Source organism: Equus caballus, chromosome 16 (genome assembly GCF_041296265.1).
Source record: "Equus caballus isolate H_3958 breed thoroughbred chromosome 16, TB-T2T, whole genome shotgun sequence".
Classification (NCBI taxonomy): domain Eukaryota; kingdom Metazoa; phylum Chordata; class Mammalia; order Perissodactyla; family Equidae; genus Equus; species Equus caballus.
In genome coordinates this window covers 14,368,049-14,479,286 of record NC_091699.1, presented here as the reverse complement: position 1 = coordinate 14,479,286, position 111,238 = coordinate 14,368,049, and the positions used below count along the sequence as shown (strand labels likewise).

Below are 111,238 nucleotides of genomic sequence, written 5' to 3'. Positions count from 1 at the left end.
GGTGCTGAGTTCCAGCTGGCCCCAGGCCCCACCTCTCCTTACTGTCCTCTCAGTCCAGTTGCTGTTACTTCAGTGGCCCCAAGGCATCTGAGTTTGTAATTCCCATCTTTGCCTTCCAACATTTAAAAGTCTGATGATTCCAAGCTCCAGCGAGGCCGTGCAGCAACTGGGGTTTTCACTGTCTGCTGCGGTCGTGTAAGTCGTGAAGAGCCACCCAGGGCCACTTTGGAAACTATCCAGTAATTTTTAGTAAAGGTGAGGCTGTTTGGTAAATTGAAGACACGCATTGACCATGACCCAGCAACTCCTGTCCTGAGTTTATGCGCTGGAGGAACTTGTGCCCCTGGACATGTGACAGAGGACACGCATAAGCGCTGCTGGCCCCAGCATAGGAGCAAACCAGTGTCCATCAACTGGAGGATGGTGCACAGATTGCACTACAGCTCCACACCGGACACGACACAGCGATGGCAACCACCAAGCGACAGCTGCACACAGCTCCACACCTGAACAGTATGCAGCGATGACAACAACCAAGCAACAGCTGCGTACAACATGAATGAATGTCAGAGACACCACGTGAGTAAAAAAAGCAAGCCTCAGGGCTGGCCCGGTGGTGCAGTGGCTAAGTTCGCACGTTCTGCTTCGGCGGCCCGGGGTTCACCAGTTCGGATCCCGGGTGTGGACATGGCACCGCTTGACACGCCATGCTGTGGTAGGCGTCCCATATATAAAGTAGAGGAAGATGGGCAAGCATGCTAGCTCAGGGCTAATCTTCCTCAAAAAAAAGAAAAAAAAAGCAAGTCTCAGAAGGATACAGACAGAATGATTCCGTTTACGCAGTGTGCCCACACAGACACACTCAACAGTAAACGACGTAAGGAAGGGGAAGAGGTGGTACAGGTGTGAGGAAAACCAAAGGGATAATGGACACAAAATTCCGCTGGGCCTTCGCCCTGAGGGAGGGACGGAAGAGCGAAGGATCTACGACGGCGGTAAAGCTCTATTTCATACAGTGAGTGGCGGAAAGGCATGGTTTGCTATATTATTATTTTAAATTATTATTAACGATATGAATTATTTTAGAATTTTTTATTTTTTAGGATATATTTTGCTGAAGGCAAATACAACTAGGATGGAATAACTTGCTCACATCTCAGTGTTCACGTCAGTGTATTTCCACATTTGTGTTCACCCTGTGATCATCACTTGAGCGAGACACGGAACATGTCCAGCACGCTAGAAGCCTCTCTGGTCCCCTCTGCTGTCCCTCATTGTCCCCCCCGAGATGGCCGTGGCTCCCTCCGGTTTCCTTCACCTTAGGCTAGCTTTGCTGTCCAGGGTTTCACAAAAATGCGTGTGGGCTGAACGGCCTCTCTGGGGTCTGGCTTCTCCCCCTTAGCCTGCTATTTGGGAGGTCGGCCCACGCTGTTATCAGTAGTTTATGCCCTTTTACTGCTGAGTCGTATTCCATCGTGTGGCCATCCCACAGTTCATGTGCTCACTTCCCTGCTGACGGACACCCAGCCGGGTTCCAGTTTGGACTAACGTGGGGAATGCCACTGTGAACATTTTCGCACAATCTCTGCATGGACACGTTTTTGTTTCTCTTGGGTCCACAGCTGGGAGCGGAACGCTTGAGTCATTCCGTAGACGCGCGCTGGACTGAGGGTGACCACGTGCCTCCTTAGCCGCCTGACCTTACAGGAAACTTCCTGACTATTTTCCAGAGTATCTGCGCGTTTTTTATCTGATCCCGCGGAGGAGGGGCGTTCCAGTGGCTCTGCATCCTTGCAGCACTTGGCGCTGCAAGTTTTAAAAAATTTTAGCTGTTCTGGCAGGTGTGATATGGTCTCTGGTTATCATTTTAATTCTAATACTTTGTATATCCTTGGTGCTGAGCACTGGCTCATGTGCTCACTGCCCGTTAGCCTGTCTTCCCCGGGCGACATCCATCGCAGCAGCTGCCATCCCTTCCAGCTGGGCGCTCGCCCCGCTGCTGTTGCCCTGCCGTTGTTTGTATGTTCTGGGAATGGGCCCTTTGTGAGACACGCACGTGCACGCACACACACGCACTCACACACACGCACACAGTAACTATTTCTCCCAGTCTTTGTCTTGCCTGTTAGTTTGGTTAATGGTGTCTTTTAATGAGTGAGAAACTGGATAAAGTCCAATTTTTCCATTTTTTCCTTTCAGGGTAGTGCTTTTTGTGTCCTGACCAAGAAACCTTTGTCTCCCTAATGTCGCAAAGATATTCATTTCTGTGTCCTCCGGAATGTTGGTTCTGCTTTTTACATTTAGGTCTATGATCTATTTCAAATTGATCTTTGTGACATGTAAAAAGCTATACGTAGTTAATGCACGTAACCCAATGAGTCTGGGGATAAGCACACACATGTGAAGAGTCACTGCCATCGAGGCTGTAGACATTTCCCTCACCTCCCAGTTTCCTCCCGTCTCCTATTATCATTATTATTATTATTTTCAAATTGACTTTCGTGAACAGAGTGAGGTAGCCGCTGAGATTCCTTTTTTTCCTGATGTTCCATTTTTCCGTTTGTTAAAAATGCTTTTCTTTCCCCACCGATTTAATGCCTTGCTTTATTAATTTAAAACTACTATTCTTTAAACTGTTATCATCCTCTTTTGTATGTATAAATTTCACATTCAAGGGGCCTCCATTTTTCTGCAGTGTCTGCGCTCCCACGTGCTCCGTGCTGAGGAGACTGCAGTGATCCGACAGCGCCGGCCCATCTCCGCAGAGTGGACAGGGCAGCAATGAGACCGAGCTTTCTGACTTGCGACGGTGGGATGTGGTGGCTCCTGTTTGGAAGGACCCAAGTGGCGGAGGAATTGATTAAAACCAATTGCCCAAATGCAGGCTGAGGGAGGTCTTCCTGGGGAGCATGGAAACAAGATCTGAAGGTCTTAATGGGCCACAAGCTCACCCCAAGCCAACAATTTAAAGTAACTGAAGAGCCCTTCACTGCCTGCATGGTGTGTGCACGGTTTATACTGTGTTCAGAAGAGAGGAAGGGGTCCTTTCCCCATGCATCTCACACCCTCTCCTGTTCAGTCTTGTTTGGGGGTCTTTGGCTCATCTCTGGGACAGGGACAGAGCAGACAGGGAGAATCTGGAGGGGGCTCCAGAGCAGGAAGAGGGCTGGGGCTCCTGTCCTGTGAAGGGCAGGAGAGAGGAGGGTCTGAGGCCCAAAGGGTAGACCAGGACAGTTGCCTCTCCTAGGTAGGCACTGGGAGGCAGACCCCACCCTGAGCAGAAACATTTATCCTAGGCACGGATTGTCCAGCATGTCGATAGGATTCCCAGGGAGAGGGGCTTGCCCTGAGCCTCAAGGCCGTCTACTGTGGTGTATCATTCAAAGGCTCCCTCGGGCTCCCATCCCTCAACACCCAGCGCCTCTGACGGTAAAGCACACCTTTGTCCTTGAGTGGTGTGGCTGCTGGCCCAGGCCCAGAGGTGAGGACCCAGCCGTTCCAGGCTGTTTACTGGAAGGACGCTTGGTTCCCCTTCAGGACCTGCGAGGAACAGGAGGCCCAAGGAAGCACTGTGGAAGGTGCCGCCAGCCCCCTGGCTCCGCCTGGAATTTCACGGGGTCATCCTGCAGTCACTAAACTTAGCACCGGGGCCTGTGGCCGCTGGGTAAGCCCAGGCATGCCAGGCTGAGGATGAATCACCCCGTGAGTCGGCAGGAAAAAATTCAACGGGCTGAACTCTGGGGACACTTCTCACCCTGAGTTGAAGACAGGGTCCTGAGACCTGGGACGCCTGGAGTCTGTCCTGCCCTGGTCTCCTTGGTGCAGAAAAGCAGTCCCTAGCCCCCAGAAAAGGGTCTGTGCTCGTTGGGGAGAGGGTCTGGTCATTTATTCCACACGTCCCACCTGTGGTTACTGAGGGCCTACTATGTGCCAAGCACCTGCTACACGCTGCAGATGCCGTGGAGGCCTTGGCAGAAACAGTCCTGTCCTCTGGAAGGGGTCAGATGGGTGCAGACCAAGGGCTGTGGGAGCTGAGAGGAGGAGCCCCAAACCGGGGAGTCAGGGGGCCTCCTGGAGGAGGCCGCATCTCAAAGGAGACCCAGGGTGAGGCAGAGCTTGGCTGGGGAGACGGAAGAAGGCTGGTCCCAGTAGACAGACCGGCCGGGGGGGAGGACCTTGGGGACCGAGGGGCAATTCTCTGATGCCCAGCCCAGCTGCCTCCCCTGACACCGTGACGCCACTTCAACTTTTCACCTGCTTCCTGGAGGCAGTCACGCAGGAGAGAGTCCACTCTTTGGGGTTGGACAGACTTGGTCCGGAATCCCGGCTCCCAATTCCTGACTGTGTGACCCTGGGCAAGCCAGCTCATCTCTCTGAGCCTCAGATTCCTTTTCTGTAAAATGGGGGTAGTAATAGGTGATCTTTCCTGGGGTTGTGGTGAGCAACAATGACGTGTACATGACCGTGTGTGTCGCAGTGCCTGAGGTGGAGCAGATCCGTAACACAGGGAGCGATTCCGGTTCAGCCCGCAGTTTCCAGCCCCCAGCAGCCAGTGAGTGTCCTGAGGGCAGAGCGAGCCCTCCTCCAAGCCCAGGCTAGGGCCTGGCCCAGGAGGGTGGTGGTGCTCGCTTGCCTAGGGTGGGAAGCTCTGATTTCCGCACAGCACGCAGCCTGCAGCTGAGGAGGCACGCAGGGCGTGAGTAAGGTGGCCTAGACGCCTGCACGGGCCACTGCCCACCCCCCAGCCTCGCCCAGCTCCCCCGAGACAAAGAGAAGGTCAGCCTCTCGTCTGCGGCCAGCGGGTGTCATCAGCAGGGCCCCACCGCTGCCCTTGGTGTCCCTTCCTGACGTGGACATGGCCCTGGTGACTGCCAGCCCTCAGATGGACAGGGACAGCTTCTGCTGCCTCACTCTGGGGCTGGCATGCACCACTGACCCACATCTGCCGGCTGGTCCCACGAGCTCATGGAGGCCTAAGGCGGGGGTCCGGGACACCCTTGGCCTGTCCTGTCTGCCTGCCCCAGAAGGACCTCCGGGCTGGGGCAGGGCTGGACCCCATCCAGTGCCCAACCTCCTCCTGGGCGGCTGGCCTCAGGGAACTCTGCCAATGACTTGCATTAGTTCCCTCAGGGCCGTTAGATTTTTATTTTTAGGATTTATTGAGCACCTCCTGTGTGACCCAGAGTTATCTCAGGAGTCTTCTCACCCCTGGGAGGTCAGGATTCTCCCCTCAGTTTACAGACAGGAATCAAGCTCAGAGAAGTGAGGTGGCTACCCTGAGGTCACACACCCAGGAAGGGACCGGAGGGGAGCACAATGCAGTCCACTGACTTGAAGCTCATTGAGGTCAGGGGAGGACTCGGACCTGCAGGGCTTCCTGACCAACCGTAGATGCGGAAATGGAGGTGCGGTGGGAAACCATCGGTCCCCAGCCAGCGAGGGGCAGAGCCCAGGTTTGAACCCAAGCTTGTAAACTGAGTCCAAGGGCCCCATGGAGCCAGGCTGCCCTCGGGGTCTAGCGGTGGAAATGGGCGAGATCGTGGGTCTTGTTCGGACTGGCCCCACCCCCACACTGTGCAGCGCACACAGAAAAAGCCCAGGAATCATGGAATGAATGAAAGCTGGAAGGGGTGAGGGGAGGTGACCAGATCAGTGTCCTTGGCTGGGTGACCGGAACAGACAGACAGGCCAGGCTGCCCAGAGGCCTTCTTACTCGCCTGTTCTAACGGTGCCCCTCCCACTCCACTGCTGGCCTGGCCGATTGGTCTAGGGTTGGCAGCAAGTGGACCAGTCAGTCTGCCTTCTCCGGCCACCGTGATTGGCCCAGGCATAAGCAATCTAAACTGGGCCAATGAGTCCCCAGCCAGGAATGTTTTTTTGAACTTAGGACTGAGAAGGTTGTGTAGACACTGTAAAATGGGACACGCAGGGGCCTGGGGCAATTAAGTTTCCACAATTGTCTCTATTAGGATAGCTTTCACTTGCAAGTTAAAAGAAATCTGGCTATCAATGGCTTAATAAAGTTCTATTTTTCTCATATGATAAGAAATAAGATGAAGGTGACCACAGACATTGATTCATTCACTTGATAAAGTCGGAGCCGGAATTTTGTGATTTTCTTGCCTTTCCCTCATGGTCATAAGATGGCTGCCCCTGCTCCAGCCATCATATTTGCATTCAAGGACGGATGAAGGAGAGAAGGGCTAGGCTAGTTGTGCTTGACACCTTTTTATCAAAACACAAAAATCTTTCCAGAACCCACAGCAGACGTCTGCTTACATCTCATTGACCAAAACTATGCCTCATGGCGACAACAAAGGAACCTGGGAAAGAGTATTTAGCTGAGCACACTGCTGAACAAAATCAGGGCTCTTTTAAATGAGAAGGCATGCAGGGTGGGCAACCCCCCACCTCTGCCCCGTGACAGCCCTCAAGAGGCAGAGATGAGAGGTGCAGAGAGGGCTGTAGTGGCATCTGGGTGCCTGATTCTAGGTTTGGGTTCAACGCCCCCTAGGATTCTGTGAGGCCTTAAGCCCTACTTTGGGGCTAAGCAGGTTCAAACAGGTTTCCAAGGTCGCCCAGAAGCTGCTCTGGAGGCCGGGCCATGGCCCCTTCCGAGGACGGCGGCTTCCTGGGAGTCTGCACCCATCAGGGGCCATGGCTGGTTGTGTGGTCTCGTTACCACGCTAACAGCAGGCAGACCAGTACCTAGGCCCCAGGCCTGGCACAGTGACAGTCCCCTCTGGGGCAGGGAAATGAAACGTGGTGTCCTGGCCTGGGCTTCTTGAAGACAAAGGAAGAGCGCTCCAGGAAGTGCCATGTGCTGGGTGGCAGAAAGCAGCCACGACCCCACTGAGAGGAGCAAGGACTGGGAGGGCCTGAAGGGGCCGTCCCTGGGAGAGCCAGGCGACGGTCAGGCTCGGCTCTGGGAGGCTGCATCAACCTCAGTGCCCGCGGCAGGGCTGGCCGCACTCCTGGGATGACGGACGCTGGAATTCGACGACGTGGGTTCAAGGCCTGGCTTGTGTGACTTCTCTGAGCCTCAGTTTCCCCACCTGTCAAACGGGGCCACTAATACTTCTCATCTCTGTGGACTGAAGATTACGTGAAGTCATGGGTCAAGCGCCTGGCAGAGGGTCTGGAGCACGGGAAGTGCTCAGTAGGGCAGTTTTAGCATTACTGTTACAGCAGGCGCTCAGGGAATACTTGTCGGAAGGGAAAAAAAAGAATAAATGACGTCCCGACATGGGCCTGGTTTCAGCTTGGGGTCCACCGCCTGGACGAGGCGGGGTGCGCGCTGGACCGGAAGGAAGCGGACCTCGCGGGTGGGCTCGGCCCAGCGCGGCGGGACGGCTCCGCGGGCGGCCCCGCACTCTCTCTCCGACGGTCGACGGGCGGCCTCCCGCCGCGGGCGCCGCGAGCGCGGCCGAGCTGCACCGGCCGGGAGAGGACCCCCGGACCGCGCACTGCGGTGTCGCGACGGCGGCGGGCTGGGGACCAGGCCCCGACGGGCTCCCCTGCCGTTCCCTCCTCTGCTCCGTGGCGCCGCCTCGTCCCTCACTCCACGGCCCCCGAGCCCGTGACTTCACCCCGCAGCTCTGGGCCGCGGCCCGTCCCCGCTCCCGTCACCCGACACCCGCCAGGCGGCTGCCGTCACACACAGCCCGGGCCTCGTGGCTCAGCACAACGAAGCGGAGTCCGACGCGGGGACACGGCGCGGCTCCGCTCCATGCGGCCATTCGGCATCCCAGGCTCCTTCCAGCTTGTGGCTCTGCCGTTCCCTCGCACTCAGAGTCCTCCACTGGAGCCTCGGGATAGGGCGCAGGGGAAACAGAAACACCCCGGAGGATTGGACGGGAGGTTTCCCCAGCCAGCCGGAAAGTGGCTTACATCACTTCCTCCCACAGTCTATTGGCTAGAACTAAATCACATGGCCCCACCCAACTGCAGAGGAGGCTGGGAAATGTAGTCCAGCTGAGTGCCAGGAGGAAAAAGGGTAAGGTGAGGAAGTGCTCCTGTCTCTCCAGAAACGTGCGTCTGCACACCCCATCACCTCTTGCCTGGTGTCTTTGCACCCGGGTTGGCCCCTGCAGGCTCTTCACAGAGCAGTGGGAAGGTTCTGTTCTGAGGCCACAGTCTGCTTCTGTCATTTGTTTACTTCAAACCCTCCCATGAGTTCCCATTGCTCTCAGGATAAAGGCCAGCATCCTTTCCCACAAAATCATGCATGGACTGGCTACTGCCACTCTGTCACACTGGGCTCCCCACACCCCATTTCTCCCGATTAAAAATCTGCTGATTTTTCAGCTTGGGAAATTAAGTGATTTTCTAATTCAAGCTTTGCTAATTTGATAGAAATGATCTTTTTTTTTTTTTTTTTAATTAAGCTGAGGAGCTTTTTTAGAGTTATGTGAATAAAATATGGTGATATGTTTGGGATTTTTTAGGAGCTCGAGTTCTGGGCCTCTTTAGATCTAGGAAACACATCTCTCTCAGGTCAGGCAGGGCCGAACTGTCTCTGAAGTCCTACAGCAAACGGTGAACAGAACGTCAGCAGGCCCTGCTGCTCAAGCTCCTTTGAAATCTAACCCTCACCCGGCTTCTCAGCTGCAGGGCTGGTGTGCTGTAAAGTGGCTCACCGGAGGGGAAGAAAAGCTCTGACCCGTAGGGCTTGCCAATTTCTGTGGTGCAAAGACTTCCACAGTGGTGGGTTCCAAGCTACCAGGGTGACATCTCTGAATGCAGACGCGGAAAGGGATGTTCACGATCAGCTCTCCTGAGCCATGAGGTCAGGCTCTGCCACAGATTCTGGCATGGAGACAACTCCCCAAATATGCTGTGTGGACTCATCTCCAGACCTCTCTTTCTGCCATCCGCTCTGCCTGGAATATCTATTCTTTCATTCAGCAAACATCTATTGAGTGCCTTCTGTAAATCAGGCACCAGAAATTTTCTCCTTGAAGCCTGAGCTCAGCCCTTTAGTGGGTGCTAGAGGAATTCCCATTGTGCTGATGAGGTAACTGAAGCTTGACCATGTGTTGTAATTCGCCCCGGGTCATAGAGCTGGAGAGCGAAGAAGCCAGGATTCAAACTCGCCTGTGTGAATCCAGCCCTCGTACCTAAGCACGTTGGTCTCCTGGTCCTTCCTCAATTTGTTACCAGACCAAAGTAGACCCACTTGGTGAGTTGAAATCAGAGCCTTCACCAGAAGGAGTTGTCACACAAAGGAAAATTTATTTGCCACAGATAAGGAGACCATGTGGGATTCTTTCCAAAGCCGTGGTTCCCTGAACAAGGGGAAGCAGGTGTCCTTCATTGCAGGGGGGAGTGAACATTTAAAAGGGAAGTTTGTCAGCACACATCGAGGGAGGTATTAGCTTGTGCAGGCGCAGTCTGAAGACACATTCTCACGTACATCACGTTATGCTAATAGGTTTAAGCAGCTCCGGGGGTGGAGATTTTAGTATTAAAATGAGGCAGAGGGTGACTTTGGGTCATCTCTGGGCTGTCTATGCAGGGGCTGCCCTTGCAGTGGGGCTAGGTCTGGTTCAGGCCGGTTGACAGTGGTCTCTCTTCCCAACACAGCTCTGAAAAACAACCTCAAGGAAGTCTTAAGTATGTTAAAACTTCCTTCAAGCTGCTTAGGGCATACACTGGTGACACCTTCTCTATCTGATGAACTCCTGTACACCCCTCAAAGCCCTGTTCAAGTGTTACCACCTCTCTGAAGCCCTCCCTGACCCCTGATAGACTTCTTATGTCAAAGTACCTTTAGACAGGATGAGATAGAGAAATAAGTGGGGTGGGAGGGAGATTTGCTGGGGACTGAGGAGAGAGAGGGTAGAGGAAAAGAACAGGAGATGATGGAGCGAGAAAGCGAGGAAGAAGAAAGCAAGGAAAGTGAAAAGTTGCAAGTGAGTTGCCAGAGATGTGTGACGAAGAATAGAAATTGAATAATGGGTCCTCGCCAGCCTCCGGAGAATTGCTCCCCTGTGGTTGACGCTCAAATTGCTACAAAGGCCTTGCAGAGGATGAAATGAGCAAGACTGAGCAGGTGGGCAAGTCAGTGCGGGGCAGTGACGATGGTGCCCTGTCTCGAGGGGACAGCCCTTGCTCAGGCCCCGCTGACTGTGGCCGGAAGAGCCTCTTCCAGGCCCCTCACCTCAGCTCAGCAATCCCAGCGCGTCTGTTTATTTATTTCCACCAGGATGCAGGGTGATTGCAGCCAGCAGCCTGAGGGGCCAAGGGTGAGACAAAGCGGGTACCGAGGGCACAACGTTTAGAGAGACACTCGTACTCACTCTCTGATTCTGGGGAAACTTCAGAGAAATTCAGGGTGTTTTAGGGTGCAGATAGAATCTGAGAACAGGAAGGCAACACCTTCCAACTACACACGTGCACACACACGCGCACACACGAACACATATTTGACAGATGAGGAAACTGAGGCCCAGAAAGAGAAAGGCCTTTGTCCTTGCTGTTCCCTCTGTCTGGAATGTCCCTCCGCACTTGTCGCCTAGCTTGCTCCCTCTCATCACTCAGCGTCACACCTCAGGAGCCCTTCGCTACTGCCCGGCCCACCCTGGTGCTCAGCCCCGACCTCGGGGAGAGGCAGAGCTCAGGACTGGGGGCTGCACGGGCTCCTTGCTTCCCGGCTGGGCTGTGCGTCACCAGACAGGCCGCAGTGACTGCTCTGGGCCTCAGTTTTCTCCTCCGCACCGCGGGGTAAGAACGTTTGAACAAATGCTCATCAAGATAAAACAAGATGGTGCTCGCCAACACAGAGCCCAGTGCCTGCCTGGACGCTGGACACACACTAGTTCAGAGAAAATGCTGAGGAGCAGCAGGAACTAGGGTCGGCCAGGTGCTTAGGCCAGACTGCAGTCAGCTTGGAGCACTCAGCAGGGAGTGGGTGGGAGATGGGAGCCACTGAGGGATCTTGAAGGGGGCAGTGACTGGCTGGCAGGGGTGTCTCATGAAACTGATTCTGGCACCAGCTGTGTTGTTTATCGGTGTCTGGGTGAAGACTTTGGCTCCAACTGAGACATGAGAGAGCTGCCAACGAGAGGGCCTGGCCGTTAAGCCCCGGAATAATGGCTTTTCAGCAGCCTTTGTGGACCGGATTCCTGCTGCCCAAACCACCCAGCTTCCTGCTCCCAACCTGCTGGGAGCTGCGGGAGGCGCCTTTATCCAGCCGGTAATGAGCCAGGGAAAGAAGTGCTAATTCATCTGTAGTCCCTGGGCCACTCCCAAGCCCCATGGCCACTGGCAAACTTCTGCCAAAGGTACCTGCACAGGCTAAGAAGATTGGCTCCGAGCTTATCAAGGCAAACAAAGCCCCTGAAAGGCCCATTTGGATGGCTGGCTATGACATTAACCCTTTGCACTTCAAGTTCGAACAAGGTGCAGACCGTAAATTTGACATTAACCCCTCATCTGCGGTTAAGGTTTCACATCAAAAGAGAGGACACCTTGTCAACTACTGAGCACGTGGGAGCTATTAAAGTACAGAGATTAGCTTGATCTAGAAGCTTAAGATCCAAAGTCTCAGTCTTATCTACCCCCTCCCTTTGTTGTTGAGCAAACTGCCACCTAGTGAAGATAAGGAACATTCTCAAGGTCACCTGGCCAATTTAGTGTCAGGGTTGGGATGGAGTTGACCTCAGCTAATTCTCAATTTTTGATGCATGCCATACAATAAAATCGATTTGTCAAAGAGCCTTTGTCAGCTGGAAAAAACCGAGGCAAAGTCAATGAGGCTTGTTTCAAAGCCTGTCTTTGAGTCACCAAGATGAAAACAAAAGACTTTCTATACCAGGATACTGAGTTGATAATTCAGAGAGATTATTTTTGTTAATCTGGCTGGTTTTAAAGTTGCAGACGTCCAACGTTTTGAAAGTTACTACTTTCTAAGAGAATAATTGAGCGTGTTTCTTATCATTTATGGAAACGGGTTGACAGAAGATCTAGTTTCTATCCACGGGCATAACGTCTACACAGGGTCACCACCGGCCGGTGAATTGGCTGTTACAGTCCAACACATATCCTCCCAGGCCCTGCGAGGCTCGAAACGCCCAGGTTCAAGGTGGGAACGGGCTAGGTCCCATCTGTCCACCGGGCACATGTCCATGCTGCGTGTGGTCTTCATGGGGCACAAGAGTGACTCGGACTCAGCCCCAAGATCAAGAAACTCAGGGCAATCTCCTTGTTCAAACCTGAAAGTCTCATAGTTCTGTGTCTCAGCTGATCCCACTCTGGGCCTTCTGGTCTACCCCCCAGAAAGCTTTGCCCGGGTGCACAAGCACATTTGGGCTGGCATATCTGCAGTGACAAAACATTAGGAGAGGGCTAAATGTCCTTTAGATGATTCAGTAAATAAGGGCATGTTCTAACAATTCAGCAAAGCCCTCCCTGAAAGAATGAAATGCAGCCCTACACATGGATGCAGAAGGATCCAGAGGCATCGATATGTGAGAAGAACGGGGGACAATAGTCCCACGCTGGGACTCTTGCTGGAGAAAAGCAACTGACTGCCTGAGTGTGCATGTGAAGAAAACATTTCCGGAAGGACAAGAATGAAAGAAACGGGTGAACTGCCCCGGGAGGAGGAGCCTGGCTTTTAGTTGTCTACTCTTCTTTACCACTGGCAGTTTTGTTTACCACGTACAGGTGTTGACGCCAATAATCCATAACCAACCTATAAATCAGAATCGAGTGAGTTTATCATGGGCCAGAGTGAAGCTTATCACCGGGGAGGGCCCAGGAGGTGTTCCGGAGAAGCACGGGGTTTCAGTACAGTCTTGTATCTTTTTAGAACAAAGAACATGCATTAAACACACCCAGGGTACATTTCCATCAAAATTTCAAAGAGGTATTCAGTTGCAAATTAGCAGGTCACCGTGACCATGATGCCAGGAAAGGGAGTAATCCAGGCTTACCAACAGGGCGGAGGAGGGGAGCCTGCACTCTTGTCTCGAGAGAGCGCAGTCGTTGATGGTCCCGCAGAGGTACATGAGTGTTTGACAGGCCTTAAGTCAGGCTTTTTAGTTCTATCTGAATCAGTTTTGAACGCAAATAGTTACCCCATGTACCTCAATATATGAAAATCTCTTGTCACAGGCATTATCTTTCCATTAAAAACAGTTACTTTATCCAGAAGAATTGAAAATATATGTCCACCTACATGGATGTTCACAGCAGCACCATTCACAGGAGCCAAAAAGTGGAAACAGCTCAAATGTCCATGCCCTGAAGAGTGGACACACAGAATTTGGGGGTCCACAGAGGACCGCTATCCCGCCACACAGAGGAGGGGAGGGCCTGGACGAGCTCCACATGGTGCCCTTGACGACATCATGCTCAGCGAGAGACGCCAGACACGAAATGCCATAGTTTGTACGAGATGTCCAGAATGGGCAAATCCATAGAGACAGAAGGCACAGCAGTGGTCGCCGGGGTCGAGGGGACATGGGCAGTGACTACTAATGGATAAGGGTTTCTTCTTGGGGCGACAAGATGTTTGAAAATTAGACAGTGGTGATGGTTGCATGACTCTGAATGTACTGAAAACCATCCAGTTGTACACTTTAGACGGGTGGATTTTATAATAAATGAGCTGTATCTCAATAAAGCAGTTATTTAAAAGAGCAGTTACTATCCTTAGTAGTGTCGTAGGGCCGCTGTAACACAGTACCACCAACTGGGGGCTTCAACAACAGGAATGACTGTCTCGCAGTTCGGAGGCCAGCAGCTCGGCCTCAGCGTGCCGGCAGGCCAGGCTCAGGGTGTCGGCAGCCTGGCCTCAGGGTCCAGCAGGCCGGCTCTCCCCCGGCTCTGGGGAGAATCCTTCCTCGCCTCCTCCCAGCATCTGGGTTTGCTGCAGGCCTTGGGTGCCTTGTCCTGTAGATGCACACTCCCGTCACACGGCTGCCTTCTCCCCGCCTGTCTTCACATCATCTTCCCTCTGTGTGGGTCTGTGTCTGTGTCTAAATTTCCCCTTTTCATAAGGACACAGTCATGTTGGATTAGGGCCCACCTGGGTGACCTCACTAACCTGGTTAAACCTGCAAAGGCTCTATTTCCATTAAGGTCGCATTCCCAAGTCCCGGGGACTGTGACTTCAATGTGTTTTTTGGAGGGACACAGTCTAACCTGTAGCACTGTGTGTGTAAATGCTTTTAGTAACGAGACTGCACCCGCCTCGCAGAGGACAGAGGCGATATGCAGAAGGGGCGACTGCGAGAGTGTGGCACATTCAGGAGAGGCCTCAGGGCTGGGCGAGCAGGACAAAGGAGACCGCTGCTCTGGGAATCAGGGGTGCCTTCCTGGAGGAAGCGCTGGAGCGGAGCCTCTTGTCGCGTGACTGTAGAATCTGCTGTCTGAACCAGGATATTTTTGAGTGTAAGGCGACACTATTAATGGTCACATCAGCACCATAGATGTAAAACAGGACTGTAGCAGGTCAATCAGATTCTGTGGTCATCTTGGTCTTAAGAGATGGTGAGACTCTGACTGAGTGAGCCAGGGAGGAGAGGCGGCAAGGGCGCGCCGGTGGAGGAGGAGCAGCCGCTGCAGAGGCTCGCGGTGGGTGGGAGGCCCCGAGCTGCGTCCGGCGCAGGCTGAGGCTGGAAGAGAGTATAGCAGGAGGCTGGGAAGAGCCTCGAACGCCAGCCCAAGAAGTCAAGAGTCCTCAGCCAAACTCTACGGAGACTGGCCCCTTGTGGTCAAACCAGGGGTCTCCTGGAGGAGGGGGCTGCCCATTGCGGGGGAAGCACAGACACTCCAAACCCAAACCAGGAAACCAACGAGCAGGGAGTCCTTCGCCCGTCAGCCCAGAGCCTGAAGCCAGCTCGGGAGGCCTGGACAGGACCAGACATCCCACTGACAAGTGTGCTGACAGGGGCCAGTACCCCTGGGAAAACAGGCCTTTCTTCAGGCTGTTGCCCAGCTCTGATTAGAGTCTAGAAGCCAAGGAGGGTGTTGGCTTGCTTGTTAAAAGCTTTGACAAATATTTTTTTATTTTTCTAGAAACCTTCCTACCTTGGTGCCTAGGAGACCCTGTTTGTGTTTTGGGTGTTTTTGGTTAGTGTTGTTATTTTTGGAAAGGGATGTGTTGAAGATATCAACTTCTGAATCAAGTAAAAGCTGGTTTCTAGTTACTTAATCCCTTGGAAAGATATCAATCATCATTTGCGTTTCTTGTAAAAAAAAAAGTAAAGGAAAGTTTACATTTGCGGGGCAGGGGGTGGGAGAAGCATCTTCTGGCGAAATGCCGACGTCTGTGTACCAAAAGGAGGGCTCTGCTGCTGAAGCCCCTGCAATCCCCGGGGGCTGCCTGGTCTTGAGAGAGGGGACCCACCTCCTCGGCAGGCCCGTCTCCTCGGCGCCCTGTGCCTCCTGCCTCCTGGAGCAGCTCAGCCCTGCCCTGCTTTGTCACCTAGCTCTGAGGACACTCCTCAGCATCTTCTCTGGTTTCTTCTCTTCTCCCCAACTTTCTGGGGAGTCCCGGGGCCCAGTCCTTGGCCTTTTTCTCTGTTTCCATGCACTCCTTGGTAGCCTCCTCAGTAAGCATCCTGGTCACCCCAAGTGTGCACCCCTCTCCAGATCCTCCCCCACCCCAGGCCCCAGACGTGTGTCCAGCTGCCTCCCGGACGTCCCCCTCCCTTGTCTAATGGGCGTCTCAAACCTTACTCGTCTCCAACCACCCTCATGGTCCCCCCCCAGGCCTGCTTTTCTTTCAGTAGCTCAGGTGAAAATTCTGGAGTCACCCTTGACCCCTCTATTTCCCGCCCGTATCACAGCCAAATCACATCCAAAATCTGACCACGTCTCACCACTTCCATGGTGACCACTGTGTCTGAGCCACCACCCTCTCTTGCCTGGATCGTTCCAACAGTCTCTTGACTGGGATTGAGATCCAGAAGATTTCAGATCAAGTTCTGCCCCTGAGTGTGCGTGGAGCCACGTCAATCTCACTACGCCTCTACTTCCTTATCAATAAGATGCGAAAGACACAACTTCCACCAAAGAAATGGTAGACCATGGAACAATGTATTCAGATAAGAGAGAGAGAGGAAGGGAGAGACAGCGAGGGGAAGGAATAAAGGAGGGAAGGAAGGAGGGAGGGCAGGCTGTGAAGGGTCCAAAGTCACTTGTTGGGACACCCGGCTCCCCAGTCCACTGCATCTCCATCAGCATCCCCGCTGTTCATGCGCAGCCCAGAGACCCTTCCATGAGCATGCCCAGGGGCGTGAGAGACAGTGGTCCTCCTCTATGAGCTGTCTGAAGAACCCCCACCTCCTGGCCTCAGCTCTGCTGTCCCGCCCTAGATGATTTTCCAGGTTAGAGAGTGCCTCGTTCCCTGTGGCCACAGACCACGTTTACCAGGAAGGTGAGGGATCAAATTCAGCTATGCCGACTGCAGGGAGGACTGTCCAGGCCCCCCACGTGAAACGGTGCTCTCTGGACACTGTCAGGCCAAAACCTGAACCATTCTGGACCACATCACGCCCCTACTGGCAACTCTCCCATGGCTCCCTGGCGCCCCCGTGAGAAAGCCCACACCCTGGCCGTGCTCAGCCCGCCTCCCCAGAACCCCCTGGCCCTGGCTCTGGCTCACCCCTGCAGCCTCACCCGGCCAAACTCAGGGCTCTCCAGGGCTTGAGCGACTAACATGATGCTGATCACACAGCGACACTCCGTCGCACAGCCTGACCCCTTCCGTCCGCCAGACTGCGGCCAGCGAGTCTCCATCTGGCCCTGGCCTGTCTGAGGCCTCTCGGGTGACGCGGAGCTGTTTTAACGGAAGAGCGGGCAGGACTCCCACGCAGAGCCCAGGCAGGCGGCGGCTTTCAGCCACAGCTTAGTAGCATCTCTACTCCCAGTCACTCCTTTTATTCTAGCAAAGTGTCATTCACTTTCTAGTTGAGGTAATAAGATGAAGTCTCCTTTAGAAATATAGTCGTTTAAGTTAAAAAAATGAGTGAGTATTTTAGAGGAAACTATTAGGTCAAAAACAGTCCAGATGGCTTGGGGATAAATTCCGGGTGGAATGCCTTGTGTGTGGTTTCCTGTGTAGACCAGGCTGCGCCCCACCCCCCTGCTGCCGCTCCTGTTGTGCCTCCCGCCTGAGTCCCCTTCCACCTCCTCCTTTGTCAGGGCCTCCTCCCTCTGGGAAGCCTTCCTTGACTCCATCTTTCTGCCCCAATCCATTTTTTTCCTTTTCTCCCCAAAGCCCCCTGGTACATAGTTGTATATTCCAGTTGTGAGTGCCCCTGGTTGTGCTATGTGGGACGACGCCTCAGCGTGGCCCAATGATCGGTGCTGGGTCCACGTCCATGATCCAAATCGGTGAAACCCTGGGCCGCCGAAGTGGAGCATGAGAACTTAACCACTGACCATGCGCCGGCCCCTCCCGCCCCAATTCTAAGCTGGCAGTCCTTGCTCGTGTACCCCCTCAGGACTCTTCCACCTTAAGGAGCCGCTGGGAGGGGTGGTGGCGCCCCTCTCCCTCTGTCATTCATTGGTCTCAGGGCCTCCCAGTGGTCTCTTCAGACGTGTGCCTTTGTTGCTGTGCCAGGACCTCCTTGGGTCAAGGCCCACTTGGCTTCTCTGTGCCCGTCCCACCCCCAGCTTTCCCGTGGCCAGCGCAGCGCATGGAGGGGGAGCTGGCTCAGATGCTTGGACTTAACGGAACTGGGCTGGAGGGGCTCCCCACTCTCAGTCCTGGGTCCGGAGCCGCTGCTGGCTGGGGTGGTGAATCCCAGAGGGGGAGCAGCCTGGGCCGACAGTGGGCGTGGTCTTGGATGTCCTCTGCTCTGGCCCCTTTGTCCTTCCTACCTCCTGGTTAAATGGGATTTGTGTCCTGTGCTGGCCCCATGCCTGCGTCTCCTCCTAGACAGGCTGCCTTCTGGATGCTGCTGTGCCCAGAAATGGACATGCCCGGGGGCAGCCCCAAGCCCGGCTGTGGGTGCAGGAATATGCAAGCCCAGAGACCTTGCCCCAGTCAGGGCATTCCCGCAGGCTGACTTACCCTCCAGAGTTCCCAGGAGGTCAGCCTGAGCCACCCTCTGTGGGGCCTTGCTCGGCTCCCTCCCCTTCCAGATCTTGCTTCCCCTACACCCTAACTAGTTTCCCCCCGGGAGCCCTTCCCATCACATCTTGCTTGCACATGAATCTTTGACCCCGGGAACCCAGCCTGAGATGGGTGTTTAGAATTCTGGGGGTCCAAGCGGAAGTGTCTGGCAGATGGTAGGATCCGGGGGTCTGGAGATTGGGAGAGACATCTGGGGGCAGGCGAGGTCACAGAAGCCAGCAGAGGAGGTCAAATCACCGAAGGAGAACGTGGGGCTGAGCGCAGAGCCCTGAGCGCCGGCACTGGGTACTCGAGGCGCACCGGCCCGGGCAGGAGGCGGCAGCTGAGCAGACAGCCAGGCGGGTGCGGCCAGATGCCAAGGGAGGAATGGCTCCAGGGCTCAGGGGTCTGACGGTACACAAAGCAGGCCCTGGGGTGACCGAGGGGACCAGGCCTTTCACAGGAGGGTCCTGAGGAGGCGTGAGGATGAGGCCAGCATGAGGAAGAGTGGGGAGCGAAGTGGAGGCAGAGGTTGGAGGGGCCTGGGGTCCAGGACGCTTTTGTTGTTAGTATTAAGTATTAAGTTAAGACAAAGAACATTTCCACACCCCAGGAGACTCCCTCAGTCCCCCTTCCAGGCACTGTGCCACCCCGAGGTGTCCGTGACTGCCCTCGGTCACTGCAGAGGCCTCTCTGGATGTCGCGTGAATGGCATGATGCAGCCCATGTTCCTTCGCCCACTAGTGTCACCATGAACTGAGTCCTGACCAGAATCCAGCATGGCCGACAGGCAGCTCAGGGCTGAGCAAGGGGCACTTTTCAATGCTTGTGAGAAGCCGGTGTGTGGGAAAGGAGAGCAGGGCAGAGACCACGGAACCCCGGGGGGCTTACGTGGCAGCCTCAGGGTGCAGGGAGATGCTGCCGTGCTCCTTCTGTAGCATCAGGGCCAGGAGAGAGAAATGAAGCCCCGGTGGGAGCGGCCTGGGTGGGTTTGGCGCTCAGGGTGAGAGGTCCATGGGCCCTGCATACGGCTCCACACCAAGTCTCGGGCCAGGAGCCGGGAAGACGGAGGGTGGGAGGTGTGTATGAGAATAAAGTCTGGAAATGGTCACTGCGGTTAGCAGGAGGCAGGGCTGACCCCAGAGACGGCACTATGACAGCCTGCCCACTAGTGTCACCATGAACTGAGTCCTGACCAGAATCCAGCATGGCCGACAGGCAGCTCAGGGCTGAGGCTGGACCCTGAAGTAGAGAGAGTTAGAGAAAGCCTGCCGGCGGTGGGGGGGAGCAGGGTGAGGAGAGGGGGCCGCCTTGGATGCACCACTGGAGGAGGCACCCCCTGTCAGGGGCTGCCTCGCTCCCTCCCCCTGGTCCTGGCCCTGTTCTGCATCCACATCTGTCACACTGGCCCCAGCTGCCTCCACCAGATTCCCCTCTCCGCCCCGCACACCAACAGGGGCAACATGCTCTTCCCTCCCCTCCTGTGAAGGGGAGTGCTCAGCGACGCCTTTCCCTCCTTCTCTGCCTGGCAAACACCTGTCGTCCCTCAAGGCTTTGGTCAGAAGTCCTGAGGACACCCTCCAGCCAGAGATCACCGGAGCCTCGCGTAGGTAAACGGGGCGGTGGGTTTGTTACTCACTGCAGAGGGCGCGCACACCCAAGGGGCACTGTGGGGTCTCAGGAGAGGGTGCTAGGAAGGAGCTGGTGTAGGATTTGGGCCTCAGCAGGTGGCTGGGAGGAGGGTGACTAGGAGCAGGGCTTCACTCGATTGGACGCTGCCAGAAAGTGGCGGCAAGTCCACGATGGGGATCTCAATACAGCTCCAGTACAGCGAGGGCCGACTGACAAGACGCCGCCGCTCCAGCAGGCCTCCGCCTCAGCCGGAGGAGGGCCCGAGAGGAGAGCAGGCCCTCGGGGCTCCGGGTGGCATGGGGACCTTGTTTTGTCTGGGCTGAGGCACAGCTGTGAAGTGGCCTTGCTGTGTCTCACTGTCTCATGGTCCCAAGGGACCTCGTCTGAGGCTGTGTTCTGCGGGCTTGTTTATGTCGCGCGGGAGAAGAGCCCCCTCCCAGAGGCTGCGGCGGGCTTCTCCTCCGTCTCAGTCTCTGCCTCTGCCAAGCCTCCTCACAGCTTGCCCAGCCCACACCTCTGCTGGAAGGCATCTTGTCCTCCTTCAGGCCCCAAGAGCATTCTTTTAAATGAGCGCATAGCGTGCAAACAGTTCAGCACGCTCATCTTAATGGCACAGCTCCTTGGGTTTTTTCATTTGCACACACCTGTGGAGCCGCCACCCAGGTTAAGACAAAGAACATTTCCACACCCCAGGAGACTCCCTCAGTCCCCCTTCCAGGCACTGTGCCACCCCGAGGTGTCCGTGACTGCCCTCGGTCACTGCAGAGGCCTCTCTGGATGTCGCGTGAATGGCATGATGCAGCCCATGTTCCTTCGCTTCTGGTTTCTCTCATTTACACAAAACCGATAGATTTGCCCATGCTGTCGCGTGAGGCGGCGGCCCCGCCGTGTTCACTGCCGTGCAGATTCCACACCCAAAAAGCACCAGTGAGGTTCAATAGGGAAAGGAACAGTCTTCACCACGTGGTGCTGGAATGACTGACTATCACATGGAAGCCTGCGGCCCCTGACTCCCTACCCAGCCCTGGGTGCAGAAACGATGAGATGGACAGCGGGCCTGAGCGGCAGCATTGGAGACAGTCTGCACGGCCTTAATGAGATAAGGATTTCTTCAACAGGAGACGAGGTGCTAAGGTGCTAGAAAAGAAGGAGTAAACAGCTTTTCTCCATCAAAAGACACCCTCACGGGGGCTAGCCCCATAGTGTAATGGTTAAGTCTGACATGCTCCACTTTGGTGGCCCAGGTTCGTGAGTTCCCAGGCGCATGGACCTACACCACTTATCAGTGGCCATGCTGTGGTGGCAACCCACATATAAAATAGAGGAAGCCTGGCACAGATCTTAGCTCAGAGTGAATCTTCCTCAGCAAAAAAAAAAAAAAAAAAAAGACACCCTTATGTCAAAGAGCAAGCCCCAAGCTGGGAGGAAATATTTTGTCCAAGCCTCCAATCTTGGTTTATCATCACCTTGATGGTTTTACTACATACTTCTGTGTGAATTCTTTTTTTTTTTTAATTTTTTTAATTTCCTCTAGCTTTATTGAGGTATTTAATTGACACATAACATTGTCCTCATTTAAGGTGTCCAACATGTGGATTTGATACACTTATATGTTGCAAAATGATTACCCCCTAGCATTAGCTACCACCTCAGTCCTGTCACATGGTTACCATTCCTTTTTAAGATCTACTCTCCTAGCGACACTCAAGTATATGAGACAGTATCATTATTAGCTAATGCTGTGCATTAGACGCCCAGAACCTGTCCACCCTCCAGCTGGAAGTTTGCACCCTCTGACCACCTGCTCCCCATTTTCCCCAGCCCTCAGCCCCTGGCAACCACCATTCTACTCTCCGATTCTCTGAATCTGACTTTTTTAGATTCCACATATGTGTGCGATCACACAGTATTTGTGTTTCTCTGTCTGACTTGTCTCACTCAGCGTGATGCCCTCAAGGTCCATCCAATTGTTGCAAACGGCAGGATCTCCTTCTTTCTTGCGGCTGAATAATACGCCCTTGTATCTCTAGGCCACGGCTTCCGTATCCGCTTGTCCATTGACTGACACTTTGGTTGTTTCTGTTCTTGGCTACGGTGAGTAATCAGCGTGAATTCCTTCTCTTCTTCTTTTCTCTTTCCTCTATGGATTTTACTCGGAAGACTTTAGTTCCAAGTCCGTCCAGTGTATGACACGAAACAACAAAAATCTCCCAGGATATGGAAGAGCCAAGTGATGTAATTTGCACGAACCTGTGTCACCTCCGGCCCTGGGCAGGGCTCTGGCAGAGGACCGGCCCGCTCGAGGCGGTGTATTCACACCCTTCCCTGCCGACAGGATTGTGAGGCCGGCAACAAACCTTCATCTTCCAGCTGTGGCGACCAAGGCCCTGGGAGGCTAAGGGGCTCACCAAGGTCACACGCAGCACCCCAGCCAATGCTGTGGCCAGTGTGTGCCTGGTATCCAGTAGGCACTGCATAAATGCTTCAGGAGCTGCAGAATTCCTCCGCTTTGGGGCTCCTCACACCTGTGTGAGTGCTGCTGGGGGGCAGCTGTGTGTCCAAGTCGCATTCCCAGGCTGACGACCCCGATTTTGGCATTGGGTGTGGATGCCAGCTAAATGCTGCAGGAGAGCCACCTCCTACCTCCTGGGGCTAAGAAACAACTCCACCCTAAGACCACCGAGGCCGGGAGCACCAGAGACAGAGGATGGGACACAGCCCGGGCCATTATTTTTCCCTCCTGGGGTTCCGGCCACTTTGCACTTGTCACCAGTACCTGTAGTTACCCCAGCTCCACAGTCAACACGCCGCCACCGCGGAGGGGCGGCTGCCCCGCCTTCCTAGTCCCCAAGCAAGAGCACGGTACAGACGCGCCGCAAGGCCGCAGGGGGCGCTGGTGTCTCAGCTCCCGCCCGCGGGTCAGCACCTGGCCTTTCCCACCGGGCCCCACCGTTCCGATAGCTGCACCTGAAACTCTCATCAGAAACAAGGAAGAGGCCAAAAGAAAGAAAGAGGGGAAGGCAAGCGGCCCCCATCCGGCAGAGTCTGGAGACAGGGTGAGGTCCCGCCTGTGCCACTGCCTGGCTGGCCTCAGTTTTCTCTGCTGTAAAATGGGCCTGGTCTCATTGCTCACCTCACGGTGTCATGGTGGGGACTGAGGGATGTGCCAGGGGGTTGAGCGCAGGACCTGAAATCTGCAGACTCCGGTTCAAGGGCTGGCCCCGAGTGGGCCCCACAACCTCTCTGAACATCCGACGGGGGTCATTCCAAAGCTGCTGACCAAGCCTCTCCCACTCAGCCTCCCAGCTCAGCGGCCCCATCTGCACGTGTCATGGAGGGATGCTGGCAAGACCAGCTGGGAGGACGGACACACTAATGTTTGTGCGGTTGTAAACGGCAAACTCCAGCCTCTCCGTAGGTTTTCACGTGTGTTCGCTGAAAAGCTGCTCTTTCCGGGCACTGAGAAGGAGGCAGATAACTCTGGCACCTCAAGGAGCCCAAAGCCGAGGGGAGGAGACAGGACGGGCGCACACCCACCACCCCCTTCCCACGCTCCTGCCCTGAGCTCTGGGCTCCGCTGTGCCCCAGGCCGTGGCGGCCGCTGAGGACGCTAAGGGCCGGCCAGGCATCCCACGCACACTCCGCAGTCTGCTGTGTTTCCCACCGCCCCAAGCAGAACAGGCTCCACCTGGTTTTGCTGGAGAAGATCTGGGCTAAGAAGACAGAGTGGGGGCGGCATCTTAGTGGGGGGAGGGATGGGAAACACTAGATGGACTGAGTGGGCAGCAAGCAGGTCGGGGTTGGTGAGACCAAACTGTCCCAGGTTAGGGGGACAAGCGAGGGAGACAGGGTGCCGCAGGGGGTCTGGGGAGCCGAAGGCCTTAGCCTGAAGCCACAGGACTGTCATCTGCTCACCTGGCCATTCCCTCAGCTCGGAGCTGGGGCACAGAGAGGAATCAGACACCCCCCTGCCCCAGGAGCTCGCGACCTTGTCGGTGAGTCAGACTCATGCGTGGGATGCTCAGGCAACTGAGGGAGCCCAGGGAGGCCCTGACCCAGCCCGGAGCACCAGCGAAGGCTTCAGGGTCCAGGGCCTGCCTAGGCCTGAAAGACGCACAGCCGGGTAAAAAGGGGGGAAGGACTCAGCGGGGCAGGAAACGATGTGCGCCAAGGCTCTGAGGCCATGGGGGGCACATCTGAGGAGGCAGGAGGGGCTAGATGGGATCCAGAGCCTGGGGAGGGGCCCAGCCTTGGACAAGAAGAGCAGGCAGGGGAAGGAGGCCGCAGAGGCTGGTCTGTAGATGGTGGGGGTGGGTGTCGAGGATCAGAGAGGGGCACGGAGCACGGGAGGCACCTCTGCTCTCCTTCCCACCGCTCCCTGCACCCCTCGCTTGCTCCGCTCCAGCCGTACCTGCTCTGGGCTGGTCCTCCAGTGTTTCTGCACTCGCCCTGCCTCCCTGCCGTCGCGGGCGCCATGCCCTCTGCCTAGAATGCCTCTCCCTTCGTCTTCGGGGCTCCCCCTTTGTCACCACTCCAGTGTCTGCCTGCACGTCCCTCCCCTGGCTGGCCTTCCTTGGCTGTCCCCCACCCTCCATCACCCCTGTCTCTTCATCTTGCTTTCTTTCCTTTCTGGACACATCACCTCCTGACACAGTATAATCCCATGGGCTTACATGCGTATTTTCTGTCTCATCCATTTAGCATGTAACTCACAGAGAACTTGTCAGCTTTGCTCACGGCTCTACACCTGGGACCTAGAATAGTGCCACCATATAAGAGGTGCTGGATAAAAGTGTGTTGAGTGAATAAAAGACCAACCAGAGCAGTGACAGGTGAAGAGTGGCAATCTCTGGGGACCATCTTACTTACAACTTTTCTCCCAAGACACGTTTGGAAAGACCTCCACTCTCTAGCACCCAGACGGAGCGGGTGTGTGGCTTCCACTGAGCCCTGAGGCCCAGCCCTGCCACCTCCACCTCCGGAGAGCCCCCGGGTCCCTGCGCCTGGCCCCCAGTGCACGCAGAAGCAGCCAGGCCTGGGATGGACGGAGGGCTGTGCTCTAGCTCGGGATGCTGGCACGGCAGGGAGGAGGGTTGGAGTCGAGAGGTCCAGGTCGGATTTCACGGAGCTTCTGTCCGCTTGGCTCCCACCACCGTTCCCTACACCGCCCACTCCCAGGACCGCTGTCTGCAGTGAGTTGGCCCCGGGAAGGGCCGGCTGGGCCCGCGGGGAAGTCCTGCTGCTGTTGGACTAGCGGGTACTTCTCTGTCGAGCTCCCACTGAGTGCTCGGGGCCAGTCAGGCGCCATGGAGTTTAACGTGCCCAGCGATCTGACAGGTGGGGCCTGACGCCTTCCTCTCCTCTCAGATGAGGACAGTGAGGCTCGGTGGAGGGGGACTATTTCTAAACAGCATTAAACCAGTGTGGTGAGAGGCGTGTGGGGAAGTCTCTGTCAATCAGAATCTCCGTCCACAGCTAGTGCAGTAGTTCAGGGTCGGTCAAGTCAATTTCCAAAGACCTTCCAGCGCCAAATGAGGACAAGGAAGCTGCGAGAAAGACTGAGGCAAGAGATGATTGATGTGAAAGAAACAACAGGTGTGTGAGTGTGTATGTATAGTGCACGTGTGTGTGAGAGAGTACGTGTGTGTGTGTACACCTCTGGAAGCACTGACATTCCATAGTTAAACACACCTCTCTCTCCTAATCCTAAACCCTAGCCCGACCATAGGCTGATGCTGCGAATTCCACCACTAGAGCCTCAGCCGTCATTCTCAGATACTTTGATCCCCAGGAAATGTGTAACTCTAAGCCGTAGATGGAAAAGAGTTTTTAACTTTGCTGCGTGAAGGATGGCTAGCTAGACAACGGTGTTGAGAAGGATTCTGAGGTTGTATTTAGGCTCAATGAGGAAAAGTGCTGTAATTGATTAGCAATGTCTGCTGAGGCAAGGGACGGAGGAGCATGAGCAGGTATGTCACTGTCTGCCCTCCTGGCTCTGAGTCGCTGCAAAGGAGATGGGGCAGGAAAGTCAGAGTGAGGAAGCGGAGAAGGGCGTCTCTTCCTCAGCCTTCTCTTCTCTAGCGATGGGTAATTTATTTGATCTTGTTCTACTATGCTATTCTTTTTCCTTTTTTTTTTTTTTATCTTTTTGGGCACTTTTAGTTAAATTTTACTTGTATATTTTTTTTGAAAAGGTAACACGTCAATATGAATAAGTTCAGGACCTGCTCACGTGGACAGTGTAACAGGGGACCCTCACCACAGTGGCTGGGACTGCCCCCACTCAGGGCTGCATCCTCAGGGTGGGTGAGACCTGTTGTGCATCTGAAACCTGACTGCACCCACAGCAGTGGCCCCAGGTTAGCGTGTCTGTGGGGACCACAGCCGGAACCTGTGGCTACTCAGGAGGCCCTATGGGCGCACAGCGGGCGTGGGGCACACTTCCAGCCACAACCGCCTGCCAGATCGCCATGTCACTGAGGGATGGAGGGGGAGTCAGGAGACTTGGGGCCAGTCCAGCTCTGCCACCAGCCCATCATTGTACCAACAGAGAAAGTGAGGCAAAGGAAGAAAAGGGCACTTGTCTGGCCCCCTCCTCTCAGGTCGCGCAGGTCATTTGTCTCCCAGAGTCCTGTGAGTGAATGCGAGCGAGATCTTCTCAGGCTCAGATGGAGACAGGAATGAACGACAACACGCAGCCCTCTCTCACCACGTGGCAGGCATCACTAATCAATCACATCAGTGTTTCCCTCTGACCCAGGAAGGGCCTGAGTCCTGCTCAGGACAAGCTCTCGGGAGGACCTACCAGACAACCAGTGCCCTTCCTGTCTGAGTGGAAACCGTGCAACAGGGAGGAGGAAGAAAAAACACACGTGCCGGGCACTTTCTAATTGTCAGCCATTATACACTGCTAACTCACAAATTAATCTCAGTTATCCGTCCCATTTTACAGGTGAGGAGAAAAACAAAGAAACAACCCAAAAGTTCACCAAGAAGGCACTGGAAAAATAAGTCCTGAAGGGTCTCTACAAACAGAATACTCGATAGCTATGAGAGAGGGTGGGCTTGACCGGGATTGTTTAGCTAAGTTGTTTAGCTAAGACCCTAAGATTCTGAGGGCCAGCAACTGTAACAGGACTCCATGGGTTCGTCTCTTGGTGAGTGCGGAGCCAAAAAGCACAGCCAAGGCAGAAGCTGGTGAAGGGGTTTACTGCTTGCACGAGCCATGGAGACACCGGGGACACTCCTGGAGCCGTCTCCCCCGGCTCAGTGCTGGTAGGACGCTGTAGACGAGAGAGCAGAGGCTAACAGGGTTATTGGTGACAGCTGTGTAACAACGGCGCTCATTCAGGACACGTGCGGAGCTGGTATACATGCTGCTGCATAGATCGCATGGTCTGAAAATGGCTGTTTGGACCCACCCAGAGGAGGAGAATTTAGGATGCTAATGAGTTAAGGTAACTTTAGGATCCTTGGAGCTGGAACATTTTGAGGAGTCTTGCGGCAAATATGAGTTTCTGTGCAAGATGGCAACATCTGCAAAACGGGGACATTGATTTCTGTAAAACAGAACACATGGTTTCTTCCTGTCTGGAAAACATCTGACAGACCATGTTAGCTGTGGGTCAGGTCCTCTGGCCCCTTCTTCGCCTGGCTCCTGGTCACACAATTCGGGTGGGCTCGTCTGGGCAGTCTCTGGTCTCTGCTGGGCTCCCCCATGCGCCTCCGGCTGCTGTGAGCGGCTAGTCATTCTCCTGGTCCCGGCTGGGCTCTCTGGTCTCTGGGGCCGGCACTGGGGCAACTGGGCTGACTCGTCTCCGCTCCCTGGGTCGCTCACCCTCCAGCAGGCTAGCCCCAGGCTGACTCACATGGGGTCGCAAGGCTCCAAAGGAGTTAGCACGGGGCCGGCCTGATGGCACAGCAGTTAAGTGCACACGCTCCGCTTCGGCGGCCTGGGGTTCGCTGGTTCAGATCCCAGGTGCGGACCTACACACCTCTTATGAAGGCATGCTGTGGCAGGCGTCTCACCCGGAAAACAGAGGAAGATGGGCACAGATGTTAGCTCGGGGCCAACCTTCCTCAGCAAAAAGAGGAGGATTGGCGGTAGATGTTAGCTCAGGGCTAATCTTCCTCAAAAAAAAAAAAAAAAGAGCAGAAGCGTAATGCATCCTCCTGAGGCCCAGGCTCCGAGCTGGCACACCATCTCCCCCTCCACATTCTACCAGCCACAGAGAGACACATGACCAAGCCCAGGTTTCAGACAAGGAGGAACAGACTGTCTCTCGATGGGAGGAGCTACAAAGTCACGTTAGAAACAGGGACTGGCTGGCGGGAAGGACTGTGGCCAATTTTGCAGCCGACCACATATATTAAGCCGCATAAGCAAGCTGTGAACTACTACCAAACAGTGCTCACCTCCAGGGAGTCGAATCAACAGGGCTGGGCGCTTTGGACCTTTTCTTGACCTTTATTACATGTCCTTTCATGATGTTTTAATTTTGTTTCAAAAATGAATTTTAAATCAAAAATAAAGAATTTATTCTTCAGGTATTTTCTCAGACTTGCAAAATGAGATGCGTGCAAGTGAGGTCACCTAGCACGGTTCGCTCTGGCGAGAGATTGGAAGCACCCAGCATGAACACGAGTGGGCCCCGAGGCCTCCAGGGAGCAGAACTCTGTTCACGGTGAAACAGAGAATCGGGCCCCTGCAAGGTTCTGAGCGGTGGCAGGACGCGTGGCGGGAGCAGGGGGGCGTGCAGGGCATCGCGCGTGCCCGTTGGCATGAACGGCGTGCAGTCCACCTCTGGAGGGCACACGGGACCGCAGCAGTGGCTGCCTGGGGGTCCGCCGTGGGCGGGGAGGGGCTTTCTCTTTATTCCCTTTTCTACCCTTAAAATTTTGTATCATGTGAATATGGCACCTCTTTAAAAACACATGGATAGATACAAGTTTGAAAATGATTTGTTTTTAAAGTAAATCCAAGTTTTAGGAAAAAAAGAACTCTTTTTGAAATGCCTGGGGGAAGGGAGATAAAGGATGACATAGATTTTGTTGCAACCACTGACTCACTTTGCCCCATGGGGAAGTCATTGGCTGTCTCTGAGCATTAGTTTCCACCAGCTATAAAATGGGCCCAGTCTCCCTGGCTCACTCCCAGGTCACTGTGAACGGGGCCACTGTGTTACTCAGCTCCAGGGGGTGCCATTCACGTTATAGTCCATGTGACACATGCCCCTTGCAATTGTGCAGTGCACAGCATAGGCAACTGGAGGAGGCAGCACTGATGTGAGGCTGAGATGGGATAATGGTCAGGGGAGAGCTTTGGACGCCGTGAGGGTGAGCGTGTGTCTGTGTGAGTGTGGAATGTGGCAGTGTACTCCTCTGAGTGGGTGTGGACTTTCTGCTGTCATATGTCCTGTGGACACAGACTAGGGAGATGGGACGATCACCCCTCCGCTCCCAGGCTCAGGCTCATGCGTCTCCTAGGGGCCATGCCTGAGAAGAGACGGGGCCACCTGCAGCCTGCTGAGGCTCCCGTGTCACTTCTGGCGGCCCGGCCCCCAGGCGGGCTGTCTCCTCAGGCCTTTGCCACGCTCTCTGGGAGTCTCTGTCCTCAGGCACATGACGCCAGAGAGGAATTCCTCACACACCAAGATGAGTCCTGCTGTTCAAAGTGCAGGGCTGTCAGCCCAGTCAGGGAGCAGGGGCAAATTCCGGCTCTGACACTTACATCCTTGGGCCCCCTGGGCCTCAGTGTTCTTGTCTGTGAAACGGAGATACAAGCCGGGACCGCCTCACAGGGCCGTGGTGCGGATGAAACGTCCGGTGAGGGCAACGCACCGCAGGCGCTCGGGCGGTGCCAGCTCCCGGGACTGACCCCCGTGCCCTCTCCGTGGTCCTCACAATCACGGGGCGTGGATGCTCGCGCAGACAGAAGCCGCCAGCAGGACACACACCGCACTATTACCAGTGCTTTTCCCAGGAACTCCACGGGGCCACCAAGAAGGGACTTCGTGCATGTTTTTAAAATGTGCAAAACTTAAAATTTTACCAATTTACATTTTTAAAAATTTACTGCCCAGTAAAGACATTTCTTTTCTGAAAACGGAGAAATAAAGTAAAACAAACAAACAAATAAGTGGAGCCCAGAGGGTGCTTGGGGTGGTGAAACCCCGTGTGATGCTACAGTGGTGGACGTGTGTCACCGTACATGTGCCCAACCCACAGAATGTCCAGCCCCAAGGTGACCCCTAAGGTAAACCATGGGCTCTGGGTGACAATGACAGTGTCAGTGCAGGTTTATCAACGGTAACAAACATCCCAGCACTCTGGTGGGGGACGTTGACGGTAGGGGTCGCTGTGCATGCTCGGGGCGCGGGGTGTGTATGAGATCTCTGCACCCTCCTCTCAGCTTTATTGTGAACCTGAAACTGCTCAAAAAATAAAGTCCATTTAGAAAAAGAAGAACAGCTGAAGCCCACACAGGGCAGCCGTGTCCGTCACGCGGAGAGAGGCACTGCCAGCGACAATGAATGAAGACCACACAGAGCCAGACACTGCGGCTCAGGCAGACAGGGAGGGCGCTGCAGTGGGAGGCAGAGGCCTGAGTTTGAGTTCCAGGTCTTTCTGGCCCTGGCCAGCTGGACAGCCGGCACGTGGCCTGTGCCGATCAGCATCAGGTGCCGTTCTCACCTGGCCAGGCTCCGTCAGCAACCACACCGCCCCTCCACCCTCAGGGCTTCTTGGCACAACCCCTCATATATGAAGAAGACACTACCGCCTTATGTCCTCAGCAAAGAGGGGTGTCTCAGGTCAAGGCCCCGGGGTGAGGAGGGAGACATCTGAGTGCAAAGGACCCCGGCCATCCAGCGCTGGGCCGGCCCTGAGGGCACCCCTGACTCCCGGGCTGAGCATCCATTCCTGTCACAGCAGCCCAGCACGGTGGGTCAGACAGAGCCACACCAGGTGCACAGAGGCTGGGTGACTGCACGGCCCCACGGCCAGCTTCAGGAGTGGGGCGGCCAGGAGCTCCACGTCCAACTTCTTCCAGGCGACAGATGGCGGCCTCAGCCTCTTGGCTGCCATGTGATCTTGCACGGTGCCCACTCTCTCTGCCCCAGGAGGTTCTGATGATCCAGGTTTCTCATGCACCCCCGGGGCTCTCTAGGCTGGGGCTGCTGCCAGGGGTCTGTGTGGCCTGCAACCGAAGCAGGGATTTTCCAGGGTGGGCTGGGACCAAGACGGGAGACTTCTGACAAGTGGGCAAGGTGCCCGCGCCTCAAAAGTGCTCCAGGTCTCCCCGGGAGCCTCGTAGTCCAGGCCTCCAGAGTTCATGAGGGGCAGGGCCGGTGGACCCAGGGGAGACCACCAGGCACCTGGCAGGAAAGGAAGACAGGTGTCTTCTGGCCAACTGGCCAGCCTGAAATCTACGGAGGAGGAAATATACAAGAAGGAAGGAAGTCGGCTCAGCACAGTGTGTGGTGTGTGAGTGGGTCCCCAGCCCACTTTCAGTCGGCTCCCCACTGCCCAGCTGAGTGCCCTTGGGCTAAGCAGCCACTTCCCTGGTGGGGCATCCAAGCCAGAATGATGGCCCTGCGGTCACAGACCATAAGTGCCCGACCCGATTTAGGGCCAGGGACTGGGAAAGGAGGCCCCTTCAGGAATAGCCAGGAGTGATCATGGCTGAGAGCTTGCTCAGAGGACAAATGCCCCTCCCCAGAGGGATGTAGGATTTACTGTGACCCTGTGTGTCACGTAGTTGTACACAGCAAGCTCTCCGTGAGCCACAGCCCCGTCAGTATGACCACTGTTGATAATAGCCATTGTTTTACGATTCTTAGCAGCAATAACAGTCATCAGGGAGCATCCCTCTCCCCTTTCATTTCCTCATCTGTAAAAGGGGGACAGCGAAAGGGCGGGGGTGGTTGCTGGGGGGATTATCTGTATAGAGTGTTTGGCACTGTGCCTGGCCCCGAGGGAGCGCTCAGTAAATGCTGTCATGATTATTATTACTGTTTTATTATCACCGTTGTTGTCATCTTAGCTCTGGAAAAGCTCAACAAGCCAGCACAGGCTCCTCCAGCAAGGACGCGTTCACATTACCTAAACCGGGAAAGGCAGGTTCAGGGACGCCAAGTCACTTGACCAGGTCACACAGCGGGCGGGGCGGGGCGGCGGAGATGGGAAGCGGACCTGCGCCCCCTGCTCCACCCCAGGTTCCATCTGCAGGCGTCTTGGCTCGTGCTCGCAGCTGGCGCGGCGCCCGCGGGCCGGGGAGGCGGGGGCGGGGCGCGCACGCGGGGCCGCACGTGGGGCGCCCGGGAGGGGCGCACGTGGCCGCGGGGGCCGGGCGGGCGCGCTTCCTGGGCGGCTCGGCTGGGCGGGGCGGGGGCGCGGGCGTGCGATGCCGGCCAGCCCGGAGGAGGGGCGTCGCATCCAGCCCCCCACCGCCTCCCCAGAGCCTGAGTCCCTGAGCCACAGCCTCCAAAGGACAATCCGAATGGCAGACTCAAGCTGCGAAGTCACCCTGGACGTCTTCCTTTTTTTCTCTCACCCCGCACGTTGTCCGCAGCGCCTGCTGACTCTCTCGGACTGAGTCCACATGGAGCCGCCTCTGCACGCCCTCGGCCCCGGCTGTCCAGCTGCCATCCTCTGTCCCCCACGACTGCGGTAGCATCCTCGCTGTCCCCCGTCTCCGCCGCACGGCCGGCGGGCGCTTTCCCAGCGGCCAGGGTGATTGTCGAAGCTCCGTTTGGTGTAAAAAGGGCAGAAAAGGAAGAATAGGGATTTTAAGAGCTTGTATTTGCATGAGGAAGCCACTCTGCCCTGGTGGCTGCGACCGAGGCAGTGCAGAGGAAGCCCGAAGCCTGTTCAGTTGGGGGCTCCCTTAAGAAAAAACAGAAAATTAGGTACAAAAGGTGAGATCCAGAATGAGAAAAGGAGTTACAGACAATTAGGAGTTTTAGAAAGCTGATAAAGCCACAAACATAAAATTCAGAAAAATAAAATTTGTATTAGTCAGCTGTCTGACATACCTTTATAATCCCCCCCCAACATTTCATTGATCACCTTTATATGATGGCAATTTTGCCACATTGTTTATAGAGAATTAAAAGATAATTTAGTCTTTCCTCTAATGCAGCCTGTTGAATAAAGTTTTTATTACTATAGACTGTTTAGGAAAGTTCCTTTCAGTTTCACAACATGTACTTGGAAATTTTTTTATATAAACACTCCCGCATTTTGGCACCATTGTTAGATTTGGAAAAACGTCCATCAAGTTTTTTCTTATATGACCCATACTAGACACCTTTGTTGTTTTTAGTACAGCTGTAAGTTTGTGCCCAACAGACGCAGAAATTCTGATAAATCGCATTGTTCATGATCTTCCCCCCAAAAGAAAGAATGTGTTGTGTTTTTGATGCTTACACTGCGTTAGCCAGTCTGTTCCCGCAAGAGAGCACTGTGGTTTGGACGCGGCCTGGGTGGCAGCACCGAGAACCAGGTCCTCCACTTACAATTTCATGTGTTTGATGGAAGGAAGAATTTTCTGCAGAATGGCTTCTGGCTTTTTCAGTTTCAGGCCTGATTTTCCTGCGCTTTCTGGGCTGGGTGACATGGAGCATGTTCATGTGGTGATGCAAACTGTGGACCAGTATCTGTCACTCATGATCAGGGAGGGGGGCCTGGGGAGCTGCAGGCTGTTTCGGAAGCTGTCTCCACACCAGGATGGCTGGCAATAACTTCAGTATACATGGAGTGACTTTGAACCATGTACACTTATCTCAGGAAACTCAAGTTAAATGTATCTCCAGCTTCACTTCCCGTAAGCTGGATCCCCAGAATGCCCCCAGCCGCTCCAACACTACTCAGCGTGAGAGAGAGGGGTGGGTGAGAATCTTAGTGGAAAGAGACGGTGGTCTTAGCCACTTGCAGGGAAATGTATTACTTTTCTGAATTTTGCCCACATGACCAGTGGACCTAGGGCTGGGGCCCCACCTGGGAACAAGGGAGAAGGCTGTGCACAGGAGAAGCCCTGAAAACTTGTTTTCTGAGTGCTGTGGTCTGAATGTGTCTCCCCAAAATTCATCTGTTGACTCCTAACCCCCAAAGGTAATAGTATTAGTAGGTGAGGCCTCTGGGAGGTGATGAGTCCATGAGGGTGGAGCCCTCATGAATGGATTAGTCCTCATAAGAGAGACCCGCAGAGCTCCCTAGCCCCTTCCATCCTGCAAGGACGCCTGAGAATCTGAGACCAGAAAAGGGGCCTCACCCAACCCTGCTGGCACCTTGATCTTGAACTTCCAGCCTCCAGAACCATGATCAATAAATTTCTGCTGTTTATAAGACACCCAGTCTGTGGTGTTTTGTTACAGCCGCTGAACAAACTAAGACACTGAGCTTTATAGAAAAGCCCCTGTGGAGTACAGGCTCCTCATCTGTAAAATGGGGATGATGATAATAGCACCTGCCTTAGGAAGAACACTTAGAACCATTTCTGGCACATAGTAGGTGCTTATGAAACATTTGCTGCACGAATGACCCCTGCAAGAACCTCATAACCTGGGAAAGAACCATTCAGGTTCTTTAGTCCAGTTAACGTTGGCATGAGCCAAACCAATTCACTGAAGCCCGGGCATAGTAGATTTGTAAAACCTGGTTCTAAGGAGGGAGGCAACCTTGTCTGCCGGGGTAGGGGGCCCGGTTCTCCTGGGAGGGTGGAGCTGGAGCAGCTCCATGCTGGGGTTATTCGGCTTCCACACATGGCCTCAGGGATGAGGACCTGACGCCCCTGAAGGCAGCAGGCTCCTTTTTCATCTGCAGCTCCTCCCACCCATGACTCCACGCTGGCTCCACGTGGCCCCTCCCCACCGGCTCAAAAACAAGAGGACCCAAGCCGACAGGCAGAAGTCCCGAAAGATGGGAAAGACGGAAGCTTAAAGTCACCCTGACCTTGAAGATGGAAAGAACAGGATGTTTTAAACTCTCTGTAAGACAAGCAAGGGAATCAAGAAAGAGCATAGGAAGTCATGCAGTGGGAGAGGAGGGAAATGTGGACCTAAAGAGAAGCAATCCCATGGAGAGACAGGGAGCCGTGCGGAAGAGAAAGAGCGAGGGAGCAAGGCAGGGTGGGCCGGCGGAGGGGCTCCGGGAGCTCGGAAGGAACTGACCTCCCGTCATTCTCCTCGCAAACGTTGTTCATGCGGCAACTGACGTTCGTTAGACACCTGCGGTTTGGGAGGCAGTGGTGAACAAGACACAAAAATCTCTGCTCTCGTGCGGCTTAGATTTTGGTGGTGGAGACAGAAAATAAGTGAGCAAAGAAATAAAATGTGAGAAAACAATAAAGGATAATGCAGAAAACTAAGATAGGGTGTGGCGGCAGGAAGCGCCAGGGGCTTAACTGAGGAGGAGACATTTGTGCTGACACCTGAGCAGGGAGAAGGACCCAGGGGTAGGGAGGAAGACATTTCCTCTACCCTCTCTGGGTTCGTCTGGCCGGAGAACGAATTAAATTCACATGAGACAGAATAGCAGGAGAAAATTAAACAAAGCTTTATAACATGTATACATGGGAGAGGTCAGGAAAACTGAGCAACTCGCCAAAATGGCTGAAGTCCCCACTTAAATATCGTCTTCAGCTAACGACAAAGGAGGATGTTGGGGGTAGGGGGAATCAGTTACAGGAGGTTAGCAGAAACAGGAATAAGATTATTGTGCAGATTTAAGTCCTTGCCTTTCCCGTTGATTATGAGTTTCTAGAGAGAAGGTCATCCCCTTTCTTCTTCCTGGTGCAGAGAGGGAGGCACCTTTACAGATGGAGATTTACCTACAAATGTAAATGTTTCTGACAAACGGCAAGCAAGTTCCACCCCTCAGAGCCCTGTCCCAGTTTATCAAAAGCAACCAGCCCAATAATCCTCATGCCAAAGAGACATATCTTGGCGTGGCCAAGACCAGTCCCCCATACAGGCATGGGAAGATGAGGGAAGTGCATTCTAGGCAGAGGAACAGCAAGTGCAAAGGCCCTGAGGTGGGCATGAGCCTGGCATGTCCAGGGAAGAGCGAGGAGTGGAGTGAGCTGGGGGCATGTGGCAGGGCACAAGCTCATACTGGTGGTAGGGAATCAGAAACACAGGATTTTTTAGCCAGGATATTGAATTTGAGTTTTGTTCTAAGTACACAGGATTTCAAAGAAAAAACCCACATCCTAGTGTTCAAATGGCCTAGATATTTTAAAGCAGTGTTGAGAAAGAAATCAAGCATTTATAGAACGCCCACTGTGAGTCAGGTTCTCGGAGAGGGCCTTTCAAAGCCATTTTTCCATTCGATTCTTCTTTTTGCTGAGGAAGATTTGCCCTAACATCTGTTTCCAGTCTTCCTCTTTTTGTAGGTGAGCCACTGCCACTGCAGGAAATGCTGACAGATGAGTGGTGTAGGTCCACGCCCGGGAACTGAACCTGGGCCACCGAAGCAGAGCGCACTGAACTTAACCGTTAGGCCACCGGGCTGGCCCTGTTTGATCTTTAAATGGCGACGGAGCTGCCCGATTTCCATTTTACAGCTGACCCGACTGAGGTCCAGAAAAGTGAAGGGATTCATCCCGAGTTTCAGAGCTAGAAAGTGGCTGAGTCTAAGACTGGCTTGTGTTCCTCCGTAACACACTTCATAGCATTTCCTAAAATGGGCGTGGATGCTTTCCAGTTATAAAGTGCTTTTATCAGTACCTTATCTCTGTGCTATTACAGAGTGTTATCACCTCTTTGCAATGGCCTGGGAAATGTTTCCGAGACCCTGAATGACTAGTCACAGCTCTGCAGCTGCTCTTGAGCCTCAGTTTTCAGCAGCTTCTCTCTGAACAGGATCACTGTGACTCGAACGCAGAGTCGGATCCAGCCAGCACCCGTGGCGGTTAGAGGCAGGTCGCTGCTGGCCCGTACAGCGTCTTTGCTCAAATCAGAGAAAGGCTCCCTTTGCTGAAGACACTTGACTTCCAGCTTTCAGAAAAGTGTTGTCATAAGAATTCTGTTAGTGCATTCTTTGAGGCCATCTGTAAACAGTTATCTTCACGCATATGTGAATCTGCACTCTCTTCGACGTGAGAGGGGCTCTCAGATGCAGTCCCCTTGTGCAGTGCACAGCCTGAGTGAGTGGGGTGATTGCCCATGCACCTGCATAAAATGTTTAGAACAGCAACGCTGTGAGTCCCCGCAGAAAGATTGGTTTGGAAGTGGCCACACTAGACCACACACATGGACACATGCTGTGCCCCAGGGTTGACCAGGACTGTCCAGATTTCCAGAGAACTGCCCAGCCCCTCAGGACACTGGGTTCCAGCTCTTCCCTCACCACCATGCTGTCCACCCCCGGTGCCAGGACTACGCCCCACCCCATTGCATATGCACTTGCTCCAGGGTGTGACATGTCCTGGGCAGCACTGGCTCCCAGCAAGTTCTCCTGATACTGTGAGATGAGGGCCCTGAATTGCCCCCTTGCAAAGAGTGCCCCACCTCAACATGGGTACCACGGGGCTCCGACATTCATCAGACTCACTTCGCCGGGGTGACCAGCACCGCCTCCAAATGATGGGAGCTCATCTTTGAAGTCTTCCGGCTCCTAAATTTAGAAGCGTGGATTAAATCCAAATAAATAGAGTTATGTAACTTCATGTCGCTCTTCCCCGTCCCTCCCCTTGGAGTAATCAGCCTTAATCAGCTAATGAAGGGGCGCTGAACGCAGCCCCAATCCGCGGAGAAGCCATCAGGCTCACAAAAGGAGTGACATTGGCCTGGTGTATGAGGGGGCTTTAGGATACATTCTCCCCCTGCTTCTCTCTCTCAATCGCTCTCCCTCACTCGTACATTCTAACACACACACACACATTCCTCCAAACGCGGCCGTCAAATGCCAAAGCTGCTTAACTAGTCCGGGATCAAATGCATGCGAGCTGGGAGGAGGTTTTAGTCATCAGGTGTTCAAATTTATCACCTAAAAATAAATCACCTCAATCCGTAATGACAGCTGGAAGGCAGCACCCTGCCTGGAGTCATAGATGGTTAGAGGGAAACGGACGTGCGGGAGGGAGATCCGAGAACTTCTGACCATCAGAACCACCCAGCAACAGGGTGGCCAGCCTGGGAGCAGCGAGCTCCCCGTCCCTGGAGGGGAGTCAGCAGAAGTTGGGGATGATGGATGAGGATTCCTGCACTGAGCAGAGACTGGACGGTAACTGCCATTTGTACAGGGTCAGCTGTGTGTCAGGAATTGCGCCCCACAGGCATTAGAACAGAGATGGCAAAGAGGTGTCATCGCAAATGCCAAATCCTATCTACTGGGAGTGGCTGCCTGCAGCTCTGGACACAGAAGCGTTCTGAGGCTCAGTGAGAAAGAATATCTGGATTTATTCTCAATGTTTTCCGTGGGTGCTAAAGGAGAAAACAGATGTCTTGATCGATTAGCAATGTCTGCCCTGGATGCAGGACAAGAGAACAGAAGGTATGCTATTTGCCAATGATGTATCTCGTCATTTATTAATCGCTTTATAGATGAAGAAACTGAGATTCAGAGGCTCACAGCTAGTAAGAGGCAGAGCCAAGATTTGGACACAGATTTGGCTCCAAAGTCTGTGCTCATGGCTGCTATACTATTCTGCCTCTCAGCGATGGGAGGAGTGGTCCTGGGGCTGAAGATGCAGCCACAAGCTGGCAGTGCACCCTCACTGTCGGATGCCACAGGATCTGAGTTTGCAACCTCTGAGTTGTGGCTTCAAGGAGGTCATCTACTGAGTCCGCAGACTGCCTTGAAGAGGAGGCACGCGGACACGCCCGCCACCCACCTCTGACTCTCAGCGTTACTGGAGATGGATGTCCCCACTGCAGGGATGAGGAAACTGAGGCCACAAGCATGGGCCACCTGCCCTTTTCAGATCCCGTGGTTGCCAGAGAGCACGTTCTGTGGCAAACGCAGTGCAGGAAACGCGAGGGGTCAGAGGGGCTGTGGCAAGGACTCAGCAGGCACGACACACCTCTTGGCCCAGCCTGCCACAGCTGGCTTCTCAGCCCCACCTGCTGCGTGCCAGCTCCCCGAGGCTGTTAGCACCATGCCAATACCTTCTGATCGGGTTTCACAGCAGCCCCCAGTTGCAAGTGGAAACTGCCCCTCCCCAACCATGGGACACTCATCCCTCTAGTCCTCAAACTGCTGGTACCGTGGCCAGATCCCAGCAGTGCTTCTGTCCTCTCCCTGCCGGCCACTTTTCAGCCGTTTCTCACTCCCCTCCTGTCACCCTCCTTCCTGTCCCAGGGGCTTCTCTCTTCAGCTTATTGTTCAGCTTCTATCCCTATGACTTCCTTTGGCTGGGGTGTATTTTTTGCCTAATTCCTTGCTAATAAAGGCACCATGAGAACAGAGAAGATTTCAAATGGGGCCGTGCCAAGGCCTTACGCATACAAAGTCCTAGAACCAGAAGGAGAGGCTGGTGTGGGCTGGTCCTGGTCCCAACGGCCAACTCTCTCTGTGAAGACGGGGAACTGAGATGACAAAGGCAAGGCACACACATCAAGGCCACTCAGGACCTTGGCCAGGACCTTGGCCAGGCCCTCAGAGTTGCATAAGCCGGAGGGCGTGGCCGCTTTTGTGTTCTGTGCAGATGGTGTCCTGGGACATGCAGGCAGCGCGCAGGGGCCCTGACCTGGCCGCAGAGGCTGGGACCGGAGACTGGTGTCTCCTCCCCTGCCGACATTTCACCTTGGATCCTCTTCAAAGTGGTCAAAGAGTTTTACTGACGCTACAGAAGTGTCCCCACCTTTAAGATAAAGCCCAAGGCTCACCCTCCCAGAGAGATAAGTCAGGGGGTGTCTGGTCATAAAAGGTGGACCCTGAGCCGCTGTTTCGGGGATGGACTTGAGCCTTTCTTCACAGCTTGTTAACTGGGAGCTGTCTGAAAGATCACTGAGGCCAGTTGTTTCTAAATTCTTGGCATCAGGTCCCTTTTTGCAAACAAACTCTTGGCGCCTCGGTCCATGAGACAGATAAAAAACACGAGATGTTGAAGTGGGATGGGCCGGTGACCCCTGCAAAATTGCACGCACAATTATGTGTGCGCGAGTGTTTCCCTGGGCGGGAGTCCCTGTGATCTTGACTCTCCAGGGCCGCTTGCCCCGGGAAGGGTTAAAGGGCCTGAAGCGCCCGCCGACGGGCTAGGATATTGTGATTGTCACGTCTATTTTTGTCACCTGTTTGCCTTTCTAGTTCTGTGTTGCTCCAGCTGACATTTCAATGAGTTTGCATTTGTGGAGCCCACACCAACTGGTGCTGTGGGCGCAGTGGGGGCGTGGGGGGTGAGGAGCAGGGCCCAAACCCAACAGATGGAAGGGGAGTGGCTGCCGGAGATTAGGTTGTGGTCCCAGCTCATCAGAAGTTGCTTGGAGCATGTGAAATACTTTAAAGGGAAAAAGCAAGGTGCCACAGAAAGAGCTAGAATGTGGGTGGGACAGCCCCATTCCAGTCTCTCTTCCTCTGATGCTCTGTGTGGCCTTGGACAACACTCTCCCTCTCTGTTGTCACCTGTACCACGAGGACCAGTGTCTCCTGATATGTCAAGTGTGTGGCATGCAACGTGGCCTTAAATAATGTCGGCTCACACGTGGAGAAAGGGACTCCTTTCTGGTTTCCTCTGAGCCCTCCTTTCTGATGCACCCAGGCCCAAGGGGTCAGTGCGGAGCTGGGGTTCTCAACGCCTTGCTGGCCCTGCGGCCCTCTCCGGCAGGGCAGAGGCCAGGCTGGCTGGCTGGGGCGGCAGGGGCGGCCCAGGGCTGGCTCTGTGTGCCTCCCTCAGCTCGGCCGTGCTCCGCTCCTGCACATTCTACCAGTGCCCTTGCTGGCAGCCAGGTGAACCAGGCCTCTGAAGTTTTTAGTAACTTTAAGTAAAGAATGAATATGTGTCAATTTAACACGAAATATTAAGAAAAGGAAAGTAGAATGTGACAAAAATGTGGAGTTGGGGTGAGAGTGCCCAAAGTTGGGGAAGCTGGCTTGCAGGTGCCGAATGCCCCGTGTGCCGACCGTCCACCCTGTCCTGCCCTGAACAGAGGGGCCCTGGGCCCAGCGGGGGGCAGGGGGTACTCTGGGCAAAGGCCAGGGTGGCAACAAAGGAGCCAAATACCCCTCAGGTGAGTGTCTCAAACTGGGGAACACACACCTCCCGGGGACCAGGGTCTGCTCTGGGAAGTCCGGGAAGCACTGGAGATTGAGGACCTGAAAACTGACTTCTGCGTAAAGACGGTCCCCTGTATCAAAGCGATCAGCCCGGCGGTAGCAGAGAGTGCACGCTTCACAGCCCTGTGGATCACGGCCCCGGGCCCCAAGAACGGTCTGTTCCCTCTGTCACCTGCGAGGTCCCACCACAGGCCATGGCTAGGACTGGACTGGGCGTCAGGCCGCCTGGGTTTCGTGCATGTCGCCTGTGTGCACTCCGGAGCGCCCTCGTGTCGGCAGGGACTTGGGCGTGCGAGCCACAGAGGCGGGCTCACTAACGGCAGCCGGGGCTGCGGGCGCCTTCCTGGAAGGACAGGAGTGCCCTCCTGGAACCGGCCGGGCTCAGATGAGGGGCCCGGGAGCAAGGACAAGCAGACACTCTTCAAGATGAAGTCATGTCACAGATGCAAGAGTCAACGTCCCAGGGGAGAGTGTCCCATTAGCCAAGCCTGGGCCACGGGCCACCCCTTAGTCACGGGGCACTGCCCACACAAGGGGCGGGGAGGTTCCCCAAAGGGAAATCGGGGTGCCCCCACAGAAGGAGGGGTAAAGGATGCTAGGCAGGCCAGGAAAACAAATGTCCATGAGGTCACTCTGCCTCCCCGTGCCTCAGTTTCTCCCCTGTAAACAGGGATGGAAATGGTCTGGCCCTTTGAGGGCGGTTGAGGGGATTCATTGATGTCACCGTGGAAGGGTCTGGCTCTCAGTGACTAACACTCCATAAATGTCAGTGATTGGGTTTTTTTTTTTTTATTGTTTGTTATAAAAAGACACAAAAACAAGCCATTGTCATCCAGATGTGAGCCTAATGGATGCCACATGCTCCTTGGGTTACAGCCATGGAGGACATGAGGTTAGGAGACGTGGGTTCAAATCCTGGCCCCACCACTGAGTAGCTGGGAGGCCCTGGGAGAGTGGTCTCAGCCCTCCGAGCTCTGGTGCTCACTCTGGCTGCCAGCTGCCGCCTGGCATGAAGCCCCGTGTTGAGATGGCAGACGGCAGCGCAGCCAGGCCCAGGGCTGCGGGGCAGACGGTGCCTCCCCTGGAGGCTGAGGGAGGAGAGGCTGCATTCCCGCCCCTGGACTGAGGTTGGGCCCCTCACCCTGCAGCAGCCACGTGGTGCAGAAGCTGTCCTAACAGGAACCACATGCTCACGCCAAGGACTGGTGCTCCTGGCTGCCTCTGACCGTGGGCCCAAATCCGGAAAGCTGGCAACGTGGCCAGGGCTGCCAGGCCCGCTGCTTCCAGTGGGTGTGGAGGCAGACCAGGACAAGGGAAAAGGCCCTCTCTCTGGGCCACCACACAGGCAACCACCACTGAGCACCCACTGTGGTCTCCACAGCTTCATCCTACTGTCACTAAATATTCCAAGTCCCGTGGGTCAGAGGCCAGTGATCTGGCTGCCAGGAAGGAGCGAGAGGGACTCGCTTGCCCTTTAGGCTTCCATAGTGGGAGGTGGGCCCTGCCTTCGCTCAGGTCCCCACCAGTGAGGGCATGGGTTCACCACAGGAGGGGATTCAGTCAAGGGGAGCCAGGCAGACATTAATGGAACTGCGGTACTCTGAACAGCAGGCTCTCTAGGGAGGCTGGATCAGAGATGCCGCAATAAGCCACGTAACAAACGACCCCAAAACTCAGGGGCTGAAAACAAGAGCCATTTATTCTCAGGGATCTGTGGCCGCCTGGTGTCCCGGCTGGGCTGGGTCCTGCTGGGTGGCTCTGCTCAGACCGCAGCGCCTCGGGTGACTGTGCTTACGCTGCGGGTCTGACGGGGCAGCTGAGGAGGCTCTGCCTTTCGTGCCTCTCGTCCTCCTGGACCAGTGGGCCAGCTGAATTGTCCTTTTCATGGTGGTGGCAAAGGTGCAAGTGGGCAAATGATGGCACAAGGTCTCCTAGGGCCCAGGCCTGGAATTGGCACATTGTCACCTGCTCAGTTCCACTGGCCAAAGCAAGTCAGACGCTCAAATCCAAAATCAAGGGCAGAAAAGTACAGGGCACACTGGAGGAGACGTCCCTCCATGCAGAGATGCTGGAGCAGTGGGCAGTGGGATCCATGGTGCATCCTGTCAAGTCCTTCCTCCCTTCTCAGATGCTCCCGGCACTTCCACTCTCTGGCCATGAGCACGGACCACCTGGCTCCAGTGGCACCTGTTGGGCCCTCCCCTCAGTATATCTGTCAACTTGCTAAGGAGATGGCAGAGCAGGAAGATGAAAGGAAACTGAGTCCTTGAGGACGTCCTTGAGATGCAGAAGCAGCTCTGAAGTGACCGCCTCTGAACTCTCATGATGAGAGCCCACCTTTTTGTCATTTAAACCGTTCCCAGATGGACGCTCTGCTACTGGCAGCCGAAAGCGTCTTCTCCGAGCGGACCATCCCTCCAGCGTTGGGATCTTACGCAGGAATGGGATGATGATAGCAGCTGACACTTAGGTAGGTTTTGGGGCCGTGTCACCAGCCCAAGGTCACACAGTTAACACACCGCTGAGTCAGCATTTGACTCAGCAAGCTGGCCCCATAGAGGCCCCCTAACCTACACCACCACGCGCAGGGCATACAAATTGCTCAGCACACAGCACGCGTGAAAAAACAAATCAGCAGCTCTGTTCCTTTTCGAGTCACAGGCTGTTTTACGAATCTGGTTTAAAAAATGAAAATCTTAGAGCTCCTACCTGTAACCCCAGTGCACAAGCCCACCCAATTGTGCCTCCAGTGCCAAGGGGTTCGTGGAGTAGCTGTTATCATTCCTGTTGGAGGGAACAGCAAGGAAGGAGCTTGGCATGGACCGTACCACCAGAGGGGACCCCGTTGCCTCCCCTGCCTGCCTGCCTTCCGCAGGCCTGTGGTGGCCCCACCTGGTCAGTGCTAAGCCACTGCCCCTCGTGCCCTGAGCGGTGGCCAGGGGTGGGGGAGGATGTCTGTCTCCTCCCCGAGGCCACAGGAGACTTTTGTAGCTGGTCACAAGTTTGGGTTGGGGCAGAAGTCAAGGTTGAGGCGAAAATGAGCAGAGAAAGATCCCTTCAAATCCAGAATTTCAGTGGGTTCCACCACTGGGAACACGTTTGGGAGGGTCCTTTCAGATGTCAAGCAGGGGTGGCATACAGTCTTTGTCTCTGGAGCCAATGCTGAAGCCTGGGAGAGGCTGCCGGGCCGCGCGGTCCATGATCTGAGGCTGGTCCGAGGCAGTGGGATGGATGGGGATGGACCCATTGCAAAGGTGTTGGGTAAGAGTTGGGAGACCCTGGTTCCAATTCAGAGTTTGCCAGGTGCTGCTGTGTGGCCTCGGGCAGTCTTCTGGGCCTCCTTTTCTCTGTGAAATGAGGGGGCGGGATCAGTGATCTCTCTGAAGTGCTCTGCTGGCAGGCCCCTCCAGGCTGCTGCTCTGCAGATGATGTTGTCCCACAGCCAGGCCTGCCTGTGACAGCGTGCCTTAGTCCACATCGACGGCCGAGCTCGGTGCATTCACTGCTCCCGAGCTTCCTCTGCAAAGCAATTCATGCACACCTCTGGGCCTTCTCCTGGGCCCAAGGGCCGAGTGGTCTGAGGTCCCTGAGGACAGTTCACAGGGTCCAGGCACGGTCAGAAGGGCAGGCATCAGCCCCTAGACCAAAATATTTCCTACAACGGCTTGTCAGGCTGCCTGAAGTCAGTCCTCAGCCCACGGGGTGGAGCCGTGGCGGCCCCAGGATGGCGGGTGCCGAGGTGGTAGTTGCTGATTCGCATCACACGTGCCCCCTTCCTCCTTTCACCCGGTCCGTGCCAGCCCACCGCCTCCCCACACAAAGCCGGGGCACCCCTCCGTGCCTTCACCCACGTAGTGCTCAGCCTGGGCCCCCCGCCTGCTGCGAGCTCACTGTCCAGAATTCCTGTCTGCTTGCTCCTGTGGCTCCCTTTGCAGTGCTCAGGTTTAGAACTTAGAACGTGTGTTTGCTTTACCACGAGTCCCTGGAAGGTGCCACTAGTCTGATTATCTCTGTGGCTGCACATACTACAAGCCCCCACCCCTCGCCAGTTGCCAACAGGGTTAAGGGAACCCATCCTCACTCTTTGCGCCCCCACCCGAGGCCTAGCAGGGCCCTCCCCAGGCTCAGACAGCTGTCCTCCCACAGTGCTCAATCTCCGTAACTCCTGGGAGACCCGCCTTGTGGAGAGGGCCAGGCAGCTCTTGGGTAACTGTGGCTGATCCTGGCGTGGGGCACAAATGGTCTCCCAGGACATCAGCGTTGGGAAAAACTCCCAGATGTTCCTGGGCCCTTGGTTGTCATGGGATTTCCCAAGGGCATTGGTTAAAATGCAGAATCCCGGGCCCCCCCCACAGACCCAATGAGCCAGCATCTCTGGGCGGGGGCCCAGGAGTCTGCATTGTAAGCAGTGCCCTAGGTGGCGTTCAGCGGACTGATCAGGCCCGGACTTCTCAGAGCCACCTCTGCTACAGCACCCTCCCCCCGCTTCCATACTTCTAGGTGATGCGGGGGGTGAGGTTACACCCTCCACCACCTCTGAACAGCCCTGACAGGAAAAAAGCCTCCCTCCCTGGGGGTCTACTTGGGTGCCACCGTTCCGGCACAGCTCTCAGGGCCTAGGAAACAGGCTCCCCCTCTGTCTGCTTTTCTCCTGGCTCAGCCACCTAGACGTGGCCAAGGCTGGGTGGATGGGGCTGGGGTCATGTGAGAGGTGGAGGCCTGGGGAGCTGGAGAGAGAGACCCCAGGGCCGGGCCCCACTGAGTCCAGAGAGAAGAAAGCAATTGTCCAGGAAAGGCGGGTCAGCAGGGGAGAGGTGGGGTGAGGAGGAAGGGAGGGCACTAGTGGAGTTGGGTTCGCGCACCAGGGAAACAGCCTCCTCTGGCCCCGGGTAGCTCATACAAGTCCTGAATCTCACTGCTTCAGTCAACAAACATTCACTGAGCTGTTCCTGCTCCTTTCGCACCTGCTTCTTGGGGTTGGCCCCGGGAGCCTGCTGCAGCATCCCTGCCCAGCGCTCCAGCCTCATCTCCTCAAAGACAGGGGGCCTCAAGTGGCCCTGTCTGCCCAGCACCCGGCCCCCTCTTCTGGCTCTAGTTGCCCCGCTCATCCCCCATTTTCCTCCCAGGAATTGGCCCCCTCTTTCAGGCCACGGTGGTTTAATGGCTGACTTTACCCCAACTCCAAGGGGTCCCTGAGACCCAGTTCTAGTCAGCTGGAACATCACGACCTCTGAGCCACAGTGACTGGTTCAGGGATGGGCACACGACCCAAACTGAGCCAATGGGCGCCCTCCCACCCCATTCTCTGGAGCCAGGGCTCCTGCAGAGAATGTCCAGATTGCACAGGGCAAGTGCACTCGGCTGGGGTGACCGGGAGGCAGAATCCAGGTCACACTCTGCTCATTGAGCCCCTTGACTGGCGTAGGACTGAGCCTACCCGTTTTTTTCTGGTTTGCACCCAGCCGCCATGTGAGCTGGCAGGGCCTGGCTGAGCTCTCAGGAAAAGGGCCATCGCTTTCCCTGGGGGCTGCACAAGGCAGGGACGTCAGCCTGAGCTGCTGGGGCTGTTTGCCACCTCAAGCGGGGAGCTGGGGCACAAAGACATGACCTAGGAAAGAAGAGCTGAGAACGGAGAGAGACTCCTGGTGACATGTTTTAATTGCCTGAAACCAGCTGTACCTTAAATCCAAACTAGCCCTAAATTTTTTTTCAATTACAGGGCTCAATAAATTCCTTTTTTACCACTGAAACCAATTCGAGTTCATTTTTTCTCACTTAAACCCAAGAGCTCACGCTTGGACAGAGACCATTCTTATCCAGCATCTCATTGTACATAAAAGGAAACTGAGGCGGGTAGGGATTTGTCCAAGGTCACCAAGCAAGGTCATGACAGAGTCACACCAAAAATCCACGTCTTTTTTGTTTTCAGTTTTGTTGAGATATAATTGACATATACAGCAGTGTATAAATATAAGGTGTACAGAATAATGGCTTGCATGTATTGTGAAATGATTACTATGGTAAGTTCAGTTAACATCCATCACCTCATATAGTTACAAGAAGAAAAAAATAGCTTTTTCCTATAATAAGAACTTTCAGGACTTACTCCCTTAGCAACTTTCGAGTATACCATACAGCTGTGTTAACCAGACAGTCAGGTGCCTGATAACGATGTATTGGTCGACGACGGACCGCACATAAAATGGTGGTCCATAAGATTAGTGCCATACAGCCTAGGTGTAGTAGGCTAGAGCATCTGGGTTTGTGTAAGTGCACTCTGTGATGTGATGTTCACACAACAATGAAATCACCTAAGGACACACTTCTTAGAAGGTATTTCTGTCATTCGGCGTCTCATGACTGTAGACGCTGTGCTGTACATTATAACCCAGTACTTATGTGTCTTTGAAGTAGAAGTTTGCAGCTTTTGACCACCTTTATCTTACTCCTCCTCCCCTCACCCCCTGCCTCTGGGAACAAATCTGAGCTCTTTTTCCATGAGTTGGGTTTTTATTTCAGATTGCACGTAAGAGAGATCGAGCAGTGTCTGTCTTTGTCTGACTCATCTCGCTTAGCATGACACCCACAAGGTCCATCCATGTTGTCACAGATGGCAGGATTCCCTTCTTTTTATGGCTGGGTAGTATTCCACTGTGTATACAGAGCACGTTTTCCCGATCCACTCTCCACCAGTGGGCACGTAGGCGGCTTCCATGTCTTGGACGTTGTGAATAACGCTGCAGTGGGCCTGGGCGCAGATGCCTCTTTGACATGGTGATTTTATTTCCTTCAGAAATATAAGTCCACACTTCTGACTTGGACTCTCCGATGTGCCTACGACCTTGTACAAACTTGTCCGCTAGAGCCCCTTGGGAGCAGCCAAAGCAGAAAGCAGGGTTGTGGGGGGGGCAGAGAGGACAGGCGCCTCTCAGCGTGAGCCAGAGCAGTTCTGCTTTTGTTTAAAGCGGGTACATCCTTGCCTTAAAACACACACACACATGCGCGCATGCACCCACACATACACACGGAGTCTGCGAGCTGCTGAGATGGACCCTCGTGATTCTCAGGGTTGGGGCCTTGTGGGAACCAAGCGTGAGATGCTCCAGGCCACAGGGCGTACTGCGGAGGGCAGCTGGTACAGTTGGTTGCCAGAGGCTGCGCTCCCCGGTGGGCCACTGATTCCCTGTGTGGCCTTGGTCAAGTCACTTTCCTAGCTGGGGCCTCCATGTTTTCCTCTTCTAGGAAATGCTCATGATAACGCCGCCTCCAGTGGCCGTGTGAGGCCTGTGGGCGGTCCCTGATGCGTCAGGCATTATGGGTTGTAGGGAGTGGCCACTTTGCCCATGGCCAGAGCCTCTGTGCTCTGAGGTCAACTCAGGCAACACTTGGTAGGGTCTGTCCTCGTCAGGGTAGGCCAGGCCACTTACCCATCAATGCTGGGCCTCGGTCAGCCACACGTCCCCCTGAGGGATGAGGAGCAGGACAGAGCCCTCTAGAAGCTCAGCGATGATTAATTAATCATAACGGCGGCCACTCCGGCCCCTTCATTTCATTGCCAGTGGCTTACCCCAATTCCGGCTCCTCAGACTCAGTACTTAGAGGCGGGAGGGGAGCCCAGGCCCCACGGACAGCCTCAGGTTCCAGCACGGCGCCTGCGCCTCGCCCCTCCCTGCCACTGAGGTGAATGGACTCCGACTCAGCGTGGCCCCTTCCTCCCTCGCTCTGCGCTGCTTTAGTTGGTGGCTCCTCTATTCATTCTGCTGCTCGGAGCACAAACCTTGGAGACGCCCTTGACTCCTCTCTCTCCTAATCCACCTCCAATCTGTCAGCAAATCCTATCAGCTCCACCTTCAGAATACCTCCCGAGTCCAACCACATCTTTACCATCCCCATTGGCACCGCCAGGCCCCAAGCCCCATCACCTCTCCCGGGGCCCAGTCACTCGCTTCCTCACTGTGTCCCCGTTCCTGTCTTTCTTCCCCTATTAGTCAGAACAGCCCAGGTTATGCAGCGGTAACAAACAGTCCCATATCTCAGTGGTGTAAACATACAGACTTGTTTCTTATTCCTGCTATGTGTCCCTCTGACTTTCTACCATCTGGGACCCAGGTTGATGGGGCAGCCGTCTAGACTGGACTCCAGGACACTGCCAGTCACTGTGGACGGGAAAGAGACCACACGGCACAGAGCCCACCCTTCGCTTCTCCCCCAGAAGCGCTGACAGGGCTCTGCTCACACTCCACTGACAGAAGCAAGTCACACGGCCATGCCGACTGTAGAGGGATCAGGAGGAGACCAAGCCTCTGACGCAGAGAACTGAAAGCACGCGGTGGGCAGTGCTGTGACCACATCCCCTTAGCGCCTCCTCCCAGGGTGCCCACGGGGACTCTGTTGGAGCCCAAGGTAGCTGCATCCCTCTCCTGCTCAGGACCCTCCCGCTGCTCCCCCGCCCTCCGAGGAAACGGCAAAGTCCCCACCACGATCCACGAGGGTGGGCACGATCTGCTCCTTGGGACCCCCGGCCCTCGCCTCCTCCTCTCCCCCGACCCACTTCACTCTGCTCCGTCTCCTTGCTGTTTCTCAAACCCGCCAGGCATGCTCCTACTTCAGAATCTGCTTCTGCTCTTCTCCGTCTGGAGTGCTCATCCTAAGACATCCGTGGGCCTCACTCCCTCGGCCCGTGACCCCCACGCTCACTGAAGCCTTCCTGCTTTGGGCTGGATTGTGTCCCCCTGAAATTCCTATGTTGAAGTCCTACCCTGAGACCTCAGAACGTGACCCTAACTGGAGATGGGGCCTTTATAGAGGTTGCTGAATTAGACCGAGGTCATAGGGATGCGCCTCGTCCAATCTGACGAGGTGTCTTTATAAGAGGAGATTAGCACGCAGACATGCCCAGAGGGAGGACACAGGGAGACGCCATCTGCGAGCCAAGGAGGGAGGCTTCAGAGGAAACCAAACCTGCTGACACCTTGACCTCGGACCTCTGACCTCCAGAACCTGAGACAATGAACTGCTGGGTAAGCGGCCCATCTGCGGTACCGTGTTCCAGCTCCCCAGCAGACTAATACAGCCCCTGGCCGTGTTTTTGAAGGCTACAACTTCCTTCTGCCTCTCCTTCAATCATCTCTATCCCTTCTCCCTGCCTTTTTCCTCTGTAGCACTCTCGCCTTCTAATATCCAAAATAGTTTACTTATTTGTAAAAGAAACCCTTTCCTTGTTTGTGTTGCTTAATCTATGATCTCTAATAGAATGTAAGCTTGATCAAGGCAGGGACTGGAGTCTGTTTGAGTTATTGCTCTACCCCCAGGGCCCAGAACCACACCTGGTTCATAGTAGGTATTCGATAAATATTTATTGGATGAAGGAATGAGTGGATGGATGGAGAGATGCTGTAAATACTCGGAAGCCCTCATCATTTGCATAGTACTTCCACCTGACCCCCTTAACCACAAGGCTTTCTGTGTCCTTTTTCCTGGATGGATTCAATATTGGAGGGTAGCTGGGGGTTTTTGAAAGTCTGGCCTTTTGAATCAGGCAGTATCTATCAAACCTTGAAATACACACATCCCTGATCCTCAAGTTCACAGTGAGAAATTCATCTGCAGAGGTCCTTACATATGTGCTCAGAGACGAACGTGCAGGCATCTCAATGCAGAGGCGTTTATTACACTGAAAATACAGCCACGACCCAATGCCTGTCAAGGAAGGATGGAAGGTAAGCTGATGCATCCAGGTAAATGGCGACTATGCAGAGTTAAAAGGAGTAAGAGGGACCTGTGTGTGCCGAGGGGAGGATGGCAGAGACAGCATCAAGTGGAAGAGAGGTCTGCAGCCAGGATGGCATGGAAGTCACGCTCTCACTTGTGCACCACCCAGCAACTGAAAAGTGACCTGAGGGAGTGGGGAGTGAGGCTGCTGTCTCAGTCATCTGCTGCCAGAATGATGCCGGGTAAGGAACAGCCCCAAACTGCCAGCGGCACACGGTGGTAAGCTCTGCTGGTTTGCTCGCCTGGGGGCAGCCGCTCTAGGTCTGGATCCAGGCTGCTCTGCTGATCTTGGCTGGGCTTGCTCAGATATCTGGGTCGGCTGGCTACTCAGCTAGGACAAATGCAGTGGCTCAGCCTGGTGCCACGTGTCTCATCCTCCAGCCCACTCGCCTGGACATGTTGTCATGACAATGGCAGAGGCACAAGAGCAAGCAAGCTTGATCGTGCAAAATGCTTTTAAGCCTCTGCTTGCATCTCGATGGCTAATGTCCCTTTGGCCAAAGCAGGTCACACGGCCAAGCCCAGCATCTTGGAGGGAGAGGGCTGCCAAGTGATAAGCCCAGGCGTGGATACAGGGAAGGGTGAAGAGTCGGGGCTGTTTTGCAACTTGCCGCGGTTGTCTTCCACAAAAGCCACCCCTGGGACAAGGATTTGTGCATGAGTGACTCGTCCCGGCAGTGCTCCTCGGGAAACCTGTTGGGAGGAGGGAAACAGGATGAGGAAGGAGGAGAATCCGGGCCAGGCTGTGACCAGGCACAGCGGCAGTCTCAGGCTGATCCCCCCGGAGGACCCTGGGGCAAGTCACACCTCAGAGTCTGTTCTCACTCTGGTGTCAGCCAGTCATTGGCTAACGGCCACCTGGGGTCAGGGTGGGGGTCATAAACACCCGGGCACTCCCAGCTTTCTGCACACGGGTAGTGTCTCCAGCAGCCCAAGCACAGCCTTTGGAGAAAGTTCGGGTGCAGGCACTAGAAGCACATCACGCTGCAGCTGGGGACGGGGCCCAGAGCCCCGAGGGGACCTGCCTGGGCACCAACAGTGTCTACCCTGGGGGCCAGAGACGCAGGAAACTTTTATTTTCCACTTTAGATTCTTCTGTATTGTTTTAATATTTTACCGTGAGTGCTTATTGGTTCTACAACTTAAAAAAAAAAAAACCAATAGGGCCAACCTTTTCCATGAAAGTCTCTCAGGCTATCTCCAGAGGCTCAGTGGCAATGGGCGAGCTGGTCTAAAGCTTGCTCCGGGCTGACGGGTGGCCCAGAGGAGAAAAGATCAGGGAGTCCTGGGTTTGAGTCCCTCTCTGCCTTTTCCTGCCTGTGTGCCCTGGGGCAAGTTGCTTTCCCTCTCTGAGCTTCCCCTCTAAACAGTGGGGATAATTATGGGTCTGGACTGAGTATTCAGAGTGCCAGGGGGTGAAAGCATCGGTGTAGAGTGGATGCTCAGTTACTGACTGTGGCATTCTCCCAGGGCCACTCGCCGGGGAAGGCTGGCCCCTCCCCACGCCGTCCTGACTGGGAAGGTGATCTGGAAATCCCACACCTGCGAGCTCTAGGGTCCTGGGCCACTCCGTCCCTCGGCTGTCCTGTCCTGGCAATGAGCTGAGAATCCCACTGCTCTGGCCACTGGCCTGCGCTGACCAGCAGCCGCAGACCACCCGACGGGGATCCCAGGCCTTCTCTGCCCCGGGCCCTCCTTCTGCTCAGCACCCAGTCCCCCTCCGCTCTCCGCGTTCTACTCCAGAAACGCCCGGCGCTCATGGCGCCCCTTGTGCTTCACGCGGTCTCCCATCCCTCGGTCCTTGTCCACTCTGTGCCCTCTGCTCAGCACGCCCTTCACCCTCTCACGGCTGTTTTCTCGGCGGCAATGCTTCCAGGTGGTGCTGACGTATCACGTCCCTCTTGAAAACTTCACCTGACACCCACCCACGCCCAGGCCGCAACCTGACCAGCCATACCCCATCTTCTGCAAACCCGCTCCACATTTTAACTGCTCCAGTCCTCCTGGGCCACGCCGAGCTATAGTTTATCTGTCTGTGTCTGGCTCTACCCCTCACTACCACGTCTATGCCTTCCAAAACCAGCTTTATGAGCCTCAACTTCCCCATCTGTCAAATAGGCGTACACCCACTCTCTCCCAGGGCTGTTGCAAGGATTCTAGACAATGCATGTCTGCCAGTTGGCAAGGTGTCTGGCACATGGTAAGTGTCTAATAAACAGTGGTTTAAAAATGCCTTCTCTGTGCTGGGGGCTGCCCCCGAGTTGGTGTGGTTGTGTGTCCCTGTGTGGGACAGTGGTGCAGGGACATCATTTGAGCACCTGGCCCCAGCCATGCCTGAGACCCCAGGGCCTGTGGGTCATAGGAACCAATAAGTCCCGCCACCCTTTGAGCTGGTTTTCTGTCACAAACGATGAGCTGCCAGAGAATCAGCTCGTGCGACAGAGAAGCTGCGGTGTAAACCCAAACCTTTCAGGGCCTGGTAGAAAGCCCTCGAGGCAGGACTTCTCACTCAAGTCCCTCCCACGGCCCGGCCCTTGGAACCAAGGCTCACTTTGATAAAGGTGCGGTCACCACAACGACTTCCCGTGAAATCCATCACTTGGTGAAGAGGCGGTAAGGAATTTCTGGCAAATGAAACGCTACAGATGCCCCGTGAGCCAGAGGCTGGGCTGCTCTCGGCAGCACCCCCGGGGGGCGGAGCGGGGAGGAGACCACAGAACCAGTTGTTCTGCTTCCGGCACTCGTGAGGGGAGCCTGAGGATTTTCAGGCCAAGCAGCTCTGCAGGAGGAAGGGATGTGCACGCTGTGGTCTGCAGGCCGACTGTGGGGCCAGAGAGGCCACAGAGCTCTTCTCAGATCCCTTCTTGGGTAAACTGAGGCCAGGAGACGTGAGTTGCCTGAGGCGCCCAGGAAGCTGGTCAAAGCTGTGGAATGAGAACCCGGGCCTTCTGATTCCAGCCCAGGCTGGCCCCGCTCAGCTATAAGGTGCAGCTGGAGAAGGCGCTCCCGAGGGGCAGGGGGCGGGGAGGCCAGTTCCCCACGTTCCCAGGGCCTGGCACGTGGTGGTGCTTGTTTGGGCTGAGCCCTGAAGTATGCACGGAATTAGACAGGTGGGGGCAGTGAGGAAGGTGCTCCAGGTAGAAGGCACGGTAGGGACAAAGGCCTGAGACCCCTCTCCTCAATAACCACAGTAACCAATCCCCCCCAAAAGGAGTGCTCTCTGTGCCGGGTACTGAGCTAAGCATCACAGGCACTGTCTCATCCAACTCTCACATCCGCTCTAGGAAGCAAATGCTATTGTCAGCCCATTTTACAGATAGGGAAACTGGGGTTCAGAGAGGTTAAGTGAATCTCTCAAGATCACACAGCCAAGAGACAGGATTCAAATCAAGATGCCCCAGCCCATGCTCTTGGTGGGGACACTGACCTGCTTCACCAACTGGTCCTCTCTAGGCCTCCCTTCTCTCACCCCTGGGAGGGTGAAGGGTCCAGAAAGGCATAGAGAAAAAACATCAGGGTCAGTAGGGAAACCCTGAGCCTCTTGCTGAGATGCAGCCCAGACCAACACCCTCATACCTGGGAACTTTCTAGGACCCTGAGCTGCCACATCCAAGCCACTTCCTTCCCTGATTTTGACTGCACAATTCCCTGTCTCCACCCTGTCCTTGTTCAAGCTTCAGACAGGCTTGTCCCTGACACAGAACTGGGCATGCACGAGGGAGGTGGCCAGTGGCAACGGATGCAGCCAGCATTAGGAAGCAGCCTCCACAGGGCTCCTATGGCGATATGGAGTCGTCTGGCGGCCGTCTGCAGCCCTCTGAGTGGACACAAACCTGCTGTGGAGGCAGGAGTCCCCCGCCACGAGGCGAGTCCCACAGGACCGGATGGCTGCCAGGGTGCTGCGGGAGGACGCCTGTCTGCAGTCACGGTCCTTACCGACGGTAATAATAAAAGAGCTAGCACTTCTTTGTTTAAATTAGATATAATTGACATGTAACATTATGTTAGTTTCAGGTGTACAACATGGTGATTCATGTATGTCTTATACTGGGAAGCGATCCCCATGATAGGCCTGGTTAACATCCACCACCACATGTAGTTACCATTTTTTTTCTTGTGCTGTGACGTTTTAAGATCTACTCTCTTAACGGCTTTCAAATATACCGTCCAGTGTTAGGAACCATGGTTACCTACAGAGCTAACACCTCAGGGCACTCACCGTGTGCCAGGCACTGTTGTAGGTGCTTTCATGCATATTTACTCAAGAAATCTTCTCAACAGGGGCTAGGTGCTACTCTTGTCCCCATTTCCTACATGAGTACACTGAGCCCACACAGGGGAAGAGACTCGGCAGCAGGTCAGGAGGAAGGCGTGAACCCAGGCCTCAGCCCCACGGACGAGTGCGGACTGGCCTGGGAGGGTGTCCCCGCGACCCATGGCCTTTCCCGTTCACAAAGTGAAGGGTGGGCTCCTTCTGATCAACCAGGCCAGGAGCCTAGGAGTAGGAACGCACGGGAGAGAACTGAACGTTCACAGGAAAGAAAACACAGGCAGCTCTTGAAGAGAGAGCTGAAATAAAACCGCACCGAGAAACGATTCTCCTCTTCTCCACTTGGCACAGACTAAGTGTCTGATGGCATCCGGGGTTGGTAAGAGGCGGGGGACAGCATCACTCAGGCACTGTGGCACGAGGGCCAGGGAAGGCCCTCTCCACGCTACAAATGCTCACGCCTTCAGCCAGCAGCCCGCGTCTGGGCGCTCAGCCCGCAGGCACGGTGAAGCCACAGCGCAGGAGCGTGTGCTCAGGGTCGCTGTGGCAGCGCTGCTCACGGTAGCACAGGTCTGGACACTTAGGTCCCCCGACAGGGAACTGGTTAGATAAACTGCGCTTTATTTCTATGTTGGCATACTTGCAGCCACAAAAACACAATGAGGAAGCTCTTTCCACGCTGATACGGAACGATCTACGAGATATATTAAAGTAAAAGGCGAGATGCCTGGACAGGTCACCAGAGGCACCATCCAGAGAGAGAAAAAAATGGATAAATTGGACCTCATCAAAATTAAAACTGTTTGCTCTGCAAAAGACTCTGTTAAGAGGATGAAAAGACAAGCCACTGACTGGGAAAAAGTATTGGCAAACCCCACATCCCAAGAAGGACTCGTATCTAGACGATATAAAGAACACTCTAAACTCGATAGAAAGAAAAGACAGAGTTCAATTAAAAAACGGGCAAAAAATGTGAACAGACAATTCACCTAAGAGGATATATAGATGACAGATAAGCGCAAGAAAAGATGCTCAACGTCATTAGCCGTGGAGGAAATGCAAAATAAAGGTCTAATGAGAGCACTGCAAACATTAAAATGGCTAAAATAAAAAATGCTAAGATTGTCAAGGGCTGACAAGGACACAGAGCAGCTGGAGCTCCCACACTGCTGGGGGAATGCAAAATGGCACAGCCATGCTGGAAAATGGCTTGGCAGTTTCTTTTCCAGCCAAACATGTGCTTGCCATACTACTTAGTAATTGGACTTATGGGTATTTATCCTAGAAGAATGAGGACTTAGGCCCAAGCAAAAACTTGCGTATGAACATTCATAGTAGCTTGATTTGTAATTGCCCAAAACTGGAGACAACCCAAATGTCCTTCACCAGGTGAATGAGTAAACAAACTGTGGGCATCCATTAGACGGAATACTACAGAGCAATAAAAAGGAGTGAATCATCGATAAATACAACAAATTGAGTTGATCTCAAGGCATTATGCTGAACAAAAAGTGCAAATCTCAAAATCTTACACACTGCGTGATCCCATTTATGTAACTCTGTCACAGTGACAATTACAGCGATGGGGAACAGAGTGCTGCTTGCTGGGGCATGGGGTTGGGGAAGGGCGAGATCAGCAAGTGTCAGCGTAAGGGAGTTTCTTTGCGGTGATTGGAACAGTCTTATATCCTGGTGGTTACAAAATCTGCCCATGTGAGAAAATTGCAGAGAACTATGCACCGGAAAAGAAAACAAAACAATTGCTGCATGTAAAAACTGGCGGAATCCAAATAAGGCCTGATTTTGAGTTAATAATATTGTGCCAGCGTTCATTTCCTGGTTTTGACAATGCGCTACGATTATGTAAGATGTTATCACTGGGGGCAGCTGGGGGAGGCCGGGTGAAAGGGCCACGGGAACTCTCTGTACTATTTCTGCAACTTCTCGTGAGTCTTAAACTATTTCAAAATAAAAAGTCTTTAAAGTAGCAGTGGTTTGGGGCTGCTTTGCTCAATTCAATGTATTTGCTATAAAAAAAACTTATAGCAAGGTGAAGAACGTGTGTGGAGAGAGTCGCATTTGTGCGAAACTTAAATGAGGCAATGATTCCCGCCTATGACGGAATGTTTCTGGAAACGTGCACAAGGGGCTGGGAATACTGGGGCCACGTGGGAGGGGACTGGACAGCAGAGCACACGGGAGAGGGAGAGAGACGAAGCCTGATTTTTTAGTTTTCCTCTTGAGACTTTTGAATTTTATAATGGACACCTATTACTTTCAAAACTTTCTATTTAATATTTTGAAAAGCTAAGAGTGGGACCCGAGGCCGTTGGGGAAACAGGAGCCATCTGTTTAGCTCAGAGATCCTCGAAGGGCTAGTCCAGAAGGGAGAAGGGCAGTGTCCTGGGGACGAAGGTTTTATGGGGGGGGGGGGGGAAGCATTTTACTAAGCTCGAGGGAGGCTAGAAACATGCAAGACTAATTGGCGGGGCAGGGCGGGTGCCAGCTCCAGGCGGCAGGGCCCAGAACCCACGCCTCCTTCATCTCCATGACAACTGCGAACCGTCGCAAGAAACACAGCCCCCACGACCATGGACGCTCACCCACCACTCAGCTGAGCCCTTCTCAGGGACTAACTCATTAATCTCACAACAATGGCATTCCAAGGAGGAAACCGAGGCTCAGCTCGGAGGGGAAGTGACTTGCCTGAGGCCTTGCACAGAGTCGCAGCACTGTAGCACCTGGCACCTCCTGCCCAAACTAGAGTGATTTCCACCTAGCATCTCCTGGCCAGAATTCCACGCAGCAGACACCGGGCCGGGCCTCGTGCTGGGGGCTGGGCCAGGAGGAGGAAGGCCCCCAGCCTGGGAGAGAGGGAGGTGGGGTGGAGGCAGGCAGGCAGCACACAGGCGCCAGACTCACTCCCTGAGCTTGCTGGGGAAGGGCAGGCAGACGACAGAGCGTGCGAGGGAAAGAAGACTGCGGAAGAGGGTGTGAGCAGGCCTGAGCTGGGGCGGCCTGCGCAGCTAGTCCCAGGCAGAACCCAGCTCTCGGCTTGGCAGGTGGTTCTGGCCTCTCTTCACATCCTCCCTTTCCTTCTCTCACAGCCCTGCTCCCAGAGCCCACGTCCAGGCTCCAGAGGGCACGAGCGGGGGACGCCGCGTTAACAGCAGCTCCAGAAGGTTGGCAGTTTCCAAACCTGAGGACAACCCAGACGTCCATCACTGACAGGCGAAAGGGGAATTTGTGTCAGATTCATCTGTGGAATATTATACAGCAATGAACGAGACCAGATTACAGTTATGTGCAATGATGAATCTCCAAGAGTGAAGAGCGAAAGAAGCCAGGGGAAAAAAAGAGTACATACTGTGATATTCCATTTATATAGAGTTTAAAAATAGGCAAAACTATCTATGGCGTTAGAAGTCAGGAGAGAGAAGGGGAAGGGACTGGGAGTGCAAACGAAGGAGAGGGACTTCCAGTCACACAGCCGTGCTCATTTTGTGACAATCATCAAGCTGTATACTTGCGTTTTGTGCATTTTTCTGTATGTATGTTACACTTTCATAAAAAAGTTTATTTAAAAAAGCTAAAGTAAGGCAACCTATAGAATGGGAGAAATCATTTGGAAATCACGTACATGAAAAGGGGTTAATATCCAGAATACATAAAGAACTCCTACAACTCAACAACAACAAAAAACTAAACAGCTGGATTAAAAAGTAGGCAAAGGACTTGAATAGACGATTCTCTAAAGAAGATATGCAAATGGCCAAGAAGTATATGAAAAGATGCTAATCACTGTCTAATCATTAGGGCTGTGCCCATCGCTAACGTGAGGGAAATGCATATGGAAACCACAAGGAGATACCACTTTGTACTCATTAGGATGCTTACTATTAAAAAAACAGAAACGACAAGTGTCGGGGAGGATGTGGAGAAATTGGAACCCTTGTGCACTGTCGGTGGGAAAGTAAAATGGTGCAGCTGCTGTGGAAACAGTGTGGAGTTTCCTCAGAAAATTAAAAATAGAATTACCATGTGATTCAGCAATTCTACTTCTGAGAATATATTCAAAAAAATTGAAAGCAGGATCTCAAAGAGGTATTTGTACACTTGTGCTCACAGCAGCATTAGTCACAAGAGCCAAGAGGGGGAAGCAACCCAAGTGTCCACCAATATTTTTTCCCTAGTAATGAATGGATAAACAAAATGTAGTCTATATATGCAGTGGAGTACTACTCACCCTAAAAAAAGAAGGACGTTCTGACGTGTGCCACAACGTGGATGAGCCTGAGGACATTATGCCAAGAGAAATAAGGCAGTCATTAAAGGACAAACAGCGTACGATCTCACTTATATGAGATGTCTAGAGCTGTCAAATTCACAGAGACAGAAAGTAGAATGAGGGCTGTCAGGGGCTGGGGAGGGCAATGGGGAGCTGGTGTTTCATGGGGACAGAGTTTCAATTTGGGAAGATGAAAGAGTTCTGGAGTGGGTGGTGGTGATGGTTGCACAACAATGTGAATGTGCTTAATGCCACTGAACTGGACACTTAAAAATGGTTAAAATGGTAAATTTTATATTGTATATATTTTCCTACAGTTAAAAACAATCATACAAACAAACAGGTGAAAGGAACGCAGGCTGGTCTCTAACTGGATGGGAAGTGGGGACCTGAGCCTGGACCTCACCGAGCCTGGGTCTCCTCACCGGGCAAGTGGACACACCCAGCAGCCACGTCTGCTGAGGGCGTGGTGAGGGTCAGAGGACAGGCAGGCCGTCCTGCGGGTACGAAGGCGTCAGTGTTCTCGTGATTCCGCGAGAGGCTACCTGGGATGCTGCAGAAGGAGCAGGTCCAGAGGAGGAGCCCAGCCCGACGAACCCCAGGTCAGGGGCCACTGCCCCTACCGGTGGCCCCCACTGATGCCGGGCCAGGAGCTGGAGGGGCTCGGGGCGGGCAGCGAGCTGAAACGATTCTACTCTGTCCTCTGGGCTTTCGGGTGAGGTCTGTTGGAGGTGCCCCCGCCCCTCAACACCCTTGTAGTCTTTCTGGTCACTTCCGGGGGTCATGAGAGGTCTTGTTTAGGTCTTAGGAAGTCCAGCCTGTGCTCAATTAAATCAACATTTGGATTTTGTATCCAAACTGAGACCTGCGCCACCACCAGCTGGAGCCCGCTGGTGAGTCCCACAGGCCAGACCTGGCTCCTCCTGGGGAGATGCACGGAGGGGCAGGAGGAGGCCCCTGGGCAGAGCCACTGTCAGCTGGCATCCGACACTTTCTGTGGCAGCTGCCTCCACCTGGGGGCTCACTCTCAAGGGAGCTTCATGTGCCCCCTCCACCATGGCATGGGCGCTCCTGAGGCCTCTTGATACCTGCCCTTAGAGGACACCCACACAGTCTGCTCCTGCCAGAGTCGCCTCACCCCACATGCCACTCTCTGTGGACAAGTCCCCGAGGACAGCCCAGCCTGGCCACGTTCCCAGCCCCCTCAGCCCATCTGCCTGCAGACTGCCTCTCTCTGATCTGCCTGTCTGATAGCCTCTGGACCCTTCTAGACTGGTCCAGGCAGTCTGGGCCCCTGCCCCATGCCCCTCCCACTCCAGGGGGAAATGGGCATCTGCTCTCGGGGTCTCCACCATGCACTCCCTGGTTCCCTGGAGATCCTGGAGTCAGGATGTTGGCCTAGCGTGAGGTGGGGTCACGTCCCCTCCAACCTGCAGCCTCCTACCTTGCTCCTCCAAGCTCCGTCCTTGAGCTGCGCCTGCAGCTGGAGGATGGAGCACTTTGTAGAACGTGCTCTTACACCTCTCCTTAGAATGAAGTGGTGCTTGTCCCCATTATTCTTGACTTTGCAGCTTTAGGGCAGATGAGGCAAAGCCCCATCTAACCAGCCATTTACCTGACAGTCTCAGAAGGCCACCTGCAGGGCCCAATGACCCTGAGAGGTCTGTTATAGTTCATGAAGGGGAAAACTGGGACTCAGAGAGGCAAAGTGACTTGCCCAAGGTCACACAGCCAGGAAGTGTTTCGGTCAGGATTTGAGTTCTCTCTCCTCTGGGCTAGTCTGCCCAGAAGCCGTTGACAAGGCAGGAGCTGGGAGGTCGTCGCAGGACCCTACTGGGAGCAGTGGTTTTATAAACTCCTCAACGGAGTCCCAGGTTCACTGTCACCTCCAGGCTCCCTCCACTCTGGGGGCTTTACTGCAGGTCGGAGTGGGTGGGAAGCACTGAAGGGAAGGAGGGCTCCCCAGGAGGGGGGATGCTCCTTGACTCAAGTGCTCCGCCCCTCCAGCTCCTCCTGATCCTCCGCTGCATTCTCGGGGCAGCCGGCTCCTTCACATGGCCGGATACCGCCCGTGCCCAGCAGTGAGCCTGGCGTGCAGGAGCCCTCTGCCTCGGCCTCTGCCTCTGCACAGGGAGGACGGTCAGAGGCCAGCCGCTCAGGCTGCTGCAGGCACAGGGCTGTGTCTTGGGTTTAGGGTGTGGACTCCGGGGGCCTGAATTCCTGGGATTGAATTCTGGCTCAGCAGTTCCCTGGCTGTGTGGCCTGCGGAAGTTACCTAACCTCTCTGCGTCTCAGCTTGCTCATCTGTAAAATGAGGGTAACTAGAACAGGTCTGCTAAGATTGTTGAGAGGGTGAAGTTCATTAATATGCATAAGATTCTCCCAGGGGTGCAGGCTACAGTGAGTCCTTGGCAGATGTGAGCTGCTGTTGTCACGTTACAGAGCAGGAATCGGGTGAGGAGTTGTGCAAGGCTCCCTGCCCCGGCCAGAGCTTGTGCTCAGATGTCGGCAGCATCCTGACCCAGTGTGCGCGCCTCCCACTCACTGCCCCACCTCTGCGGCTGGGGACTGCGGGCACCTGGAGCCAAGGGGTCTGGCCCCCGCGGACCCTCAGGGCCTCTGCTGGCTGCCTCCAGCTTTCCCAGTCCTGGCTCCAGAGCTCCCGGCAGCCAAAGTCCATGTGGCCCAAGCCTCGCCCGGCCAAGTCCTCCTGGGGAAGGATCAGGAGGGCCCGGTCGGGGGACTGTGATCAGGGCTGCCTGGAACGCTGGGTGGGCAGAGGCTAACGCAAAGGCCGCCCCCTTCTCTCCACTCCCGAGAGCCCCAGCTCCAGTCTCCCGGGGCAAGCCACAGGGCCTCTCCGACCTTCAGGTCCCTCCTCTGTCAGAGGCCTGCTGTAGGGAGTCAATGAGATAACCACATAGCAGGGCTGCAATTGTTGTTGTTATTATTATCTCGTTGGTAGGGGTGGCTGTCTAGGGCTCAGAGATTAATAGGATGATAGAGCCCAGAAGAAAACTTGAGAACTGTGGACATATCCCCACATACACTTTGCAAATGAGGAATCAAAACCCAAGGTACCACAGCAATTGGGCAAGGGAGCCAGGGGGCCCACACAGGGATCCAGGCTCTGAATCCACTGAACCAGCATGGTCACGTGGGCAGCTTCTTGCATGGCCCCAGGAGGGGTGTGCAGAGGGATGAGCGGCCTTGTGACTGGGATGTGGGGGAAGGACGGGAGACTCCCTGGGGCGTGTGCACACATGCACACACACACGCACACACACACCTGCACACTAGAAGTAGCCATGGTGGGAATCCTGTATTAGTATTAGTTCTTCAGTTCTAGGACTGAGAGACATAAAGCAGAGCCAACGTGTGCCGGACGGAACGAGGGACACAGATGCACCATCTGTGACTGCCAGAAGCTTCTGGGTGACTCAGAGAAATGAAAGAGCCTTCAGTCATCAACTTCAATCCTTCGTTTGTGAATTTTGCGCCTTTAAATTATGGAATATTTCAAACATATATAAAAGTACAGAAAATAATATAACAAATGCCAGGGATTCCTCGCTCAGCTCCGTTGAATTCCAGCAGGTTGCTGCTGCTCCTCCTCCTCCTTTTCCTCCCCTTCCTCGTCTTCCTCCTGCTCCTCCTCCTTCTTCAAGGATCATAGTAGAGATACAGCAGGAGCCCCAGGTACCCCACACCGATTGCATTTCTCTCCCTCCCTCCTTCCCAAGGGAAATCATTGCGTGAATCTGGAGCAAATCCGCCTCACATTTTTTTAGCCCGTACATCTGTGTCTATAAACATTACTGGTTTTCCCTCGTTCTCTATCTTATATAAACGGGACTATCCTGCATGAGTATACGCTCTGCACCTCGTTCCACATCGAGCTGGCGAGGTTGTTCCACATTGCTCCCCAGAGCTCTAATCCATTCATTGGCAGTCTATAAATAAACCAAGGCTCATTAAGCCCTTCTCCCGCTGATGGACAGTCAGGCTGTTTCCAGTTGCTTGCCCTCACAAATCAGCTGTCCCGGGTGCAAACGCTGATCCGGGGGGGGCGATGGCTGGGACAGGCTCCGAGCATCTTGGCTTCCCCAGACGAGGCATGCTGCTTTCCAAGGCAGTGGGGTCCCTTTGCAGTCCCAAGCTGCCTGTCAGACTTTGCATCGCTCACGCTCTCACTAATGCCTGGGGACAAGCCAAAGCCTCAGTTCTTAAAGGAGGAAACTGACGTCCAGGGAGGAAAAGGATCTCAGATCTCAGAGTCAGTGACCACTGGAGCCGGACTCAACTCCACTTCCCTCCACGTTCCTATCGCTGTGTAACGAACAGCCCAACACTTAGCGGTTTAGAAAGTCAGTTATTTATTTGGCTCATGAATCTGCAATTCGGGCAGAGCTTGAGGGAAGAGCTGGTCTCTGCGCCACGTGCTGTCAGCTGGGGCCGCTTGACTGGGGGCCTGGAAGGTCCATTTCCAAGATGAGGTACCAACGGCTATGGGGCACCCAGCCGGGGATGAGGGTGGGGTCTTGTTCTCCCCGGGCCTCTTCACAGGCTGCTTGGGCTTCCTCAGGGCAGAGCGGCTGGTTCCACGAGCTGCTGTCCCCTTGACTTCTGCAACAAGCCTTCAGTAATCTGAGGTTCCAGATGCTCTAAGAGGTGGTGGAAAAATGAGCGGCAGAAGCAGCCATGGTGGCTGCTAAAATCTACCTTGTCATCTGTGACCGTGCCACCCAAACACACTCACAGGAGCAAGAGCCTGGAGCAAAGGCCACAAAGTATTGGTTCAAGGGAGAAATCTGTTGATGCGCTCTATTTGGCCTGAAAGGAAAGGTTTTATATAAAAATAATTATTAACATTTTTTAATTACCGGATTTTACTTTAAAAATCCAGATTTCCAGAAAAACCATAAGATTTGCTAACATTGGGCCCTCATTCCCAGGTGGCCTCAGTAGCTGGGGTGAGGAGTGACCATTCTGGTAAATCTTGTTTTCTGCAGTCCCCAACCTTTTGAACTGGCCCGAGTGGGCCCTTGAGTTGGCAGCATCTGTGTCACTACTTCTAAGATGTCAGAAGGGCACAGGGGAGTGACTGCTCCCCAGAGATTAGCAGCGAGCACAGTCTGGAAAGCACAGCTGGGAGACCAATGAGGGCACTGATATGAAGCCCTTGGAAGACGTTCAGCGTTGTGGGGAGCAATCACTTCTCAGAGGAGGTGACACCTGAGCTGAGTCTTGCAAGGTGGGAAGGATTTGTGAATGTCCTGGACTCTAGAAGCTGGGGACTGCCATCTCCAGTCGGACGTCTGCACGTGGAGATCAGGAAGGATGTGACAGCAAGTGGTTCTCCCTGAGCAGGCGAGGTCTGCACCCCAAATCCCATCTCCTCTCCCCCGAGGGGGAGAAGAGCAAGAATTGAGGCTCTAAGTCGGTGGTGATTTGAAGGACAAGCAAAGACGCCAGACCTCCAGACACTGTCCTCTTTGGCTGGCCACCCGGCCTCAACCTCCGCTGTCAGCACCGCCCCGGAGACTGCAACATTCTGTGGGGAGCACACGCTACTTGCAAGAGAGGACATGTGTCTATAAAAGTCACCCATCTGCCCATTGATACTAGGCGGTATGGATTAATCAACCCTTCAGAGTAGGCGGCATAGAGAAGGAGCTCCCAGGAAGGACACAGAAAGAGTAAGTATTGATAAAGAGGAAAGAAAGAGCTGGGTGAGGATGCCTGGGTGGGGCTCACAGCTGGCAGCCCTGAGCATCCTGGGGAAGCAGGAGATCTCAGGCCACCAGGGAAGGCGAGGCAGAGGCGGGGGGTGAGAAGGAAAGAGCCTCCAGAGCCACCGTTGGGGAGGCTTCCTTCCGTCTCTCTTTGGACGGCAATTTCCTCCTCTGCCCAAGAGGAGATGGAAGCAGACCTCTCGACACAGGGCTCCGGGAGGCTCGGCTCCCCTGAGCCTGACCTTCCAAGATGCCGTGACTCCGTGCTCTCAAGGACTCTGAGAATTGTAAGATTCTTTTCTTAAATATTGTCTTTTGTGGTATTTTTGAAAATGCTGTCAAAGATTCTGTGGTTCGAACACTCTACTTTTAGGGCTCCAAGAGTTTATGTTTTGATGTTCTCCAGGGTCTACGTTTTAAAATTCAGTCATTCTAAGATTTTGTGACTCCATCCTACTTTCTCATCTAGACCCATAGCTGGAACCCCATGATTTGCAATGAAGCCAATGATTTATTTGTGTGTTCCTTGTACTACAATTTTTCTTTAGGTTTAAGTTTTAAATTAAGAGCCAGTCCTGATGGCTTAGCTGTTAGAGTTTGGCAAACTCCACTTCAGCAGCCCAGGTTCAGTTCTCAGGTGGGGAACCACACCACCCGTCTGCTGGTAGCCATGCCGTGGCGGCACGTCATACAGAAGAGCTAGAAGGACTTACAACTATACACAACTATGCACTGGGGCTCTGGTGGGGGGTTGAGGGGGAGGAAGGAAAAAAAGAGGAGGAAGATTGGCAACAGATGTTAGCTTAGGGCAAATTTTCCCCTGCGAAAAAAAACAAAACAAAAGAACCTAGCCTGTACTCTAAAAACAAAAATTAAATTAAAATTTAAAATTTTTTCTTTTAACTTAACCTTATTCTAAATAATAATAGTATCTGCGAAATCATGGACTTGAAGGACAAATTACCATTTTTCTAAAAACACACCAAATAAGCTTTGGTCATGGGGGTCCTGGTGCCCCCTCGAGCCCCTGCAGGCTCCATCAACAATTTGGATACCACATTTCAGAAGCCCTTGCCCAAAGTTCCAGCCTCTCATTCCTGCAAAGAAAGAAGTGCGAAGGCATCCATTTGCAAGGGGGCAGCAGGTCACCCTTAGGGCAGGAGATCTCTGGGCGCTGATGTGAGGTGGCCCACCCATGGGTCTCCGAGGCTCGCTGTCCAGTCCTGTTTGGGTGGAGGTCAGTGCCCTTCTCCTGAGCTCCCAGCCCTGAGACTGGACTGGGCCGGAACCACAGGGGGATACTATGCGACACCACCATCTAGTGGCCAAAATGCAAGACACGGAGGGAAGGAGCAGAGAGGGTGCAGGTCCTGCACACGGGAAAGTCAAAGAGGAGACAAAGGGACAAGTGACTGAGAAACAAGGCAATCTGGAGCTCATCAAGTACTAAATGGGCAGCACAGAAACAACGTGAGTGTCCACCCGTGGGGGACTGGTTAGACAAATTATAGTACACCTTACGAATCATCTGCAGGCATTGCCAAGGATGCTATTAAGATGTTATTGCTGAGGAATGATGCCCAGCCGAGGGGGGAAAAGAGCACTGATCAAAGCAATTCCATGCAGCTTACGTAAAATGGAAGTCTACGTCCACTTTGGGTGCCATCTAGAGAAAATGTCTGCTACCCCCTGTCTTCTCTACGGCGGTAACTGCACCCCATCCTCACAGCTGCTTAAGACAGAAACCTGGATATCACTCACCCTCTCTCTCCTACTAACCCCTGCTCCAGCCCACCCACTTCTTTGCCTCTCCGCAGCCACCACCTTGGGCACAACAGCATTGTCTCTAGCCTGGATGACCGTAGTGACCTCCCAAGTTCCAACCTTGTCCCTCTGCCTTTTCTGCTCCACAGCCAAGAGAGCTGTCCCAATGCCAGCCAGATCACGCTGCCCCCTGATTAGCATCCTTCAACGGCTTCCTGTTTCATGTGGGACAAAAGCCAACCTCCTTGCTGTGGCCCTCAGCCCTCTGCCAGCCTCCTCTCATACCCATGACCCTCTCTGACCCCGTCCCTGCTCGCTGAGCTGCTGTCACTGCCTCAGTCCCGGGAGACGCGCCTGGCTCTGCTTGCTCCTGTCGAATTTCTGCTTGAACTGCAGGCCTGGGCACACACCTCCCCAGAGACTCCTCTGTGGGTAAGGGGATTTCATCCTTGTGTTTTCTGATTTGTCAAGGGAACAAGTATTATTCTGATATAATCAGAAGAAAGCAATAAAATTATATTCATTTCAAAGTAAAATCAGATGTATAGACCCCTGGTGCATGGAGAGTTCTAAGATGGGGCGGTCTGTGTAGGCTGGAAGGCTGGGAAGTTTCCAGGGAGGGGGGATTGGAGGAAGAGAGACATTAAACCTGGGAAAAAGAATGACATTCCAGGAAGGGAACCAGCACAAAGGCATGGAGGTGGGCAGGGGCAGCTGGAGGAGGTGACGTCTGGTGCTTTTGCCTGCCTGGCACATTTAATTCTGATTGCAGAATTCCCTCTCAGGATCCACGCTTCCCACATTCTCAGACCATGTATTTCCAGTGGGGCTGATTCTCAATATAGGTGTGTGAATTGATCTGGGCCAATGAGAGCCTTTCCTGGGACTTTTGCCTCATCTATTGAAAAGGGATGTTATCTTTCCACTGGAGTTACCAAGCTGGGAGGATGTATGCCGAATCTTCATTGCCATTGCAAAAGGAGAATAAAGCTCATACAGGAGAAACCAGCATCAAAGACAGAGAGAGTCACCTTCCGGATGACAATGTTTGAACACCTGGATCCAGCCACACCTGAAGCCATTTCCATATAGACTTTTTAGATCTGTGAACCAATAACTCCCCCTTCTTTTGAGAGTTGGGGTAGTTTTCCCTCTATTTCTGTCACTTGTTACCCAAAGATTCCTAACTTTTTAAACTAGTCTGGCTGGGACAGAGACTTGCTATGGAAAGCAGTGAGGGTGCCCAAGCAGAGGCAGCACAAACAATAAATATTGTGGCCGTTCTTTGATGGAGAGCCTTTATTCCCAGTGGACTGAGGCATCTAGTGTGGGAATTGGAGAGTTTGGATCTTTGGGCCAAGGCAGAAATCTGAAACAACGATGGGCCCTCTCCCGTGACTGCCCACAAGCCACAATCTCTCTCATCTCTCTAGAAATCCTTTGAAAGGAGACCCAGGGACAGAAATGGCCTGGGGCAGCTCTCCTTCTTGGCTTCCTGGGGCTCTGGAAGGAAACTTTCTAAGTCTTCCCAGACCACATTGGGAAGGCCAAGAATCCACAAGACAACTGGGCAGGGGATGAAATGGGCGAGGGTGGGGATCATCTGATGCATTTTCCACTGCTCTTTCCCTGTTTATATGTGGTCCCACCGCTCCCGAAGGCCTTTGATCCCTAGCAGGGGGATGCTGTGGGACTGGAGGAGGGAGGGACAGGCCCTCTGGTTCTAGCCCAGATCTGGTTCCTTCTAAGAGCTGCATGAAGGCATGACATGTGGGGTTCCTTGAGGGCCCTAGAGGGTCAGTACCTGTGTCGTGAGTGCCTCCCTGATGCCCGGCACAGGGTTATATAAAAGGAACTTGCTTCCTTTTGGAAAACAGATCCCAAGTCCTGGCTGGGAGAGAGCGAGCAGCAGCTCACAAGAACTGAGATGGGGGCTCACATGCGTCCCTGAGCGGTCTCCTCGGGGTGCCTCGCGCTCCTTCCCTCCCGCAGCCATCTCATCGGGCTCTCGCTCGCTCGGGTACAGCTTCCTCTGAACCTCTGGCCTGAGGGCAGCCGCAAAACACTTCCTAGATTTTGAGAGCTGCAGCTGTAGCTGTGCGTTAAAATCAAGAGATACAGAAAAATATTTGTTGAAATTCAATGCCCATTCATGATAAAGACTCAGAAAAAGAGTGTCAAAGAGAACTTCCTTAGTCTGATAAAGGGTATTTGCCAAACACACAGACACTCAGACACACACACAGAGCTAACAGCATCACCAATGGTGAAATACTGAATGCTTTCTCCTAAGGATAACAAGAAAAAGGTGTCCACCACTAACACTTCTATTCAACATTGTGCGGTAGGACGCAGTCATTTCAATAAGGCCAGAAATGAAAATAAAATGAAGAAGGATAGGAAAGGAAATATACAGACTGTCGTTATTTTGGATGATAATACTGGACATAGAAAAATCTAAAATAACCTACAAACTAGTAGAGTGAATAAGGAATTTTAGCAAGGTTGCGGGATACAATCAACACACAAAAATCAGTTGAACTTCCATATACTAACAACAATTAGAAAATGAAAAACTTTAAATGTCGTTTATAATAACACAAAAATCATCAAATACTTATGACTAAATCTAATGAAAGAGGCAGAAGACCTCTACACTGAAAATGACCAACATTGCAGAGAAACTATAAAACACCTAAATAAATTGAGGGCCATACCAGGTTCGCTGATTGGCCAACTTAACGTTATAAGATGTCACTTCTCTCCAAATAGATTTGTGTGTTCACTGTAGAACCAATCAACAGCCCAGCGAGTATTTTTGAGGAAAGTGCATGCTGGTTTTCAAATTTACACGGACATTTAAAGGACCTAGAATAGGGCAAGGCCAACGTCAAAAAAGAACAAAGCTGGAGGACTTACACCACCGGACGTCAAGGGTCTTTATAGCGGCCGGCCCCGTGGCCCAGTGGTTAAGTTCGTGCGCTCCGCTGGGTCGGCCCAGGGTTCCGATCCTGGGCGCGGACATGGCACCGCTCATCAGGCCACGTTGAGGCAGCATCCCACATCCCACAACTAGAAGGACCGGCAACTAAGATATACAACTGTGTACAGTGGGGGTTGGGGAGATAAAGCAGGAAAAAAAAAAAAAGATTGGCAACAGTTGTTAGCCCAGGTGCCAATCCTTAAAAAAAAAAAAAAAAAGAGTCTTTATAAACCCACAGTAGGTAGGACAATGTGGTATAGCCTCGTCATAGTCAAATGGACCAGAATGGGGAGCCCAGAAGAGACCAACAAATATTCAGTCAGCTGATTTACAGTAAAGATGCAGTATACTTCAGTGGGGGAAAGATGGGCCTTTTAGCAAATAGTATTAACACAACTGGATATCCATATGGGCAGAAGATGAACCCACCTCATACTATACACAAATATCAATTTGAGATGGATCACAGAGCTAAAGTAAAATGATAGATATTGTAGAAAAAAATGGAAGAAAATCTTCATGACCCTAGGGTAGGCAAAACTTTCCTAAACAAAACAGATTGAAAGAAGATATTTGCAGTATATCTATGAAAAAGAACCCACACCCAGAATATATAAAGACCTTTTATAAATTAATAAGAAAAAGATAAACATTCCAATTTTAAAAATGGGCAAAATCTCCTCCCCTTTCTCTTCACAGGCGCTGGTCCCTAACAGACATCTTGCAACGCAAACTCCATGGCAGCACCTGCTTCTGGAGAAATGCTTGTGACAGCGAGGGTGTGGACGTGGAGCCCCTGGAACTCTCAATCATTGCTGTTTGCATCATAATTTAAAACCACTTCAGAAAACTCTTTGCAGCATCTACTGAAGCCGGAGGGGCATACAACCTATGACGCAGCCATTTCTCTTCGGGGTAGATACCCAGCCCAAATCGGGGCTTGTGTCCACGAAAGCCTTGCTCACAGAAGCTTTATTCATGATATCAAAAGTGGGGATCCACCAAATGGCCATCAACAGGAGAGCAGATGGACACATGGTGGTAAATTCGTACAATGGGATAGCACACAACACGTTAAAAGAAAAAACTACTGCTAAACACAACAACGTGGCTTAGTCTCACAGGCAATATGCTGAGCTGAAGAAGCCAGACACACAAGAGTGTGTCTTGTAGGGTCCCGTCTATGTGAAGCCCGAAACCGATCTCTGATGATAGAAGCCAGAGAAACTGATGCTGAGGGAAACTGCTGGGAGCTGGAAGAGCCCAATATCTTGATCTGGGTGGTGGCTACATGCATGTCCACACGCAAAAATGGGTCAAGCTCTGCAACTAAGATCTGTGCACCCTAGTGAGTATTACACCTTGATAAAGAAAATAAAGTGAAAAACATAAGAAATCTCAAGCCTTCATAACGACCCACATTTATCAAGAACTTACTATGTTCCACACCCAGGGCTTTACGTGCAGTAGCTCATTCACTCCACACACATCACACACACACACAACACGGGCACACCAATGAATGCATATGCCAAACACACACACCAACACACCGCGACACACATACCAAACACACACACAGACACATAAAACCCCAAACAATACACACCTACTCACACACACCCACATGCGTGTGCACACACACCCACCAGCTGCAAGGTACAGCTGAGCGCTGAGCCTTCGGGAGGATGAGAACACGGGCAGAGCTCCAGAGTCCTGCTGTCTAAGCTCCCTGTGCTTCAGTCTTCCCATCTTTGAAGTGGGAGTGAGCACAGACATATGGTCACATGCCCCAGTTAGCACAGGGCCAGGTGCACCCAAAGCGCTCACAGCCAGCCCTGCTGAGGGAGGACACACCAGGAGAGAGTGGTGTGGGGGGCCGGGCAGGTGGATGGCCTGGTGCAGCGTGTCCTGGGAGGGGGCGGGGTGGGGGCACCTGTTGGTGTGAGTGTTCGCATCTCTCTCCCATGTCAGTTTTCTAATACCTTTCAAGCTTGTCACTGTATTCCTTCCTCCCAATAGCCGGGAGGGACCATCATGCTAATTCCACCTAAAGAGAAGTCACGCCTCCCCTTGTTGTGAGGGGATAACCGACTACACAGCAGTTCTTGTTCTTTATTTTTGAAAAGCAAGGAAAATTGTGATTTCTTTTCAAGGACTGGCAGGTTTGGAACTCACAGAATCACTAAGGCACAGCCAGGTGAGGAATCCGAGGCACAGAGATGGAGAGTGGCCACTTGCCAGGTCACACAGTGAGTGAGGGGTGGGACCAGAACCTGTTCAAAAGTCAGATTTTGGGGTCAGGCCAGTGGTGCAGCAGCTACATTCACACGTTCTGCTTCGGCAGCCCAGGGTTTGCCAGTTCGGATCCCAGGTGCGGACCTACACACTGCTTGTGAAGCCATGCTGTGGTAGGCGTCCCACATATAAAGCAGGGGAAGATGGGCACGGATGTTAGCTCAGGGCCAGTCTTCCTCAAAAAAACAAAAGTAAGATTTTAACTACACTAAAGACTGGCTTTTAATGCAACAGCATGAAATGAAGGTGGGGTGAGAGGAGAAGTAAAACCCAGCTCTGCTTCCTCCCCAGTTCTTCAAAGACCCGCCTCCCTGTCGACTAAAACCCCCACACAGCTCCTGTTAGAACAGACACCGAGTCCTGACCTCCTTTCTTGCTGGAGGGTCACCAAAGATGCAAACAAGAATCAGGCTCAAGACTTTCCCCACCCACACTCAGAACCACATCCCAGCCAGAGGGAACAGAGGAGAACTCAGACCTCATTAGTGTTGCTCCTGGGACCCAGGCAAAACACATTCCCAAAGGTCTACGGCTTCAGACGAAGCTGTCTGGGAACAAAAAGATGGAAAAGTCCCGGATCTCAGGGCTGAGCTGTCAGGCGAGCATCAGTCAATAGGAAGGATTGTGGCCTAGCCATCCTGAACACTGAGGCTTGGCCGATGTGTGGGTAGGGCAGTCCACAAAGGAAGCTGTCTTGGCAGTGGATGAGAGAACTTCTAGCAAAATCCAAACTTGGTGCCATCCCTGAAGTCTTAAATTGAGCTTCTTACGTGATGAGTTAGTGGTTAATCCACTCAGCTGAGACCTTGGGCCTTCAGGCTGCCTGGAGGGAAGGCAGAGAAAGGACCTTGGTTTTGGTTACTTAGCCCCAGTCCAATAACCGCTGGGAAACAGTGCAACAGACACATCCCACGCCTGCCCGCAAGTCTCTCCAGCAAGCAGCCTCGAGAGCTCCTCCCACATCTTCGCTTTATCCAGTCTTCGCCGTGTACCTCTTGCCCACGCGAGCTCCACTTGCCAATGCCTCTGGGCCCACTGTGTCGTGATCTTCCCAGTTACGACCCACGTGCTTTGGCCAGCACACAGGGTACTCTCCATCCTTTCTGACCTGCGTTTCCTGATTTCAGCACCCCTTCTGTCCTGTGTAACAGCACAGCTCAGGCAGGGGCGGACAGTAGCGCCCCCACCAGTTTCTCCCCAGCCCCACGAATAGGACCTGATAGGGGGCCCTGGGGCTGAAGCCATTGTCTCAAACACAACCAAAGGGTATGAGTACACCAGTCCCTCTGCATGGCCGGGGGATTAGTTCTGCCCCCCTCCCCCAAATCTGTGGAAGTTCAAGTCCCTTATCTAAAATGGTGCAGTATTTGCCATCCTCCCACATACTTTAAATCATCTTTAGGTTACTTATACAATGTACGTGCTATGTATGGAGTTGTTATACTGTATTATACAGGGAACAATGACAAGAAAAAGAAAGTCTGTGTGTGTTCCATACAGACGCAACCATTGTGGATCTTCCATCTGCAGTTGGTGGAGGTCTGGAACGGCGGACGTGAAGGGCATCTTGCAACGCCCTGGAATGCTTCCTGTAGGAAAAACGAACTAACAAATCAAGTCACCCGATTGACCCATGCCTGCTGGGGACAGGTGTGGAAGCTCGGAGGACGAGCCTGATGACAAGAGGTTCCTGCCCTCCAGATGCTCCCGTCCTTGGAGTGAGGCTGACACACAAAGAGGGAGTGACCCCACAGCTTTGGGGACATTTTTAGAGCTGCACAAGGGAAGCAGGCCTTCATTGGAAACAAGCACAGCTGAAGGTTGGGGCGGTCCTTACAGGGTTGTGGAAATCCTGCAGGAGGAAAGATGGCTTCCCTGGGGGAGGCCACATCCAGTTGTCTGTCTCTCTGTGGGTCTCGGTCTCCTTGCCCTTCTCTCAGGCTCTCTCTTTGTCTTCCTTTGTCTCTGTCTCATTCTCTCTTCCTCCCTCCTTCCCTCCTCTTTGGGTATCTGCTGCTGTTTCTTGCCACCAGCTCGCCTCCTCTGCTTCCTGCTCCCCTGCAACTCTGCAGGCCAGCGTCCAGTGCCCAGGTCTCTGGACTCCTGTCCTAGCGCCCTTCCAGCTACAGGACACCACCCCCAAAGGAACCCAGAGAAACAAAGAACGATAGCGGTACTCCTCCCAGAATCCTAAACTCAAGAGAATTAGAAAGACTTAGGAGAGAATCTAATCCAACACTTAAAAAAACCCATTAAGGTATAATTTACATATAGTAAAGTGCACACATCTTAAAGGTACAGCTTGATGGCTTTGACACACGTATACACACACGTAACCACCACCCAGATCAAGAAGAAGACACTTCCGGCTCCTCAGAAAGTTCCTTCATGTCCCTTTCCAGTCAATTCCTACCTCCCCAGAGGCAAACCCAATCTGAACCTTTCACCATAGTTTTGTTAAGCCATCCTAGAACTTCCTTTAAATGGAATCGCACAGTTTATAGTCCTTGGAATCTGGTTTATCACGTTCAGCATAATGCCTGTGAGATTCATCCGTATTGTTGTGCGTATCAGAGTTCGTTCCTTTTATGGCTCAGCGGCTGAGCAGTATTCTGTTATATGGGTTTGTTGTATGGATATATCCCAACAGGTTTATTCATTCACCTCTTGGTAGACATTTACGTTGTTTCTTGTTTTGGACTATTATGAATAAAGATGCTATGAACATTTATATAAAAGTCTTTATGAGAACTTCGGTTAAGCAACAAAGTGAATATGCTGGCGCAAATCACTGAAAACTCCAGTGATGGTGAAGGCTTCAGGCGTGGCTTGATCTGGAGGCTCCCAATCTCATCAGCCTCCCCTCCATTTCTCTACTATGATTTTAACTTTGCTTTCCTGTACGCGTGAGCTCATTCTCAGACTGGTTGACCTCTCCAACCCCACTAGTAGCTCAACCTTTGTCCTTTGCTTATCCAATTAGCAAACATTTATGTAGCCAGCTCTGTGCCAAGCACTGAGCTATAGGTGGGGAAACAATAAGTGAGCAAGATCTGTCTTTGCCCTCATGGAATTCACGATCTCCTGGGAGAGACAGAAAGATGAAAACATAAGCCCACAAATAGCTATATAGAAGCCAGGAGCTCCAAGTGAGATGAGGGATTCTGGAAGAGGACGGGGAGACATGTCAGTGACCGGCCTATTTGGGGACAATAGGATAAGGCCATAAAAGTTTTATTGCTTTCAGCTCTGTGTGTTTCTCTGGGAAGTCTCCCTGCTGCTGCCCAGATGGAATCTTCCAGACGTCCGATGTCCACACGGGCCTGTTTGCCTCTCACAGACTTGTTTATGAGGCAAGGCTTGGGGAAAGCATTCCTTGTTCAAATAGATGATTAACCCCCCGCAGGAGAATGCTGTGGCCTTGAGGCTGGAGAACTCTATGTTCCACATTAGTGTTAGTCTCTCCTTAAGGACCTTCCGGTCAGCCACCGGGGCTGGTGGGATGGGTTATTTATTGGCCAGATTAAGTGTGTCCTGTCTGCTGGCTATAAAACTGGTGCCAGAGTCCCAGGCAACACTTCCAGGGACAGACCAATTTGTCTCCCAAGGGAAGAGCTCTAAGGGTTGTGGCCTCACTCCCCTCCCATATCATTTCAGGATGGAGAAATTCCAGATGAGCATGGATAGTCTGCCCCAAAGGGGTTTCACTCAAGGGCATCCATTCATTTTACAACTATTTTGTTCGTGCCTGGTACACACCAGGCACTGGGCCAGGCTCCGGGGCATGGTAACAAGCGAGACAGACCCAGCAGAGCTCACAGTCAGGCAGGGAGACAGATACCCATCAAACCATTACCCGTATGTTCCGTATGTAGGTATAAACCGTGGTAACTGCCACAAAAAAGCACAAGGTTTTTAGGTGGATATATAAGGGTGATCTTAGATTAAGGATTCAGTGACATCTGAGTTACAGAGATCTGAAGCACAAGTCATGCAAAAAGGAGGGGAAGGCAACAGAACAGCATGTGCAAAGGCACTGAGGGAAGACACACCAGGGCGTATCTAAGGTGCTAAGAGAAAGCAACGTGGGTAGAGCAGTGTGAGCACAGGGGAGAGAGACTCAGCTCGGGGGAGGGCAAACCTCACAGCCCGTGTGTGGTCTGAGGAGTCCGGAGTTTCTTCTAAGAGCCATGAGAAGCTATGGAAGGTGGAAGGAGGAGGCTGACATCGTCAACCTCCCTCCTTCAGGCTGTCTCTCTCTCTGATTCTTCTTGCGCACTGGAGGATCTTTCTAAACTAGCTCTTATCCCACCGCTTCCAGCTTAGGACCCGTCAGTGGCCATTCATGGTGGATATGAAATCGAATCTCCTGAGCAGGGCCTTGAGGTCTTCAGGATTGGTGGGGATTTTTAAGAACAAAGAAGTGACTGTGAGTTCCTTGGAAGTCAGTTTGTTGCCTTTCTTTTCCTGTGAATAACGTCGTGCCATGAGCTGCTTTAGGGCAGAGGTCGTGAAACCACCTTGTCTCATATTCCTCGCAGAGGCCTGAGCACGGACACTGTCATCAACATCATCATCATGGCTTCCATGATAAGCTGTGATTACTGTGCTAAGCATTTTACAGGCTGTATTGGTTAGCTGTTGCTGTGAAACACAACAGCCTAAAATTAGTGACTTATAACCACAATCATTTTTTTAAATCTTTTTTACCTCCTTTGCCCATTTCTCCCACCCCCAGCCCCACCTCTGGCAATCACCAGTCTGTTCTCTGTATCTATGAGCTTGGTTTTTTGTTTTTAGAGTCCACATATAAGAGAGTACATATAAGATTTGTCTTTTCTGTCTGACATTTCACTTAGCACACTGCCCTCAAGGTCCATCCATAATGTCACAAATGGCAAGATTTCCTTCTTTTTTGTGGCTGAATAATATAAATATCACAATTTCCTTATCTATTCATTTATTGATGGACGCTTCAGTTGCTTCCATATCTTGGCTATTGTAAATAATGTTGCAGTGAACGTGGTGGGTGAAGATATCTTTTCGAGTTAGTATTTTCGGGTTCTTTGGATAAATACCCAGAAGTGGAATTGCTGGGTCATGTGGTAGTTCTATTTCTAATTGTTTGAGGAACCTCCATATTGTTTTCCATCTGCACCAATTTACATTCCCTCGTCTCCACATCCTAGCCAACACTTGTTATTTCTTGTCTTTTTGATAATAGCTATTCTCACAGGTGTGAGGTGATATTTCACTGTGGTTTTGATTTGCATTTCCCTGATGATTAGTGATGTTGAGCCCCTTTTCATGTACCTGTTGGCCATCTGTGTGTCTTCTTTGGAAGAATGTCTATTCAGATCTTCTGCCCATTTTTTAATCAGATTGTTTGTCTTTTTACTATTGAGTTGCATGAGTTCTTTGTATATTTTAGCTATTAACTCCTTATCCTTATTTTCTCCCATTCCGTCAGTTGCCTTTTCATTTTGTTGATGGTTCCCTTTGCTGTGCAGAAGTTTTTTAATTTGATGTAGTCCCACTTGTTATTTTTGGTTTTTGTTGCTTTTGGTGTCAGATCCAAAAAATCATCACCAAGACCAACGTCAAGGAGCCTACTGCCTATGTTTTCTTCTAGGTGTTTCACAGTTTCAGGGCTTACGTTCAAGTTGTTAATCCATTTTGAGTTAATTTGAGTCTATGGTGTGAGGTAGTGGGCCAGTTTCATTCTTTTGCCTGTGGCTGTCCAGTCTTCCCAGCACCATTTAGTGAAGAGACTGTCCTTTCCCCATCATGTACCCTTGGCCCCTTTGTTGTGAATTAATTAACCATATATGCAGGGCTTTGTTTCTGGGCTCTCTGTTCTGTTCCACTGATCTATGTGTCTGTTTTTAAGCCAATACCATATTCTTTTAATTACTATAGCTTTGTAATATAGTTTGAAATCAGGGAGTGTGATGCCTCCAGCTCTGTTCTTCTTTCTCAGGATTGCTTTGGCTTTTCAGGGTCTTCTGTGGTTTCATACAAATTTTAAGATTGTTTTTTCTATTTCTGTGAAGAACGCCATTGGAATTGTGATAGTGATTGCATTGCATCTGTAGATTGCTTTGGGTAGTATGGACATTTTAACAATATTAATTCTTCCAATCCATGAGAACAGAATATCGTTCCATTTACGTCTCTTCTCCAATTTCTTTCATTAATGTCTCGTAGTTTTCATTACGCAGGTCTTTCACTTCCTTGGTTAAATTTATTCTTAGGCATTTTATTGTTTTTTGATGCAATTGTAAATGGGACTGTTTTCTTCATTTCTTTTTCTGATATTTTATTGTTAGTGTATAGAAATGCAACACATTTTTGAGTATTGATTTTGTATCCTACAACTTTACTGAATTCATTTATTAGTTCTAACGGTTTTTTGATGGAGTCCTTTAGCTAGCTCACAATTCTGGGGGTTGGTGACACAGGCTGGGCTCAGTTAGCAGTACTCCGCGTATTGACCAGTCTCTCTAATGCATCTGTGGTAAACTGGAGGCCAGGAGGCTAGCTCTGCTTCTGGGGATTGACTGACTGTCACTGGATTGATGCGGACGACTGGTGCTATGTCTCCCATCATCCTTCAGGTTAGCTTGGGCTTCTTCATATGGTGATGTCAAGGTCCCAAAGTGAGAAGGTGCACTCACTCAAAATGAGAAGGTATGTTCGGTTGGCCAAATCAAGTTACAAGGCCATCCTGTACTCAGGGAAGAGGAGAAAGAGACTCCACCATGAGATAGGAGGCATGGATATCAGGGAGGGTGACAAACTGGGGTCATTTTTACAAACAACCCATCTCACAGGCATTATCTCATTTTATCCTGAAAAAGGCAAAATTGAAGACCTATTTTACAGATGAAAGAGGCCAAGGCACAAAGAAGATAGGTATCTTACTCAAGAAGCTAATATTTAATAGAGTTGAGATTCAAACCCCAGAGTTTATGACGCCACAATCAACATGTGGTCTTAACTGATAAAATGTACTGCCCACTCCCCACCTCCTCGTATAGAAAGACTTAGGAAGTATGTTTCCCACGAGGCCAGTTGTCATTGTCGTTGTCATCGTCATCATCATCATCATCTTTATGAAACGTCAGTGATATGCAGGCACTATTCTAAGTGGATTACATATATTAACTCATTTAATTCTCCCAACAGCCCTATGGGGTATACAGATTAATAATCCTCCCATGTAATCTAGGTCAGGATTAGAAATTTCATGACAGCAGGGAGATTGTACTCATTTTGACATTCCCCACAGGTAGCACAGAACCTGGCACACAGTGCGTACACTCTTACCAGATGTTTGCTTCAAGAGTCAATGAGTGAGTAGCAGCCCCAAGGGAACAATCATTAGTCCAATGTTACACGAAGTGGGACTAGACCCCGGATCCCTGACCTCCGTCCCACGGAAACTTTGTCATCAGGACCTCCCGCTGCTTCACTTCCCCAAAGTGGCTGAAAAAAGAACAAACAAAAGATTTGGGATGTGCTGTTTCTGTCTTCCAGAAGGTGCCCCAAACCACACATAGCTCCCCAAATGTACATCTGCGAATATTTGGCATCCATATTGCACGTGGAAACAGCACTGGGCCCAGAGTCCAAAGACTCAAGTGAGTCACCCACTTGATGTATGATCCTGGGCAAGCCACCAGGGTAAGACTTAACTTCCTTTGTCGGAAACACAGGGCTATGAATCCCTGCCTACACATCAGGGCCACAGCGGAGAGCAGGGGAGCTAGCAGACACAAACTACCACACAGCAGGAGATCGCACCCAACTCAGCCTACAGACCTCCCCCGGGTCACTCAACTCCACCAACCGTGTCCCAACCTCGGCCTCATTTGCTTGCTCAGGGGAGCCCTGGCCCCACCGCAAGCTCATCTCCTAACTGCTGTGGGCCAGCCTCCCCCAGAGTCCTGTCTGGATGTCGGCATGGCTTCCCCTCACCTCTGCTGCAGGAACCACACCGCCCCAGTGCCCTGGTCCAACCAGACCAGACACTCAAAGGCTCTTGTTTCTAGATTCAGGGGAAGCGCTGTGCCCTGGGGTGTCCATGCTGTGCCCTGGGGTGTCGAACCTGGATTCCCCAGTAGCTGTCCAAAAGGGCCGCGCAAAACATTCAGGGGAGTTAAAGCTCCATGGGGTAAATTTGGACCAATGAAAGACAGGAGATGGGAAACCATCATTGGATAAATTCCTCTCCTTCCCCTCCCAGACACTCTTCAAGGTGTCCCAGTTCCATATGGCTTCTCTGGAGACAGGGCGTGGCTGAGAGACCTTTCTGGTGCTGCTGTGACCAGCTTAGCAATGACCACCTTGTGTTTGCTTTCTCTCTTTCCCTGCTTCCCCTCCCATTTTCCCTCTATCTGTACACCTCACCCCCACCCTGCAATGAAATATTGGTACCTAAGCTTTCCTTCCAACTCTATTGTCTGGGCAACCCAGCCTAAGATAAAGAGAAGAAATTGAGAAAGTTGGCAAACTTTCAAAACTCAGAAACTCATAGGAGGACTGCCCGTATCTAGTGTTGGCGAGGACGTGGAGCAACTGGAACTCTCGTACACTCCTGGTGGGAATGCAAAATGGGACAGCCACTTGGGAAAACAGTTTGACAGGTTCTTAAAAAGTTAAATATACACCTACCATGTGACCCAATATTTCCACTCCTAAGTCTTTATCCAAGAGAAAAAATACATATATCCACACAAAGATTTGTATATGAATGTTTACAGTAGCTTTATTTATGATAGCCCCAAACTGGAAACAACTGAAATGTCCCTAAACTAGTGAATGTATAGACAAATGGTGGTATATTCATGTCATGGAGTTCTACTCAGCAATAAAAATGAAAGAACTATTGGTATACACAAAAGGCGTGAATTTCAAAATAATTATACTGAGTGAATGAAGCCAGACAAAGAAAGAGCACATACTGTTTGATTCCATTTACATGAATTCTAGAACATGCAAACAAATCTATAACAGCAGAAAGCAGGTCGGGGTTGCCTGGGGACAGGGCTGGAGGAGGGATGGATTGCAAAAGGGCACAAGGAACCTTTTGGGGGTGATGGAAATATCTGTCATTTTGATAGTTTCATGGGAACATACTTAAAAAGATATAAAGAAAAAAGTCACCAGGCCCGAAGTGAATTCAACCAAATCCTTAGAGAAACAATAACTCCAATGCTATTTAAAGCATTTCCGTGCATAGAGAAAAAAGGAAAGCCTCTAAATTCCTTTTATGAAACCAGCGTAACTTTGATACCAAAAACCAGGCAAAAATAGCACATTAATGAAGCGTATGCTGCTCTGTGTGTGCTTGTGGAGTTATTATTAACTCTGTAAATCAGCTACACTGCATCTGACCTAGTTTCAAGATTTTTCTTTGTCTTTGGTTTGCAGAAGTTTAATTACACTGTGTCTTTGTGTGTGAATATCCTGTTTGGGGAAATTAGCAACCAGGTAAGACGGGAGGAGGAGGCACCGGGACCTCTAAGACGGACGCCGATGGGAGGGCTTCTGACTGGCGGGATCCAGAGCTAGGAGGGGAAACTCAGGCCTCCAGTGTGGTTGACGCCTCCATGCCTCTCTTGGAACATCTCTCCTTGCCTGATCCACCCCCGCTCGCCGGGCCCACAGCTCCCACCTTAGGTTGTGCCTTCATCATCTCCTGCCTTTTCTTAAAAAATCTCTGGCAGTCTCTGAGCTGCTTCTCCCTGCAATTCATCCTCTGTGATGTGCAGAAATCCAATTATGTCATGTAGCTATAATCCTGTCACTCCTCTGCTCATTTCTTTTCACAGACTCTGCTCCCCTGTGGCCCACAGGACCAGGTGCAAACTTAGGTGCACAGCCGGACACCACAGCCTCATTCTCCACAACACTGTCACCCCACGTTCCGTAAAATGTTCTGGCCAAAAGACTTCACCATATTGTTCATGTCAACAAAATGAAAAGCCAACCTATGGAATGGGAGAAAATATTTGCAAGTCATGTATCTGATAAGGGGTTAATATCCAAGATATATAAAGAACTCATACAGCTCAACAGCAAAAAACAGCAATCAGATTAAAAAATGGGCAGAGGATCTGAAAAGACATTTTTCCAAAGAAGACATACAGATGGCCAACAGGTACATGAAAAGATGCTCAACATCACTAATCATCAGGGAAATGCAAATCAAAACCACAGTGAAATATCACCTCACCTCTGTCAGAATGGCTGTTATCAAAATGACAAGAAATAACAAGTGTCGGCGAGGGTGTGGAGAAAAGGGAATCCTTGCACACTGCTGGTAGGAATGCAAACTTGTGTGGCCACTATGGAAAACAGTATGGAGATTCCTCAAGAAATTAAAAATAGAACTACCATATGATCTAGCAATTCCACTTCTGGGTATTTATCTGAAAGAAATGAAATCACTCTCAAAGAGATATGTGCACTCTGATGTTCATTACAGCATTGTTTACAGCAGCCAAGATATGGAAACAACCTAAGTGTCCACTGATGGATGAATGCATAAAGAAAACGGAATATTGTTTAGCCACAAAAAAGTAGGAAATCTTGCCATTTGCAACAACATGGATGCACCTTGAGGGCAGTATGCTAAGTGAAATAAGTCAGACAGAGAAAGGCAAATACCATAAGATCTCTCTTACATATGGAATCTGAAAAGACCCAAACTCATAGAATCAGAGAACCCATTGGTGGTTGCCAGAGTTAGGGGGTGGGGGAAATGGGTGAAGGGGGTCAAAAAGTACAAACTTCCAGGGGCCAGCTTGGTGGCATAGTGGTTAAGTTCACGCGCTCTGCTTTGGCAGCCCGGAGTTCGCAGGTTCAGATCCCAGGCTCAGCCCTAGCACCACTTGTCAAGCCACGCCGTGGCGGCATCCCACATAAAATAGAGGAAGATTGGCACAGATGTTAGCTCAGTGACAATCTTCCTCACACACAAAAAAGTACAAACGTCCAGTTAGAAGGTTAAAAATTTCTGGGCATGTAATGTATAGCGTGGTGACTATAGTTAATAATACTGTACTGCATATTTGAAAGTTGTTAAGAAAGTAGATCTTAAAAGTTCTCCTCACAAGAAAAAATTGTAACTATGTGAGGTTATGGATGTTAACTAAACTTATTTTGTTAATCGTTTCACAATATATCCATATGTCAAATCATTATGTTGTACACCTTTAAACTAATACAATGTTATATGTCAATTATATCTCAGTAAAGCTTAGGGGGGATGTATTAAAAAGTAGAAAAAGTCAATGGAACAAAGATCTGGTTCTTTACACAAGATAAATAAAATTGCTAAACCTCTAGCAAGACTGATAGAGAAAAAAAAAGACACAAATTGCCAACATCAGGACTAAAACAGAGGATATGCCTCCATACCCTGCACACATCCAAAGAATAATACTGGAATTGTATGAGCAACGTACAAACATAAATTAGACAACGGACCAATTTCTTGAAAAACACAAACTACCACAACTCCCTCAATATGAAACAGATAATTTCAATAACACTATAACTATTAAGGAAATCAAATTTATAATTTAAGAAACTCTCAAAAAAGAAATCTCCAGGCTAGACAGTTTCACTGGAGAATCTACCAAACATTCAAAGAAGAATCAACACCGATTCTATACAATCTCTTCCAGAAAATAGGAGAGGAAAGTATCAGTCAAGATTTAATCAGTGAAACAGAATCAGGGACACCATATACATATGTAACATCATGTAGATATCATTCTATATATAAAAGGACTTATTGCAAGGAATTGGCCTGCGCTGTCGCAGTAGGCAGTCAGTAAGGGCAGGCAGAACTGTTGGCCACATCATGAAGCTGCAGTCCATAGGCAGAATTACAGAGAATTTCAGGGAAACCTCAGTTCTGCTTGCAAGACCTTTCAGTTGATTGAATTAGGCCCAGCCAGACAATCTAGGATAATCCCCTTTACTTACAGTCAACTCGTTATGAATATGAATCCACCTACAAAACATCTTCACAGCTGCACCAGATTAGTGATTTGCTGAATAACCGGGGAACTAGAGCCCAGCCAAGCGGAGGGAGAAAACTGAGCCCCACAGTCCACCCCTTGTTAACTTGGCACCCATACACACCTCCTGAAACCATACACAAGCTCCGAAAAAGGAATCGCTAGATCTTCCACCTAATATAATGTAACTATTCTGCCTACAGCTGAAAACACGCTAACCTTTGCCCCAGGAGAGAATGCAAAGCCTCGGGTGATGATACTCCCCTTGCTACGCTGAGACTTAAACACTGTGATGTAAGATTAACTGTTATTAATACGTCTCATGTTAGATGACAGGGGGATAAGGGAGGAAAGACAACAAAAATATTTGCCTAACAGATATACACAAATATTCATAACAAAATAAGGAACGAATACTCATAACTATTCAATCCTCATTTCTGCAACTGGTTATGTGGTTGTCTGATATATATAACTACCTACTTCTACTACCCATGCCATATTCCCTTTGGCCTCAGCTGGTCATGGTTCTTTATCTGGTGGGGTGATCCAAACCGTCATAGCTGAAGGGTCTGGGCCATTAGCAGTTCGGCCTGAATTGGGGTGTCATAGTTTTCCGTTGATGTGAATCACAGGACATGGTGGCATTAAGAGACATCCTAATGGATTTCTTATATTCCAGACATGCTTTTCCTTATCTTATCCAAAAGCCATACTTTGCATATCTTTATTGCCACATCATACCAAGATCTACCAGCGTCCTCTTTACCACTGCGAGTAGAGTCGCCAGTGGCTTTAAATCTAATCCATGAGAGGAACCGTTCCAGTAAACCCAGAACTGATTCAGAAAACTCTTCCTTAAGGCTCTGCTCCTCCAGGACCACTTCTGGTGTCAAAGTCTGCTATCAGTCAGGGTTCAACCAGAGAAGCAGAACCTGTGGGATATATATGTGGATTTATTGCAAGGAATTGACTTACCCATTTGCGGGGGAGGGGGCCGTCTCGGCGGGTCTGAAACCCATGGGGCAGGCTGTCCGGACTCTTGGGCACCAACTGAAGCTGCAGTCCACGTGCAGAGTTTCTTCACCTTCAAGGAAACCTCAGTTCTGCTCTTTAGGCCTTTCAACAGACTGTCATAGATTATTTAGGATAATCTCCTTTACTTAAAGCCACCTGATTATGAATGATAATCACATCTATAAAATACCTTCACGGCAGCACCTAGTGTTTGACTGAATAATTGGGGACTGCAGCCCGGCCAAGTTGACCCGTAAAACACTCCCTAGTTCACTTTTTAAAGCTAGTAAGACCTTGATACCAAACAGGCAAAGACATCAGAGAAATGTCCTGGGAAGAGTGGGAGTCCCATGGGGCTGGCCTCCACCCTCCCAGCAGCCTTGAGAGCACGGTCGCATTTTTCAAGGAACATGTGGCTGCCCAGTTTCCATTTCATGGGGGACAATTCAGCGCATTACGTCAGTTTCAGACTACTTGTGCCTAGTTTGGGAATTCAGTGCTGTGAATAAAAGGGTTCCCTGCGTGTGTGTGTGTGAGTGTGTGTGTTTATTTGTTTGTTTATTCCTTTATTCACTCATTCATCCATTTACTTGGTTTACATTTATCGTGCTAAGCTTATCATGCACTGGATGAAGGAATTTAACATCATGAGATTGTTTCATCTTCCCAATAATTTGACACAGTGGGTACCTGTGACCCATTTACGAGTGATGAAGCTGAGGCTCGGCGAGGTTATACGAACGGGCCTGTGGACGCTCAGCTGGTGGGTTTTGACTTGACCCCAAAGGCTGTCCTTTTCACGTCCACACTAGAGCTTGGTTCTGGGGCTGCAGACTGTTACCTGAACTTGGGCACCTGGGAGTTCTGTCAGGTACAAGTTCTGTGAATCTCTGGGAAAGGTGCCCAGAGCTTTACGTTGGCTGAGAACCACTGTCGATAACCTGGCTGTCCCAAGGTTCTTGGTCTTGCCCACCTCTGGGCCTCGACTCACGACGTTCCCTCCTAGTTTCCAAGGGTGGGGTAGTGATAAGAGCACAGGCTCTGGAATCAGTCGGGACCCAGTTGTGTGGCCTGAGTCTGGTGGCTTCACCTCACTAAACCAACTACTTATCTGTAAAATGGGGATAATAGTCTGTACCTCATTGGGTGTGGTGGAGATTAAACGACACCGCGCAGGATGCAGCAATCATTAACTGTGTCTACGACTCACCTGGCCATCTTGTTAAAATGCAGATTTGAATTCAGCAGGTCCCAGGAGGAGCCGGAGATGCTGCACGTCTGACAAGCTCCCAGCTGATGCTGTTGCTGCTGGGCCCCGGACCACACTTTGCGTAGCAAGGAGATTGTTCATGTGATGCACTTAGTGTGCTGTCTTGGTAGGTAATAAATGCTCCATGATGGTAGGTATAATAAAGATAATAATAAAAATTCACCTGTCTCTGGAAACCACCCAGATAGTTGCCCTGCCCTCACAGGTTCCTCCGATAAAAGGAAATGTTCCAGTTCACTGGGAGGACAGATTTTTTTCCTAGCACTGACTTCTATGAGGAATTTATCACCTGGATCCTCAGATAAGGGACCCCGATTAGAACAAAGGGTCATGTCTTCTAAAAATAATCCTGCTGCAGGAGCCAGCAAAGAAAAATAGTCACACACAGGTCTCAGGCCAGCTCTGTGTCTGCGGGACCCCAGGCAGGGAACTCAGCCCCTCTGACATTCGATTTCCTACGGGCTGGCCCAGAGCACACGCTTCACAGTGGTGGCTGCACAGCCCTCCCACGCCCTTGCCTGGAGCACAGATATGACAGTACCCTCCTCGTACGACTAGGGTGAGGGCCACAGATAGCATATGTCAAATGACCATAGTTAACGCTTTGGGTCAAGAACTTTAGGTTGAACCGTACGAAATTGCTGCTGGCAACCGTTTTTGACCTGTAAAAATAGCTTGAGCTAATATATGACTTGTTTAATCCTTACAACAAAACTTTGAGGCAGATACAACTTTTATCATCATTGCCACTGTTCCACAGATGAGAAAAGTGAGACCCTGCCCAAGGCACATGGCTGGGGACGGGCAGAGCCAGGATTCAGATGCAGGCAGCCTGGCTACAGAGTTCCATGCTGGCCACCACACGGTCCCCCTTTCCCCTTCCGGGGCCACAAAGAAGACCCTGAATGTGTGTTTCCTCCCACTCAGCTGTGTCTAACGCAGACCCCTACAAAAGCCAAGGGCCCATAGCTAATTGTCCTTTTCTGGCAGCATTTCTGCAAGGAGTTGAGCCAATTCATTCTGGGAATGTTGCTTTCTGGTCATCTGCTAGAGCTTGAGAAGCTGGAGAGGGAAATAGGCTCGGCTGGGCCTTCACAAACAGTACTTATCTGAGTGGCCTCCACCCCAGGAGCTCAATATGGAGACCCAGCATCTGTCATGCAGTCAGGCCTGGCCTCATGGCTGTCAATCTGGCCAAATCACTGGCGACTCACCCACACCTTAGCCCCGCCTGCAACCTGGTCCTGAGATTAGCCCTGGCTCTCTCATATCCCCTCTCACATAAATCCCTCCCTGGGAATGTTGGGCATCATTTTCTGGGCCAGGCACTGTGGTCAGCACCAGTTTAATCATGCCTGCAGCCAGCAAGGAAAGTGCCGTGAATTTCCAGTTTACGAATGAGGCTCAGAGAGAGGAGGGTATTTACTCAAGGTCTCTCACAGTGAGTGACCAGCGAAACCCATTGAACTCTACCTCCACCCTCCTTCCATCATGCTGGATACCACGACCTTCCAGCCAAAGACTCTGAAGAGTCGATGCCTCTGTATCATTGGGAGGAGTGGCACTGGGGTACCTCAGGGGATGGGGAGTAAGGACCGTTCTCAGTCCATGTGGTTGGGTAGGCCTACTCAGTGGGAGTCCCACATTCATATGGCTGCAGGGATTGGCTGAGAGATGGGTATGTGACTCAAGCCAAGCCAATCAGAGTTATCCTGGGGCTTTAGCTGGAACTATTGGGAAAAGATGCCCTCTTTCTGTTGAGGCCACTGAGCAGATAGAATGCTAGCCTGGAGCCGCTGGGGGCACCCTGGCCTCTCCATGGGGAAGGATCTACTTGATATGGAAGCCAAACTAGGGGGAAGTGGAGCCGAGACAGGGAGAAAGACTAATTTCTGATAATACCCTTTGAGGCTCTGCATCCAGCCATGCCTCCATATGTTTCTACTTTCACACCACCCTTGACAGCTCATCACCTTGCAAAGTAGCCCCTTTTGTTCCTGACCTGAAACCCGCCTCTCTGCAACTTACACCGACTCTCCAGTTCTACCAATCTGAGGGGCAGCAAAAGGCTCTAGTGGCAAATGAATATGGTTTCAAATCTCAGCTCTGGCATTTACTCTTCAAATCTCGATTTAAAATTGGAATGATAATATTTATGTTCAAGGGATGTCGTGAGGATTAAGAGCTATTACAAGTGCTTTGCTTTTGTTATCTTGTCATAGCATCACTATTATACTTGTTACCAGATTGTCCCTAGACAGCAGGGACCTCGTCTTATTCAACTCAGATTCCCCAGCACTCAGTAGTGGTTGGCACAGAGTAGGTGCTCAATGAACGCTTGTTGAAATAAATTTGAAGTATATTCTGGCCTCCCACCTACAGTGAGCTACTTGGGGACAGTGGCTCTATCACCCTGAATCTCTTCTTCTTGTCCCTGCCCTCATCTTCACCATTTCTTTACACAACACGGATGGTTTCCCTTCTAAAGAAATGCACTAACTCAATTATTCTGTGAATATTTATCAGTTACAACCAAAGGAATGAAAATAAACTCCCATGGTACAAAGAACCCAGATGTTTGAGGTTAGTTTTCTAACACAATGTCAACTATTTTACTTATTTGATGTTTTTCTCAAGAAACAAAGCAAAGCCAACCGACCCTAGAATTTGGAAATGGAGTCTCTTTCTCACAGTGTCTCTGCTCTCTGTCTCGCTCTTGGGAGTGGTGCGGGCATGCTTGGCAGTCACAGCGGGCTGCTTAAATGGGACACGCAGGTAATGGGAAGCAGCTGCTTGGCCCGTGCTGTCTCTAAGTCCCAAATCGGTGATGAGGTGCTGCAGACAAAAGACAGGCAGTCATGCTTTGGGTGGAGGCCCCACAATCAGCGATTAACTCCTACTTGCTAAGTTCACCAGGCAAAACCGAGTCTGCTGCTAGCCACAGGGCACCAGGCCACGCTCCCTGCACAGACACTGTCCGTCTTTAAAGCCGTGTGCTCCCAGAGAGATGAGCTCTCTGGGCCAAGCCGCAGCCTCCCTCTCTCTGGTGCTGGAGAAATCATCAGCCAAGAGGGACCGAAGCTACGAAAGGCTTCACCTTCCTGTGTGTCCTGCAGTTGCTTCGCGGCTCTATTCCATCATGCTACCCCACACGACAGCCAGATAACCTTCTGAAAACAGTGCTTAGATGGGGAGTCAGCAGACTGCCCTGGAAAGGGCCAGCGAGTCAGGGATTCAGGCTTGGTGTGCCAGGTGGTCTCTGTCACAACCACACAGCTCTGCTGTTGCAGCGTGAAAGAGCCACAGAGGAACAAGTGAGCCTGGGCTCCGTTAAACCTTCACCACAAACAGGAGGCAGGCTGGATTTGGCCCTCATTCAAAACTCTGTAACAGCCTCTCGTCCCCGGCAGAGTAAAACCCAGGCTCCTAACGGTGGGCGTCAGGGAGCTGCCGGGGCAGGCCCCTGCCCACATCTCCACCCTTGTTTGGGACTGGAGTCCTCACTCACCACCCCCAGTCACATGTCGAGCTCACTCCTGCCTCAAGGCCTTTGCACTCGCTTTTCCTCTGCCTGGAACACTCCCCCATCCCCACCTCACATGACTCACTCGTTCCCATTATTTAGGTCTCAGCACAAATGTCGCTGCCACCCTCTAAAGGGACCACCCCTTCAACCCTCTGAAGTGACCGTCACCTCCCTCCCATGCCACTCTCTACCATAGCACGTTGTATTTTCTGCACAGCACTAATCACAGTTTTCTCCAGGAGGGTGAGAACCTTATCCCCAGGGCCCTACGCCTGCAGCTGGCGTGCAGCACATACTTGGAGAACGAATGAATAACGGACTGAAGGATCCTTCGGTAACCTCCTAACTGGCTTCCCTCGTTCCCTCCATCCCACTAGCCACTCTGCTGACAGATCTCTGAAAAATGAATATCGGATCCTGGCCTGTCACTGCTTTAAACTCCCTAATAACTTCCCATTGCTCAAAATCCCAACTCCTCACCACTGCGCCATAGGCCCTGCAGGAACGGACTCCTGCCTGCCGCGCCCAGCCCATCTCTCCCTTTCTGGAGAGCAGGCTGCCCGGAGGGTCCATTGATGTGACCCCAAAGGACACCGCTTGGCATTAGAGGTGTTTTTGCATTGGTATCAGAAAATGGGTTATGTTCCAGGAATTCACTTTGAACAAAAGAATGAGGCCATGAACACCTGCCTCGTGAGAGGCTGGGAAGCTGTCCAGCTTCCTCAAACCCCCCCGCCCGGCTCAGGCTCTCCTGTGACGCGCTCCGGGTTGAAAGAGAGAACACGATCTTTGTGGACTGATGCCAAAGCCCAATGGTGCTTGAGTTTTGGGGGAGGTTGTGGAACATGGAGCTTTTAGGGTTCTTTCTGGCCTGACTGAAAACTACCTGCAAATCAGAGCGAAAAAGATGAGGGGCGGAGCTGCCAAGAGAACAAGTAAGCAGAGTGGGTAGCAGTGGGGTCATGGACTCCTATACAACCATGCAGTTTATACTGTTTTCTCCACTGCTGCAATTCAACTGGATGAAATTCTACAGCAAAGATAGGGTCACGTGGATCACCAGCCCACACGGGTCTGGTATAGCTTATTGCTTTGGCTATATGGGGAAGTTTAGAAAGCTGCCACTTTATGGCTTCTTCTCAGCTGGGCCTAGAGAATAACAGCAAAGTGGCTAAAAGTAGCACCAATTCTCTAACTGATGTTGCATAAAGTAGGTAATTGAAGTTAGAAGAATATCCCTTCTTTCATGGGAGTTGACAAAAATACTTTCATTTTAGGGGTGTGTGTGGGGAATGACCCTTAAGCATCTCTGTTTTTCTGAATTGGCTTTCCTGAACAGGAGCTCACTGATGACGCTCTACAGTGCAGAGTTATCAGCAAGACAAAATGAGCACCCCACTTCTGGGCAATTTTTTTTTAAGGAAGATTAGCCCTGAGCTAACTGCTTCCAATCCTCCTCTTTTTGCTGAGGAAGACTGGCCCTGAGCTAACATCCGTGCCCGTTTCCCCTACTTTATACGTGGGACACCTACCACAGCATGGCTTGCCAACTGGTGCCATGTCCGCACCCGGGATCTGAACCAGCGAACCCCGGGCCGCCGAAGCGGAACGTGTGAACTTAACTGCTGTGCCACCAGGCCGGCTGGGCATTTTTAAAGCCAGGCCAATGCACCAGGCATCCCACCCTGTCAGGCTTATGAAAGTGACCACATAGTATCTCTGTCCTCCGACCCATTTGACCTTGACTTTTCACTTTACCTCTTCTCCACTAGTGTGAATTCTTATCTCCCTGCCCTGAATTCCTACCTCTTTCTGATTATCTCTGGATTTGGCCCCTTCCTGACACTTAGGTCCTGGCTCTCCTTCTAAGGGTCTGCCTAGCTTGCTCACTCACCTCATCTTAGTTCCACTGTCTCCTGTGGCCCTAAGTGGTGCCTGGTGGGGAAGCCTTGGCCCTGAGCCACTGAGCAGGGTGGAGAGGTACTGTGCTAGGTTATGATGATATCATGGAGAACAGAACAGACATTGTCTCTCCGCTCGATGCATTTGCAACCTCTTCTGCAACATCCCATCCATCGGTTACCCTCCACTACCAGAACATCTCCAAGGCCAGGACTTCCTAGGACTGTCCTTTTCATTTTCTGACAACTTTATCGGAAAGCTCAAGCTGTCAACAAGCTTGAGAGCCGCCCTGAAGTCATCTGTTTCCTGCAGAGTGCTGACGGTGTGGTGTGAACTCCGAGACAGCTGTCAACGTACATTCCGCCTCACACTTGCTGAGACCAGTGCTGGAGCATGCGACACAAATTAATCACTTCCACTTCTCACCAGCACAAGCTCCTTGTGCTCTTTCTGCCTCCGGTCATTCATGCTCAGCAGATAACCGATAGCCGTAGCACTGTGTGGAACATGGGCAGGATTCCGGGCGAGCCAGATATAGTCCGTTATCGCTGCCGTTACAGTGTGTGGGCTCATTGAGAAGTTACGGGACACTTTATCAATGAGGGAGGCTGTCCCAGAAACGCTGGCGTTGGGTTTCGAGTGAAGCAATGGAGGTCAAGATGAAGGTTGCTGAGATAGCAGGCCCTGCTGTCTGACATGCTTTCCCAGTGAGGTCAAACATCAATGTCACGGCCATCTTCCCAGGGGAAACAAACCACAGAGTGCCAGAGCTGGAAACCCCTGGAGGCTTTACGTGGGAAGGAAACCAGACCCAGCAAGAGGACAGGACTGGCCCAAGGTCCTATAGGGAGCCAGTGTCAGGGACTCAGGTTTACAAGAAAAAGAAGGGCCCCTTTGCCCTTTGCAAGCAGGATCAGGCTTTGAGAAGGGGGAACAGCATCTTTGAGGGTATAAATGTTCTGCTTTTCTGCCTTTAAAACAAATAAGGAGGTCAGTAGGGAGTCAGGGATGAGCCATTTCTTTAGAATCCCACTTGAAGCACGACTTACATTTGATGTACACGAAATATCTGTTTTTCAAAAAAAATTTCACTCGTTTTGAGTTTGAAGTTTTCTTATGTACGTGTGAAAACTAAAATTACAATGATAAGTATTGGCTCCGTTAGAAGAAGAATGATGCAAACTGTTAAATAATGATAGTTTTACATGATTCAACACATTACATGATTCAAATAGAAAATTAGTTCCAATGACGTTGGGTTTTTTCATCCAATTCACTGAAGTTCATTCAGCCAAAGACAATGTGTCTGACATTATTATGAAGGCTTTGTAAATTCAGTTTAAAGTTCAACTAAAGAAAAAAATCATTTGTTTTTGAGGTGGTAAGACGCACAAAAATTTTATTGGGGCACAGCCTCATGATAAAACAATATTCTTACTAAATAAAAATAAGTAAAATAAAAAGCCTACAGAGAAGAAATGTCCTTAGAGCCGTGGTGCACACACACTTCCCAGGGGTTTCACAACAAGCTGCAATGTTAAAAGTCTGAATGTTTGTACAGCTCCGTGGTTAGCATAACAAAACTACAAAATATTTTCATGACAAGACGAATGATAAACAAATAAACAAAAGAAGCCCAGTTCACAACTCCAATTAGCAGGTGAGCTCCTCAACACGCCCCTGAGATCCACATGGAATGAAGACAGACTCACCCACTCATTGATTTAGTAACGGCAATTGTTTATCGAGCACAGCCTCATTCATTCCTTGAGCACACCCTGCTCCAGGCACGGGGCTACAAAGGTTAACCAGACACGCAGCTCCCGCTTTCAGAAAATTCACGTTCTGGTCGGGGCAGGTGGATAATAAGCAAGAATATAGCAAATATAGAATATAGAGAAAATAGAATATTGAATATAGACAATGTTAGATGTGATAGGTGCTTTGAAAAAAAATAAAGCAGATTAAGGGCATAAGAAGTTCTGAGGACATGGGACTGCTACTGATACTGTCAAGGAAGATACTGCAGAGAAGCTGGCATTTGAGCAGAAATCTGAAGAAATAAAGAAGCAAGCCTTGGAGACATCTGTGGGGAGTACTGCAAGCAGGAAGAAACAGTGCAAAGGCCCTGAGGCAGGAGTGAGCTTGGTGTATTTTAGGAACACCAGGGAAACCAGGCTGGAGCCAAGGGGGAGAGGAGAAGAGGGGTCGGAGATGAGGGAAGAGAGAGAGAGGCAGATCAGGTAGGGTCATGTACACTGTGGTTGGGACTTTGGATATATTCTGGAGTTTTCTGAGCCAAGAACTCACATGGCTGGACTCACGTTTTTAAAGGTCACTCAGGCTGCAGGGCTGAGAAAGGGCTGCAGGAAGGCAAGGGCAGAAGCAGGGAGAGCATTCTCCCAGAGCTGCTGGACTGGGTTGGATGGAGGTAGTCAAGGGGCCCCCAAGGGTTTCAGCCTGAGCTAGTAGAAAGACGCAGTTGCCATTTACTGAGGTGGGGAAAATAGCAGGAGGGGCAGGGTGGGGCGAAGAGAGAATTGGGAGTTTGGTTTGGGACGTGTCGAGTTTGCCGTATTTACAATTATCCAAGTGGAGGTGGCAAAGAGGCAGCATAGAAGTGTAAAGAGGAGGCCCGTGGAAGTGATGCTGATTTGGGAGTTGTCAACCTACGGGAGGCATTTCAAACCTCTTACGTGAGACAAGGGGAGATCAGCAAGGGACTGAGTGGCGTCGGAGAGGAGGAGCAGTGTTCTGGAAGGGAAGACAGTGCTTCCAGAAGCAGGGAGTGACAGCAGTGTGCACTGCTGCTGACTAGTCAAGAAAGAACGAGGAATAACAAGTGACCGTGGGATTTAGCAACTTGGAAGTCATTACCGGCCTTGTGGACAATTTCAGTGAAGAAACGGGTACAAAAGCCTGATTTTGAGACTGAGAGGAGAGCAAGAGGTGAGGACAATTCCTTTGAAGATTTTTGCTATCAAGAGGAGCAGAGAAACGAGCTAGCGAGATGGGGTTATAGGGTCAAGACAGAAGCAGCTCTCAAAGTTTCTGGAAATGCTGCCCCTCCCCAACTCCGCATCGGCATCACCAGGAGTGAAGGCCGGCCCCAGAGCTATGTGTGCTCCTGGCAGGGCCACTCCCTCCCTCTGAACACTCACAGCCTCACCACTGCCATCCATCTGCTTTGGAGAACTTCAGGGCCCCTCTCAACATTTCTGTGTGGCTTAGTTGAAAGGAAGATATTAATCAGATAAATACACCAATAAATATACCAAGACAATGTACTATAAGAAGAAAACGGAAAAGTGCCCTCTGAAAGAGAATAATGGAGGAAAATGGTTTACATTAGACAATTCAGAGAAGGCCTTTCTGAGGAAATGGTGTTAAAGAGCTAAAATCTGAAGGTTGAGTAATTATTCACTGAATGACAAATGGTGGGAAAAGCATTGCAAGTGGAAGAGCACGTACAAAGGCTCCGAGATAGGACATGGCATAGCGTGTTATAAAACTAGAAAAAGGCTGGTGGGGCTGCGTCTGGCGAGTGAGGAGGCCAGGAGCCCAAGGGGAGACTGGCAGAGGCCAGGGGCGGGTCTCGCAGGGTCCTGTAGACTGGTTAAATAGGCTTTTGGTTTTTATCTCTCATTGCAAGTACAATGGGCAGCCGCTCAATGAGCAAACCATTATGTCCACCTAAGTGCCCACTATTTTTATTCTTGAAAGGAAAGAAAAACAGTCGGAAGCAGGACACTAAGCTTCCTTGAGGGAAGGAGGACAGACATGGTGCATCTTAGCCTGGGCTCCACAAGAAGCAGACAAGGACTTGAGGGCAAGTAGTCTATTTCATGCCAGGAAGCGCTTGTAGGGGAGTGAGCACTGAGAGAGGGAAGGAGCCAAAAAAGCAGGTGATATCACACAAATTACCACCGTGGGCAACTGGAGCTTCGTTCCATGGGGAGCTCCGAGAGCCAGCGTAAGATACAGCGACATCTTCAGTGACATCCTACTTGAGGTGCGGAGTGCTGGAGGGCTGCTGTGGGGGGTAGGGTGTTAATGCCCTGGTACTTCCAGACTGCCTTGCTTTTGATCAGAGCAGGCTCCAGCAGCCAGAGAAAGCCCTCAGGCGCCAGCAGATAGAAGTCAGGGTGCTCGCACTAAAATGGTGAGATGTGGGAGGTGCGGGTGGGGCCCTAATGCCCTACGTGTAGTCTACTCACTCTTGATGTTGATTCTTCTAGGTGGTTGCCAGTCACACTTTCTACAAAGAAGACAAGAAAGAGGGTTTGTGGGACAAGCTACAGGCCCCACTTCTGCAATTGGTTCCAAGGTCATAATTGGTGTTCATCATCTCCTCGTATCACTGCACATTCCAGACAACCCTCAGCCTCGACCAGCATTCCTGCATACTAAGATTGCTCATCTGGTGGAGTAAAGGCACCTTCATCTCTGGGACGTCGGAGCCCTGGTCACTGTGCACTGCTCAGACTGTCACTTCCCATACGAATTGTCAGTGGGCAGGAAAACACCGAGACGAGCCCGAGTGAGTCCCTGAGTGCTGGGTGTCCCCTTCCTGATCTCACTATCTGTCAGCAGCCCTGCGTCCTCATGAGGATCAAGATCCAACATCCCTGCCAAGATAGGAACTCCTGTCCTTGCCTACTGCTCTGTTGGCATGAGGAGCCTACAATGACAAGGGGCAGCCGTAGCTCTAGGTGCCCCTGGGAGAAGTATGTCCTCCCCATTTGCCACCCAGCCATGCCAGGACCGAGACTGCTAGCCCAGCAGAGCCTGAGGTTACAGCGATTCCTGAAGGGAGTCACTGGGCATGATGGTGACAGGGCCTCTTCTACCTTCTCTCCTTGGTTCCCACGTAGTCTACCTGATGGGGCCCCAGCACGTATAATGGCTGCTATTTCAAAGTACACACTGACTCTTTTTTTTTTTTTTTTTTTTTTTAAGATTTTATATTTTCCTTTTTCTCCCCAAAGCCCCCCGGTACATAGTTGTGTATTCTTCGTTGTGGGTTCCTCTAGTTGTGGCATGTGGGACCCTGCCTCAGCATGGTCTGACGAGCAGTGCCATGTCCGCGCCCAGGATTCGAACCGACGAAACACTGGGCCGCCTGCAGCGGAGCGCGCGAACTTAACCACTCGGCCACGGGGCCAGCCCCATCAAAGTACACACTGACTCTTAAAAGACAGCACCCCAGAGTGAAAAGGACAGAGTGGGAAACTGGTCTCATCTCTCCACAAAAGGAGCAAATAAACTGGCAAAAGCTGTGAGAATCAACTTTACTGGGACTTGAGAAACCAATAAAAAGTTTACAGCAACCAAGAGAATGCTTAAGCAAGGGGAAAAAAAGCCCACTAGAATCTTGATAATAGAGCTTTGGTTTACGTAGACTCTGCAGTGGCCTTGCAGACAATAGCCTACATTCTTGCTGTAGGTGCCTAGCACATAGGGAGCAGAGTGGATCTAATTCTCAAAGAATTCTGGTTGTTTTGACCTGTCTTGTGGCCACCTGAAGGACCAGCCCACAGGGCTCAACTTTATTTCACCTACCACTAAACTCTCCCAGGCTACCTAGGGGGCATTTGTCAAAAACACTTAAAGGCAAATGGATTGGCTGCTGCCACTTGAGGCAAAGGATAATAGTTGAGACAAACTATAGATAAATCAAAAAGATTGGGAGGAAAAACCGGAGATTGAGACTCTTTGGGGAATAAAAGTTTTGAAAAGCTCCCACATATTTCTTGGAATCTAGAAGGCCACCTGCATGCCCAGGGCTGGGTGCATGCTCAGAAAAGATCTGAGAAGGTGCTAAGCTCTCACCTCTGGCTGACCTTGGGGCTCTCTACAAGCAGGAAGCAAAGACTAAGGCATAGTTGTGAAATGCGTGGCTGAGAGTTGAAGGCACGGCCCAGCATACACACAGAGTCTATCTGCTTATGCTGGGATATTTTGTTGTTGTTCTAGGCAAAAAATACAAATCTGGGGGGCTGGCCCCGTGGCTGAGTGGTTAAGTTCATGCACTCCGCTGCAGGCGGCCCAGTGTTTCATTGGTTTGAATCCTGGGCACGGACATGGCACTGCTCATCAAACCACGCTGAGGCAGCATCCCACATGCCACAACTAGAAGGACCCACAACGAAGAATATACAACTATGTACTGGGGAGCTTTGGGGAGAAAAAGGAAAAAAATAAAATCTTTAAAAAAAAATACAAATCTGTATTCTTTGTCATTTATGCCCACTGAAATCTCTGTCAAATCATTAGCTGAGGGCTAGGCTAACATAACAGAGACTTCAGTGGCTGCACACAACAAAGAATATAGATGTTACAAAATTAACTCAGAAAAGAGAACCAAGCACACAGACAACAACTACAAGAAGCAGCAACAATAAACCCTAGTGAGGGAGGAGAACGTGATTCCTGGAGTTGCCATATTATATACAAAATGTGCAGTTTTCAACACAAAATTATATGTCATGTAAAGAAACAAGAGAGTGTGGCCCATATACACAGAAAAAAAGAAATTAGTAGAAACGTGACCTGAGGAAGCCAATGTTGGACTTCCTGAAAAAGAGTATAAATCAACTATTTAAAATATTTTCAAAGAGCTAAAGGAAACAATGAGAATGATGTGTCAACAAATAGAGAATATCAATATGGAGATAGAAATTATAAGAGGAACTATGGAGAAATTCTGAAGTTGAAAAGCACAATAACTAAAATTAAAAATTCATTAGAGAGGATAAACAGCATATTTGAGCAGGCAGAAGGAAGAATCAGCAAACCTGAAGACAGGTCAATTGAGATTAACCAGTCTGAGGAGCAGAAAGAAAAAATAATAAAGGAAAATGAACAGAGCCTGAGACCTATGGTACAGCATCAAGCACACCAACATGTATATAATGAGAGCCCCAGAAGGAGAGCAGAAAGAATATCTGAAGCAACACTTGCCAAAAATTTTGCAAATTTGATGAAAGACATGAGTATACATATCCAAGAATCTCAATGAACCTCAAGATCCTTACTGAGACACTTTATAATCAAATTGTTGAAAGCCAAAGGCAGAATCCTAAAGTCAGCAAGAGAGAGATGACTCGTCATGTACAAGAGATCCTCAATATGATTAACAGCTAATTTCTCTTCAGAAATCATGAAGGTCAGAAGGTAGTGAGATGACATATTCAAACTACTGAAAGAATAAAATGGTCAACCAAGAATTCTATATTCAGAAAACTATCTTTCAAAAATGAGGGAGAAATTAAGACTTTTTCAGATAAACAAAAATAGAGTTTGTTGCTAGTAGACCTACCCTACAAGAAATGCTAAAGGAGATCCTTCAGGCTGAGATGAAAGAAGACTAAATAGTAACTTGAATCCACATGAAGAAATGAAGACTAGCAAAGGTAATTATACTGGTAAATATAAAAGTCAGTATTAAGGCATTTGTACTTTGCAACTCCTTTTTTCTCTATACAATTGAAAGGACAACTACATAAAACAATGATTATAAATATATTGATGGGCACACAATATATAAAGATGTAATTTGTGACAATAACAATTTAAGGCGGGGCAGGGCTATATAGGAGCAACATTTAGTATACTGTTGAAATTAGTTGGTATTAACTTGAACTGGATTGTTATAAAATAGAACGTTAGTTGTAATTCCCAGGCAACCAGTAAGACAATAACTAAAAAATATATAGTAAAATAAACAAGAAGAGAATCAAAATAGTACACTAGAAAATATCTCTAACAAAAGAAGGCAGTAACATAATGGAGGAATTGAAGACTAAGAAAAAGTATAAGACATAGAAAAAATAGCAAAATGGCAGAAGTAAGGCCTTCCTCATCAGTAGTTACATTATATGTAAATAGTTTAAACTCTCCAATTAGTGAATGGATTAGTGAATGGATTTAAAATATAATCAAACTATATGCTGTCTACAAGATACCCACTTTAAATCCAAAGATGCAAATAGGTTGAAAGTAAAGGGATGGAAAAATATGTTCCATCTAAACAGTAACCAAAAGAGTGTTGGAGTGGCAATACTACAGACAAAATAGACTTTAAGGCACAAATTGTAACAAGAGACAATGAAGGACATTATATAATGATAAAAGAGTCAATCTGTCGAGAAGATATAACAATTATACACATATATGCACCTAACAATAGAACTCCAAAATATGTGAAGCAGAAACTGACAGAATTAAAGGGAGAAGTAGACTGTTCTATAATAATTGTTGGAGATTTCAGCTCTTCACTTCCAATAATGGATAGATCAACTAGAGAAAAGATACACAAAGAAACAGAAGGCTTGAACGACACTATAAGCCAAGGAGATCTAACACATAAACAAAACACTCTGCCAAACAACAGTAAAATACACTTTCCTCTCAAGTCCACGTGGAACAACCTCCATGTTCATAGAGAGACCATAGGTTAGACCACAAAAAAATTTTCAATAAATTTTAAAAGATCAAAATCATACAATGTATATTCTCTGACCACAATAAAACAAAGTTAGAAATTAATAACAGAAGGAAAATTTGGAAAATTCACAAATATGTGAAGGTCAAACAACATGATCTTACACAACCAATGGCTCAAAGAAGAACCGAAATTTATGTAACACAGTGAAAGTGGTGCTAAGATGGAAATTTATAACTGTAAATGCCTACATTAAAAAAGAAGAAAGGGGCTGGCCCTGTGGCATAGTGGTTAGGTTCCACGTGTTCCACTTCGGCAGCCTGGGTTCGCAGGTTTGGATCCTGGGCATGGACCTACTACTCATCAGCCATGACGAGGTGGCAACCTACATACTAAATAGAGGAGGATTGGTGTGGATGTTGGCTCAGGGCTAATCTTCCTCAGGCAAAAAAAAGTGAGGAAGGTTGGCCACAGATGTTGGCTCAGGATGGATCTTGCTCACCAAAAAAAAATAGAAGAAGAAGAAGAAAGATCTTGAATCAAATAATCTAACTTACCACCTTAAGGAAATAGAAAAAGAAGAGAAACTAAATCAAAGCAATGAGAAGCAAGAAAATAATGAAGTTAAGAGCAAAAATAAATGAAATAGAGAATAGAAAAACAATAGAGAGAATCAATGAAATCAAGTTAGTTCTTTGAAAAGAGAAAAAAAATTGACAAACCTTTAGCTAGACTGATTAAGAAAGAAACAGAGAAGACTCAAATTTCCAAAAGCAGGAATGAAAGTGACCTTACATAAATAAAAAGGATTATAAGAGAATACTGTTAACCGTTGCATGCCAACAAATTAGAAAACCTAGATGAAATGGACAAATTCCTAGAAACACACCAACAACCAAAACTGACCCAAGAAGAAACAGAAACTCTCAACAGACCTAATAAAAAATAAAGAGACTAAATCAGGAATCAAAAACTTCCAAAAGAAAAGTTCAGGACCAGATGGCTTCATTGGTGAATTCTACCAAACATTTAAAGAAGAATTAACACCAATCCTTCTCAACTCTTCTGAAGAACAGAAGAGGAAACACTTCTTAAATCATTCTATGAAGCCAGCAGTACTCTGATACCAAAGCCAGACACAGACATCAAAGAAAACTAAATACCAATATCCCTATGAATATAGATGCAAAAAATCCTCAACAAAATACTAGCAAATGGATTCTAGCAGCATGTTAAGAGGATTATACACCACAACTAAGTTGAATTTATCCCAAAAATGCAATGGCAGTTCAACATACAAAAATTAGTCAATGTAACACATCATATTAATAGAATGGAACAAAAAACCAACTGTGATCATCTCAATTGATGCAGAAAAAGGGTTTGACAAAACCTAACACCTTTCATGATAAAAAATGCTCAACAAACTAGGAATAGAAGGGAAATTCCTCAGCATGATGAAAAGCATCTATGAAAAACCCACAGTTAACATCGTACTTAATGGTGAAAGACTGAATGCTTTCTCTCTAAGATCAAGAACAACACAAGGATGTCTACTCTCACCACTGCCATTCAACATTGTATTGGAGTTCTACCCAGGGCAATTAGTTAAGGAAAAAAAAAACTCCTAAAGATGGCAATACTCCCCAAAGTGATCAACAGATTCAGTGCCATCTCTATCAAAATTCCAACCACCTATTTTGCAGAAATGGATGAGCTGATTTTAAAATTCATATGTAATTAAATCTTGAAAAAAAGTACAAAGCTGGAGTATTTACTCTGCCCAATTTCAAAACTTAACTACAATGCTAAAGTAATCAAAACGGTATGATACTGGCATAAGGACAGACCTAAAGATCAACGGAATAGAACTGAGAGTCCAGAAATAAATCCATCCATCAGTGGTCAACTGATTTTCAACAGGGGTTCCAAAACCATTCAATTGTGAAAGAATAATCTTTTCAATGAGTGGTGGTGGGACAACTAGATAACCACATGCAAAAGTATGAAGTTAGATCCTTACCTCATACAACATTCAAAAATTAACTCAAAATAGATCAAAGACCTAAGAGCTAAAACTATAAAACTCTTAGAAGTAAACATAAGAGTTAAGGCCTCGAATTTGGCTAAAAATTCTTCGATATGGCACCAAAGCACAAGCAACAAAAGAAAAATAGATAAATTGGACTTCATCAAAATTAAAACTTTGATATATCAAAGGGTACTATCAAGAAAGTACAAAGGTAACCTACACAATGGGATAAAATATTTGCAAATTGTATATCTAATCTGATAAGGGATTAATATCTGGAATATATGAAGAGCTCCTACAACTTAACAACAACAAAACAATCCGATTAAAAAATGGGCAAAGGACTTGAATAGACATTTCTCCAAAGATATAGAAATGGCCAATAAGCACGTGAAAAGATGCTCATTATCATTAGTCATTAGAGAGACACTAGTCAAAACCACAATAAGATACCACTTCACACACACTGAGATGGCTATCATTTAAAAAAATGAAAAATAACAAGTGTTGGCGAAGACATCAATGAGTTAGAACCCTTATTATACATTGCTGGTGGGAATATAAAATGGTGCAGCTGCCGGGAAAAAGAGTTTGGCTGTTCATCTAAAAGTTAAACATAGAATTACCATATGATCCAGCAGTTACACTCTTAGGTCTATACCCAAAAGAATAGAAGATAGATGTTCAAACAAAAACTTCTACAAGAATTTCATAGTGGCACTATTCACAATAGCTAAGGGCAGAAACAACCCAATATTCATCGATGAATGAATAGATAAACAAAATGTTGTACAGTCACACACTGCTTAACGATGGGGATACATTCTGAGAACTGCATTGTGAGGTGAGTTCATCGTTGTGCGAACATCATAGAGTGCACTCACACAAACCTAGATGGTATAGCCTCTACACCCAGGCTCTATGGTACCAATCTTATGGAACCACTGCTATATACGCAGTCTGTCATTGACTAAAACCTTGTTATGTGGTGCATGACTGTATATGCACATGATGGAATATTATTTGGCCATAAAAAGGAATGAAATACTGATCCCTACTTCGACATGGTGAACCTTGAAAATATTGTGCTAAGTGAAAGAAGCCAGACACAAAAGGCCACATTTTGTATGATTGCATTTGTGTGAAATGTCCAGAATAGGTGAATCCATAGAGACAGAAAACAGGTGAGTTATGAGGCGCTGGGGTGAGGGACGGATGGGGATTGACTGCTGAATGGGTACGGGGTTTCTTTTTGGGGTTGTGAAAATGTTCTGGAGTTAGATAGTGGAGATGGTTGTACACAATTATGAATGTACCAAAAGCTACTGCGCTGTAACTTTAAAAAGGCTAAAATGGTGAATTTTATGTCATGTGACTTTTACCTCAGTAAAAAATACAGCACCCCAATCTTGCAGGATTTCACCCCTCGGCTGGCATCTTAACTTTTCTTCTAAGAGGCCCCTCCAACATTGTAGCAGGCCAACAGTAGCTGCTGGTGATGCGTCCCATGGGAAGATCAATGGGGCCTGTGATCATGTGCCTATTGTCATACTTCTTTTGCCGTTACGTGGGTCCCTTGGTGTAAGACAAGGTAATGTGGGGTCTTACAAGGATAAGTCAGACACTTTGTAAGTTCCCAGGTGGTGGTGTGGCTGAGGCACTGTGGGCAGGAAAGGCAATGAGAAGCAGACGCTGGCTGCTGGAAGCTAGGCCTGGATGTAAGGAACTGTTAAGGCCTGAGGGGATCAGAGTGAGGAACCAACAGTACATTTTTCAAAAAAGAAGTTCAAATCCATGAAAATCTTCCTAACTGAGATGTCCTAGGACATGCCAGCACTTTTGAGAGGGGTCCTCTGGAAAAATGAGATGACTTTCCATCTTTGTTAAAAACCAAAGCCTCCATTTACGATGCAACATGGTCAGCACCTTATATATACTGTCTCTGCTGATTCTTTTAGAAGCTCTTCAGGACAAATGTCCTCACTGTGCAACCAGGGGAACTGTTGCCTGTATATCTAAGTCACTGCACTGTGATCACAGGACTAAGAGGTGGAGGTGACCATGAACATGGCTACTGCTTCTCTAATGAGGCTTGGCAAATACATGGCCCGTCTGCCACGATTACCTACTCTAGTGCTCACAGCAGACATTATTAATCAATCTTAGCTTCCTTTGCCTCTGAGTCTGGCTCAGCTTTACCATCCTTTGCAAGACAGTCACTCAATCGTAATTGGCACATAAGATGAAAACTTGTCTGCCATCCTAGCATCACACACCACACTGCCTTCCTCAATCTGAACTGGCATCTCCTGCATCTACTTTTGAGCTAACAAAAAGGCCCTAAGTCAATCCAGAAGACCCCTCTAGATGATGTGGCCATTTCTTACCTGAGGCCAGAATGAGGCGTGGTTATGAAGCCTGGGAAGTAGTGGGCCAACTGAAGACAGAGACGAGGGTCAGGAAACTGAAAGAAATAGGAGGAACTAAGGGCAGGAGGCCAGGGTCCCAGCCCCAGGTCTGCTTCATTTCCAGGAGGAAGCAAGTGACTCAGGCCTGGCCAGTCAGTCCCAGTGATTGAAAGGAGCACATGACCAGGACAAGACCCATCCTAATGAATCCTGGCTGGGTGAAATTTGAGGGAAGAGGTAGGATGGCTAAGCTGTAGAATGTTGACTTGGTGCTGCTGTGGCCATATTGCCACCATGTAGAGAGTATCTGGCTGAGAACAGGGTCAACAGCCAACAAAGCAGAGCTAAGGGATGGAGCAAGGCAGGTTCCTGGTGATACTGTCTGAGTTCCTGGATGCAGCCATACCTACAGTCAGCTCCCCGTGCTCATTGTTTTTTCCTAAGTCAGTGGAGTTGGTTTTTTGTCAATTGCCAATGAAAAAATCCTGGTTAATATAATCTATTTGTCTTCCATAACTGCTCTTTGCCTTAACTATCATTAAAAACATGCCCTTCATCTTCTGTGTAAGGATTAAGCATCTGTTCACTTATCTTTGCCCAAATTATTTCTCCCTTCCCCACTCTTCCTGCTGCATGGCACCCCACAGGAACCTCCTGGGCTATCTGCTCAAACTCCCCCGGGGTTTATGAGAGAGAACTGCCAGGCCAGCCTCTGTGCATCTTTTGGAAAATCTCCTCCTTCTAAGACAGGAACTATTGTGTTTGTTACCCAATGTTCCCTATGAAGAAATCACGACATCAAATCCTCTCAGAGTGCGGTGCCAGGAAAATGTAGGTGCTATTATTATCACAGTGGGAAACAGGGATCCTGCCAGGCCCACAGGCGTCCAGGAGGCGGTCAGCACAGACCTCCTCCCACGTCATCTGAAAGCAGCTCCCTCAGCACAGCCTGGGAGCGCGGAGTCAGGGACTCTGCGCAGCCCGCCACTGTGTCGCCTCGCGCCCTTGAGCGGCTCACTTCCCAGGTTCTCCTGAGTAGACTGTCTGAGGCAGGTTTTGAGTCAGGTTCCCCACTGAAGACTGAAGGGATTCGATCAGACCACCCCGTGGCAGTCCCCCAGTCTTGGCATTCTGCAAGGTATTCCTCTCACAGGACATCTGGCAGAGATTTGGCGTCAGTCAAACCTCAGTTTGCCCAATATTACCTCCACTTCTTCTGAACTCAGTGCTTCTATATACAGTACTAGGGTTAATAATCCCCACCTTTAAATCGAGACTGTTGACACAATGGAAAGAACGTGGGTCTTGAATCAGATAAACTCGAGTTTGAATACTGGTGCTGCCATTTGCGAGGCAAGTCTCTTCCTCTCTCTAGAAGCCTCAGTTTCTTCATCTGTGAAATAGGCATTTAGCACCTGTCGTGAAGACCTGGAGAGGTAGGAGACAAACCATGCGTCATACCTGCATGTAGTGGAGGGTCAGCAGGTGGCAGCTCTTACTATTATTGTGCTTATTTACTCTAGAATAATTGTCTGATACCGTCTCCAATTTCCGCCACTGTGCTCGTCCTCTCTGGGGCTCTGACGCTGGGGTTCCTCCTGCCTCTCATCAGAGGTGGGGCTTCTACAGCTGAAAGCTTAATCCAGAGGCATCTCAGCGACTGCAGCAAATTCCTTTCAGTCTGCAGAGCCCATGGTTCCCGCAACTCTTCCTGTTGAAAGGTGTGCGCTCAACTACATGTGATGTGTCCTCAAATACACAGTACCCTACGCACCCTCCTCTCCTGGGATCCTAATTCTGGTTCATGCTTTGTAGTGGACATAAAGCCATCCATTCTTCGCACGATTTGAATCTCAAATTTTCCCACGATCTCATCCATTGCCACCTTTTGTCCTTGTGTGCTGCTGCGCAGCTCGGACCATCTATTCGGAAGAGCATGTGACACTGAAAGGGACTGGAACCTCTGAATCTTCGAGCTGGAGGGGAACGAAGGGGACTTAGCTGAAGCTTCTTCTGGTGCTACCCCACCATTCGGCCTATTCTTACTTACCTCCAATGATGGGGAATTCACTAAACACAAAGGTGGATCATTTCATCATCCACACAGTTATCAGTTAGCTGCCTGGCTCACTTGATAAAATGTCACTCAACAGCAACAAAACAGCTTCTCTCATGGGGAAGACATCTGTGAATCATAGTTCTGAAGAACAATGCTGTTTTCTTATCCACCTCCTTCCCCAACTCTGAACTTTGTGGCCACAAAAAGTGGAGATATGACATTTTTCTCTAAAATAACAAAACTCTGTTAATGTGTCTCTTTTATTCACTCACCCGCTAGACATTCCCATAAAGAATCTACTTTAGATGCCCACAAAGAATGCATGGTCAATTCTAAACATAATTAGTTAGCTTCCAGAATGAGGAGGAGAAGCATTTATGGACACACATAAATCACGTCCTTGGCTTAATATCCTCTTCTACTTTCCAAGAGGGAACCCGGAGCAATTTCAGGACACGACTCGGGGTGACATTGTTTTCCTTGTGTAGCTTCAGAAACCGAGGAACGGGGAAGCGAAGGTCACCCAAGAAATCAAGGGCAAAGGCATGCGCTAAATCCCAGGAATCTCAGACCTCCCGGCGCAGTAATTGATCCTCTAAGATAAATGTTTGTCTTGCTAACCAGGGAAATTTACTGTGGTCCTTACAGAGGGATTCTTGAGGCTCAATATTATAAACAGGGAAACAGGGCCTGGTAATAAGTTGAGTGATTAACTGGCAGAGAAAGCTTTCAAGGAGAAAAGGGATCAATGAGCTGAAGAAAAATCAAACATCTTTTAGAAAGTTTTCCTGCTCCCTTACATAGTTTTAATTCTTCATGCTCAGACTCTTCATTACACATTTTTGAAGTGGGTTTTTATTTTGTTTCTTAGTTTTTGCTTTTTCAGTTCTTTTTCTGGCAAGTTTACTTGATTGCATCTCCAACTTAGATAATTCCTCAGGTTGAATTGAACTTAACCTTTGCCCAATGAAGCAGAACAGCCTCCTGCTTATCTGAAGTAAATGGGACCGAGAGGCCGTGGAATAATCAGAAACGTAATCAGAAATGGCTGAGATAGAGCACGTGCTGCTTTTCTGCCAAGGAAAGGGGCACAAGGAGGAATAATGTCGAGGTCACGGGATGCAGGTGGTGGGACAGCTCTGTGAGGCCGACTCCCAGCAGCCTCCCTCCTTTGAGGCAGCTTCTCAGAGCAGTGGGAGCGCATGTTTGCGCTGAGTTGTTAGTTACCTGCCCAGCTCTGCCTTGTGCTTGCTGTGTGACTTCAGCAAGTTGGGCAAGCTTTCTGAGTCATGGTCTTCTCAGCCAGCTCTTGCTAACCTGGCAGGCTCCATGGGGGTGGGGGCTGTGTCTGTCATGTTAATTAGTGTTGTCTTGGTGCCTCGGAGATAACAGGCACTCAGTAGTATCTGCTAAATGAATGGATGAAATAAGGGGATCGTCACCAGTGCTGCAGGATCACTGTGAAGATTAAATGAGAGATTGTACATAAAAGCCTAGGACATCTTAGGTGCCCCTTAAACAATAGTGCTTCCATAGCCAGACTCTTTCCATCAGCGTCAGGGCTGAGCAGGAGTCTGCGGTGCACTGTAGGGCCACTTGTCTGCACTTGGGAAAGCTGAGACTCACTCTGTGGATCTGTTTGTTTGTTCATTCACTTCACTTATAGAACTGAGCTGCCTCATAGATGTTATGCACTGTGCTGGGCCATATATCAAGACAGAAAGTCTCTATGATTATGAAGTTTACATTCTAGTGGGAGGAGACAGTGAATGAGCAGACAAATAACTACATGAGTAATTTCGCATACTAAGAAAGTGCTATGAGAATAAGAACACAGGTAGTGTGAGAGGGTCCGACAGTGGTGGGGGTGCTACGTTAGATGGGGTGACCAGCTAGGGCCTCTCTGAGGAGATGACAGAGGAGCAGAGACCTGAATGACTGGAAGGACAGAGCCATACTAACTTGGAAGCAAGAGTGCTCTGGAACACTGCTTCTTCCTTGGTTTGTTTTGATGTTTGTTCTCAAAGGGCTTTTTCCAAGGAGAGGGGGGCATGACTTTTATTTTGATATAATTTCAAACTTATAGAAAAGTTCAAAATAGTACAAAGAACTCTCATCTTCTAGATTCACCAACTGTTTATGTTTGCCCCATTCTCTTTCCTGTCTTTATGTATATAAATATATAATATACATATTATACACATACACACACTCATGCACACATACTTTTTTCAGAACCATTTGAGAGTACATGATGCAAATATATTGCCCCATTACCCTATATTTGTGTGTATTTCCTCAAATAAGAACACAGTCCATAATTAAATTTGTCAATTGCTCCAACAATAACCTTTTAAAATTACACATATTTTTCCAGGTCCCGGATCACATATTACGTTTAGTCCTCATGTCTCTTTAGTCTCCTCTAATCTGGAACAATTCCTTAGCTGTTGTTTGTCTTTCTCGACCTTGAGATCTTTTAAGAGCGCAGGCCAGTTATTTTGTGGAACATTCCCCTATCTGGGTTTCCCGATGCTTCCTGAGGAGTAGATTCAGGTGATGCCTGTATGGCAGGAATGCCAAGACATGATGCTGTGTCCTTCTCAGTGCATCACAGCAGGAGGCACGTGGTGCTGGTCTCCCACTGTGGGTGATGCTAACTTTGATTGTTGGGTGAAGGTGGTCTCTGCCAGGTTTCTCCTCTGTAAACTTCCTACTTTCCCCTTTGTAACTAATAAGTCATTTGTGGGGAAGTACTTTTAGAATATAAATACCCTGTTCCTCAAACTTTCACCCATTAGTTTTAGCGTTCACGGACAACTTTTCTCACTCCATCTTTCCTTCTATACTTACTAGTTGGCATCCTACTGCAAGGAATAGTTTTTCCTTCTCTCTTATTTATACAATCATTTACTTCTTTACATATGAATCCATCGGTTTTTTATTCAATAGGTTATAATCCACTACTATCAAATTCATCTCAGATTTGACCAGTGAAAGCCCCTTTAAAATGTAGCCCCTGTGTCCTTTTGACACGTCCCCATAGCTTTTCAAGCATTTCCTTGCTTTCTGGCACAAGATGTTTCAGGCTCATCTTCCACTTTCCCTGCACTGGCCCTAGAATCAGCTTTTTCTCCAATGAGCCCAGTTCCTTTTGGTGTTAAAAGATATTCAGAATCCAAAATCGAGGTGCCAAGTGGATTCCTGCTCCCAGGGTGTTATTGCCTCTAGGCTGTCTCAGAGGACAGAGCGGGAAAGCTCAAACTTCAATGTGCACATCAGTCACAGAGGATGCTGTTAAAGTGCAGACTCTGATTCAGTTGGTTGGCTTTAACAGCTGGGATGGTAACAGGTTCTGTTTTTCTAACAAGCTTCCAGGTGATGCTGACATTGCTGGTCCACAAGCCACATCTTGAGCACCAAGGAAGGATAATGTTTCTCAAACTTAGGCGTGCATCGAGATCATCTGGAGGGTTTGTTAAAATACGTATTCCTGGGCTCTACTCTCAAAGTCTCTCATTCAGTAAGCTTAGGGTGGGGACTAACAATCTGCGTTTCTACCAAGTTCTCAGGTGATGTTGCTATTGCTGATCTGGGACCACACTTTGAGAACACTGATAAAGGACATTGGTTCTCAAATGCAGCTACACATTGGAATTCCCAGGGAGTAGTTTTTTTTTTTTTAAATACTTATCCTTAAGGCCCCAGAGATCATGATTTGATTGGTATAGGATGTGACCCAGGCATTGAGAATGTTGTGAACTCTATAAGTGGTTCTATCGCTCAGCACACGTAGAGAAGATTGTTCCTGGAAGAGGTAGGAGCAAAGCAAAGGCCTTTAAGAGGACTGAGCTTGACATTTTCAAGAGCCAACAAGAAGGCCAGGGTGGTAGGGCAGAAGGAGGTGAGGTAGAGGGCGGGGATGGGATCAGGAGGGAATGAGACGGCTTGGACGTGTACAGGCTACTCTGGTGAGATGGGAAGCCACTGGAGGCTTTAAGCAAGGATGACATGACCTGAATGCCCTAACCATGAGCCTCACCCGACAGTCTCAAGGCCAGCTCTCCTCCTGCCGGTCCAGGAGCTTTCTACCCAATGAGTTTCCATTGTGACGAATAAAGGATGAAATAGCTTCACCTCCTTCTCTCAGTGCTCCCCATACTTTAAGTATTGCCCATTGATTTTGTTTAGAATTACTTTCCAAAGCTCTGAAATCCTTGAAAAGTAAGTTTAGGCATAGTAATAAAGTATTATGTCACAGGAGAAGGACCTAGTGGATAGGAGGAATCTCTAATTATTGATAAAGACATGCAGGAGTACTTTGCTTTAATAAGAAAACAATGTATGTTGCACAACAATGTGAATATGCTTAATGCTACCAAACCATTCCCTTAAAAGTGGTTAAGATGGTAAATTTTATATGTGTTTTTACCACAATTTAAAAAAAGATAATATTCATCATATATCTGAAAGACAAATCTGGAAAGCACTGAATTCTTCCATTTGTTAATTT

At 50.6% G+C, this 111,238-nt stretch overlaps 2 long non-coding RNA genes across 2 annotated transcripts; both read right to left on the bottom strand.

The window, feature by feature from the left end:
• Window positions 1-50,251: 50,251 nt before the first annotated feature.
• On the bottom strand, window positions 50,252-86,944 carry LOC138918019 (uncharacterized). The gene is made up of 3 exons (XR_011426798.1): window positions 86,293-86,944; window positions 85,044-85,195; window positions 50,252-51,385 (listed from the first exon to the last, which is right to left on the bottom strand). It is a non-coding gene; the product is annotated as an uncharacterized lncRNA (long non-coding RNA).
• A 1,915-nt stretch (window positions 86,945-88,859) lies between these two features.
• LOC138918020 (uncharacterized) lies at window positions 88,860-92,849 on the bottom strand. Its single transcript, XR_011426799.1, has 2 exons — window positions 91,773-92,849; window positions 88,860-89,187 (listed from the first exon to the last, which is right to left on the bottom strand). It is a non-coding gene; the product is annotated as an uncharacterized lncRNA (long non-coding RNA).
• Between the last annotated feature and the right edge of the window lie 18,389 nt (window positions 92,850-111,238).